Source organism: Spermophilus citellus, assembly GCF_964194105.1.
Source record: "Spermophilus citellus genome assembly, chromosome: 3".
NCBI lineage: Eukaryota > Metazoa > Chordata > Mammalia > Rodentia > Sciuridae > Spermophilus > Spermophilus citellus.
This window is the reverse complement of record NC_138184.1, coordinates 16898751-17005587: the sequence shown is the minus strand read 5'-3', so window position 1 is coordinate 17005587 and position 106837 is coordinate 16898751. Positions and strand designations below refer to the sequence as shown.

General features: G+C 52.8%; 6 protein-coding genes across 8 annotated transcripts; 4 read left to right on the top strand and 2 right to left on the bottom strand.

Annotated features, from left to right (window-relative positions):
* Positions 1-7890: 7890 nt before the first annotated feature.
* On the top strand, positions 7891-15993 carry HOMER3 (homer scaffold protein 3). Of its 2 annotated transcripts, none has more exons than XM_081285559.1 (10): positions 7891-8097; positions 9584-9665; positions 9745-9901; positions 10144-10275; positions 12284-12391; positions 13196-13317; positions 13778-13934; positions 14227-14337; positions 14434-14520; positions 15573-15993. In XM_081285559.1, the coding sequence occupies exons 2-10, from the start codon at positions 9652-9654 to the stop codon at positions 15762-15764; spliced, it is 1080 nt and encodes a 359-aa protein (XP_081141685.1). In that variant the 5' UTR covers positions 7891-8097; positions 9584-9651; the 3' UTR covers positions 15765-15993. The 2 variants fall into 2 exon arrangements, with proteins under 2 accessions (XP_081141685.1, XP_081141686.1); XM_081285560.1 differs by lacking the exon at positions 7891-8097 and adding an exon at positions 8134-8812.
* A 725-nt stretch (positions 15994-16718) lies between these two features.
* Positions 16719-25129, bottom strand: DDX49 (DEAD-box helicase 49). The gene is made up of 13 exons (XM_081285558.1): positions 24902-25129; positions 23332-23455; positions 22426-22511; positions 22218-22339; positions 21674-21861; positions 21437-21577; positions 20346-20421; positions 19986-20062; positions 19712-19809; positions 18622-18696; positions 17453-17541; positions 17294-17365; positions 16719-17217 (listed from the first exon to the last, which is right to left on the bottom strand). Exons 1-13 carry the CDS (start codon positions 25014-25016, stop codon positions 17029-17031), a joined length of 1452 nt encoding a protein of 483 aa, XP_081141684.1. The 5' UTR covers positions 25017-25129; the 3' UTR covers positions 16719-17028.
* A 182-nt stretch (positions 25130-25311) lies between these two features.
* On the top strand, positions 25312-41900 carry COPE (COPI coat complex subunit epsilon). Its single transcript, XM_081285561.1, has 10 exons — positions 25312-25509; positions 31888-31950; positions 33459-33559; positions 34894-35046; positions 37031-37084; positions 38012-38093; positions 39217-39372; positions 40285-40353; positions 41329-41403; positions 41687-41900. Exons 1-10 carry the CDS (start codon positions 25384-25386, stop codon positions 41732-41734), a joined length of 927 nt encoding a protein of 308 aa, XP_081141687.1. The 5' UTR covers positions 25312-25383; the 3' UTR covers positions 41735-41900.
* Positions 41901-45260: 3360 nt separating this feature from the next.
* CERS1 (ceramide synthase 1) lies at positions 45261-69049 on the top strand. Its single transcript, XM_081285879.1, has 7 exons — positions 45261-45615; positions 47970-48129; positions 55909-56089; positions 57415-57576; positions 57920-58067; positions 58285-58394; positions 68903-69049. Exons 1-7 carry the CDS (start codon positions 45367-45369, stop codon positions 68943-68945), a joined length of 1053 nt encoding a protein of 350 aa, XP_081142005.1. The 5' UTR covers positions 45261-45366; the 3' UTR covers positions 68946-69049.
* Positions 69050-69322: 273 nt separating this feature from the next.
* On the top strand, positions 69323-71101 carry GDF1 (growth differentiation factor 1; the record flags this gene model as incomplete). The annotated part of the gene is made up of 2 exons (XM_081285878.1): positions 69323-69644; positions 70244-71101. The coding sequence occupies 2 exons, from the start codon at positions 69323-69325 to the stop codon at positions 71041-71043; spliced, it is 1122 nt and encodes a 373-aa protein (XP_081142004.1). The 3' UTR covers positions 71044-71101.
* A 276-nt stretch (positions 71102-71377) lies between these two features.
* Positions 71378-106613, bottom strand: UPF1 (UPF1 RNA helicase and ATPase). 2 transcript variants are annotated; one of them, XM_081284377.1, is made up of 24 exons: positions 106378-106613; positions 93848-93987; positions 91998-92087; positions 89685-89852; positions 89110-89290; positions 87469-87630; positions 86696-86813; positions 86445-86543; positions 85707-85815; positions 85400-85559; positions 85179-85297; positions 84454-84618; positions 84236-84350; positions 83541-83684; positions 82920-83133; positions 79901-80018; positions 79065-79221; positions 77927-78069; positions 76884-77058; positions 76160-76241; positions 74606-74767; positions 74268-74485; positions 73851-73973; positions 71378-73238 (listed from the first exon to the last, which is right to left on the bottom strand). In XM_081284377.1, exons 1-23 carry the CDS (start codon positions 106606-106608, stop codon positions 73854-73856), a joined length of 3390 nt encoding a protein of 1129 aa, XP_081140503.1. In that variant the 5' UTR covers positions 106609-106613; the 3' UTR covers positions 71378-73238; positions 73851-73853. The 2 variants fall into 2 exon arrangements, with proteins under 2 accessions (XP_081140503.1, XP_081140504.1); XM_081284378.1 differs by having other exon boundaries at positions 86729-86813.
* Between the last annotated feature and the right edge of the window lie 224 nt (positions 106614-106837).

The following is a 106837-nucleotide window of genomic DNA, read 5'->3' as shown; positions in this document are numbered from 1 at the left end:
TGGATGGATGGATGGATGGATGGACAGATGGCTTGCTGGCTGGCTGGCTGGATGGATAGACAGATGGCTGGATGGATGAGATGGATATATGGATGGATGGATAGATAGTTAGCTGGCTGGATGGCTGGATGGATGGGATGGATATATGGATGGAAGGATGGGTGAATATATGGACGGATGGATGGATGGGATGGATAGATGGAGAGATGGATGAATGGATGGATGGGGGATGTGTGAGTGAACAAACAAGTGGTGGATTGGAAGGGTGGGGCTTGGACTGCCATGTTTTCTAAGCATGCTGGCTACCCCCAGAGAGCCCCGTATAGACAGCCTCCATGGTGGGGGCTCCAGCATCCCCGTGCATGGCAGCCTATCTCCAGCCTGGCCTCCACGGGGGCTTTCCCAGGGCCCCTCCTCCTGCCAGACTCCAGACTCCTGCTCTTTATTCAGGGTCTGGTGCTGCTCCACACCATGGAGTCCCACGCCGGCAGGTACCACAGCTGTCAGGGGGCGGAGGTCTTCAGCAGGTATGACTTGGAAGTCACTGTGACCATACACACTGTGTGACATGGACTCCAGCATCACCATGGTGTCCCAGCTGCTCTCTGAAAGGTGCCCCCAATCCACACCACCCTGAATGTGCAATCTCATCTGAATGAGTCCCCACAGGTGTGGCCGCTGTCCCGGGTCGATACGCCTGCGTTTACCCACGTGTTCCTCACTCACGCGTGCAGCCAGGTCCCCAGGAAGGCCCCACCTCCCTGCACCCCAAGGATGCTAACTGCTGACTCCTTAGCTCCCGCCACCTGTATTTCCACTCCCCCACCTCTGCTCATCACCTCCTTTGGAGTTGCCCCTAGAACAGCAGTGCCCCCAAGAGACCCCTGAGGGCTCAGCCTAGCACCAGCTCAGAAGAACCCCCAAAACTAAAGAACCACAGATACGATGGGATGGTGGAGCAGATGGCTAGGGGTACTGATGCCCCTTCCCTAACTCTGGCCTTTTGATTCGTATTTACTTTGGGATTTATTTATTTAACAGAGTTAAGGGTTTTGAGAAGTGGGGCCCAATATTTTTTTTTTTTTTTGGAGCTGCTGCGGATGGAGTCCAGGGCCCTCACTCATGCTAGGCTAGTGCTCGCACTGAGCTACACCTCAGCCCTCTTTATATAATTTTATTTTGAGGCAGGATCTCACTAAGTTGCTGAGGCTGGTCTTGAACTTGCGATCCTCCTGCCTCAACCTTCTAAGTTGCCAGGATTGCAGGTGTGGGCCACCGTGCCCAGCTTTCATGTAACCCTTTGGGTCTTTCCTGTAGGGGTCCTCCCTCCCCAGCCTGCGTCCCCTGTGACCCCCTCCAGGGGTGGAGGATCTCCCTGCTTCCGGAAGCAGATATTTTCCTCCCATTGGTGCCTGGGATCTCAGTGATAAGACCTGGGGCCGTCAGGGCCTTGTGAGGGAGAGGACAGGACAGGAAGGGGTTATTGAGATGAGCTTCCTCCCAAGGCCCTGGGAGGGATATGAGCTCTGAGCCTGTGGCCATCCCTAGAAAAATAATGAAAGTGATAATAACAATGCTGCGTGTTTCTCAGACATGGTCCTGGGCTCGCCTCCCTATGCAGTAGCCAGTGAGAGCTGCATTAGATTCAGCAGCCTCCGTCTATCATTATGTGGCTGCCTGGTCAATCTTATCTAATGATGGAAAAGCCGATCATGCCCCTCTCCTGCTAAACAGCCTTCTGTGGCTCCCCAGTTCTCTGACTCCAAAGCCCACATTCCTCACTGGGGCTCCCAAGGCCTCTCATGCGCCTCTGACTCTCTCCCTCACTCTGCTCCAGCCACACCCACTCAAGGCTGCTCCAAGGGGCTTGAGCGCATTCTCCCTTAGGACCTTTCCCCTAAATCAGCTCCTCGGCAGGGTGGCCTTCAACAACCATTCTAGAATTGGTCGGTTGTTTTACCTGATTTTCCTCCTCACAAGATGCTGTCGGAAATTATCCTTTGTAGCCAGACACAGTGACCCACGCCTGTCATCCCAGCAACTCAGGAGGCTGAGGCAGGAGGATTGCAAGTTCAAGGCCAGCCTCAGCAATTTAGTGAGATCCTGTGTCGAGAAATAAATAAGAAGAGCTGGGGGTGTGGCTCAGGAAGAGTGAGGCCCTGGGTTCCATCCCTAGAAACACACCCACACACCCCCCACACACACACACACCCACACTCAGCAGGGGAGGTTAAAGCACAGGCCAAAAGGCAGCCTTGGCCTTGAGCTGCCACAGTGATTGTCTTCCTTCCAGGTTTCCCTCTGAGCACCCCCACACTGGACAAAAGTGTGGCCCCTGAGAGGCCTGGCTTGGCCTGGCCTCCAAGAAGACTCCATTCTGGGGAAGAGGCAAAGTCAGGCTCAGACCCCTTGCCCCTCCCCCCACTCCCTGAGGTGCCAGAGCTGGTGGAGTTGGCAGGTGAGCTAGGAAGGCTTCCTGGAGGAGGGGGTCCCCGAGTTGGCGTTCTAGGCCATAGTTGGGGCCCGACCCACAGGCAGGAAGGAGGCTGAGTCTCCGTGAGGTTCATAGAAGGTGTTGGGGCAGGGGAAAGAGCAGTGTGGCTGGGGGGAGGCATCCCTGGTGAGGGGCCCGGTGCTGGCATCCCAGGGGGCACAGCCAGGCTGCTGGCCACCAATCAGGACAGTGCCAAGGACCAGGAGCGGCCTCCTCTGGCACACGAGAGAGGAGGCTGTGGTGTCTGAGTCACCCGCTGCTGGGAGAACATTCGGCGCCCAGAGGCCCCGCGTGGGCTGTCACCAAGCAGGAACACGGCCCCCGGAGCCCCTCCATGCCGCCTTCCCCGCGGCCTCCCGCTCTCTGTTCCACAGCTGTTCCCTCAAGGCCACAGAAGGAGCGTGGGATGTGGGGGGGGGCAAGTGGCGAGGAGGCTGGAGGCTGGAGGGAGGCTGCTCCACCAGCACCCGGGAGCTTCCAGGTCGGGGGGCCTCCCTGGCGAGGGCCCAGAGGATCCCGGGGTTACCTGTGTCTAAGGACTGTTCAGGATGGGGAAACCAGGGCTCAGAGAGAGCGGGTCGGTCTCTGTTCTCCCCGGGTACAGACACCTCGTTTCCTTTTAAGAGCCGAATCCCTGCCCAGGCCTGGTGGTGGGAAGCCCAAAGTGCCCCTCCCTCCCCGGCTCCACACTCTCCCATGGCTCCCCAGCACCTTCAGAACTAAACCCAGACCTCACCACGGCCCACAAAGCCCTGCTGAGCTCCCGTGACCCCCACCCCAGGTCTCAGCAACCTCCCCACCCTTATTCCACCTTGGCCTTCCCAGTGCTCTTCCAACAGGCCCAGTTTGTCCCCACCTCAGGGCCTTTGCAGATGCTCCTGTCCAAAGCACTCTGTGGATGATGACACAAAGAAGTGGCCAGTGGGAACTGGGACGGGAACCCAGGTCCACCTGAAGCCCCAGGCCCGCTCTCGCCAGCGGTGCTAAGTTCAAAAGAAACGTTTAGCCCAATGGGCTGTGGAGCTGACCGATTCTCAGCGAGTCCAGAGCCCACGGCCACTGGCCGGGTGCCAAAGACCCCCAGGCCTTCCGCCCAAGTCCCTCTGCTCAGAGAGCACCGAGGCCACCACCACCCAAGGCCATGGCGTCCCTGCTGATGTGTCCGCAATCTCTCCGCCCCACTTTCTGCCCTCCACGCGGGTGGATGTTGGAACCTTCAAGGACGATGAATCCAAAAATAATCGGGCGACCTACCTCCCAAAATGGGGCAGCCCCGCCCAGCCACCTGGCACCCAGGAGGTAATTAGTGCATGTGGCAAACTAGGGTAATTAGCTCCGCGGGAACTGAACCTGGGATCCAGCTTTAGGGGGCTTCGGCACCCACCGCCTCCTCACACCCCCAACCCACCTTGGTCCTGGGACATTAAGTCCACAACCCAGTTCCGGACCCCACCATCTAACCCCACCCTGGCTCTGTGCTTCCCGGAGCTGCTCATTGAATGAATCACGTTTGGTCTTGGACAGAATTAAGTTTTGAATTGAAGGCAGGGTCTCCCCCAAGGAATGTGAAATCAACAAATTCCCTTCCCCAGGGCCCCCACGTGTCCACCCTGTATACCAAGGGACACTCAGGCTGGGGGAGTGAGAGGTGGACACAGAGACTGCCAACCATGGGGTTAGGGCTGAGTTAGAAGGGAAAGGGACGGGAGAAGGTCTAGAGGAAGAGGAGGGAGGGCTTCCTGACATGGGGGCATTGGTAGCAGGGTTTTGAGGGGTGAATAGGAGTTGGTCTGTAGGCTGGCCCAACTAGCTATGGCTACCGGAGTGGGGGTTGGTTGAAGGGGCACAGACGTGGATGGAAGCTATCCATTTCAAGGATATAATGCAGGTTGGACCCATTTCTGTCCTACAGAACTCATGCCCTTGTTGGGATCCTTCAACCCCTGAAAATGAAAATCTTAAGAATTTCATTCAGGGTTGGGTGTGGAGGCTCGGGAGGCTGATGCAGAAGGATCTCGAATTCAAAGCAGGAATTCAGCGAGGCACTAAGCAACTCAGTGAGACCCTGTCTGTAAATAAAATATAAAATAGGGCTGGGGATGTGGCTCAGTGGTCCAGTGCCTCTGAGTTTAATCCCCAGTACCAAAATAATAATAATAAAATAATAATAATAATAATAATAATAATAATAATAATAATAATTTGGCCCAGGATCAAAACCATATATCACCAATGTTTATAACAGCAAGCATTGATTAAGCACCTACGGTCATGCTCTCTTCACATAAGAACTCATTGGATCCTTACTGTAAACCTCAGAATTGGGCACCACATATAATGCCCAGTTTATAAGTGGGGGAAACTGAGGCACAGAGAGAGGAAAGTGACTTGAGAGTTGCACTGCTGGTAAGAGGCAAGGCTGGCTCGTGTGACTCTGGAGGCCATGGAGGTCCAAGGCTGGGGCCTAGGGATCCCCACTTTCTGAAAGCACCTGCTGCCGGCTTGGCTGGCTCAAGGTGCTGGACTGAACGTGTAAGAAGTGAAGTAATCAGGTCCGAGGGGGTGGCTGGGCCCACACCGGGAGGCTGGACACACAGCTTTGGGGAAGAGTGACTGCACCTCTCCTACTCTGTTGGTAGGAACCCTCGGGAAAGGAGAGGCGATTTAGCTTTGGTCCAACGACTGAGTCAGATTTAACCAGGCAGAGACAGAGCTGGCTAAGCAGCTACCACTGCAGATGCAGCTCCACTAGTGCCGAATGAGCTGTCCTGGTCCTTTCTTGTTCCCTCCTATGATAGGAAGGTCATTCCCTGGCACCACTCCTGCGCCCCCAGGTATCACATCTAATCAGCTGCCTTCAGGTGGTGACCACTGCCTGCCCTTCAAGGACATTCCCATCCCTGGAAGAGAGGCCTCAAGTCCCAGGCAGAAGAGAGCTTAGTCTGAGCTCTGGGCAGCCCCCTACCTGTCTACACCCAGGGGACAGATACTGCCTGGACATTCCCTGCGCTTCCGCTCCACCTCCAGCCCTGCAACCATCAGCCCGTTCTCCAGGCTAGGAAACTGAGGGCTACACTGAGGAAGCTACTCCCTCAGCTTGCACTTGGCTGAGACAGCTTCAGGTTGAGTTTGCTCCAGGCCAGCCCTGTCCTTACACCTCCCAGAGGCCTGAGAGGGGGGGTGTCCAGGGAAGCAACTCAACTTTGCACTCTCTCTCACATTCTTGTTTCTGCCCACACAAGGAGCAAAGTCTGCCTGGGCCCCTTGCCCAACCACCCCCCTAGAATAGCCACATGGCCCCAGCTCTGCAGCCAGCCCAGTCCTTGGCAAACTGTGAGCAGTTTCCAGACAACTTGGCCCTTCCAGCACCTATCCCAGATACTTTTTTTTTTTTTAATATTTTGTTGGTAATAAGAAAAAGTCACTCTCTGAACAGAACAGACGGTATTTTCTTTGTTCCCCACAATGTTCAGGCATTTCATGGCTTCAGGCCTGAGAACGAAGCCAAATCCTTTGCTTCCGCACAAGCCTCGTGGAGTCAGAAGCAGCTGAGGAAACTGAGGCACAGAGATGGACACCTGCTCCTGTGCTCCGAGAAGCTGGGGATCCAGGATGGGCAGCCCTAGAGAAGGACCCAGCCTGGTCCCGCCCGGTATCATAAACAGGTAACAGACCTCGTGGCCTCAGAAAGGAAGACACAGGTCAAAATCCCTCCAAGCCCTGGGACTTCAGAGGCTTCCTGGAGAAGGCAGGAGCGGAGCTGGAAGGACAGAGGAGCAGATGCTTGCAGAGAGGGCTTTCTGGGTGGAAGGATCTGCAAAGGCCCGGAGGGAGGAGAACTCAGATCGTGGCCTGGGAGTAAGTCTCCAAAGACAAATGACCTGGAATTCACCTACGAGTAATTGGAAGGTGGCTACCAGCTCAGGGACGTGACTCACGCTGGGAGGAAACAGAAATAAAAGAGGGGGGGAGAGAGGACAAGCGCAGAGGTCTCTTAGATGAAAAGCAGCGACCTCTGAGGAAGTCAGGAAATTTAAGGGTGAGGCTCCGAGCTCTGGGGAACCGCAGACCTTGGTCCCAAAGGGCCAAAGGGACTCTGCCCTCCAACCCAAAAGCAAGGTGTGACTTTGGAGAAGTTTCCAGAGAAACAGCAGCAACAGGATTCACAAGTGGGACCCACTGGGGGGCTCAGGACTGAGGAGGCAGGTCTTGCTTAAGTTCTAGAAGGACCTGGCGAGTGTGGCAAGAGAGAGCTCCCTGTGAGAAACACAGGCCTTAGGGGTCCCCAGGACCCGGGAGCCGGACACCCCCAGGACTTGGCTTCTGGGAACCTCTAACAACATATAACCTTTAATGATGATTCAACCATTCTTTTCTTTTCGGGGCTGGATGACAGGATATCTGTTACTCAGACTGCCCTCCAACCTGGCTCAGCCTCCCCAGTAGCTGGAACTAACTACATTTTATCATTTATTTATTGCTGAGGAGGGATTCCAGGACCTCGCTTACTAGGCAAGGGCTCTACCACTGAGTTATACCCCCAGATCCTTTGATGGCATTTTTGGGGGGAAGGATACCGCGGATTGAACTCAGGGGCACTCGACCACTGAGACACACCCCCAGCCCAATTTTGTATTTTATTAGAGACAGGGTCTCACTGAGTTGCCTAGCACCTTGCTTTTGCAGAGGCTGGCTTTGAACTCGCGATCCTCCTGCCTCAGCTTCCTGAGCGGCTGGGATTACAGCTGTGCGCCACCGCAACGGGACATCGCTGACATTTTTTACTGGTGTCTTGAGGGAGAAAGAGGGAGACGGATACCCCCAATCAGGGCTGGGAGGGAGGACAGATAGAACAGTTTCTCTCCTGGTCCTACTTCCAGCCATCTCCCTGCCTAGGTCTCCAGTTTCCTGGCAACACCCATTGAGCTCTATTGTATGCAGATCGTCGGAATGATTACTGCACCCCTCCATCCTCTCCAACTCCACTGGTGGGGGAAGGACCTGACCCCCATCACAGTTTGAAGGGGATGGTACCGGGCACGAGGGCAGAGGCAGCAAAAACCAGGACTGACCCTTAGAAGCCTATAGGAGAGTGAGGTCACATCTCTGTCTAATCAACTCTGTCCACCTGCTTCCTGTGCCTCCTCCAGCCTGGGTCTCTGCCTCATCCCGGATGTCCGTCCCTCTGTCTCTGTGTCCCCAGCTCCTCCTCCCCCTCCCATCCCGTGGTCCTCCCCTCTTCGCTGCTTTTCCTCAGTCCCGGGGGTCCCCTTGCCCTCCACACCCCGGCCCTCCCTCTCCCTCCTCCCTCTCCTGCCCGCCGCCGAGGGCCGGCAGGGGGCGCAGCGGGGCGGCCTCCGCGGCCCCGGGAGGCGGGGCGGGCCGCGTCCGCGTCGGGACCCGCCGCGATGGGACCGGAGGCGGCGCGGGCGGCGGCGGCGGCGGCGGCGCAGACAAAGGCGCGGGCGGTGCGGAGGGCGGCGCGGAGGGCGCGGGCCGGGAAACCAGGGAGTGAGCGGGGCGCCCGGCAGCGCCGAGTCAGCGCCGCCACGGGGGCCGCACCCGACGCGCGCCCGGACACTGGCGGGCGCCGACACCGCAGGGTGAGCCCGGCCGGCCATCCTGCGCCGGGAGCGCAGGGGCCGCCAAGCCCCAGGGCCGGGGAGAGGGTGCGGGGGACCCCGAAGTTCTGGGCTCCGGGCTGGGGGCGGCGCAAGGAGCTCTGAAGTTCCAGGGCTGGAGGAATCACCGGGGTCCCGAAGTTCCGGAGTCGGAGTCCGGGAGGGGACAGAGCGAGCGGTTCCAAAATTTCTGGCCCCGGCATTGAAGAAATCCGCCAACGGCTCCCCGAAGTCCCGGACCTGGGCTGGGAGAGCGGCGCAGAGGGGGTCCTCGAAGTTCCAGACCAGGGACTGGAGGGTTGGCAGGGGCCCCTGGAGTTCTGGAGTCGAGATCAGTGCCAAGGTCTCCAAAGTTCCGGACCCGGGGTTGCCGGAGGTAGCGCGGGGCGAGGGAGGGAAGACCCCGAAGTTTCGGACCTGGGTTGGAGGAGGCAGAAGAGATGTCCCTAAAGTTCTGGAGCCAGGGCAGCGTTGCATGGATCGGGGAAGTTCCAGGGTCTGGGCGGCGCGTTACGAAGTTGGGGCGCATACGGGGTGCCCTCCTGACGCGGGAGGGTCTGGATCCTGAATGAATATCAGGCCTCTGGACTGGGGCTCTTGGGATGAGTTCTCGCCCCCAGCCCGATTGGGGGTTCCTGGGCTCTGCGAGGTGTTGGGAACCCCGCGGCCCGCGGCGTCCTAGGCGCATGACTAGTTGGTGAGTAACTTTTCCCAAATGCTGCGAGTCGCGGCAGGAGCCGCCGGGCCGGAAGGGCCTGGGTTCCGGGGACCCCTTCAATCCTCAGCCCCTGTCAGGCTCAGGACCCGCCCCCAACCCAGGACTTAGCTGCCGCTCCTCCCCCACCTGTTCTCCGGTTTCAGACCCTGTGACCGGGATAGCAGCTGCCCAGGACACGATGGGGGGGCATTCCCCCCTCTGACCTCGTAGGCGCCGGGCTGGGGGCCGCCCCTCCCCCTCCTGGAGTCCTACTTCTCCAACCCCCTATTGGATCCCCTGCAGATCCCTGGGATGTAGGTTTGGGGACACCTGAGGACCAGGAAGTCTCCTCCCATCAGCATTGCTGGCTTCCTGGGACGGTGGCTATTGGAACCAACTGGGAGGCTGTGGAGCCCCCTTCTCCAGATCTTGAATGTGCTGGAAAGTACTGAGCAGGGTTATCCTTGGCCTTGCCACCCAGCCCAAGGGTGGAGAGGCTTCAATGGGGGAGCCCAGTAACCAGAATGATGAGAAGTTTATATTACATGTTAGGGGCCACTTGTCTTCTCTAGAGCTGCCTCCTGCCCAGAATGTTGTGGGGCCTTCCCCAAATGGAGAATGATGGGGTTCTTTCTCTCTGGTACCTACTGATTGTCATGCCTTTTTGATTAAAGTTCTATAAATGGTACACCTGGTGGTGTCCTGAGATTGGACCTGTTTGGCCTTCTCAGCCTGACCTGAGAAGACACTCACAGGACCCTCTGTCCCCAGGGGCCAAGCCAGCCACTCTTGCCACCCCTCTGGCTGCTCCTTAGAGCCCACCCAGCCCAGCCTGACCAATGTCCACAGCCAGGTAAGCTCCCACCTACCTTGTCCAGCCCTGAGCTCCTTGGAGGTGCTTATCCCCCACTGAGTCCCCTCTCCCCATTTAGGGAGCAGCCAATCTTCAGTACCCGGGCACACGTGTTCCAGATTGACCCGGCCACCAAGAGGAACTGGATCCCTGCGGGCAAGCATGCACTTACCGTCTCCTATTTCTACGATGCCACTCGCAATGTCTACCGCATCATCAGCATTGGGGGCGCTAAGGTCGGCAGGATCTGGATGGGGTATAGGCACTAGAGCCCCAGGAGATAGGCCTGGGTCTGGTCATTGCCTTGCTGGGTGCTCTGGGAAACAAGGAACCCTGGCCCTTTCTCAGCCATCTCTTCCTCCTGAAATGGCTCAGAGCAGTGACCTCTGAAGCCCTAAGACAAAATGGTGCTCATTCATCCAGGAATTCATGTGCATTGTCATCAGGCCCTTCAACCTTGATCTCTGAATCCCCACAGGCCATCATCAACAGTACTGTTACCCCCAACATGACCTTTACCAAAACCTCCCAGAAGTTTGGGCAGTGGGCAGACAGTCGTGCCAACACAGTCTACGGCCTTGGCTTTGCCTCTGAGCAGCATCTGACTCAGGTAGGTGGCATGGAGGGAACAGAGGGGAGGGACGGGCCTGGGCCTAAGTCTTCACCTGGTCTCACTAGGGGACAGTGCACAGGACCTGGCCTCTGTGTACTCAGTGGCAGATTGGGTACACAGAGCCAGGCACAGTGTTGCACACCTGTAATCCCAGAAGCTCAGGAGACTGAGACAGGAGGATTGCAAGTTCAAAGCCAGCCTCAGCAATTTAGCAAGGCCCTGTCTCAAAATAAAATATAAAAAGGGGCTGGAGATGTGGCTCAGTGGTTAAGCGCCTCTAGGTTCAATCCTGGAAACAACAACAAAAAGAATGGGCACATAGAATTAGGCAGGTGGTACATGCCAGTAATCCTAGATGCTGGGGAGGCTGAGGCAGCAGGATCACAAATTTGAGGCCAGCGTCAGCAACTTGGTGTGACCCTGTCTCAAAACTTTAAAAAAATAAATAAATAAAGAAGGCTGGGGATGTAGCTTAGTGGTGGGGCACCCTGGGTTCATTCCCTAGTTCTGGGGGGAAAAGATGAGCAAGAAGCCCTTTCTAGTTCCCTGGTTTGAATCCTGGTTCTGTTGGCCACTTGCTTCAATTTTAGGTACACCCTTGCCCTTAGGTCATCGCCCTGGTGCCTGGACTAGGGGTCCTTCCCCACTTTCCCAGCAGTACTCAGCTATTACCTCCCTTCTTCAGGATATTTTCTGTATCCATTCTTCTTTTTTTTTCTTTCTTTTTATGATTAATGCTTCCTGTACCCTGAAGATTTTCTCTGTTTTATTCTAGAAGCATTACAATGTTCTTTTCAAGGTTAGGTCTTGAGTTAACTTCTGTGGGTGGTGCAAGGTAGAGCCAGAGGTTCATTTTATCCCCACATGAATATTGTTATTTTTAGGCATTTTGTTGTTGTTGTTATTGTTTGTTTTGTTTACAGTGCTAGGGGATGGAATCCAGGGGGCTGCTTTTTGGTTGGTTGGTTGGTTGGTTGGTTGGTACCAGGATTGCTTAAGCACCAAGCTCTTTTTATATTTTATTTAGAGACTGGGTCTTGCTAAGTTGCTTAGGGCTAAATTGCTGAGGCTGGCTTTGAACTTTCAATCCTCCTGCCTCAGCCTCCCGAGCCTCTGGGATTATAGGCATGTACCAACTTGCCCTGCTCAGGGGTCTGTTTTTGAAAAGATAATTTTCCCCCAGTGAATTACACTGAATACCTTTGCATGAGTCTAGTGGTGTGACTCTAAATAATTTTTAAAAAGTTTTTGTTTGGAGGTGTTGGCTCATGCTAAGCAGGTGCTCTACCACTGAGCCACACCCAGACCCTAAACATTTTTATTTATTTATTTATTGAGATGGGGGTCTGCCTGTGCAGCCCAGGCTGGCCTCAAACTCCTGGCCTCAAACTCTTGTCTCAGCCTCCCAGGAAGCTAGGAATACAGGGCATGCCACCACACCTGGTTAAAAAAAAAAAAGGTTTAAACAAAGGGAACTTATTTTAAAATTAAAACAAAACAAACAAATGAAAAAACACTTTCTATCTTAACTGGAGAACAAGTTTATTTGCCAGAGCTAGGTAGTAAATGTAAATGCTTGGCTTAATGAAAACTGGAAGCAGGTAATTACTCTCTGACTGTCGATGCCTCCCTCTCAGGGGCTCCAAGTGCAAGACCTCCTCTCTCTGTTATAAAGGAATGTTAACAGGTGTTAAAGAAAAGTCAGCACCAGCCAGAGGCTCTCCTTGTTGAAATAAGCCTGACAGAGAGGAAAAGGGAATCCCTTTCTTAATGTCTCTCAGTGTACTTACTGCCACCTCCGGGAACATCCCTCCCACCAGGGTACCCATTCTGCTCAAGGGGACATCATTTTCCAACTTGCCCCTTTCGGTGTGTGAGATAAGGGGGTATGCACAGTTCCTAAGGTCCCTTCCAAGGTAACAATGCTGGCAGTGGGTGGGAGTGACCTGGTGGGAGGCTGGAGAGGGGCTGGAGAGTTTGTTCACCTCTGCTTTCCGCCCCCCAGTTTGCTGAGAAGTTCCAGGAAGTGAAGGAAGCAGCAAGGTTGGCCCGAGAGAAATCTCAGGATGGAGGGGAGCTCACCAGCCCTGCCCTAGGGCTTGCCTCCCACCAGGTGAGCATTCCCTGCCCCTCCTCTTGGCATCTCTGAATCAGCCATGCACTGTGTGGTACCTAGGAGAAAATGCTCACAGATAACCCTAACAGTAGACCGTGGAGGCAGGGCTTGGGCCATGGAGCACATCTTAGGAGGTTTAGCTTGGCTTGGGCTCAAAATCAGCTCAGATGACAGAATGAATTGAAGACTGGAAGTTAAAATAGCTAAGGGGGGTGAGCAGAACAGCGATCTGTCTCTGGGCACTACCCCCATTCATTTATTTTCGGTATAATTTATTGAGCAGCTGCGGTGTGCCAGACCCGGGGCTGGGTACAGGGGTTTCAGAAATGAGAAAGTTGCTGTCTCTGTCCTCAGGGCTGCAGGCCCAGGCAGTGAGATTGCTCCGAAGATGCAAATTCCGCCTGGGGAGGGCTTCCTGCGCCGTTCTTAACAGTGTGTTGAAATTCTGTCCCAGGGAAGAGCAGTGCTCGAGGGAACAGCTTGGAGCAATTAGATTCTGGGCAGCGTTTAGCTTTGCAGATTGTGTTTTCAGGGGTTGGTGAAAGCCCAGCGGGGCAAGGTGGGAGGCTGGGAAGTCCAGTCCAGGGGTCATAGGGAGCCATAGAGGGTGGGTGAGGACGGGAGGGATGCGCCTAGATGCCAGTACTGGGAAGGACCTACTGGGGTCCGCAGGTCAATTCAGATTCTCTGACCCCAGTCATGACCGCAGGGACTTCCGCCCTGACATCAACTATGACTTTCTAAGCCGTTCTTGACTGAAGCCACCACTCACCGTCACCCCGCTTTCATCCTCACCCGCAGGTGCCCCCCAGCCCCCTCGTCAGCGCCAATGGCCCAGGCGAAGAGAAACTGTTCCGCAGCCAGAGCGCGGACGCCCCGGGCCCCACCGAGCGGGAGCGGCTAAAGAAGATGCTGTCGGAGGGGTGAGGGGCGGGGCCTAGGGAGCGGGCAGGGCGGGGCCTAGGGAGCGGGCGGGGCGAGGTGGGCGGGGCAGGGAGGAGGCGCTCGGGCTGTGGATCCGAGATCCGGGACGGGGAGGAGGCTGACCCAGATCCTGCCCGATCCCCAGCCGGACCACGCCTCCCTAGGGCTGGCTCCATCCCCCTCTCATCCGTTCTGGAGTCCTTCCTCCCTCATTCACGCCTCCTTACCCCGTTCTGGCCATGCCCCAGTGGGATGCTTCAAGTCTCCCATTCAGACGAGGTCCTGGGGCTAATGTCACGTGTCTATTTTGACCCGGTCAGGGACAGAACTAAGCCTGCCCAGCGCCGCCCAATTCCCTAGCTCAACGCTATTTGGGCCCCGCCCCGCCCCGCTCCAGCCTAGCCCCGCCCCCAGCCTGGGGCTTATCTACCCCTCGTGCCGACCCCGGTTTCTCCACAGCTCGGTGGGTGAGGTGCAGTGGGAGGCCGAGTTCTTTGCGCTGCAGGACAGCAACAATAAACTGGCAGGCGCCCTGCGGGAGGCAAACGCCGCCGCAGCGCAGTGGAGGCAGCAGCTGGAGGCCCAGCGTGCAGAGGCTGAGCGGCTGCGGCAGCGGGTGAGGGCACCCTTCCCTCCCAGAGACACTGTCTGGCTCTGGCAACTGCAGAGGGGTTCCCAGGATGGCCGAATGACTTCAGCAGATCATTTCGGACCTCAATTTCTTGCTCTGTAAAATGGGTCTTGAGACTGAAAGCCTCAGAGGGTCCGTCATGCTCTGAAGTCCAAACTACCCGGAGGAGGGGTGGTACCACCTACCAAGAATGAGTAGGAGGCAGATTCTCCAGGGGCCTGGGGAGCAATGGGACAGCACACGCTGGGGTGTTGTGCTGAGCTTCCTGTGGGTGTAGGTGGCCGAGTTGGAGGCCCAGGCAGCTGCAGAAACAGCTCCTGTCGTGGAGAAGGAGGTGCCCAGTCAGTCGCTGGAGCAGCTGGAAGCCCTGGTGCAAACAAAGGACCAGGTGAGCACCAAGTGTGGTCCCTGAGCCCTGCCTTCCATCAGCTTCCCTTGTGGATCCAGGACCCCCAAACAGACCCTGGGAACCCTTCTCCCCTAGGAGATCCAGACGCTGAAGAATCAGACTGGTGGTCCTCGAGAGACCCCGGATGCCACAGAGCGGGAGGAGACCCAACAGAAGGTGCAGGTGTGTGGGGGTGCCAGGGTGTGGGGTGACGGAGAATGGGTATCCAACCCCTGGATAGGACAGACTTGGGGTCTATGTCCCTGAGCCTTAATTTCTTCATTTGTAAGTGGATCAGGACCATATCCATCTAGCGTCATGAAGAATTGGGAAGTCTAGACCCACAGAATTCCCGACACTTAGTAGGTGCTTTATAAACAACAGTAATTAGTAGTTTCATATCTGTCCTTCATTCAAAGCACTTTCTCAGTCCTTGCTAATTCCATTGCTTAACCCCATCAAATCTTCAAAATGTTCTGGCCTGAGGTCACAGAGACTGCATTTGAACCCAGGTCTGGCAGGCTTAGCTTTCACTGAAGTCTTCAAGAAATGTTCATGGGGTACTTCCTATGTGCCCAATACATGGAGATATTAAAGGGGCTGGTGCCTCCCAAAGATTCCTGGGGAGAAAAGTTGGGGAAGTGATCCCTATCATCTTCTGGGCACACAGCATGTGTAAAGGCCCTGAGGTGTGAAGAAAGCCAGAGTGTTTAAAGAACTGCAAGGCTCAAAAAGGCTGAGTGGGAATGAGCAAGGAAAGGAGAGCCCCAGCACACCCCTAGGGATGTGCATTTATTTCCAGTGTTGCGAGAGTCATAGGAGGGCTTTAAGTGGAGGAGAACCACAATTGGTTCTATGATGCTCAAGATGGCTGGGGACAGGGCTGGGGATGTGGCTCAAGCGGTATCGTGCTCGCCTGGCATGCGTGCAGCCCAGGTTCGATCCTCAGCACCACAAACAAAGATGTTGTGTCCGCCGAAAACTAAAAATAAATATTAAAAAATTCTCTCACTCTCTCTTTAAAAAAAAAATAATAAGGACAATAATCATCATCATTAAAAAAAAAAAAAAAAGATGGCTGGGGACAGGGAGTGCTGGGCAGAGCAGAGGTGCAGAGAGGCGGCTGTGAGACAAACAGGTCCCAGCCCAGCGCCCTCAGATGCTGGGTACCCAGTCAGGGCTGATGACCCTTGAGACTTGTTGGGGTCCCCAACTCCGCTACCCTGTCCCCACAGGACCTGGAGACACGCAACGCAGAGCTGGAGCACCAACTGCGGGCCACAGAGCGCAGCCTGGAAGAGGCCCGGGCCGAGCGGGAGCGGGCGCGGGCAGAAGTGGGCCGGGCCGCACAGCTGCTGGATGTCAGGCTGTTTGAGCTGAGCGAACTCAGAGAAGGCCTGGCCCGCCTGGCGGAGGCTGCGCCCTGAGCAGAGCTGGGTCTCAGGGGCTGGTTCTACCTAAAGGATCCCCACGTGGGGTGAGGCTGGGGCTCAGGCGGCACAGGCGGGCCTGTTTGCCCTGGCAGGGACCAGGGAGCCTGACTCGGCCTGGCCATGGCCACTCACAGCATGGGGCCTGTTTTTGAGCTTTTCATTGTGTAGAATTTCTAGAACCCACGGGCATGTGCTGGTGCCCAGATTACATTTCTAAGTGTGACTGTGTGTGTGTGGTGTGCAGGCACCAGACCCGTCGCCCCCCCTTTACCTGCCTCCTCCAGGATGGATCCTGGCTGCCCTGCATCCCTGTGGTGATCCCAACGCCCTTTTGCCTGTGAGAGGCATGTCCAGGTCACATATCCTGGAGCCTGCTCTGCCTGGTGCCTCTGCCTCAGTCCCCTTGGGCTTAGCCATGTTGTTTGGCCAACTGGTGTCTGTATAGGGGATTGAACCCAGTGGGGCTTTACCACCGAGCTACATCCCCAGTCCTTTTTAAAGTTTTTACTTTACGACTGGGTCTTACTAAGATGCTGAGGCTAGCCTCAAGCTTGCGATCCTCCTGCCTCAGTCTCTTGAGTTGCTGAGATTATAGGTGTGCACCAACTTTGGCCTTAGGTGGCCCCTGGTTAAATCTCCCTCACTCTGGCCACAACCTCCAGATGTGGGCAGCCAGGGAGAATCCTAGAATACAGCTTAGGCACAAGGTGATCACACCAAAATCTCCTGGCTAGATTTGAAATGGTGCAGTTGCTAAGCCCATGTGCTCAGTTAGGAAACTGAGGACCAGAGAAGGGGCTTCACAGACCCAAGGTCAAGTGTCTAGAATGGCTGGACCTGCTGGAGGGGTTGAAGAACTGGGGTAGGTGCAACAAGTTTTGGGGCACTTGAGAGAGGCAGGCAGAAGCATCCCACCTGTCCTGCCCTCATTTCTAAGTCAGGCTGAGAAAAGCTGAAAGACCCATTTATTGAGTGCCACCTATCCACGGAATGCTGTGCCCGGGGGCGCCTGTGCCACGGTGCGGAATTTGTGGAGCAGGGTTCCGCCTCAGTCAGTGCTCCTTCCTCCTCTGCAGCCTGACTCCTGGCCACGGCCCTGGGAAAGGGCCAGCTAGGGCTTCCGGGCAAAGGAGTGGGGACTGCATGATATAGGTGTCCATGGCTTCCACTGAGGGGCACAGGAAAGGCTTGAGGGGAGTCCCTCAGACCCTCAGCTCAATAAGCAGTCCCAGACTGGGCAGGAGGGGCCATGGTGAACTCAGGCCGGGCCCTGGGTCAGTGCTGGGGCTGTGTGGGACCCAGGCTGGGCCCGGGGTGGACGTCCCCTGCGGCCAGCCCTGCTGGCCTTCTGTCGCTGGAGCGTGTGTTCCACCTTCTCCTTGAAGCGCCGGTTCTTCTGCTTGATCTTGGCCAGCTCTGCCTTGCGCTTTGCCTCCAGGTCGGGGTCCTGGCATGGGGAGGACCAGCAAGTGGCTGAGCTGGATGCCCCCACCTGGGGACCCTCGTCACCACCTGCCACTCACCTTCCCCTCCAGGATCAGTTGCTTCCGCTTGTTGATCTCCTTCTTTTCGTCAAAGTGGGCCGCCTCCAGTTTCTAGTGGGGGAGGAAGAGATGGTCACAGCTTCCGTCTTGAAGGGGACAGCCAGGCCTGAAGTGCAGGCAGCCCCACCCGACACTCACGATCTCACACTCCCTCCGCACGACGTTGACCTGTGTGAGGATCTGCAGCACCTTGGCCTCCTCCACCGACAGTTCCTCCAGCTGCTTCTCTGTGGGGACAGCGGACAGGGAGGTAGTGAGTTCCCTGGGAGAAGGGGCACACAAGCTACCCAGGGTTGTGTCAGGTATAGAGGTACAGACACAGCAGATACTGGTGTCAGCAACACTATGACCTGGAATACAGTGGCCCTCTGTATGTCACATTCTGCATCTGCAGATCCAACCAGTTGTGGGTGGAAAATATTCAGAAAAAAGAAAACTGCACAGACAGCTTCTTTCTGTGGTGCTGGTGATGAAGCCCAGGGCCATGCACATGCTCAGCAAAGCGCTCTACCACTGGGCTATACCCACAGCCCAGACTATTCCTTGTCTTTAGTCCCTAAATAATACAGGACAACAACCACTTCCACAGCAACCGCATTGCACTAAGTATTCCAGGTCATCTAGTGACAACATGAAGTCTGCGGGATTAAGGGTGGTGACCCCTAGGGCAGACTAGGACAACTGAACTGCGTGTACCAGGTGGGGAGGGTCTAGCAAACAATGCACCACTTTCTAGACAGGACTGGAGTATCTGTGCATTCTGGTATCCATGGGGGTTCAGGAACTAAACCTTTCCCACAGAAACCAAGGGACAATTGGATTCATTTCTTGGACACAATGTCCTTTCAAGTCGAAGACATCTATAGGATCGCTGAGATCTAGTAGTTCATGGCTGGTCTGGGCAACCCAGTGAGATCCCATCTCATTACAAATTAAAAAAAAAAAAAGCGAAGGCTTCTGACTTTGAGGACGGTGTGCACAGCACCTGGAGATGCTGCAGCCAGTGGTTCTGCTCAGGCCGCGGTAAACCACAGCGAGGGGCTCAGCAGGCCCAGGCCTGCCACAGTGGGTGGCCTCTGGTCTCAGGGACCATCTCCACACTCCGGTCTGAGAAACTAAAGTCCACTCCCACTAGACATGGTGTCAGCAGACGACGGTCCTGTGGGGAGCTTCTTTTGACAATGGCAAAAGCAACATGTGGGATGCTCACAGGGGGACGCACAGGTGACCTGCTCTGGAAGCAGCCTGCAGGGGTAGATGGGGCAGACAGTGCCACCCAAAGGTGCCCGAGTCCCTGCCCCACTCACTGATTTGTTCCTCAATGGCGTGTACCAGGTGGATGTCATACTGTGTCACCAGCGTGATGGCCTGTCCCTGCCGCCCTGTAGGGACATACCTCAGTTATAGGACGTGGAACCAACAAAAGCAGGTCCTGACAGCCAGACACCTCTGGGCTCCCCTTGCAAGGTGTAGAATAAGGGCTCTGTGGGGAAAGGACCAGCTCAGAGCACGGGGGCTCGCCCTGTGCTGGGCCTGTGTAGAGGGTGGGACTGTCCTAGGGGAGCCACCAGACATGGAGAGGTGGTTCTCCTGCCAGCCTGGCCTGACATGAGGGCAGGTGACATGGCTGCCAGGGAGCTCAGGCCGTATGTCAGATATTAGCCCTGATGAGCCTCAGCCTGGATCTCTACACTCCAGTTTCTGCTTCCGGTATCTAGGATGGTGACTAGAGTTGAACTGGTGGCTGGTAAAATCCATCACCCTCGCAACAGCCTGAAACAGGCACCACCGTTCTCATTACCCACCATAGTGGGACCCAAGCAGTGGATGCAACCTGCTCCAAGCCACAGGTCACCCCAAGAATCCTACCCCCCAGCTCCAGGAGTGAGAATCTCATGAACATGGTGCCCCTCCAGGACAGTGCCGGGAGGCAGACACTGGGTGTCTCCTTGGCCCTTCAGCCAGGGTCACTCAGGAGGGCTGACCCTAGAGACCAGATCTTGAGGGCAGCGTCCTACCTGCCAGGGCTCTCCATCTACTTGCTGCTGGGTCCCAAACGGTAGCCCTGATATGAAAGGGCCCTTGAGTGAGGCCACACAAGTGGCAGGGACTAAGGCAGTATGTGCCTTTGCTGTTGCCTTTTTTTTTTTTTTTTTGGTGGTGCTGGGTTAGAATCCAGACCTCACGTCTGCAAGGCAAGAGCTCTACCACCAAGACACGCCCCAGAACCTGCCTTTGGTTTTGAAGATGGCTCTAACCTACTGCCTCTGACCTGTGGGCTCTAGCTCACCTATATCCCACTAGCATACGATTTTGGCTCCTCGGCATCTGGGGAGGCTAGGGGGACGGTGTCCATAGGTTGCCCACCTTGTCTGCTAACCCTGCCCACCTGCTCACCTGCACGGGCTGTCCGTCCGACTCGGTGGATGTAGATCTTGGGAAGTCCAGGGGTGTTGTGGTTGATGACCACCTGCACTGTGGGGATGTCCAGGCCCCTGTAGGCACAGGCCAGTCACACCCACTGTCCCAAGTGGGGAAACTGAGGCTTAAACCCCTGCCAGGGTTACTCATGACCAAGACTAGGCTCCCTGACCCTCCTTGGGGCCTTGGCTGCCACTGGAGAGGAAATACCCTGGGCAGGGAGTGAAGCATGGACCTGGGTGTTGCTCACCGAGAGGCCACATCTGTGGCAATCAGGATCCGGTATATGCTGGATTTGAACTTCGCCAGAGCAGCAAAACGTTCTTTCTGCACGGTGTTGGGAAGAAATTTGTGAGTGGGTTGGGGAGGGCTTGTATGTGAGGACCAGGGACAGGGTAGAAACAGGTCAGCTCCTACCCTCAGGGGGCTCACAGCCAGTAAGGGTGGTGACCCCTAGGGCAGACTAGGACAACTGAACAACGGGAGAGAGAGACATGAGGCCAGGGAAAGAAAGCAGCAGGAAGTGGGTTCTGGGCAGAGCATGGGCAAAGGCTGGAGGCTGGGAGGTGTCCTGGGCTGGGCGGGGAGGTGCAGCCATCGAGTCCCGCACCTGTTTCATCATGGAGTGTAGAGCCACTGTGGGGAAGCTGAACTTACGCAGCATCATACACAGGATTTGGCAGGTCCTGGTGGGAAAGATGTGACTGTCAGCTCTTCCTGCTCTGGGTCCTGGGACAGTGATCCCGCCCCAACCCTCCCAGAGACACCAAGCAAGGTAACCCTGTGCCACTCAGAAATGAGAAAAAAATACAGGGGCCTAGAGGTCCCGCCTGCCTGCCAGACTCTCTGCTGACCCTTCCCTGGGCCTGAAGTGATAACTGGCCTGGAGAGTTAGGGGTGCGGCTCATGGCAGAGTGCTGGCCAGCGTTTTCCCCAGGTTCCATCCCTAGCACTGCACACACTCGCACACACACTGTGCCCTGGGACTGCTGCTCATTTTCTGAACAAGCAGACTCCTGTTCTTTCGGTTAGGACCACAAGGGCTGGGAAACTAGAAACTGAGCCACTGTCACAGGAGGGCATAGACTCCCCAAGGGGATTGACAGAGGGTAACAGCTAAAAGATGGATGGAAAGAAACAACTGGTGTCTGGGCTGGTGTAGCTCGGAGGTGGTGCCCATGCTTATCCACGGGAGCCTGAGCTCAGTCTCTAGCGCTTGCCAACCTCACAGAAAGTGATCCCATCCCGTGAGCTGCTGGGTACTGCTGTGCCTGACAGTCACTCTGTATCCAAACTTTTCTCCTGGGAACCAGTTCATCTGGACTGTTCTGAGTCCTGTTCTTCTAGCCCATGCTGGAATAGCCCACAGCCTCTTGATCATGCCCCAAATAGCTCAAAGGAAGAGCCAGTGTGAAGTGCCCATAGGAGCCTCGGTTAATTGTCACAGCTTCCCATCAGAGGGTCTGGAGGCCCAGGTAAGCCTGGTGACACCCTCGGCCATAACAACTAGGCTGCTGAGATAGCTCTGCAGGGTTTCCTGAGCCTTCCATACAAGATGGGGCTGAGCCCCTCTCCCAAAAAACTTCCGATCTGAGCTAAGGCGGGGAGAGACCAGCCTGGCTGTGTGTCCCAAGCCTGTGACTCTGGGCCACCTCTAAAGAAGGGCTGTGGCAGGGAGGCAGGCCCCGCCCCGACACTCACTTGCACGTGTTGGTGAAGATGATGATGGACCAGTCCTCGTGCTCGTCCTGGAAGGTCTGGATCAGGTGCACCAGGTATGCATCCTTGACCTTCTCAGGCACCAGCAGGTAGCGCTGGTCCAGCTGCTCCACAGTGCGCACCCTGGGGATGGAAGCCACCAGTTTCCCCTTCTGTCCAATGGGGCTGCTGCCCGCCCTGCCTCCAACCTTGCCTGCCCAACAGTGGTCAGGGACTCACGGGGCCTGTGCCTCCCAGAAGAAGGGCTGGTTGGTGGCTAGGCCTTGCAATTCCTTGAGCGTGTCTGTCAGTGTGGCGCTGAAGAGCAGAGTCTGCCTGCGGGCGGGTACGGCTGCCAGGATGGTTTCCAGGTCCACTGTGAAGTCAGTGCAGCCCTGCTCCAACAGCCGGTCTGCCTCGTCCATCACCTGCAGTGTCCGTGGGGCAGGAGGTGGAAATGGGGTCCGGGTGCTAGCTGTGGCCTCAGGCCTGTCCTGTCCTGTCCTTCCCCAGCCTGCCTCTTCCCAAGGTGTGGACATGAGCTCTGAGGCACTCTCCTCTAGGTCTCAGCACGAGGGCACCTCCTCAGTCAGACCTTGCCCTCCTTATCCTCACTAGTACTGGCTTCTCTCTTTTTGGTCCCTGAGTGGGCCTTGTCACTATTTCTAGCACTTTACTAAACGATCCATGTGGCCCCTGTTTCCCAGATAGATGGAACAGTGCTCCTGGCTCCATCCCATGCCCTGAGGACCCAAAGTCAGTGAGCATAGCTGGGGCAGCTCACCAAGAAGCGAATTTTCTTTATGTGGAAGGTGTTAGAGCTGCGGAGGTGGTCAGCCAGGCGTCCTGGAGTGGCAATGACCACATGTGGTTTCCGAGAGAGTTCCAGTGCCTGGGTCACCATGTCTGGGGGTGGAGGGCGGCAGGTGAGGCTGGGTGGAAGATCTGTAGCTGTGGGGGCTCCCATGCCCAGAACCCACCAGCCCCAGTACCCATGCCACCGACGATGATGCAGTCTTTCAGACCCAGGGGCTTCCCCAGCACCCGGAACTGCTCCGCAATCTGGTAGGCCAGCTCCCTGTGGGCAGGAAGGGGCCAGAGTGGGTCAGGTAGCAGTTCTGTGCCTCTCATTCCCAACACTGTCCCCAGAGTTCCTCCCTGAGCCCCTGGCTTCCTGTCTCTCCCTCTACTGTTTATACGCAAAGGCTCTGAGGCTGAGTACTAGAGCCTGTTGTGGGCTCATCCCAGAACATCCCATGATGATCCCCCTGCTAGTCCAACCTAAAATGGCCTTGGCATCTCCCCCTCTGCAAAACTTATACCTTCTCCTGTGTCCTTTTCTCAGTAATGTTGGTCAACACTACTCAGTTGCCCAGTCAGAGACCCAACCAGCAGCCTCCTCTCCTCTGGGCCAGTCAGTCTCCAGGGCCTGTGTCTGCCAGCCCTTACTCTGCTCAGGCCTTTTCCTGAGCAGAAAAGGCCACTTCCTGCCCTCCTTCCTTGCTCAATCCTGTTCACATACCCTAAGAATCAATTCTAACCCCCTGCTTAACATTTAAGGCTTTCTCAAGCTGGTTCTAACACGCCCAGCTCCTAGAACCCTTTGTGTTCCCTGTTTCTCTCATACTTCTGCATGCAGGGCCCTCTGCCTAGAATGCTTTTCTATTCATTTGGCTGTATTGACTGCGGGCAGCTCCCATTTGGCCAGTACTTGCCCTGGTCAAGCTCTATGCTGAGAACTTTTCATAAATACCTGTTTATAAAACCTGTTCTGTTGAATTCTGTAGCACTCATAATTTTTGTCCCATGGGCAAAGTGCAGCTCAGAGAAGTAAAGGCACTTGTCCAAGAGAACACAGGTGGTTAACTCACATGCAAGGGGCTTGTTGGGAGGCTCACCTGGTGGGTGTCAGGACAAGGCAGAAGATGCCATAAGGATCCTCAGACAGCTTCTGCAAGATGGGCAAGACAAATGCTGCTGTCTTGCCACTTCCTGTCTTGGCACAGCCTAAGCAGTCCCGACCTGCACAGAGGGCAAAGCAATATAAACACACTCCAGGTGAACATAGCTAGTCCCTTGGGCACATCCGGCATAGTCCAGAAGGGCTAATTTATGTTTGTTCATTTATTTAACAGGACTAGGGATGGAACCCAGGGCCTTGTGCATGCCAATCAAGTGCTCTACCACTGAGTCCCCCCAACAATGGCTAACACTTAATGATCAGTCACTCTGCACCCACTATGCCTTTTCCACCAGGCAACTGACAAATCTTAGCGAAGAGAGACTGCTATTGTCACTATCTAATAGAAGAGGAAACTGAATCTCAGAGCCTTACCCAGGACATACAACTGGTAAGTAGCAGGCTCAACCAGAACCTATATCCCACTGGCCCAAGATGGTGAAGATGTTGCTGACCACCACCTAACTGACTCTTTTCTGAATTATCTGACGTTGAGAAGTCCAGAATTCCCCTCCTTGAACTGCATCCTATATTCCCCATTGATTCATTAATATTTGTTTACTTAATCTCTCAATTCGTCACATCTTAGGTTTCCTGTGACCTCTCCTTTTTTAAAACAAGTTCTTTTTTAAAAAATATTTTTAGTTGTAGATGGATACAATACTTTATTTTTTATGTGGTGCTTAGGATTTAACACAGTGCCTCACATGTGCTAGGCAAGCGCTCTACCACTGAGCTACAATCCCAGCCCCCTCCCTTTTTGAGATGGGGGTCTATGGTCCCCTGGCTGGCACTGAATTTGCAATCCTCTTGATTTGGACTCTACAGTTATTGGGACTGGGTTTATAGACATATGACACTGTAAACAGCAGCCTGTGAATATCACTTTAATGGAAAAACTAAGTTGGCGGTAGCGCACGCCTGTAATCCCAGAGGCTCAGAAGGCTGAGGCAGGAGAATCACGAGTTCAAAGCCAGCCTCAGCAACTTAGCGAGGCCCTAAGAAACTCAGAGAGAACCTGTCTCAAAAAAAAAAATATATTGGGTCACAGGGCTGGGGTTGTAAAAGAGCGCCCGCCTAGCATGTGCAATGCGCTGGGTTCCATTCTCAGCACCACATAAAAATAAATAAATAAAATGAAGGTACTGTATCCAACTAAAACTAAAGAAAAAAAAAGTTTGAGTCAGAAGACCGAGAAGAGTAGTCACAGGACCAGGGAGTTTCACTTGCAAAGTGAAAATAATGCCACCTCTGCCACCTTTTCATAGTATTACAATCAGTTGTTCATCAACCTTTTCCGTGCTAGGTTAAGAAAGTTTCAGAAGCGACATCACTTGTGTGCGTCCACAGCGAGTCAGTGGAGCACGCTAAACGTCAACACTGCCCAGCAAGCGTCTGGAATCCAGGCTCATCCTAACACCTCGCTTCGTGAGACCTGCCTGGGCAAAGAAGAGAAAGGTGGAGAAAAGAGAGGAGACGACTTCGAGGGAAGATACCGGGCCACTTACCCTCCAGAATGGCGGGAATACAACCGAGCTGCACGGGAGTGGGCTGCTTCAAACCTAGCTGCCGACATTGTTCCACGAGCCACGAAGACAACCCAAGTTCCGCGAAGCCGGCCATCCTAGTTGCCAGCCTTAGGGCCCTTGTGATCCGCACTTCCGGCGGGCGTATATGACGTCAAGAACATCCCTTCCCATTATTGTTTCTGCTTCCTGCATGGTTCCACCCTCCTATTAACTAGGCCAATCCCAGCCTCGACCGCATCATAATCACGTTTCCCGGAATCCCAGACTCTCTCAGGATCAAACGAAACTACAACTCCCGAGATGCCTGGCGAGAAGCGCTTGCGTCCCCCGCCCCCTTACTTCCGTTTAAGAGCCTTATATTAGCTCATTCAATTGACACATTTCCCATAGTGCCCCATTGCGGGGCCCTGCTTCCGGCCGACGTGTCTCTCAGGAAGTGAGGCAGGTGAGAGGACCCCGATATGGCACCTCCGGTCCCCGGCCCGGCCTCCGGCGGCTCTGGAGAAGTAGATGAGTTGTTCGACGTGAAGAACGCCTTTTATATCGGCAGCTACCAGCAGTGTATCAACGAGGCACAGCGGGTGAAGGTGCGGACGTGCCGGGACGGGGGGACGCTAGAGGTGGAGGCGGCTTCCTGGTGGCCTGGAGCAGTCCCCTGTCTTGTTTCTAAAACCTTTTTCTGTTTTCACGGCATCTTTTCTCCATGCACCTTGCCAGAGAGCAGCGAGAAATAATCATTTTTGGTTTTGCCAACAAAACCCAAAGCAGTAACGTTGCGTGTTATTGCTCACTCCTAGAGCGCTCTCTCTTCGCCTTGAAGGCACCTGAGTAAGGGGGAGTTAACAGTCCTTCTGATTTGTCGAGCTACCCGCGAAGGAGCGAGTTTTGCTTATCTCACACTTGACGACACCAAATTCTCAGAGTGGCAAATGACTTTCCCGATGTTACTCTGCCCGATCAGCCTGGTTATTTCTCCCAAAGCTCGCTCAATTTTCATTCATACCTCCTTGAGCATTTGCATGGATCAGGTACTGTATTCCTACTGGATTCAGAGGGAGGCAAAAAAGACAAAATTCCCAGCTCGATTAGAACGTAAGTCTAGCAATAGCAACAGAGACAGTGAACGATGGAATGGTTATGGAGAATGTTGGCAATGAGCTTGGGTGTTTGATGGCAAATCCAGCCAGAAAGGATTGTAACAAGAGAAGGAGCAGCAGGGAATGTTTCTTGCAGGATCTTTTAAAGAGGATGTGGATATTACTGTCACTTTGAAGGTGAACTGTTGGAGAATGTGTAAGTGCAGTGAACATAACATCACAGCCTAATGTTTTGACTGTAGTATGTCTGGTTGTATAGTTCAGTGGTAGAGTGCTTGTCTAGCATGTGTGAGGCTCTGTGTTTCATCCCCAGCACAGGAAAAAAAAAAAAAAACAATGGGGCTCTCAGGGGTATCTCAGTGCATGATTACTATGTGTGAGGCCTTGAACTCAACCTCCAACATAAAAAATAAAGTTACAAGCCAGTGTAGCAGAAATGGAATGCATGAGGGGGAAGACAGAGAATGGGGTGGACAGGGCCTTCAGGGCTCTGTAGGGGTTTGGATTTTGAAAGGTAGATGTCTTTACTAGTACATGCAAAAGGTTGGGAGGAGTTTGACTCTGAAGTAGAGAAGACTGGCTTTCTGTGTTCCCTGCCTCTGGCAATGTATCCGTTTACCCTGAGCAGTGTCTGTATGATTGGGGATAAAACCTGGAAAAGGCCAAGCACAGTGGTACACACCTATAGCGCCATTCACTTGGGAAGCTGGGGCAGAAGGATTACTTGAGCCTAGGAGTTTCAGATCAGCCTGGGCAACACGTGAGACTCTGTCTCAAAAACAAAACAAAAAACTTCACACTGACTTCAGGAAGCTGTCAGGATTGGTTGAAGCAACATTTGCATGGTTGTATTTTATTTTGCCATAGTGACAAATTATAGTCATCCCTCAGTATCCACGGGGGATTGTGGATTCAGACATCTGGCCTCCACAGATACCAAAATTTTAGGATGCTCAAGTTCCTTTTATAAAATAGTGTAGTGCTTCCGTAGAATCTATGCATATTCTCCTCTGACTTTCAGTCATCTCTAGATGACCTACAATTCATAATACGTTGTAAATGCTATGGAAATAGTTGTTGTATTATTTAGGGAGTAATGAAAAGGGAAAAAAAAAGTCTGTACATGGTTCAGTACAGGTGCAGTTTTTAAAAAATATTTTTGATCTGCAGTTGGATAGCAGAAGTGACTGTGCCACAAATGCTGTTGAAGACAGCACATGTTTATTAATCTCACAGTTTGTGGGGGTCAGAAGACAACTAGGCTCTGACCAGGCTAAAATAAGGTTGTTGCCAGGGCTGTCTCCTTCCTGGAGATTCTGGGAAAGAATCCACTTCCAATTCAAGCAGATGACCGCCTGTTGGCTAGGGGCCACCCTAAGCTCCTAGAAGCCTCTTTTCAGTCCTCAGCTTCTCATATGGCCCCTCCATCACAGCCGTTCATGGGGCATTGAATCCTTTTAACTCAATCTCTTGGATTTCCCCTCCTGTTGTTCCTCCTCTGTTTTCTGTTATAGACTTGTGTGACTAGACTGGGCCCACCCAGATAACCTAGCATAGTCTCCTCATTTTAGGGTCTTTAACCTTAATCACATCTGCAAAGTCCCTTTTCCATATAATAGAAGCTATTCTTAGACTCAGGGACAGTGGGAGACTTCCTTCAATCACCCACAACTTGTGTGTGCCTCCCTTCTGGGTACTACCAACTAAGAAGAGCCAGCCAGACCTGGGCTCAAGATTTCAACTCCAGGCACTGCAGCTCTCTGAGCCTCGGTTTCCCCTTCTGTCAAGTAGGAATGATGACACCTAGCTCAGTAGGGTTGTTGTGAGAGTGAGCATTATGCTCAGATTTTGCCTTCCAACTTCTGCCAGAATTCTGTTCTGTTTGAATTTTCTTGTGTCAGAACACTGAATTTTTTTAAATATATTTTTGTTGTAAATGGACACAATATCTTTATTTATGTACTTATGTATTTATTTATTTATTTACGTGGAGTTGAGAATTAAACCCAGGGTCTCACACATGCTAGGCAGATTCTCTACCACCGAGCCACAACTCCAACTCAGAACCCTGAAACTTCTGAGAACCAGTGTGATCTGCTTTATGTAGATAGTGACTGTAGATGTAGACAGATACCAGACTGGTGGACACTCTGGCTGAACCCAAGACCTATGCCCTCTCCTTAGCAGTGTGGTCTCCAAACAGATATTCTCCCTGATGCATCCAGATGAATGGGAGTATTGTCCCCTTCAAGCCATTTGATGTGATTTCATTCTGGTCCACAAGCCACCTCAACTCTGTCAGATGTGTCCCGAGTTGAACCATGTTTCCCCAAAGATATGTCTACCTGCAACACATAAATGAGGCTTATTTGAAAAAAGGGTCCTTGAGGATGTAATTACTTGAAGGATCCCTAGGTGAGATCCTCCAGGATTTAGGATGGAACCTAATTCCAATACCAAGTGGCCACCTATAAGAAAAAAGGGAAATTAGAGACAGAAAAGATTGAGGCAGAGATTGAGCAACACAGCCACAAGCCAAGGACTGTCACAAGCCACCAGAAGTAAGGTGAGGGGGTGCGGGGGGGGGGGGGGGGGGGAGCAAAGGATCGTCCTCTAGAGCGCCACCTTGTGACTACTTGGTTTTAGACTTCTAGCCTCCAGAACTGTAAGAGAATAAATTGTTATTGTTTTAAGCCACCCAGACACCAGACAGAGGCCCCAGCAATCTCAAGTAGGCCAGTAGGCCACTTAAGGTGACCCCAGGTAGAATACCTAATGAGTCTTTGCCCTCTGTTGATTGTAGCACTTGTCACCTTTCATGATATTTCCCCGTCTGTCAGTCATTTATCAAGTGTCCACAAGATGGCAGGTACCACCTAGGTACACACAAACCAACCTTGGAGTTCCTGGTCTACTGTGTTCAGGTGACTCAGGGCCACACAGACAGTGAAAGGGGACACCATCCCTTGAGATTTCTGCCTGCAGAGCCCCCACCCTATCACGAGCCTCCCCACATAGCACCCTGATCCCTCAACCCTGGCTGCACCTCTGAGCCATATGGGAGGGGCCAAGGTGAGCCACCCCAGGGGCAGAATTGTCCTTGGTGGACAGGGACCTCCTGACTTTGTAGGTTTCTAAGCTCCCAGCTGACTAATGAGCAGTTGGGGTTGATGATCAGAGGGCTGACCTGATGGGATGCCTGAGTCCCTGGTGCTCCTGAGCCAGGCTGTCTGAGCCCTCCCGGGGGTCTCAGTCAGTGGGTGGGAATGGGCCTGAGACTCTGCCCTTCTGTCTCATTCCTGGTCCTGCTGCTGCAAGTACAGGGACTAGACTAAGACCCTCCTGTGCCCCCTCAGGCAAGCCTCCTGACAACTCAGCCTCAGATGTTATCACTTCAGTTTACTAGGAGGGCCTGCCTCAAGGGGGGACTGTAGCCTCAAGGTGTCATGGTTGCTCAGCTTGGGTTTCAGGCAAGCCCCCAGGGCAGGTTCACCAGTTCCTAGAACATTTCTACCTGACAGGCCTTGGGGCAGGGGGTTTGTCTGACCACATCACTCACCCTGTCCCTTTGCAGGAAGAGCACTAGGTCTGCACTCTGTTTTTAGCAGAGCCTCTCTGATTCACACCCCAAACTGGAGGTTCCCAGAGGCAGCTTCAGACAGAGCAGATGCTTGCAGGTGACAGTCTGCTGGGTGGCAGACTGCCTTGGGTTGGTAGCTAGGACTGTGCTTGCATGACTGGCCATTTCCCTCAGGTGCAGGGGTGAGTGGCACCATGGACCTGCCCCTATAAAGCCTAAGCCCTGGCTCTTGGTCCTCAGCTCACTGGTGGCCCCAGGTGAGAGGTACCCAAGAAGCACTTGTTCAGAAAGGCCATCCTGTTTCCATGTATCTTGGGATCTCCTTGACCATTTGCAACATGGGCTCTGCCCAAGTTCCAAAACTGGCTTTCCTTTCCTTGCTCTGGCTGGCCCGGCCCAGCCCATTGGTTTGGATCTCCCAGGTAATGGGCAGGTGAATGAATCTCTTACAGGGAACAGGCCAGAGTTGGCTCCCGCTCCTCTGCAGCAAATGATCGTGTCTGTGCCTGTCCATCTGCCACATTCCTTTTACCTGATGTATCATATTTCCACAATAGGGACTCATTGGAATTTATTTAATTATTCCTCTGTTGCAGGGCATTTAGGTCACGTCTGGCTTCATGCTGGAGTGGGCGTGTCAGCAAACATCTTGCCCTGACCTCACTTCATTCAAAGCTGACTCCTTTCTGCTCTCACTTTCCCACCTCAGAGAGATGCAGGCTTTACCTCCAGTTTCCATGGGATCAATGAAACATGAATGTTGAGGAAGATTATGAAGGTTCCAGAACTACCCCAATCCTTTGGTTCTAGAAGCTTGATCACTCATGGTCCTGAGTCTGCATATCTCTTCCTATTCCCACACTAATGACTGTGCGGTCTTCTTGGGAGCCTTCATGGTTCTGCAGGGCTGGTGGCACACTACCTATTTTGCACATGGGGAAGCTGAGGCCAAAGGATGGCCTCTGATCTTGGATTATCCCATCTCATAGTGTCACACCATGTCTTCATGTCGAAGCTATTAAGAGCTGGTGTTTATCTCTTTGTTTCTTACTGAAGTTGGTTTGTCCCCAGTCTGGTTGTCCTTGGTAGTGTCCGCTTCTGAGGATCATTTGAGAGCTACTTATTTAGTAGACTCCACATTCTAAATCATGGTTAGTTGTCTAGCCTGGCCACCAGGGCCTCAGCAGAAGTTGCTGGGATTCTCGGTGACACCAACCTAAGTCTGACCAGGCCAGGGTTCCACTGTCCTGCAATAAGGACACAGTTGCTGCCCACATGCCTCCCTCAGGCAGGGGAGAAGGAAGAGGGCCAGGGAGCTTAGAATCTGTGGTTCTTGGGTTCTTGGCTTCAGGAGGACAGAGCAGTCCTGGCATTCCGTCACCGATGGGGTGCCAGGTCCTTGTCCCTGTGTTCTGACAGCTGACAGACCAGCTCACAGTGTATGTTCCCAGGCCCCCTGGTTTGTAGGCTGTTTGTAGGCTTGATAACTTCAGGACCAAGACCTGCTTTCACTGTACTTCTCCCAGCCACCCAGGTGGCCTGTGCCAGTGTCCCCAAGACATGGGCTGAGCTGCACTATGCCTTCCTGCCCCAGGCACTACAGGGCTTTCCAGGAAATCAGCCAGCACTCAGGAGCCCCATCCACAATTATTCTCTTGAAAAAGTATCCCCTGCCTCCCTGCCTGACCGGGGCTCGTGGGGCTTCCTCATGGTCCCGAAATGCATGTTGCCGGAGTCACCTCACACCCTGTTCCTGACTGCATGCAGTGGCTGAGCTGAGGTCTGTGCTTCGCAGGGTCTTGCTGGCCAGTGGAGGCAGATCCCTGCACTGAGCATCCAAGCCAAGCCCTCTTAGAAAAATCTTCTCACTGGGGACAGGGTAGGTCATCTGAATGTAGCAGATATGTTTATTGTTTTTAAGAAATGTCTTCAAATAAAGTAGAACAGGAACAAGGCAGTAAGAGGTCAGAAGTATGGTCTCTGCCTTGGTTCCCTGTTGTGTGTTTAGAATAGGGACTGCTCTTGTGTTCAACAAGGGTGACAGTCAAGCCTCCTTTCTAAGGTGGTATTGAGATGGAACAAGATCAAGCACTCTCCACCCTGCATGCCCTCAGCACCCTGCATGACACCGTAGGTCACAGGCAACTGAGGTCCAAGGCTGGGACTCAAACCTTGGACCCTTCTGTGGTGGCTGCCCACTCCTGCCTCAGGGCCCATCAGTCCCGTGACCTTGTGCAGGCTGTTCTGTGCCTTGACCTCTTTGTCTTGACCTGCCTCTGTTCCTACAGCTGTCAAATCCAGAGAGGGATGTGGAAAGGGATGTCTTCCTGTACAGAGCATACCTTGCTCAGGTGAGTGTGGGCCCAGGACTGGTACATGAGCTTTGGGACAGGATAGTAACCCACAGAGTGCCAGGGCAGGGGTTTGGGCAGGAAGGTGCCCTAGGTGGTGGGACGGGTAGGCATAGCAGAGATGCAGCCTGCAGTGCCCCCCAGCCAGTCAGTGTGCCTCCATTATACACCCGTGTCACCGAGGCCCTGGACAGCCAGGTCAGGGCACCTATGTTGCCATTAATGGACATTTTCCTCCAAAAGATAATTAATAGAACTCTCCCTCCCCCCTTTCCCTTGGTAGTACTAGGGATTGCTATCCCAGCCCCCCCTTTTTTTTCCATTTTGAGATGGGGCTCTCACTAAGTTGCTGAGGCTGGCCTTGAACTTTCAAGGCAGGCTCCTACCTCAGCCTCCTGAATAGGGGGATTACAGGCATGTGCCACCATGCTTGGTTGCTTTTTTTTTTTTTTTAAACAGTGCTGGGAATTGAACCCAAGATCTCATGCATGCTAGGCAAGTGCTCAACCACTGAGCCACACTCCTAGCCCTGTGGGTGTGTTTGTTGGTACATCAATTTGGCACATTATTAATTAGAGTTATTACCCAGAGTCCACAGTTGACACCAGACACTAGGCTTTTTAAATGCAGGATACCCTGATAATACAATAGCAATGTATTCTCATGTTCAGAATCCTAGCTTGGCATGGTGGCACCAGCAACTCAGGAGCCTGAAGCAGGAGGGTCACTTTACCCCAGGAGTTTGGGGCTAGACTGGGCCACATAGTGAGACCCTGTCTTAAAGAGAAAAAATAAATAAATAGCAGCTGGATACAGGGACACACCCTGTAATCCTAGCTACTCAGGAGACCAAGGCAAGAGGATTACGAGTTCAAGGCTAGCCTGGGCAATTTAGCAAGATCATGTCTCAAAATGAAAAATAGAAAGGGCTGGAGGTATAGCTCATCTTAGAGAACACTGGGTTCAATCGCCAGTACTAAGGGGAAAAAAAGTAGCACATGGGTGTATAAAATGGAAATCATCTGGGAGGGAACACAGTGAGCGGCAGGTCTTCTGACTCCATGAGTGACCACCAGCATCCGTCGGTGTCAGCAGAAAGACCTGCTAGAGGTGGGCTGGGTGGGGTGCATTGCTTTATAGAAGCACATGCCCAGGCCTGGTACCTCCCTGGTGCTGCCCTGCCCCAGGTGACATGCCCACTTCCATATGTCTTCTCATCAATAGGGGTGGACAGCTGGGAAGGGAAAGTGGCCTTTCAGTCTCCAGCTAGAACAGTGGGCAGCATGGGTAACAGATGAGGGCATATCTAACTGCCCGCTGCCTGTGACAGGTGACACCTTACTGGCTTCTGTAGTGCACTCTGGGGAGAGTGGCAAAGGGCAGGTAGGGTAAAGGCTTCCTGTCTGGAGGCACCACCAGGACAACACTTGGAGCTGGGCTGAGGACATAGGAATCCTTAATGGTGGGCAGGTAATGCTGACACAACTGACCGATTGTTTTAACTACAGAGGAAGTATGGCGTGGTCCTGGATGAGATCAAGCCCTCCTCAGCCCCTGAGCTCCAGGCCGTGCACATGTTTGCTGAATACCTTGCCAGTGAGAGCCGCAGGTGAGGCCCAAACACGCTGGGGGCCCTGGGCCTCGGGATCTCTCCAAGAGATCCCTCTGGTGTCCCTCTAACAGGGCATCCCTCCTTCTCACCCCCTCACCTCCTGATGCCTCAGTTTCTCTCACTTGCATGATAAGGGGGTAGCAAGGGACACTGCTGCAAAGGACCTTTGGCAGGGGCAAGGGATGTCACTCAGTGTAAAGCACATGCTTAGTATGCACGATGCCCTGGGTTCCATCCCCAGCATCATAAAAGGTGGGGCTGGGAGTTGGAGACCGCAGAAATCATATGTGTGTCTTAGGGCTGTGAGGCGCTCCCTGAACCCACAGCTAAAAATTACAGTTAATGGCCAGGCATGGTGGTGCACACCTGTAATCCCACCAGCGCAGGAGGCTGAGGCCGGAGGATTGTGAGTTCCAAGCCAGTCTCAGCAAAAGTGAGGCACTAAGCAACTCAGTGAGACCCTGCCTCTAAATTTTTTTAAATATTTATTTATTTATGTATCTTTAGCTTTAGGTGGATACATTAGTTTGTTTTTATGTGGTGCCAAGAATTGAACCCAGTGCCTCATGCATGCTAGGCGAGCACTCTACCACTGAGCCACTACCCCAGCCCCTGCCTCTAAATTAAAAAATGCAAAATAGGCTGGAGATTTGTCTCAGTGGTCTAGTGCCCCTCAGTTCAATCCTTGGTACCAAAAAAAAAAAAAAAAAAAGCAGTTATTGTCCATCCCTTGGCATTGCCAAGAGCACCTGCCCTGAGACCACAGGGGCAGTAGGGAATTGGGAGCTTCCGTCTGTCTTCTGATCTGGCTGTCTTCCAAAGCACAGGAAGAGGGCGCCTCACCTGCCCAGCCAGAGACCGCCTGTTCAGCACAGCCTAGCAGGTCTCAGGCAGTTCCTGAGCCCAAGGTGGCGGGGACATCACAACTCCTAGCACTGAGGACCAGGGGAACTTGGGAGCCTGGCAGTTCCTTCTGCTACTTTCTGGGCAGAGCCGGACTCTCCCTCTCCCGTTCCACAGCCTCCCCGCACTAGTCCCACTGCTTACAGCCTCAGTTTCCCGTGTGTCTGAAGGTCGAGAAGTGCTTTGTGGGAAGATAACAAGGTTGGCACACAGGTGTCAAGTGCCTGTGCCCACTGGGGCATGTCGGGGCTGCTTGGTGCTCTAGAGACAGCTGGGGCCATTCTGCCACCTGCTACTGTGCACCTCTAGGGGCCTGGCTCACCTTTCCTGGGCCTGTCTGTACCTGTTAAATGGCAGCACTCAGGGTCATGCCAGGTGTGAAGGTACTGCTTGCCTGGCCTTGGGCCCTGAGCAGCCTTGTCTTGCAGGGACTCTATTGTGGCTGAGCTGGACCGGGAGATGAGCAGGAGTGTGGACGTGACCAATACCACCTTCCTGCTGATGGCTGCTTCAGTGTACTTCCATGACCAGAACCCAGATGCGGCTCTGCGCACCCTGCACCAGGGGGACAGCCTGGAATGGTGAGCTGCTGCTGTGCCCCAGGGGACTTTTGTCTTTTTCTTTCTTCCTTTGTGAGTTTGTTTCTCTGTCTCTCTCTCTCTCTTTCTTTTTTTTGAGGCAATGTCTTCCTGTGTTGCCTGGGCTGGCCTTGAACTCCTAGGTTCAAAAGTACCACCTTAGCCTCCCACGTAGCTGGGACTCTAGCTGTGCGCCATCATGCTCAGCCAAGGGGACCAAGTCTGTTTTCTGCTGCTGTAACAGAACACCACAGACCTGGGAATTTATGGAGAGTGGAGTCATATTTGGGTGACGGTTCCAGAGGCTAGGAAGTCCAAGAGTATGACTTGAGCATCTGGCAGAGGCCTTTGTGCTGTGACATAATGAAGGGGAAGGTGAGAGAAGATGGTGGGTAACATCCTATTGTTAGGACACAGCATCGATAATTCACCCACTCCTGTGATCAGCCATTCTTCAGGGCGGAGTTATTGACACCTAATCGCTTCTCAAGACTGTCACAGTGGCAAATAAGTTTTGGCATGAGCTTGGGAGGGGACAATCAAGCCATAGCAGGATGGCACAGGGGCACTGAGTGACCCTCTACATCTCCAGGCGGCATAGGGCCCCACTGGCTACTGTTGTGGGAAAAGTGACTGGGGCGGCTCAGCACAGCAGTCCCTGGCCTCCCGTCAGCCTGCAGCTCCCATTCTTGGGCCAGGAGACATTTTCATCTGCATGGCTGGCCTGGCACTCCAAGGACACAGCGCTGGAGGCTGAAAACCCTCTGTTCCCAAGGGCAGAGCAGAAAGCACCTTTGTCTCTCCTCTCGGCTTCTGTCCCTCCACCCCCATGCAGCCTTCGACTCTGTCCTGGGCCCTGATCCAGGTCTCTTATGCCATTCTGGCCCCACAGACTGGCCGGCCAGCCTTCCTTCAGCACGCTCTGGGCTGGGGCCACTCTCCACCCCAGGGGGCCTTTCTGGGCCTGCATTGTATCCAGGTCATGGTCATTCCTCCCAGTGAGCAGAGCTGTCTTGTCTCTTCACAGCACCTTGCTTCCCTCCGTTGATCAGTCGTGGCTGGCTGTTTCTACTCAAGTCACATCACTGTCCAGCAAGGGGCTGGGGGTATGGGTACAGCTCAGTGGTAGGGCACTTGCCAAGCATGCGCAGAGCCCTGGGTTCCATCCCGGCACCAAAAAGGAAAGGAAAAAAGAAAGAAATAGGGCTAGGGATAGTGGCAACTTGGGAGGCTAAGGCAGGAGGACAGCAAGTTCAAGGCCAGCCTGGCCTCTTCAGTAAGATTTGTCTTGAAGTAAAAAATAAAAAGGGTTGAGATAGAGCTCAGAGGTAGAGCAACCTGGGGTTCAACCCTCAGTACTGGGGGAAATGAAAGAAGGAAATAGAAAGGAAAGAAGGGAAGAAACAGGAATGGCACGGGGGACTGATGAGTGAGCTGTCATCTGCTGGTCTGGTGCTGGCTCCTGTCAGGTGGGAAAACATAGGGACAGGCAGCCACATGAGTAACTGGTGGTCTAAGCTGGGGGGGGGTGGTGGCTGAGAGGGAAACTAGGCAGAGGGGAACAGAAGGGCTTAAGGGGTGTGTGGGGTGTGGGGTTCAGATGCCTCCATAGAAACAGGAGTGGGCATGTGTCCCTCCGCTGCTGGGCTTCATCCTGGGCCACGGTGCTGGGTGGTGTCAGGAAGCCTGGAGCAGGTGTTCCACCCATGGGCCTGAACAGTGCAGTTCCATCTACAGGGGGGACAGCAAGAGGGCCATGCGCCTGGAGCTTCTCCCTGCAGACCTTGTGCGACATCCTGGCCTGAGCAAACTTGGCAGTGAAGTGGAAGAGCCAGGGTGTCCCCCTTTGCAAGACGGGGCTGGTGGACCAAGATCTTTTAGAGGAAATAGGAATGTTTTAGAAGGTGGTGCCACACGGAGTGAGCCTCTGGTGGGGGTCTGCAGTGCTTCTGGGGCTGTCTGCTAACCCCACCTGCCCTGTCCACAGCATGGCCATGACAGTACAGATTCTGCTGAAGCTGGACCGTCTGGACCTTGCCCGGTGAGTCCCCTACCTGTTTGACTGGACTCATGGCCACAGCTCAGCCATGTACCAGAGCCTCTGTTACTCAATTGTTTCTGGTTGTGTTTTCCGTTGCACTGAAGCAACCTGCCATCCTTTATCCAACACTTCCCTGCAGTCATTGCCAGGGACACGGGCATTACTTACTGCCCATGTCTGTTTCCCTCTGGGCGGTTGGTGGTGGGGCCTGACCTTCAGGGTAGGGGTGGGCTTTGTGGAGAAAGTAGAGGAGGCTGAGCCTACTAGCGTTGACACGGTGCCCGCTTGCATAGCCCCTCTGGGTCCTCTCCTCGCTCAGATCCTGGAAGCAGCAGAGTCAGAGGCTGTGGGGAGCATTTAGGGCCCCCCCCCCTTGCTACATTTTGCAAGGTTCTTGCTTAAGAATTGTTCTCAGGGGCCTGTAGCTCAATGGCAGAGCGTTTGCCTTGCATGCGTGAGGCACTGGGTTCGATCCTCAGCACCACATAAAAATAAACAAATAAAATGAAGGCATTCTGTCCATCTACAACTACAAAAAAATTTTTAAAAAGTTTTCAGGCTTCAGGCGTGGCTCAGTGGGACAGCACTTGCCTGGCATGTGCATGGTCTGGATTTCATCCCCAGCACTAAAAGAGAAAAGGAAAGAAAACTTGTTGTCACTCTGCCTCTGTCACCACTTCCTTAGCTCTGTCCCCCAGGGAGAGGGAGTGCATCTCCTGAGCCCTTCCTCCTGCGGGCACTCTTAAGGGGCAGCAGGCAGGGCCTAGCCAGCCCTTCTGGGCATGTCGTGAGTCAGGAACTGTTGAGGGACAGTGGGGTATGGAGTGGGCTGGTGCTCAGGCTCTGGGGACCCTTGAACAGGAATAAGGGGGAGCACCAGGTGGGCCTCTTGGCACTCAGTGCCCTTTGTCCTCCCCCTGCCCCTAGGAAGGAGCTGAAGAGAATGCAGGACCTGGATGAGGATGCCACCCTCACCCAGCTGGCTACTGCCTGGGTCAACCTGGCTGTGGTGAGCCTCTTGACCTTGCAGAGTCTCGGGGGGTGGAGATTGACGCCCTGCTTCCGCCTGCTGCCATGGGGACCTCACTCCTATGGACTCATCCGCTCCTGGCTCATGTCCCATCTCGGACCCCATCCCAGGTCTCCTGAATCCAAGCCACGGGGACAGAGCCAGAATGAATAGAGGGGCTGGGGGTCCAGAACCACAGGCAGCTTCACAGCTGTCCTCCTCCCAGGTCCCCTTAGGGTTTGTGGGGCTCACTCAGCTTTGTTTATCAGACTCCTGGAACCGGGCTGGACAGGGTCTTAATGAGGCAGTGTTCCCACCAAAGCTATGGAGGTGTCCTCGGCCCGGCGCTACCCGCTGCCCCACCCTCCTGGCAACAGCACCTTTTCTGGAACTTGGCTTCCTTTCTGAGTCACTCTTTTGTCTGGGCCTTCCGAGTGTACCCGCTGCCTCTGCTTCTCTGGGGACCAAAGCTTCATGCCCAGGGACTTCTAATGTCCATCCAGTTGAGTGGTACAAACTCCAACACAGCTTTCTGATAGTTTTGTTTATTTCGTATTTTTTATTATCTTTTGACATGGGCTTTCACTATATTGCCCAGGCTGACCTTGAACTCCTGGGCTCCAGAGATGCTTCTGCCTCAGCCTCCGAGTAGCTGGCACTGCAATCACCATGCCACGTACAGCTTAGATGTGTATTCTTTTCACAGCTCACCTTGGTCTCAGGCCCTCCTTGCAAGTGTCACACTGTATTGTTAGCAAGGGGAGAGGTCAAGGCTGTTGGCCATAAAGCAGATATTACCTCTGATGAGCCCTGACCTAGTGGTCCCAGCACAGTCCCAGGTGCTGCCCCCCATGCACTGAATCCCCTGGAAGCCTCATTCCCCCTCTGTAAACTGAGTGCTCAGGGAGCCAGATGTCACGTAAGGCCTGGTGTGACCAGTGCTCCAGATCTTGTCAGCAGGCTGCTGGCCACACAGGGTCTCTGCCAGGAAGGGATGGCAGGGCCATGAGCCAACCTTGCCACATTTGTCTCTGCAAAATGCCACAGTCTGGGCTATGTGGGGAGTAGACAGGGGCCAGGTTGGGCAGCAGGGTGACAGGCAGTGATGTCATTGTACCCTCAGGGTGGCGAGAAGCTGCAGGATGCCTACTACATCTTCCAGGAACTAGCAGACAAGTGCTCATCCACCCTGCTTCTGCTCAATGGACAGGCGGCCTGCCACATGGCCCAGGGCCGGTGGGAGGCTGCCGAGGGCGTACTGCAGGAGGCACTGGACAAGGTAGGCACTCTTCCAGGAGGAACTGAATTGGGCATGGCTGTGACCTTCACTTGTGGCCCCACTAGTATTCTGATGCCTATCAGCTGCCTAAGACCTAAATCAGGGGATTGCAAATGAAAATCCCAGTTCAGGCTTCTCTTGAAAATAGGAGGATCCAGGCAGCTTGGGCTGTAGTTGGCCTGAGCTGAGCAGACACATGCTGTCCTTGGTGTCACCTCAGCTCCCTGATTTGGAGCTTTCAGGTGCGACTCCTCATCTGATTCTGACCTGGAATTGAGGAGCTGCCCACCAGCAGTGATCCGGGGAAGAGTGGGCAGGTGGGAGGTGTCCTGGGCCTGCCCTTGTCTAAAAGGAGGGAGTGCTGCCTGCCCATGGCTGCAGAATCTCCTGGAGGCCTTTTGTTGTTATAGTCAGCAAGGGTGTCAGGTGGGTTTGTTACTGGGGAACATCTTCAGCTAATGGAGACAAACACTGATAGGACCCTTGCTCCCCATTCTGTTCTGTGAGGGGCTGTTTTCATCATTTGCAGAGTGGAAACAGGCTGTGGGGCCTGGCCTTGGTGACTTTGAGATTGGTGTGGTTAATGTGCCCCTCTGGACAATCAGGGCCACTATGTCCCAGGCTGGCCTCCACATGAGAAAACTGAAGTCTGGAGAAGACCTAGCTGGCATGGGGTGTCAGGAAGGCATGGGCCACCAGCCCATGGCACTGTGTCATCCCTGAGATCCCGCCTTATAGAATGATGGGAGGGGGACTTTGGACTAGCAACTGGCCCCACCTTTTAGGAATAAATTTGTATGGGTCAGTGCCCACTCCGTGGAGGGCATTATCCCACCTGAGATAGGGGCGAGTAGACAAGCTCGGGGTGTCCTGGAGTTGCTGACCTTTCCCACCCCACATCTGTTTTTCCAGGACAGTGGCCATCCAGAGACGCTGGTCAACCTCATCGTCCTCTCACAACACCTGGGAAAGCCCCCTGAGGTAGGCCCCCCTTCACCTCCTCACCAGCCCAGCCCACAGCCAGGTGCAGGGGTCCCAATCCCTGTGGAGCTGATCCAGAGTGTGGTTAGGGGCTCCAGTCAGCCTGAGGTTAGGGCAGAAACCCGCTGTCCACCAAGAGGCCCCAGGATCAGTGTGTATGTGTCCTCTGGGCAAGATGGTGGGCCAGTGGGTCCTTAGGGTCCCCTAGATGGGTGGGCTCAGGGCTGCCGGAGTGGGGCTGACTGGACTGGGACCCCAGCTGGTGCCCCTTCAGGGTGAGTGTGGGCACAGGACAGAGAAGACCCAGGAGGGTGACTATTGAGCCCACCTCACTTGAGGCGAGAAGGGAGGCCATGCGATGATCATTCACTGGTGCCTGAGAAAGGCTCCTCAGGCAGGAGCAGGGCATAGGTGGTGTGGGGAGAGAGAGTCCTGAGATGCTCTGGACCCCAGTCTCAGGGAGACAAGGACACTCCCCAGCTCTGGGCAGTTGGGTGGAGGCTGGGCTGAGGCTGAAAGCAGGCTCTGCTTGAGGTCCAGGTTCTAGTCCCCAGGCCTCTGGTGAGCCTTGGTACAAAGTATGCCCAGAACAAGTTCACCTCCCCTCAGATGGCCATCTCCCTCATGTCTCTGTCCCCAATCTGTCCCATCCCTCCTGGCCATGGCCTGGCCACTGTCCTCCTAGGGCCTTTTCTGGCCCGCTGCCCTGAACCCTGTGGTGCAACCAACCCGGGCAGAGAGCTGGCTCCGTGCCAGGCACTGTTCCAGGGTATTCTCTACTCCCTGCCTGAGGCCCCTCGTCATCAGCCCAATCCAGGATGGGGTGAGGAGCCCCCAGGGGGACGAGGAACACGGGGCAGGAGCAGCCCACTCCTTTCTGGGGTGGGGGGGACCCCGCCCCACCCTCTCTACCCTCAGGTCAGAGCTGCCTTGGGATCCCCATTTTTGGCTAATCTGGCCCTACTTCCCCCTCAGGTGACCAATCGCTACCTGTCACAGCTGAAGGATGCCCACAGGTCTCACCCCTTCATCAGGGAGTATCAGGCCAAGGTGAGCAGAGGCCTGTCCTGGGCTCCCAGCCTGGCTGGGCTGGCTGGCCTCATATGTGCCTGCATGGGCTCTCGCACATTCCCTCCCGCTGTCCCCTCCCCCTCCCTCCTCCTCCCCTTCCTCCCCCTCCTCCCCCTCCTCCCTTTCCTCCTTCTCCTCCTCTCCCCTCCCCCTCCTTCCCCTCCTCCCCTCCTCCCTCTCCTTCTCCTTCTCCTCCTCTCCTCCTCTCTGCCCTCCCTCTCCTCCCACCTTGATGCAGCCCTTTCTTTCCTTCCTGTTGAAGGAGAATGACTTTGACCGCCTGGTGCTGCAATACGCTCCCAGTGCCTAAGGACCGTCCCAGACTCAAGTCCTGGACATGGAGACAGCAATGCCAGGGACCCTACTGCCCGCCAGCTGGCACCTGCTCCCCACTCATCCCGTCCTTGGGCTGGAGGTCTGGCCCCTGCATCCCTTATCTGCCAATAAATGTCTTTACTCTGGGGTGTCCCCACCCAGTGCAGTGCTCTGGTCACTTTGGTGGGAGAGGGTAGGAACCAAGGCTCGGAAAGTAGGGTCCCGGGCCTCTGTCAACCGCTCTGCAAACGGAAGTGTCTGTCTGTGTGGAGTCCATTGCCCCACTGCTTACATGCCACAGGTCCCGCACTCCTGAGCTGCAGCTTGTGGAGCCCAGTCCCTCCCTGTGGCCCTCATGCCACAGCCTCAGTTGGCATTCAGGGGAACAGGCACAGGTCCATCATGCAGTCGTCATGGAGGGTATCGAGATTCAAACCCAGGATTGTCTGTCGGTCCAGAGGTGGGGGCAGGAGCAAGCACAAAGCACCCAGGCCTCTGCCCAGCAAAGCAGGGAGGATCCCAGGCCCCTGTTCCTCACCACTGCCCTGTGCTGAATTGAGACTTGGCAGTGGTGAGGAGAGAGCCAGACACTAAAGGGGAGGTGGGTGGCAGGGCTGGGGGTGGGAGAGAGGAATGGCTGGAAGAGCCACTCAGGTGAGGTCGCCAATGAGCTGTGCCCATCCAAATAAGCAGCTTCCAGGCCAGGTTCTGGGATGTGAGCATCCATGGCCCAGACACACCTGTGTGGGAGCCCAGAGTCCTCTCCAGATTGTCATGGTGAGCTGGATGGGACAGTGTGCCCTTGGCCACTGGCCAGTGTCTGTCTTTGGCCTCAGCTTATCTCCTGTGGAGGAGATACGACACTTGGGTCCAGGCCTTGGGGGTGGCCACCTGAAAGAACCCAGTCCGTGGTTGCCAGAATATGACAATAGATGACACCCATCCTCCAGCTCCTTCCTGCCTAGCTGGGGAGAGAGGTGGCAGAAAGGCCTTCCCTGGGCAGTGGCATCAGGATCCTGTTCCCAGTATGCCTTCTGAGGGAGGAGGCCTGTCCTCTTGAGGCAGGGAAGGGATACCAGCGTCATAAATGACCCTCAGCAGCCCTTGTCCTCTGCTATCGGTGCCAGGAGCCACTTTCCATCCCTGCCTGCACCCACCCGTGGGTGGCCTCCTGACTGGACACACCCAAAAGAAACCTGAGGCTGAGCTGGGGCTGGTGGGCAGGCAGCACTTCTCCCATTACTGATGGGCACCATAGTGACCAGATAGTGCGCAGTGGGAGGTGGATAGAGGAAGAGGGGAAGGTCCAGGGCTGCCCCACAGGCCAGGTCAGACCTGGGGAGCACACCCAGCCAGGCCTGAGTCCCCTTCCCCACCTCAGAGGCTTCCATGTTAGTGACTTTTCTGGCCTCTGCTGGCCCTGAATTGACCAGGCCAGGCCTCCTGCCACCCACCACGCACAACACCTGCTGGGCTTGTCACCTCCCCTACCCACATTCATGAGTAGGATGGGGCTGGAGTTGTGGTTCAGTAGCAGAGCACTCGCTAGCACGGGTGAGGCACTGGGTTCAACCCTCAGCACTACATAAAAACAATAAATTAATTTTTTAATAAAAATTTTTAATAAATTCTGTTTTTTTTTTTTTCTGAGATGGAATCCCACACATGTAATCCCAGTGGTTGTGGAGGCAGAGACAGGAGGATCCAGAGTTCAAAGCCAGCCTCAGCAAAAGCAAGGCACTAAGCAACTCAGTGAGACCCTGTTTCTAAATAAAATAGTAAATAGGGCTGGGAATGGGGCTCGGTGGTCGAGTGCCCCTGAGTTCAATCCCTGGTACCCCCCAAAATTATTTTAAAATATCCTCTTTAAAAAAAAAAAAAAGGATGAGTAAGATGAACAGTGGGGTAGTGACAAGAAGACTGAGGAGAGGGTGGGACTCAGGGAGGTGTACTGAGTAGGTGACATCTGAGTAAAGCCAGAAGGAGGTGAGGGAGACCCCTGCAGCTACTGGGACCCGTGTTGCAGGACAGGGAAGAAGTTCGAGGGCCCTAAGGCAGCACTTGGTGTTGTAGAAACAGCCGGAGGCCACATGGCCTGAGGATGCAGCAAGGGGGGGGGGAAGGAAGATGGGGGGGGCGCTGAGTTGGTGGAGAGCTGTTTTTTTCTGAGATGGGAGCCCAGGAGGGCTGTGAGCTTGGCAGGAAAGCACCCTCGTGTTGGAAGGTCCTTTGGCCTCTGTGTGGGGTAAGGAGTTAGGGCAGGACAGCAGACAGGAGGCCCAAGGTGGTCCCAGGCAGCACAAGGACCAGGAGGTGCTGTGCAGAGAAGTGGCCAGATAAGGAACCTCTGAAGCTAGGGCTACTGTGCTGCCGGACTGGATGTGGGGAGGGAGGCGGAAGGCTCCCGTGTCCCCCCCTCCGGAGTCTTCACCTGCATGTCAAGGTCAGGATAGACTGGTGATTGTGGAACCAGTCTGGCTCCTGTGGGGCCTATCCCTGCATCCTGACCCTTGAAGGCCACGTAAGGGAAATCGTAGCAGCTAGGAGGTGGGGCAGCAGTGTCACGTGAGGCGTTTCCAACAAAAGTGACCAGTACCCTCATTGATAGTTTTGGGGGGATTTGGGCACAAGGGGTTGTTCAGTGGTTGATGGAGAGAGGTTCCCTAGGGTGGTCTCAAATTATGATCTTAATCCAGCTTCTCTGAGTCTTCCCACAGTGACACCCATCCCTTTGGCCTCCCTCAAGGCCTGTATTGACCTGATGCTGGGGAGGCCTGCTGGTCCCCAGTCTCTTAGAGCAGCAGCAGATGACCCTCAGACTGATCCAGCTCGCTCTCTCTTCCAGGGAGGCCCCTAATGTCAGCAGCCCCAACCTCACGGTCTGCCTCTGAGTCCCTAACCACCTTCCACTGGCCCGAGGAGCAAAAACTAGGAAGTGTCACAGGTCCCCAGCCCAATGATGCTCTGCCTGCTAGGAGCTTCTTGGGAAAACAGGGTGAATCTCCACGAGGGGAGTTTTCCTTACGCCTCGCGTGGGCTCTGTCCTTTTGGGGAATGAGAAGCTTCATGTACCCTACCCTTCTGAATGTGGGAAGGCCACAGGATGGTCCCTGAGGCTGGATTTGAATGCCTCAAGTCCACGAGGTGGGAGGGCTTTAGGAAACGGTAAGGGTAGGGGGGACGGTATTGGCGCAGGAGAGACAGGCTAGAGGGCCCGGAAGAGAGGGTGTTACCGGGCCGAGGACACGGCCTGCTGGTGCCCGCAGTGCCCCAAGCTGCGGACATTGTGTGATGGGTACTGAAGCACGGGGTGAGGACACGAGCAGCGACAAGGGGTCGCACGGAGCCTGCTGGGGATCTAGATCCACCCGCCCGCCGTCCTGCCTCGGTGTCCGCGCAAGAATAGAGGTACGAGCTAGGGCCGGCCTCCAGGACGCCCCGCAACTCCTCTGCCGCCCCTCTCCGCGCCCCCGCTGGGGCGGAGCTTACGTTGGCCCCGCCCCTCCGTCCTCTGCGCTCCAGCCGGCGCGCCCCCGGCCCAACTGCGGCGCGTGACGCGGGGTGCGCGGCTCCGGCGGCCACCGCGGGCTGGCGCAGGCAGCAGGGGACAGCCAGAGAGCCGGCTGCATGGCGGCGGCAGGGACCGCAGCAGGGCCGGCGGGGCCCGAGCCCATGCCGAGCTACGCGCAGCTGGTGCAACGGAGCTGGGGCAGCGCGCTAGCAGCAGCGCGGGGCTGTGCGGACTGCGGCTGGGGACTGGCGCGCCGCGGCCTGGCCGAGCACGCGCACCTGGCGCCGCCCGAGCTGCTGCTGCTGGCGCTTTGCGCGCTTGGCTGGACCGCGCTGCGCTCCGCGGCCACCGCGCGTCTCTTTCGGGTCAGTGAGAAGCGGGGCCGGGACGTGGGGACCCTGGGTTGCAGGGAAGGGGGCCCTGGACCAGGGATTCAGGGCAGCCACGCGTCCCTTTCTGTCAATGCTGGCCAAGGGGGGTTGTTATTGGAATGTGGTGGTCCATGGTCTAGAAGGGCCCGGGACATTGGGGCCTCCAGACAAGAGACCCTGGGCCGCTGCTCGCCCCTTTTGATCAGTACCAGGTGGGAGGGTGGGGGTGGATGCGGGGGTGTGGCCGAGCTGGGGTGATCCTAGGATGTAAGGCGCCCGGTGCGGGTTAAGTGTTCCGGACATGGGAGAACCGAAGCACGATCCTTCCTGGTCGGTTTGGGACAAGGGGCCCCGCATGGTGGGGGGACTCGGGCCTCTGCACGGTCTCTCAGGCAGGGCCGAGCTGGGGACCAAGACGTCCAGGACGTGGACCAAGAAGCCTCGGCTTACGGAAGTCGCCTGCTCCTTGCGTCTGCATGGCCTTGTGGAGCGCGCTGGAGGACCGCTGCTCAGCCTCCCCGGGGTTCGTGCAGCGGCGGGGCCCGCTGCCCACTGCTACCGGCTAGAGGCCTGAGCCTCCAGATCGCTGCATCGCGCCTGTCTGGGGTCAGCGCCACCCTCCGATCAGAGGTGGCAAATGCCTGGGCGTCGTGGCCACGTTTGTGGTCTCTGACTTGGGGGTGACATGGCCCGGGTCTTTGGGGATGGACTATGCTGCCTCCAAGAGGCGATGACTGAATCACTGAGTTTCTGGAAAACCTGAGGAGGCCACCTCCCAGGTCAGAGAGTGACAGGTGGTGACATTGACTCTTGACCCCTCTCCCTTTCCTGGGAAGTCATGTTTGTGGCAGGAGCTGGTGGAAAGGCATCTGGGCCTCTAGCTTGACTGCAACTCCCCCGGGAATGGCTGGGGGTCACCCCACCCCAGTCTGACTGGAGGTGGTGTAAAGGGTGCGGGGGACAGAGAGCCCAGTGCCAACAAAGAGGCCTTTCTCTGCTGGCTGAGAAGAAGCTGGCCCTTGTTAGGTCAAGATAGGGTGTTGTCTGGCTGCCACTGTGCCCACCCCTGTCTCCATAACACCCACAGGAGGGAGAGATCCCCTCCCCCACCTTGCTCTAGGGAGGGGGAGGCAGGTGTGGGGACAGCTGCTCCACAGGTTAACCCTGTTCTTCAATTGCCTCCATCCGCCTCCCCCAATTTTCAGCTTCCCAGGCTCTCAAGGGTGAAAGCTGGCAGGGTGATATAACCCTTTTTGGCCACCAGGGCAAATAGGTGCTTCCTCCCAATCTTCTTGAGTGACCTGGGTAGGGCACAGCAGGACCATGTACATCCGCACTTTTGGAATCCTGAAGCGCCCTCCCCAGCCTGGGTGGGGTGTTCTCCCCAATCCCAGCCTCGCCCTTCCCCAGAAATGGGCGGAGGGGCTGCCTGGTTCTCCAAAGCTCATCTTCTTGGCAGGAGCCTGGTTGCCAGGGGTTACCAGAGCTGGCTGTGGCTGTCTCCATGACAACTGCTCTGGGCTCCTCCGGCCCCCTCAGCCCAGGGGAGCAGGCGGGGCTTGGCCTGTAGCTCTGGAACCCCACCCCTAAAGAGCGGGAGGCTCCTCCCCTTCTTGTCCCTGACCCTTCTAATTCCTGGTGGCTCCCCTTGCATGGCCACACTTCCGTGTTCTCCCTGATGGTCCTGAAGCCCCCCGTCCACCCCTGACACCTCCTCCATCTAAGCCCTTTCTCCCCCAGCCCCATATTTTGCTCTTTCTGCCTCCCCAGGTCCCTGTCCTCCACACCTACCCCATCCTCCCTGGCCTTCGGTTCTTCTCTGGTTCCTCAAATGCCCCCCCCAAGCCCCTTTCCCCCTCGACTTCTCCCTCTTGCCTCATGTCTCCCCAGGGGATCCCTTGGGTTTTCCAGCCTCCCGTGATCCCCAGATGCCTCCAGATCTCCTTTATGGTACCCCCATCCATCTTCATGCCTTCTAATTCCTCCTCCTCCTGATTGTACCCCAAGCTCACCCTGTGACCCGAGCCAGGTTCCCCCAGGCTGACCCTGTGGGTCTCTGTCACTTAAGCCCAGTGTCTCCCTGCTGGCCCTCCTGTCTTCCCTAGCCTTTTCGCACAGTCTCCCCCTCTCTTCCCTCCCCAGTGCTGGGGCCTTGTGGGCTGGACAGCTGGGCGCTAAGTTTAGCCCTTGGCAGACACACCTGGGCTCTGGTTGCTCCAGGCAGTTATGGGCATGGGGGCCGGGCCCTCCCCAGCCTTGCCCTTCCTGGGGAGCTCCCGGCCCGTTTCCCAGCTGATGGAGTAGCTCCTTGTCGTGGGGCCAACCACCACCCACCTTCTCACCCACAGCCCCTGGCCAAGCGATGCCGCCTTCAGCCCAGAGATGCTGCCAAGATGCCTGAGAGCGCCTGGAAGTTTCTGTTCTACTTGGGCTGCTGGAGCTACAGTGCCTACCTGCTCTTTGGCACTGACTACCCCTTCTTTCATGACCCACCCTCTGTCTTCTACGGTAGGGACCCTTTAGGGGTGGGTGGGGTGGACTCTGCTTAAAACACACAAAAAACAGGGCCCTTGGTGCTGCTGGGGGTCAGAGGAGCCCCCTGGAGGAGGTGATTCCTGCACGGACCAAGGTGAACATTTCAGGAATCAGTACCAGCATATGCAAAGGCTCTGGGGCACTTACGAGGTTGTTACCTGAGAACTAAAAGAGTGGCTGCTGCAGCTCTTGACAGGAGATGGAGTTTCATTCTAAAGGGTTGGGTTTAAGAAAGGGATGGACGAGTGGCGTTTGTGGGTGATAAAATGTTTCCTCTGCAGCTGGGTGGAAACGAGAGTCTCCCCAGTGTCTTGACCCATCTTGCAAGGATATAAAGATGATGAGAGGTGGCTTCCCCCAGTTGGTTGGATTTGATGTGGGCATCACAGGGGTTGGGCAGGAAGGTGGCTACAGAGGTGCTGGGTGGCCTGTCCCAGCCAAGGAGGCAAGGCAGGGCTAGCATTGGCCACGAGGCACAGAAGAGCCTACCTGCAGTGGGGTTCCGGCTCCTCTGCCCTGTGCTGAGTACCTGGGCCGAGTTTCTGAGTCACACGTCAACAGCGTTATCTGCCATTTGACAGGAACAGACTGGGGGGGCTTCCACGGGCACCAAGCCGCAGTGGGGGGCCATGGCCTGGGAGCACACACCACGCAGGTTTTCCGCCTCCTGAGTCCTGGCTGAAGTGTAACCGTCTGGCTGAAGCGTAACTGATCTCCCTTAAGGTTCGGGGCATGGAGTTGCCTTTGGCTTCTTATCAATTATGCTTTCAAGTGAGCTGTTTCAATGTGCATTGATTGAGCACCTACTGTGTCCCACTTGCTGTGCTAGACACAGCCAGGAGCAGGTAGAGAAAGCACGTTGTCCATGCAGTGCTGACTGTGGCGCGGGCAAAGTGAGGAATGCCATCTGCTGATGGCAGGAAGTGCCCCCAGAGAGTCTGGGCAGCAGATGGTAATGGGGTGCTGGGGATGGGGGCCAGGGGCAGTTTTCAAGAGGGATAGGGATGGCCTGTCACTGAAGGGGACTTTGAATGAGGGCCAGGAGAAGAGCAGGACAGGTAAGAACGCAGTGGCTAGGGTAGTGGGGATGGCGGGAGAGGGGCAGTGGGCACTTCAGGCCTCGGAGACCATGGTGAGGGTTTGGGACAAACCTGAGGGCTGTGAACAGAGGCGGGAAGTGACACACCCTGCCATTGGCTGGCATTGGCTCTCTGTCACCAAGGCTGCAGAGGGGACTGAGGACGGGGTTTAGGAGGCACTCACCAGGACACACGGGACCCCAGGGACAGGAGTGGCCGATTGGAGAAATGCTCAGAAAGTAGAGCCCAGAGGCTCTGCAGCCCAGCGGAAGTGGGTGTGCAAGGAAGGCGGGTCCCTGGGCGAGGTCTGGGATGGGGGGGTTGAGTCAGGAAGTGAGGAGGGGACAAGGTGGGAGGCACTGGGTGTCGAGGTCAGCAAGTAGACGCAGGTGACGAGGGGCCAGAGAGTAGTTGTGAGGCCCCTGGGTGAGCCCATCCGGTTTGGGGTACTGTCAGGGGACACCAGGGAGCCCCTTGTTGTAAGGTTGGCTGAGGTAGGGCCAGAACTAGCGATCCTGGTGGCCAGAGGCAGATTTCTAGAGTCAGGCTGGAGAGGAACCGGGAGCTGGGGTGCAGAGAGCAGGGAACTGGGGTGCAGACAGCAGGGAACTGGGGTGCAGAGCCTTCTCTTTGAGTTTGTCCAGTTCCTGGGAGGTCGAGCAGGGGCTGCGGGCCCCTGGAGGAGGAGGGCAAGCAGGTAGCCTCTTGCATCAGGTGTTCGGTGAGGTGACTGTGGTCCAAGATGTCCTAAGGGTGTCAGGGAAGGCTGGAGTGGACAGTCATGCTCGGAAGTGGCCCAGGATGGACAGTAAAGCACATGTCCCCTGCCTGTGCCCCAGATCTGTGGCCTGAGCCTGGAGGAAGACGCTTTGTAGTAGTGGCAGGACACAGAACCTCAGGGCCAGCGGGCAGGAGCTCCAGGTTTCTGAGTGCATTTCCCCTGGGGGTGCCAGTGCACCAGCCCTGATGGTCCTCAGCACAAATGGCTGTCCTCGGTCCCCAGCCTGCTCCCTCCCTCCTCTCTGGAGCTCCTACCATGGGCTAGCCGGACACAGCTCTCTCCAGAGAGGTGGCCAGAGGTGGCCACCCTGTAGAAGAGGCTCCGATGGGTCAGGATCCCAGAGGGACAGATCCAGGACCCACATGGGAGCAGTAGGAGGCCCCCTGGGGTTCCAGTGGGCAGGGCTTGGATGTCAACTTCAAAGTTAAGGGTGGAAGAGGGACGAAGCAGGTGGGGCGAAGGGCTAGAAGCTCGGGACCTTGAGGGGCTGCAGCATTCCCAGGCAGCCAAGGACAGAGCATCAGGTGGCCAAGGATGGAGCATGAGGTGAGCGTCTAGCCAGGAGTGTGATTTTTGCTTCGGGGAGCCCCTGGGTGGCTTCAGTGGGGCGGAGCTGGGAGAATGGGATCCAATTCATGAGATTTTTTTGGGGGGAGGGGGTACCAGAGATCAAACTCAGGGGCACACGACCACTGAGCCACCTCCCCAGCCCTATTCTCTATTTTATTTAGAGACAGCATCTCACTGATTTGCTTAGTGCCTTGCTTTTGCTGAGGCTGGCTTTGAACTCACAACCCTCCTGCCTCAGCCTCCTGAGCCACTGGGATTACAGGCCTGTGCCACGGCCCCTGGCCATGAGATTTTTTTTTTTTTTTTACATTTTTTAAATTGATGTGAAATTGTTATTACATGAAAAACATTTAGCCAGTTACAAAAAGACAAATGCTGTGTGATTCCCCTCTGGGAGGCCCCTTAGTTGTCACATAGACAAAGGTAGAATGGTGGGTGCCAAGGGCTGGGGGAGGGGAGCGGGGTGTGGGTTTAATGGGGACAAAGCTTAAGTTTTGCAAGAGTCCTGAGCAATTTGAACATACTTAATGCCACTGAACTCACAGATAGCCAGGATGGTATCAGAGTTCCTTAATTTGTTTGTTTGTTTATTCATAAGACAGGGGGCAAGTGATCCTCCTGCTTCAGCCTCCCAAGTAGTTGGGACTACAGGTACTGCCACCACACCTCGCGAAAATTAACCAGCGGTTTAAGCCAAGTGCAGTGTATAGAACCCAGCTCTTTCAGAGACTGACGTGGGAGGATCATTTGAGCTCAGGAGTTCGAGGCCAGTCTGGGCAACAGAGGGATATACCTCATCTCAAAATAAATAAACAGCTGGGTACAGTGGCGCACACCTCTCATCCCAGCAACTCGGGAAACTGAGGCAGGAAGATTGCAAGTTCAAGGCTGGCCTCAGCAACTTAGCGAGACCCTAAGTAACTCAGTGAGGCCCTGTTTCAAAAGAAAAGAAAAGGGCTGGGGATGGGGCTCCGTGGTGAAGCATCCCTGGTGCCAAAAATTAAATAAATAAATAAAGTGAACAATTGAGAGGCACATTCACAGCACTGTGTAAGCACCAGCTCTGTCTAGTTCTACAGCATTTCCATCACCCCCGGAAGAAACCCTGTCCCCATCAGGAGTCCCTCTCTGTTCCCCTCCCCCGCCCCGACACCTGCTTATCTGCTTCTTGTCTCTGCGGATTTGCCTGTTCTGGGTATCTCTCTCCTTTTCAAATGTTTTGTCTTATTCTGTATTAAAAGTTTAAATCATCCACATCAGTGGGGTGCGGTGTGGTACCTCACCAGGTGCACATGGCGAGTCATCCACGCTCCTCTTCTCCCGTCCACCCTCTTGCTATAATTGCTCTTGTACTCTCAGGTCGGCTTGTTTTCCTTTTTCGTTTTAGTGTCCACCAGGAGAGCCAGCTGCAGTGTTTGCCTTCTGTGCCTGGCTTGGTTCACTTAACACTATGTGCTCCAGTTCTGTCCAGCTGGCTGCAAATGACAGGGTCTCGTTTTCCTTTAGGACTGAATAATATTCCACCCGTTGATCTGTCCATCTGGTGATAGAGAGTAGGCTGATTCCACATCTGAGCCACTGTGAATAGTGCTGCGATCCACACGGGTATGCAGGGGTCTCTTGGGCACTCTCACTTTAGGTGCATTCTTAAGCGGGGTTGCAGGATCACATGGATCTTCTATTTTTAGTTTTTGGAGGACTCTCCCCACTTTTCTCCACAGTGGGGTGTACTAATTCACATTCCCATCAACAGTGTATCAGAGTTCCTTATTTGCCACATCTTCACGAGCGTTTTTAATTTTTTGTTCTTTTTGTTTTTCTATAATAACTATTTTAACTGAGATTAGGTCATATCTCATTGTAGGGATTTTGTTTGTTTTATTTTGTTCTTGATACGGGAGATTGAATCCAGGGGTGCTTATCACTGAGCTGCATCCCCAGCCCTTCCTTCCTTCCTTCCTTCCTTCCTTCCTTCCTTGCTTCCTTCCTTCCTTCCTTCCTTCCTTCCGAGACTGGGCTAAGTTACTGAGGATGGCCTTGAACTTGTGATCCTCCTGCTTCAGCCTCCCATCATTGTAGCTTTGATTTGCACTTCAAAGCTATTCTGGAGGCTGGGGCAAGAGGATTACAAGTTCAAGGCCAGCCTCAGCAATTTAGTGTCATCCTGTCTCAAAATAAAATAATAAAAAGGGCTGGCATGTAGCTCAGTTATGGATCGTACCTGCATTCAATCCCAGTACCCCCCCCCACACACACACACATTGTTTGGCTGCTCAGAGTCCTTTGTCCTTCTGTATTAACTTTAGGATTGTTTTTTTCTATTTCAGTGAAGAATGTCATTGGTATTTTGATGGGAATTGCATTGAACCTGTAGACTGTTTGGGGTCTCCATAGGGACATTTTAACCATATTAATGCTTCCAGTCCATGAACATGGGATATCTTCCCTCTACGCCACGTTGGAGGTTCCTTACAGCTGCTTTGGCTGTAATTAATGACTTTGAACACAGTGCATACAGAGGCACAGTCAAAGAGACCCACTGTCTCTGGGAGCCACCAAGGGATGGGGACACTCTAGTGGCTCAGGAAGGGGTGGTGTAGACAGCTGTGGGTGTGTGAGGCTCACTGTGTGGCCACTCCTGCAGTGGGAATGGGGTCCCCTGTCAGGTGTTACACTGAGGAGACAGAGCTATGCTCCTGGCAAGGCCCTCTGACTCTGCCAGGTGGCACTGGTAAGGGGCCTGAAGCCCCTGACCTCCAGCCAGGCAGTGCTGCGTGCTCAGGCACTGCACGGGGGGAGAGGACCCCTGGAACTGTGGCTGGCACACCTTCCCTGACTGCAGCTCATGCCCAGATATGGCCCAGGGGTGGAGTGGCAGTGGGAACCCAGTACACAGGGTAGGGTGGCCACTGGAGCTGTGCCCTCCACCCACCCCTCCAGCAGTGCACTCCCAGGCATGGCTTGTGGCGGGAGGGGGGCCAGCAGTGACCCCAGGGGCACTTGGCATGGCTGGTGTATCCTGGCCCCAGGGGACAAGCTCCTGGTGTTCTGGACGTCACTGTGCCATGCCAGCCATCCCCTGCAGTGCAGGGCGCCGAGTGGGCTTGGGGGCTGGGGCCACAGTTGCCCTCTGGGTCCCTGAGGCTGCAGCCCCTACCCGGTGCAGGGCAATGTCCATGGTGTCCCAGAGATAAGGATCTGCAGGACTCTCTGATGCTAGAACAGCCCGGACTCAGACCAAATCTCCCTCCTCAAATGGACACCCTGCTACGGCAGCCTGGGAGACCATGTGCATCCCTCCACAAGCAAAGCTCGTGGGCACCGCCTGGGTCACTCCCTAACTGGGCTGCAAGCCTGTGAAGGCTGTGGAACTTTCCAGTAGCCAGGATTGCCCGCATCCATGCTGATAGTTTGTGGGACACCACCATTTCCCCCGGCCCTGCGAGGGGGGGTCCTTTCTCCCCTGGATGGTGCTACTGAGCACTTTGTGCCTCTTTGGGTTGCAGTAGCCCGGGGGCCTCTGAGTCTCAGAAGGTTCTGTTCTCTCTGCAGCCAGTTCCCGTGTTTTGTCACAGTCCGGTCACCTCCAAATCAATATACTGCTACCTGGTTCTTGGTGAAGGAGGAAGCAAGGGCTGAGAACCTCTATCCCACGTCATCCTGAAATCCCTCTGTCCTGGACATTTCTATACATAGAATCTTGCCAGGTGGCCTTTGTTTCCCTCCACATCAGGGGTTCGGGGCTCCTCCAGGGCCCTGCGCAGGTGCTGCTGTTCCTCCACTCCTCCACTGGGGGGCGCTTGGGTCCTTTCGGCCTCTTGGCAGCGGGACAGCGCCGCGGGGGGCGGCTGTGCAGGGGCTTGTAGGAGACACATCCCTAGGAGAGGAATTCCTGGGTCACTGTGGTATGGCCACCGAGGAGGGAGGGAGCGGACTCTCTGGGTGGGAGGCACCACTGCCCGGACCAGGTGGAAAGGGGAACGAGCAGGGGCGTGATGGACTGTCACTGACGTGGGGACGTGGGTGCATCTGGATTCCCAGGGAACATAAGAGTCTAGCTTCAGGTCACTGGGGCCAGAGGCAGGAACCCCTCGATGGAGCCCCGATAACTTTCTTTTTCAGGGGTGGGTGGGTGGGCAGGGGAGGCGTGGCCAGAGGGAGGACAGCACAGACAGCTCCAGGCTGATGCCAGCACAGCAGTGGTGGTCCTTGGCCTCGGTAGCTGATGGCCCCTGTGACTGGCTGAGCCGAGAAGGAGACATGGTGGTGGAGGGCAGGGAGGGGCTCCTGCCTTGGCCTGAGGGACCAAGTCCCCCGAGGACGGTGGGCAGATCTCCAAGAGGCTGTGAGCTGGCGAAAGAAGATGGGAAGGGAAGCCGGGAACAGAAATCCTGCGGGGGAGGAATTTCAGGGACAGGAGCATCTTGGAATGCATTAGAGAGTAGCAAGGAATTGTTTAATAAAAATATCCCTGGGCCAGGAGCGGTGGCATCTGTGATCCCAGCTTCTCAGGAGTCTAAAGCAGGAGGATTGCAAGTTCAAGACGAGCAACGTGGACCCTGTCTTAAAAACTTTATGCCATCTGCTGGGCGTGGTGACTATGGCTGTAATGCCAGCGGCTGGGAGGCTGAGGCAGGAGGATCACAAGGTTGAGGCTGGTCTCAGCAACTTAGTGAAACCCTCAGTAGTTTAACGAGATGCTGTCTCTAAATAAAATATTTAAAAAGGGCTGGGGGGGGGGCTGGGGATGTGGCTCAAGTGGTAGCGCGCTCGCCTGGCATGCGTGCCAGCACCACATACCAACAAAGATGTTGTGTCCGCCGAGAACTAAAAAAAAAAAAAAAAAAAAACTAAAATAAATAAGTAAATAAATAAAAAGGGATGGGGGTGGCTGGGGTTGTGGCTCAATGGTAGAGCACTTGCCTAGCACATGTGAGGCGCTGGGTTCCATCCTCAGCACCTCACAACAATAATTAAATAAAAGTATTGTGTCCAAATACAACTAAAAATATTTAAAACAAAAGTGCTGGGGATGTGGCTCAGTGGTTAAGCACCCCTGGGTTCAATGCCTGATACAAAAACAACACAAAACCTTTCTATACCATCCACTCACAATTTCTAGGAATCTAAACTAAACTGCTCTATCAAAATAACACCTATTAATAAAAAATGATGGGCAGAGAACCAGGAGAGAGAGCCAGCAGTCAGTACCCTGCAGGGACTCATGGTCACTCTGGCACTCAGAGGACACGTGCCCAACATGAGGGGTGTCACGGGGCCAGAGGGGTGAAGGTTCCTGACCACAGGTCTGGCTGTCCCCAGATTGGACGCCGGGCATGGCGGTGCCGCGGGACATTGCAGCCGCCTATCTGCTGCAGGGGAGTTTCTACGGCCACTCCATCTACGCCACGCTGTACATGGACGCCTGGCGCAAGGACTCGGTGGTCATGCTCATCCACCACGTGGTCACCTTGGTCCTCATCGTCTCCTCGTATGCCTTCCGGTGAGTTCAGGGCGGGCAGGCTGGCAGAGGGGACAAGAGGGGGCAGAGCTGGGAGCCAGCTCAGACCAAGGTGCAGAGGCTGATGCCACTGTGGGGGACCCGGAGGTCAGAGGTGGGGGCAAACTGTCAGGAGTCTGCCCAGAGAGCCACCTCGTCACACAACCGGTGTCCCTGGATCTCCACCGGGATGGTACCCTTGGCTGAGTCACAGCAAGGGTTTCTTGGAGGCATGTCCGTGATCACAGTAGACACATCCTGACATTCTAGAATCCAACAACTGTGGCAGCTGGGCGCAGTGGCCCACACCTGTGATCCCTGGGTCTAGGGAGGCTAAGGCAGGAGGATTTGCAAGTTCAAGCCCAGCATTAGCAACTTACCAAGGCCCAAGAAACTTAATGAGATTCTGTCTCAAAAAAATAAAAAGGGCCGGGGTGTGGCTCAGTGGTTAAACACCCCAGGGTTCAGTCCCCAGGACCAGAAAGAAAAAAGCTTCACATATAAAAAGGAATGTGAGAAATATCTTTCCGTCTTTCCGTCTTTTTTTTTTTTTGTGGTTGTAGATGGACAGCATGCCTTTATTTTATTTGTTTATTTTTATGTGGTGCTAAGGGTCGAACCCAGTCCCTCACACATGCTAGGCAAGCGCTCTGCCTCTGAGCCCCAGCCCCAGCCCTATCTGTCCGTCTTTTTGTTATCTTGGATTACATATTGAGATGCTTTGGATATACTGAATCAGTCCCCCACCCATACACACACACACATATGTGCAATTTATATGTAAATTATATATATTATTTGCGTGTGTGTGAGAGGTATGGTACTGGGGATGGAACCCATGCAAGTCACCTTTCAAGTACTCAGTGACCACATGTGCCTGGTGGCTGTCCTATCAGACAGTGCAACATTAGAACATTCCTGTGGTTCTGGAAAATTCTACAAGATAGCTCATCACTAGAGTGTAGAATCAGATGATAAAAGAAAGAAAAGCACGTAGGCAGCCATCTCCCCCTACCATTAATGAAAGAAAAGACTCAACAGTTTATTTGAAGGTTGTAAGAACCATGGGGGAAAATTAAGTAGGGGGCTAAGGCTGGGAGGTGTCGAGGTTTCAGTGGGTGGTTGACTGACAGGTGAGGAAAGTGTCCTGAACACCTGGGAAGGGCATGTTGGGTGATGGGAATAGCATGTGTAAAGGGCCTGTAGCAGTAATCAGTGAGCTCAGGTAATTAAATGCCCCAGTACAGAGAGAGAGAGACAACCCAATGACCTCAAGCCACCGAGCCCAGTGCAAATTGCCTTGTTGGCCCCTTGTCTCGTCAACTCAGATACCACAACGTGGGCATCCTTGTGCTCTTTCTGCACGACATCAGCGATGTGCAGCTCGAGTTCACCAAGCTCAACATTTACTTCAAGGCCCGAGGCGGCTCCTACCACCGGCTACACGCAGTGGTGGCAGACCTGGGCTGCCTCAGTTTCTGCTTCAGTTGGTGAGTGGGTGGGGACTAGCAGGGAAGGAGTGGGCCTGGTGGGGTGGGCGGGAACTGCAGGACAGGGGTGGGCTGGTGAGGTGGGCAGGCACTGCAGGGAAAGGGTGGACCTAGTGGGGTGGGCGGGGTCTGACAGGACAGGGGTGGTTCCGAGTGGGGGGAAGGGTGGGGCTGAGGGGGGAAAGCGCAGGAATAGAGGTGGAAATAGGGGTCCGGCAGGGGTGGGGCAGGGAGCACTGGAGGGGTGGGGTTAGGAGGGACAGGTGGATGGCACTGGACAGGCCTGGGTGGGGCCACTGTCCCTGTTCCCCAGCAGCTTTCCTGACCCACTCTCTGCTCGCAGGTTCTGGTTCCGCCTCTACTGGTTCCCGCTTAAAGTCCTGTATGCCACGTTCCACTCCAGCCTGCTCGCGGTGCCCGACATCCCCTTCTATTTCTTCTTCAATGCGCTCCTGCTGTTGCTCACCGTCATGAACCTCTACTGGTTCCTGGTGAGTCCGCTCACCCACTCTGCCGGCTGTCCCGTTCTTGTCCCTATCGCCAGGTGGCAGTCCAGCGGCAGGCCCTTCTCAGGCAGGCAGGGGGAGGGGCATGTTGGGCAATGGTAACAGCACATGCAAGGGGCCTGTGGCAGCAGCGCACAGTGGTCGGAGGGCTGCACAGCAGAGAAAGGGGTTTCCGTCTCACCAGTGCCTTCCCCTCCCCCAGTACATCGTGGCCTTCGCTGCCAAGGTGCTGACTGGCCAGATGCGCGAGTTGAAGGACCTGCGGGAGTACGACATGGCAGAAGCCCAGAGCCCCAAGCCCAGCAAAGCTGAGTGAGTGTGGAGGGGCGGCCGCCCCGAGGTCGTTCCTTTAGTGGCACCGTCTAGGCGGGCTCTGTGGGCAGTCCTCGGAGTGGCGGCGGATGCAGCGATGCCACTGCAGCGATCCCACCGCTGCCCCGAGCCTCCGTCCAAAACAGACTGCAGCAAAGGCCCGGATGACGTAGCTACAGACTTAACCGCTGTGATGCACAGAGCAGCAAGGAGGGGCAGAGAGAGGTTGGGGAGGGGTAGAGAGGAGAGGGGCAGGGTCTCCGCAGTGGGAGCAGAGGGGCAGGCCAGCATCTGGCCAGAGCGTGAAGCCAAGGCCCCGAGTCATGAGGAGCAGCTGTTGACCAGGCCAGACCCACCTCCAACTCACTCCTAACCAAAGCCCGGGGCAGCAGAGCGGCCACGCTTTGTCCCTGCCAAGACTTCCTGGCCTCAGGGTCCGGCAGGCCAAGGCTGGGGCTGGGGACTTGGACCCAGTCCAGCCGGGGAGGGAGTCCTAGGGAAGAGCTAGTGAACCCCTTGGATAGAGAGACCTCGGGCCTCACCAGCCCTCAGTGAAAGTCAGACACATCTCAAGGCCCAGTGTAGGTCCGGGACTCAGGTGTGAATGGTCACTTGAGGGGCAGGAGGCATTCCAGGTGTGCAGCACCCCTCTGCCATGTGAGGAGTGAGGAGCGTTTTTAGCTGGAGCAAGGACAGGAGGCTGCGGAAGGTTCCAGAGGTGCTGACCAGCCAGGTCCTCTGCTTTGGTCAAGGGGTCATGGTTTCAGGGAAGCAGTGGGCTCAGACCTGATGAGGTCGGTCTGAATGGGAGTTTTGTAAAAGAGTGAGCAATGAAGAGATTTAAGAATCTTCTCGAAGGACATGACAAGGGTAACCAAGACCCGGGAGAGGGAGAGCAGTGTGTGGAGACAGCCCCAGCCACTCAAGTAAATGGACATATTGTTGTACCCACCGAGCCCGGGGCCTGCCAACGGGATGTTCCAGGGCCAGGGAGTTAGTACCTGGGGGTGGAGAGGGCGGAAGGTGTGTGGGAACAGGGTCACTCACAGACAAGGCTGGGCCACCCCTGAAATTGAGGTTGGGGTGCTATGTGACCATGGGGAGGCTGTCACCATCATCCAGGCACACAGGCAACAGGTTATAGCCAGGAGGTAGAGTGTAGTCAGGTGGCAACTTTGAGAGAACCAATCAGATTTACTTTGGATGCAGGTGAAATAGAAATAAAAGAATCAAAGATGACATAAGACTTTTGGCTCAAACTGCTGTTTACAAGAAGGGGTTTGAGACAGGGTGTGTGCACCCGCAGATGGGGGCTTTGAGGGTCTCGTCTGGGATATGTGGCATTCTGGCTATCCATTGAATGTACGTCAAGAGATCGGCCAGGTATAACTGAGGAATCTTCCAGAAGATTCCAAAGGCTTCCAGTGGCTTCCAGGGGAAGGGGCAACTAAAGAGAATAGGGTAGGGGAACCTGCTGTGCCAAATCCCAAAACAAGAAAGGCTTTCTTGTAGAACAGTGAACTCACGGGGGAGATGCCCTGTAAGTTAAGGCCTGAGTCAAGCAGAAGCCAGACCTCCTGGCCCCACCAGTGCCCACTCTTTTCTCCGAGAATGTCAAGCCAGAATGTGGGGGTGATGGCCAGCAGCCTGCGGCTTCACCGGAGAGCATCTCCATTAGAACAGCAAAACACTATCTGTGTCCATGAACTGTGCCCAGCAGTAGAGTGCCAGGGAACACGTTGTGACAGACCCCGTAGCACCTCTACAGAATCGGATTCTCCAACTAAGGCTAGAGTTAGCACAGCTGGGTATAAAACAGAATGGGATAAAAAGGGTAAAACCAAGGGTGGCTCGTAAAAGAGCTGGTTAGGATGCCTCCACTGACAGCATTGGAGGCTGGTGGGTGTTGCTCAGGAGTAGAGCACTTGCCTGGCATGCATGAGGCCCTGGGTTCTATCCCCAGCAGACAATCAATCAATCAGCCAATCAGTAAAGGCACCCTGTTGAGATCATGAGAAACTAGGATATGAGGAGATTAAGGACATGTGACAACTAAATGCAGTGTGAGTTACTGGGCCAGGAAAAGATATTATTGAAAAATTGGTGAAATTCAAATAACACAGTGGGTTTGGTTAATAACGATGTAGCAATAATGATGGCTTCTTAGTTGTCTTAGTTGTAGATACCCTGTATCATGGGAATTTAAGGTGGAACATTCTGGAAGCTGGAGAAGGGTATATGGGAGTTGTTTCTGTGACATTTCTGCAAATTTAAAATTACTCTAAAAAAACTTATTTTGAAAAAGCTTGAGTGGTCATTAAAAGTGGCATTGGGTGTTGTTACTTTCCTAGGGCTACTGTAACAAAATGTCACAAGTGTTTGGCTTAAAATACTCAGCTGGGCTCAGTGGTACAGGCCTGTAATCCTAGGGACTTAAAGGCACAGGAATGTGAATTTCAAGTTCAACGCCAGCCTCAGCAACTTAGCAAGACCCTGTCTCAAAACAAAACAAAACAAAATAGAATTGGGAATGTGGGTCAATGTTTAAGATCCCTCCTGCCTCTTCCAGCTTCTGAGGGTTCCAGGTGTTCCTTGGCTTATGGTTGTGTCCCTTCCTCTGTCTCCATATGGCCACCTCCTGTTTTTTCCATCTTGTCTTTTCTTTCTTTTTTTTTTTTTTTTTTGGTGTGGAGGGGGTACGGGGGATTGAACTCAGGGGCATTCGACCATTGAGCCACATCTCAGTTCTATTTTGTATTTTATTTAGAGACAGGGTCTCACTGAGTTGCCACCTGACCACACTCCACTTTTGTTGAGGCTGGCTTTGAACTGGCGATCCTCCTGCCTCAGCCTCCAGAGCCACTGGGATTCAGGCATGTGCCACCGCGCCCAGCCGTCTCTTCTCTTCTATGTGGACAGTTGTCAGCCTAAATCTAGGATGATGTCATCCTGATATTCTTCACTTAGTTGCAATGGCAAAGACCCTTTTTCAAATAAGGACATACATACAGATTCTAGAGATTGGGATGTGGACATATCTATGGGGGCCGCCCTTCAATTCACTGCCATCATTAAATCTCAATTAGATATAGCTGAAGAGACAATCAGTAAATTGAACACTGTGAAGAAGAATATCCAGAACACAGCATAAGTAGATGGAAAACAGGAAAGCCAGGATTATAAGAATCATCCAGTCTAGGAGTTCTAATAGGAGATCAGGGAGAGGAGAAACAATATGAGAAGATGTAATGCTGAGAACTTTCCAGAAGTGACAAGACATAAGTCATAAGCAGAATAAATTTAAAAAGTATGTCCCCGACCCGTCAAAGCGAGCATAGAAATCAGCCATGAGGGAAAAGAGATGGGACCTGAAAACCGTCTCAGACAACTGCAGCAGGCAAACCAGCAGATGAGGAGGAAGAGTCGCTTCAAGAGTGGACAGGTGACAACCAACTCAGAATTGTGTACACAATTTAAAAGCAATTACTCAAGAGAGAGGAACCCACAGGAAAAAGAAAAGAAAGTACAGCCAGCATATCTAGTCTCAGCCACTTGGGAGTCTGAGGCAGGAGGATCCCTTGAGCCCACAAGTTCCAGACCCTATCTCAAAAACAAGAACCAAACAAACACATTTTAAAGCCCCAATTTGAGAAATTTTATTTTTACTTTTGGGTTAAGTGTCTCTTACCTTCCTTCCTCCCTCCCTCCCTCTCTTTCATTTTTGTTATTGTTGTTACTGAGGATTTAACCTGGGGCTCCCCAACCACTGAGCCACACCCCCAGCCTTTTTTTTATTTTTTGAGACAGGGTCTCACTAAGTTGCTGAGGCTGGCCTCAAACTTGTGATCTTCCTGCCTCAGCCTCCCAAGTCATTGGGATTACAGGAGTGTGCCACCTCACCTGGCACAACATGGAATTATTATTATTATTATTATTATTATTATTATTATTATTATCATCATCTATTATTACTTTGGTACTGGACATTTGACCCAGGGGCACTTAACCACTTAAGCACATCCCCAGCCCTTTTAATTTTTTTATATTTTAGGACAGGGTCTCACTGAGTTGCTTAAGGCCTTGTTAATTTGCTGAGGGTGCTTTGAACTCTCAAGCCTACTGTCTCAGCCTTCAGAACTGCTGGCATTACAGGCAATGGAATTCTTTTTTAAAAAAAAAAACTTTTTTGGGGGTGGGCTGGGGATGTGGCTCAATCGGTAGCGCGCTCGCCTGGCATGCGTTCGGCCAGGGTTCGATCCTCAGCACCACATACCAACAAAGATGTTGTGTCCGCCGAGAACTAAAAAATAAATATTAAAAATTCTCTCTCTCTCTCTCCTCTCTCCTCTCTCACTCTCTCTTTAAAAAAAAAAAAACTTGTTTTTTAAGCTGTCAATAGACCTTTTTTAAAAAATTGATTTTAAATTTATTTGAACATATAAAATAATCAAACCCAGTGCCTCACACTCAAGTGCTCTACCACAAGCCACGACCCCAGTCCCACAACTTGATGTAGAATATTCCAAATGATGTAGCTTTATAGCACCAAGGCTATATGACAAGTGACTGCTCCAGGGAGGTGGCAGATGCACCCTGCTCCTCACTCAAGCAGATCAGAACCAGAGTGAACGTATGTTCTTAAGGATATTGGTAGAAAGTGACCTGACTGAGGCCTAGGGGAACCTGGCTGCTGCCGACACCAGGATCACAGACTGTAGGAAAAGTCAACCAGGTTTGAAACGGAGGCAGCCATGACTGGGAATCACTGTTCAGTAGATCATTCCAGTGTTACAACAAATCCTATGGCAATTAAGTAGTGCGGATCCCTTCCTCACTCCATATTGCTCGGCCCATGTCACTTCCTGGGTGGTCTGAGTTGCTGGTAGACTGCTCTCCTTCACTGATAGCCATCCGTCACCTGGGGTCACCATGTCTTCATCGTGACCCTGCACCTTGCTCTGAAGCCCTCATCTCCCTCTTGGGCCTACTGGGATTGCCCCTCCTTCAAGGGACCATCACCTCATTCCAGCTCTGCTGACCTGGGAGACGGTACCCCATGCTTTGTCCGTTCAGTTTCTTGCTTCTGCTATATCTGCCGCCACTTCTGTGACCTACACACTGGCCCAACGTGGAAGAATCATTGTCATAACTGGCCCTTTCAACAATGATCTGGCCTCCACATCCTGGAGAGGCCGGGGCTGTTCACTTGCATGCTGCCTGCGCATGGCAGCTCCTCTCCAGAGCCGGTCTCAGCCTTTAGATATGCATCCTCCCACTCGCTCAGAGACAGACACGGTGACCATGGAGACAAACCCCGTCTCTGCCCTTCGCCACCAGCCATCTGAGCCCCTCTCCCTCTCTTCCAGGAGATCTGCAGTTCTCCTCCGTTCTCCTTGAACCCGCCTGCTCTGGGCTCTTCCTCCCGCCATCCCAGAGATCACTCCTGTCTGACCGTCCTTATGGCTTTGATGCTAAACCTGGGGATCACCTCTCCCTCCTTCCCCCCTTTATTTATTTATTTATTGCCAGAGATTGAACCCAGGGTCTCTGTGAGTTGCTTAGGGCCTCACTAAGTTGTTGAGGCTGGCTTTGAACTTGTCATCCTTCTGTCTCAGCCTCCTGAGCCTCTGGGATTATAGGCACACACACAATTTTTTAAAATAGTGTAATGGTTAATTTGAATTGTCAACTTGATTGCATTAAGAGATGCCAAGGAAGGGAACGGTGGGGGTGTCCATGAGGGTGTGTCTAGGAATGATTGGCATGTGGGATAGCCAACTGAAATGGTGACCCTCCCGAAGTGTGGGCAGCACCGACCAATAGGATGCTGGCGTGGATGGAATAAAGGTTGGAAGCACAAGGAAGCAAGAGCAGATGCAAGCTTGATTCTTCTTGAACTGGATTGCTGCTGTGATCCTCTGAGAATATCGGACTCTTGCTCCTTCGTTCTTCCGAAGCGGGGACTCTGCCAGTGAGTCTCCAGGGAGTTTTCAGAAGCCTTCAGACGAGGGAAGATCTATTGATCCCTCTTAATCAGGGCTTCAGCCTTTTGGACTGCGCAGCTACTGGTCCTTCCAGCTCTCCAGCCTGCAGATGGCCATTGTGGACTATCCAGCTTCTGGCTACTGAAGCCAACCTAAAAATTCCCCCTCTTATACACTTCCTGTTGATTCTGTTCCTGTAGAGGACCTAATACAAATAGGCTTTATTGAGACATAAATGAAGTATCATACAACTTAGCCAGTTACAGTGTAGAAGCCAGTGGTTTTTAGTACATTCACAGGTTTGGGCAGCCATCACTATTGTCAAGTTCCAGAATATTCTCTTCATCCCACAGATCCATCCTCATCGGGCTGTTCCTCAGCCCATGGCAGCTGCCATCCTGCTTCCTGCATCATACTTCTTGAGCCCCCTTCTCCCTTTTGTGTTCCCCTTTCTCCCTATTCCCTGGTAAGTTCTTGCTTGGCCTCTCTGGCCACCTAGCTGCCCACCTGCACTCCCAGGGCCCTTTTCTGCCCACATTTAGTCTGCACTGACTTCCACGCCTCTCTTCTCACGCTGCTCCTCCAAGCCCTGTCCTCCATCCCCAGCAGCTGCTTGACCTTCCTAACTTAAAAAAAAATATCCCAAATCAACCCATTCCCACCTCAGACTACCTCTCCAGAACAGTTTCCCGTCGCAATTGATGGCAACTCATAAAAGTCTTGCAAAACCCCAGGGAGTCCCCTCTCTCCTCCTCCTTCATGAAAAAAAAAATATACCCACATGCCACCCAAGTTGTCCACTGTCACCTCTTGTTACCACAGTGGTGGGCTGGAGCTGCAAGGTACCAATCTTATATGGAAGACAGGTCACCTCCCTCACACTGGGTGCATCCCACTCCCCAAAAGGAAAATGCTGGTAGCTGACTCCAGTGTGTGTGTGTGTGGGGGGGAGGCGGCACTTTGGGGTTTGTGCGGAAAAAACAAGCAAGAATCAGCAGGAACTCTTGGTAAAATGCTGTGGGGCAGGGATGCCGGTCCTCAAAGAGACCAAACTTGCTCTAAAAGCATAGGAATCAAGGACCAGGCACAGTCTTAGCTATTCAGAGGGTGGAGGAAAAGGGTTCGGGAGCCCAGGAGTTCAAGAGCATCCCAGGCAACGCAGGAAGAAAGGAGGAAAGAGAAAAGGGAAAGAATGAAGGAAGGGAGAGAAAAGGAGACGCCCCTGTTCAAGAACAGAGCTGAGAAATAGGCCTGAGTCCATGAAAACTTTAGCAACTACTAAGGACCAGCGAGGGCAGGAAGCCTGTCACAGAGGTGGTGGGTCACGTGGAGGAGCAGCTGGAGAGATGAGTGAGGTTGGGTCTCTGTCTTTTCAATTCCCAATTCAAACTCCCCCTACCCCGGTTTTAGTCAGCTTTTGTGTTGCTGTGACCAAACTAGAGGAAGAAAAGTTTATTTTGGCTTGTGATTGCCAGGCCCCCTGTGCAAGCAGGGTGCCCCCATGGTCTCTTCTCAAAGAAGTCTTTAATTTTACACCCTTGAGCCTGAGATGGGTATAGTTTTGCCCATCTCTAAGGTGCCCTCAAGCCATCGGTCCTATTATAGCTGAGCGATGTACTTAGCATCTCTTTGGTAACTGTGATGTCTTTAACAACCACGACTTGCTTAGCCCCAGTTTTATTTGCACTTTTCTCACTTATGGCCAAACTGCAAGTTTTCCGAATATTTTTTTTTTTTGCCTTCTGCTCTTGATCATCACAGTAAACTTCACTACTTCACTAAAAGGTGCCAGGAATATTCATAACACCACTTGAATTTTGTGCTGCCAGATTAATTCATACCTTACCTTTAAATTCAGCCTCACAAAAAGTCTCAGGACCCAGGGCTGGGGCTGGGGCTCAGTGGTAGAGCGCTCCCCTAGCATGTGCAGGGCCCTGGGTTCCACCCTCAGCACCATGTAAAAATAAATAAAATAAAGGTACTGTGTCCAACTACAACTAAAATGTAGACAGCTTCTTTGCTGGAACATAACATAAATGGCCTCAACTGCCCGGGAAGCTCCAATTACAATGTTCTAAGGCGTCTCCAGGCTGCACTTCTAACTCTTCAAAATCCCTCCCTTTGCAAACCAGCTCCAGGGGTTTCTGAGCCATGTGGTCAGGTTAGTCACAACAGCAACCCTGCTTCTCAGGACCAATTTTTCTGGTTTAGTCAGCTTTGGCGTTACTGTGACCAGAGGGACCTGCAAGAACAACATAGAGGAGGACAAGTAGTTCGTTTTGGTTTACAGTTTCAGAGATTCAGTCCACGATTGGCCGACTCCAGAGCTGTGAGTCCAAGATGAGACAGACATCATGGCGGAAGGCAAGGTTGAAGAAGGCCACTCAGGACATGGCAGCCAGCAAGCAGAGAGAGTCCATTCACCCAAGACAAAATAAAAACCCCCAAGGCAAGCCTTCAGTGACCTAATGCCTCCACCTGCACTCTACCGTCAGTGCCCAGTCAATCCATCAGTGTATCAATTCATTGATGGGTTCAGGCTCTCATTATCTAATCATTTCACCTCTGAAAATTCTTGCATTGTCTCACATATGAGCTTTTGGGGGACATTTCATATCTAAAACATAGCACCCCATGTATCAAAGATGTCAACATAACATAAAAAACTTTGAAATCAGCCCTGAACTCAGATGGGAGATTGTGTCATCAAGGAATGGAGAAACTCACTTCACTGTGGGAGACTTGACAAACCACAGCAGGTGGGTGAATTTGACCCTCAAGGCCTAAAGGGTCACTGGCAAAGTTAAAGACAGAGGGGGTCTGAGCAGGGCTCATTCCCCCACCCCCCCTCCAAAAAAAAAAAAAAAAAGACCAGCAAGACAGGATGGTGTGCTGCAGGAGGGGACATCCAGTTGGCTCTGAAACACATAAACAGAGGCTGAGTTTTAGTCCAAGGGGAAGAATGAATTAAAGTGACCAAGCCAGGTATGATGGCAGACACCCAGAGTTCCAGCTTCTCAGAGAGCTGAGGCAGGATGATTGCTTAAGCCCAGAAATTTAGGATCAGCCTGGCAACATAGTGAAACCCTGTCTCAAAAATAAATAAAACAGGGACTGGGGCTGGGGCTAAGTGATAGAGCACTCGCCTAGCACGTGTGAGGCCCTGGGTTCGATCCTCAGCACCACATAAAAATAAATAAAATAAAGCTATTGTATCCATCTACAACATATATATATATATATTAAAATAAACAAAGTGACCAAGACCTTTTCCCTCAGGACCACCCTTATTTTTCTCATGGAAGGTTCTCCGAGATGGAGTGCTCCACAAAGCTAAAGTGCAGAGGGGACCACAAGCACATGTGTGTTTGTATTGTGACAATACCCAAGTGCAAGACACAAAGATTAGCCTGCAAACGTGGCTCCAGAGACCTGTGACCTTTCTTCTCTTTCTGATGTCAAGACCATTAGATGGTTGGCTCTGTCCCCTCTTGACCATGCAAGCCAAGTCTATGAAGCAAACAAAAAAATAAGCGTGAAGACATGAGCAGTGCCCACAGACCAAAACAACAATGGCCAATGACCTTGACCATGGGGTCAAGAACTCGCAGTGAGAGGCCAAATCAATTCAACAAGGTGCCACTAGGAGGCAGGGGCAGAAACTTGGGGCATTCCTCCCATTTGAGTGAGGACCTCAGAGTCCTGCCAGGAACTCCCACAGGGAAAAGAGAATTTCTGGAGGGTGGCAGCAGGCACCAGGAGGAATCTCCGATTAGTATTGGGTTTTGGGGAAAACTGCGTCATTTTGCACAGAGAAGACGTTTTCTTTTCTTTTTTTTTTTTTTTGCAAGACAAAACGTTTTTACAAACCATACCTCTTGTTTACCAGTTAGGTGTCCTTCTCTGGGCTACCGGTTAGGTGTCCTTCCCTTGAACCTCATGTTGGTTCAAGTTTTGCAAAGTAACAAAACTTGTGCTGGGGATGTGGCTCAGTGGTAGCGACCTTGCATAGCATGCGTGAGGTCCTGTGTTCCATCCTCTGCAGCGCAAAGCAAAACTTCCCGAAGCTTGTTTTCAGAACATAGAAAGTATGGGGCGGGGCTGAGGTGGATGGAGGGCGTGGATGCAGAGGCTGGAGGCCCACAGGGGGAGGGGGCTGTGGCCAGTTTTACCACCCTGGGAGGGCGGTAGGATCAAGTGCCTGGTCTGTGAAGGCGGAGGCGGTGGTGTCAGGCGGGGAATAGGGGAAGAGAAGGGTTTAATTGGGAGGGGGAGAGTAGGGAGAGAGGGGAAGAGTAGGTGCGGGGACATGCCCACAGGAGGTCTTATGGCCCTATGGGCAGGGACGAGGCGGGTCCGAGGCGGGGGGAAGGGACCACAAAGTAGTGAGGCAGCAGCCAGGCGGGGCCTGGGCCGGGCCTGGTCAAGGGACATCTGGGCCAGACAGTGGGGTCCTCGGAAGATCAGGAGAGAGTGGGAGGAGCCTGAGGTTACCAACCTAACTGCACTGGTTCTGGCCTCCAGGAAACCGCTGAGGAACGGACTGGTGAAGGACAAGCGCTTCTGAACCCCTGGACCCCCTTCCCCACCTCCCAGATTCGGCCCCGTCCCCAGGACATCCACCATCCACCGAGCCCCCCGAGACCTGGGTCCGCCCCCTGACGAGCCCTGTCTCTGGAGGCCCGGGTCCGCCCCCAGGACCCTCCACACCACACTTCCCCGGGACCTTGGCCCCATCCAGCTCCGCCCCTCCAGGGCCCAGGACTCTCGCAGCCACCAGTCCCGGGACCCCCTCCCCGCCCCCTCAGATCCCGCCTTAGGGATCTGTCCCAAGTGGACACGCCCCCAGGACCTGGGTCCCTCAAGGCACTCCAGCCCCGCCTCCAGACCATAGGTCCAGGGCTACGGCGGACCCTGCCACTCTGGTCATCGCCTGGGAACAAAATGCAGCCACCACGCCGCCGTTTCGGCCACCACCATCTCCTCCTCCTGGTTCTGCTGCTGCCCTCGCCGCCTCTGACCCGCGCCCCAGCGCCCCCGGGCCCTGCTGCCGCCCTACTCCAGGCTCTTGGGCTGCGCGATGGACCCAGGGGAGCCCCCACGCTCCGGCCTGTTCCTCCGGTCATGTGGCGCCTGTTCCGCCACCGCGACCCCCAGGAGACCAGGACGGGCTGGCGACGGACGCCCTCGGGGGCTACCCTGCGACCGTGCCACGTGGAGGAGCTGGGGGTCGCTGGAAACATCGTGCGCCACATCCCGGATCGTGGTGAGTGGGGCCTGCGTGGGAAGCATGGGTCTGGGAGGCCGAGACTTCCTCGAGCGAGCCTTGAGCGCGGCAGAGCGAGACCAGAGTGACCGCGAGGGCCCCCACGCACCCAGTCCAGCCCACTACAGCCTGGGTCTCCGCACCCCATCCCTCCTAGTCCTCTGCGCGCCTGAGACACCCGCTCTGGCTTGGAGAGGGAGGGCCCCCTTGCCTCGGGCAGCCCCTGGCTTGCAGCCGAAGCCCTGCCCCCACTCCACGCCGCTTCACACCGTTTGATGCCTTCTTGCAGGTGCCCCCCGCCATGTCCCAGCATCCCTTCCCCAGGGGCCTCAGGCGCTTGCTCATCTCTCTTTGCCTGTGTCCCCAAGTGTAGGGCAGCCTGCCTGCACCCTGCAGGGCCTCTTCCTTGTAGCTAGTGCCCTGCCCCCACTCTGTCACTCCCACCCCGCCGCGTCACACCTTGTGAAGCCTTCCAACAGATGGTGCGCCCCCAGCCCCAAGCTCTCACCTTCTTCCCTGTCCCCAACTGAGATCCTTTGTGGGGCAGGCCGGGCACCAGGCGGGGACGCTGCCTAAGCCAAGCTCTCTCATCTCTCCAGGTGCACCCACCCGGATCCCAGAGCCGGTCTCGGCCTTAGGGCTGTGCCCTGAGTGGACCGTCGTCTTCGACCTGTCGGCAGTGGAACCCGCCGAGCGCCCAACGCTCGCCCGCCTGGAGCTGCGCTTCGCAGAGGTGGGGACAGAGGCGGCAGCCCCCTCGGGCCGCTGGGAGCTGAGCGTGGCGCTGGCGGGCGAGGAGGCTGGCGCGGGCCCCGGGCCGGTCCTGCTCCACCAGGAGGTGCCCGCCCTAGAGCTGCCAGTGCGCGCCGAGCTGCTGGGCATCGCCTGGGCTCCCAACGCCTCGGCGCCGCGCAGCCTCCGCCTGGCGCTGGCGCTGCGCCCCCAGGCGCCAGCCACTTGCGCGCGCCTGGCAGAGGCCTCCCTGCTGCTGGTGACTCTTGACCCGCGCCTGTGCCACCCTCTGGCCCGGCCGCGGCGCGAGGCCGAACCCACGTCGGGCGATGGCCTGGGGGGCGTGTGCCGCGCACGGCGGCTCTACGTCAGCTTCCGAGAGGTGGGCTGGCACCGCTGGGTCATCGCGCCGCGTGGCTTCCTGGCCAACTACTGTCAGGGCCAGTGCACTCTACCCGCCGCACTGCCCGGACCCGGCGGGCCACCCGCATTAAACCATGCGGTGCTGCGCGCGCTCATGCACGCGGCCGCCCCGGGCGCCGCTGGCCTGCCCTGCTGCGTGCCTGCACGCCTGTCGCCCATCTCTGTGCTCTTCTTTGACAACAGTGACAACGTGGTTCTACGGCACTATGAAGACATGGTGGTGGACGAGTGTGGATGTCGCTGACCAGGGGCGGGCAGGGACGTTGTGGCATGGACCCAACAATAAAAACCTGGTGGTCTGCTCTGCTGGTCCTTGTCACCTTAGTGGGGAGGAATGGGCCTTTGCTATCTACACGCACCGGGTCACTGTGTGGCGCCACCATCCCAGTCCTCTCTACTGCCCCCAATCTCCAGGGGGCCCACAGGCCCAGATGCTGTGCCAGAGAGGCAAGGGCAGTGGTCTCCCCGAGAACCCTCTGCAGACAGCTGAGCCCTCTTTAAACCCCTCCCAACCAGCCAGGTCCCCAGTCCAACCAGTGCCCTCCCAACACAACCCTGCAGTTCACCTGGCCCCATGTGAAAGCAAAAACTGTTTATTAATATTTTATTGGTGACAAAAGAGCTTAAAACAAATTGACCAAAAATCAAGTTACATCGCCTTGGTACAGATGCTCTTCAGTTTGTAAAACTCAAATGCTGCTAGGAAGGTGGAGGACAAAGCAAAGGGCACACAGCAGAGGCAAAGCATTCCAGCCAGAGGCAGGCGGGTCGCAGCTGCCCAGGGCAGTGCAGGGTCATGGAGGGAACCTACCCGAATCTATGCCTCTATGCAGCCTACCAAAAGAAGGGGGACCAAAAGCCCTACAGCAATGGGAATAAATAAGTCCTTGCCAGAAGGAAGGTGGCCTGTGCACTCCTGCCGGTCCCACATCAGCCAGAATCTGGAGGCTTTGGGATAAGGGCCTTGGACACCTCGTGGGGAGGGGAAGAAGGCTGGGTGGGGTCACCAGGGCCTGGGCAGGCAGGACATGGTCTTTAGCGAAGTGGTCACCAGGCAGATAGCCACCCCAACCCACGTGGGCAAGGAGCTGGGTGGGGGCAGTTTTCCCAACAACTTCTGGCATTGTAAAACCTGAACCCAGACAGATGCCCCTCCACCAACTGAGGTGACGTGCTCCTCCAAGCCCCTTCAGCACACAGCCAGCTTACTTCTCAGAAACTTCATTCTTCCGCAAAAGCAGAAACAGCCCCACGTCAGTGAGCTGTGCCAGCAGGTAGAGGGGCTCCAAATCAGGGTGGGTACTCGGCATGTTTACCAGCACGGGGACTGTGTGTGCCTCCCCAGTGACAGGGACAGACCTGCTTGGCTGTTGCCTTCCACTGCATCCTTGGGAAGGACCCTGGGGAAGCAGCCGCTGGACCAGAAACAGCCACCCTTCTGGCCCCTGGCCTTATGGCCAGTCCTGGCTGAGGTCCCCTGGTGGGGCCACGAGCACCTTCCTCACGGAGCAGCTACAGCCCTGCGCCAAGTCCGCCACGCAGGGAGCAGCTGTGCTTCTCAGAGTCCAGTGGAGCAGGCGGGGCCTCCAGGCCAGGTGAGGCCACTGCTGCACCAACCTGCCACCTGCAGCGAGAAGCCTCTGGAAGCTAAAACTTAAAAACAAAAATCCTCCTCGAAACCATGGCACAGGTGTTGATCCCAGTCTCCAGTTGCGCTGGCTTGTATAAACTTCGTTTCTGGAAGCTTCTTGCATCTCCCAGGTCCACCACTAAGATCTTAGAGACAAACTTAGGACAGTGTATTTTTCAGTACTCCTTTGAAAGAATCTTTAAAAAAACAAACAGAAAAACCCAAAACCATATTTTCTTTAAATGAAACCCCTCTTAAAACACAGGCCGTGTGACCTGGGCGGTCTGGGAGCTGATGTGGGCAGAACCCACACTCCTCCGGCCCTGCGTGGCCGGCAGCCACCCACAAGGAGCCTGCTCAGGCACAGAAACGCCAAGTTTTTTCCTGCTAAAACGTAGTCCCCTTTCAATAAAAGAAAAAAGAAAGAAAAAAGAACAGAGGAAAGGGCTACTCTGAGATGAGGGTCTTCCTCCCTCCGCCCTGGTCGCAGACCCAGGTGTGGACGCAGCGAGCTGGGCCTCCTTGGCAGCGGGGCTGGACAGGGACTGGCCAGGCGGCTCCTGCGCGGCCGGCCCACCTCCCGCTCTCCCTTCTCCTTCTCCTCGCCGCCGCCGCCGCGTGCCAGCAGGGGGCGCTCGCTCTGTCTCGGTTCCTCTCTCCCTCGGTTGCTCCTCTCCCTCTCCTGTTGCTCACACAGTGGTGCTTCAGTTTTAGCAGTGGAAAACAGGTATCCATTTATTTTTATTTTTTATTACCCAGAATAAGATGCTGATGGACTAAGCCACGTAGCTTAGCTCTTCCGCCGCCACCTGTGGGAGAAGGACAGGGCGAGAGACCCTTAGGGACAGCATGGGAAGCCAGGATCCTGAGCTGCTGCCCAGATACTAAGGCACCTGGGTGATACATGGGTGCCCAAGGACAGGGACTTACAAGGAATGAGCAAAGTCGAGCGCTAAGGCCAGCAAACCCCGAGCTTTGGCAGCACCCCACTTGCCCAGCACAGACAAGCTGGGGCAAGGGGACCCGGAGCCCACACTCAACCCACTCTGGTCCTATGTTATAGATGAGGAAACTAAAGCCCAGGGTAGGGATGCTCAGCAGAGCCTGGCAGGCGCTCAGAAGGCCCTCTTCAGGCAGCAAGCTGCCGTCAGGGTGAGAGCCCACTGTCTTCCCGGCCCAGGCAACTGTGGGCCCCATATCCCTTTCCCTCAGGGGTTCTAGAATTAATTCTCAATGGGGGGACACATGTGGTGCCACTCTGACCCACAGTGGCAGTCACAGAACAAATTGGTCCCTTGGGGGCCAGCATGCATTTCCAGAATTTCCTCAAGAGTCCAGAGCCCCAGTGAAGACCCCCGTACTGGCTCCAGACCCTTTTTCAGGGGAAGGGGCAGGGCTAAGGTCTGCTCAGGGTGACTTGCCTTCTAGTACTGGGACAGCCCCGTCACCCCGCCATGCTGGTACGCCCGTTCTCCCTGGTATGTGGAGTCTTGAGATAGCGCCACATCAATCTGTGATTTAAACTCATCACCAAGGTAACTGTCCTGAAAGACAAGGTCAGGGAATCAGGGAAGTGAGCAAGGTTGGGGAAAGCCAAAGGGCATTCACATTTCTGTCCTCAAGGCCAAGTGGCAGGATGACCCACCCAATTATTGCAGCACAGCAACAGGTAACCCAGATGGGGACTGCCAGGCCTGTTGCTTGGGACTCTTCAGGAGAACAGTGTCTGAATGAAATGTTCTAGACTTACGGCCTCATGCTAAGTGCCTCATGTCATGAAGGCGCCATCATTGTTCTTAGAAGGTGCTCAGTCCTAGGGGCAGGCATCACAAACTCACCTGGGACAGCTCGGGCTGGGAGAGACCGGGTTGGCTCATTTGGGAGGGCTGGCTCATGGAGATGTAGCCCTGCGTCAGGGCTCCCTGGGAGAAAGGCTGCGAGGCCACATCCTGGCTGGCCTGGCTGTTGGGGAGGTTGGTCTGGCTGGGTCCAGGAAGCCCGAAGCGATTCTTCTGGCGTCCTCCACGACCAGTCTTGCTTTTGGGGGCACCCCGGCCTGAAAGGAGGATTAAGCCTCAGAGGCAAGCATAACTCAGCAAAGGCCAGCCTGAGGTTTGGCACTGCTCAATCCTGATGCCAATGTGCTCTCCCCAGCACACGGCTGCCAGGTGCTCACCTGCCGCTGGCCCATTAGCTTGTCCAAAGTAGCCTGGCGGCGGCATGGGTGGCATAACCAGGTTGAAGGGAATAGGAATGTTCATGGCAGCCACGTGGCTGGGGCCAGCGCTGATCATGCCAATCTGGTCGTGGGTCTGAAAGTACATGTTTGAGGGCCGACCTGCAATACAAAGCAGACAGCACATGTCACTCCCAAGTCAATGTCCCCAACAGGCTAGTCTGCCCCACAGAGAGTGAGAACCTTTGTCCTGTGGTTTCCTTGCTTGCCCTGGCCTTGCAAGGGTGAGAAATGCAGCCCTCCACCCCCAATTGTGCCTGCCCCCCTGGGGGATCCTGGGAAGTCACCTAGTGAGACTCTAAAAATGGCTGGGCTCAGAGGAAGAGTGCTTGCCCAGCATGTGCAAGGCCCTAGGTTCCATCTTAGCGTCAGAAAAAATAATCCTTTTAATAGCAAATTTCACATTCCCACTCCATGTTAAAAGCAAGAAAACACCTTCATGGGGGGAAACTCTTGAGTCCTGCTTGCTCTGGCTAAAGGCAAATAAAGGCCCTGGTGTACCTCAGGGGCTGGGGAGGCCACAGGGAGGAGGTCTCGCCCTCCAGAGGAAGGGATACAACTGCACAGGGCTGACTCTAAGGCTCAGCACTAATTCAGAGTGAAAATTTTTGAACTCTGTGACACCTGGACATCCTCAGCTATTCAATGACTTTCCCAGTAAGGGCAATATGGTTTTTTGTCTTTTTTTATTTTGTGGTGCTGGGGATTGAACCCAAGGCCTTGTGCATGTGAGGCAAGCACTCTACCAACTGAGCTATATCCCCAGCCCCAGTAAAATGGTTTGTGTTGTTAAAGAACACAATGCATAGTTTGAGCCTCATGGCTAAGAGAATATCAGGCAAGGGAAGGGGCTGGCCACTTTCAAGGACATCTGAGTTTGGTGAGTAGTCACCTCAGGGCCCATCTCTGCAGCATAGATGAGGGCAAAGCCAGATGTCTGAAGGCCCCAGCCTCAATTTATAGTGCAAATTAGCACAGGGGAGGAGCCGAAGGAGGCAGTGACTGGGGCAGTTAGGACTGTTCTCAAGCAGCAGGGGCAGGCCTGACCTTATTATACGCAGAGATTCTGCTTAGGAAGCAAGGACACCAAAGAGGCCAGCCAGCTTCCCCCAAAACAGAGCACAGATATCTCAGGAAGGCAGCAGACCTCAATTAACTGCAGGCCATCAAAGGGAGCTGTGGTTACGACCTGCTGGTGGAGGGTAAGCAAAGGGCAGGAGGCAAAGGCCAGAGCTGGCCGAGGGTCAGCAGGGCGGAAACCTAAGGAAGCAAAGTTGAGGGCAGCGCTGCCATGTCTGAAGAAACATCTTGCTTTTAGAAGCCAACAAGGAACAACTATTCAATTTCCGACCAGGGACACTGAAAAATGCCCCTCATTGTCAGGACCGAGGCTTGTGAAGACCACCCAAGGAGCAAGAGTCAAAGCTGAGACTTGGGAATGTCAACATCCTGGCATGGGGACATGGGTTGGATTGGTCCCTGTAGGAGACTCACCCTGGCTGCTCCGGTCGTAGACTGATCCTGGGATGATGGCCTCACGGGCATCATACATGGCTGTTGTCATGAAGCGGGCCCCCTGCAAAGTGGTAGACAGATGAGGAATTTGTCATGTCAACAGAATGCAGAATTCTCCACAGATCTGGTGGCTTGGAAGTGGCAGGTGCTTGAGCTCTTGAGGTTTGCTGACTTCGGTGCCCCAGCTCAGTTTCCTAACTGTAGTGCTCAATGTCCTTGCCTGCTGCAGGCCAAATGTGACTCCCAGAGACCACCCAGGACTTAGCAGCCGATGAATCCCAGAGCCAAGCATGCCCCAGAGGGCTCGGGAGACTCCATGTGGGAGCTCAAGCTGGTGCTCCACCTCTCCCCCAGGAGGCCCTCTGGGGGCTCACTGACCTGAGGCACAGCCTCAGCTTGCACCTGCCACCATTCACAGCTACCTTCCCAGGACAGAAGCCTAGGAGAAGGAACCCCCAGACCAGTATCTGCCCTCACCCTGCCCTGAGACCCTCTATGCCTGGTGATATGGCCCAGAGAGCTGGGCTCACATGCCCAGAAGAGGTGAGGCCAGGGGTCCCTAACTCCCAACTCGTGGGTTTTGTGTCCTTTGTTCCTCTACAGAGTTCTGGTGCCACTAAAACAAGAGATGGGCCAAGTAGACATGTGAACAAGGTAAGAAGCTGGCCCTTCTCCCAAGCCTGCTCTGCCTCTGGATGCTTACCGGGTTGATGGTATTGACAAGCTTCCGGGGCTTGCTAAACTGCATGAGGCTTTCCCGGAGGTTGTTCAGCGGCCCCTCCACCAGCACCTTCTGCTCCTTGTAGTAGTTGAGCAAGTGGTTCCACAGTGGCTGCTTTGACAGGGCCTTTGGGTTGCCAACGATGATGACGCCGTACCTGCAATAAGAATGTGGTGCTGAGGACCTGAGTGGCAGGGAGCTGGTGCTCATCTGCAAAACAGGCCAAGGGAAACCAAAAGTCCAGATCCAGAGGGACAGAGAGCAGCTCCCTCCTGCACCTGTATGCATCAGGCAGGAGCCCAGGCAGGCCCCAAAGCTGCTGACCCTGCATACAAGTTATGTTGTGGCAGACTCCAAACAGCCTGATGTTAAAACACCTGCCAAGAAGGTCTATCTGCAGTCAAGAGTCAGATTCCCAGGACTAGGGCATGAGCCACTGAGGGGCACCTTACATGGCCAGCTCCTTTAGCTCACCCTAATGCAGCTGTGTGTCAGAAATCCACCTAATACTGGCCACCAAACAAGGCAGCACCCTAAAAAGTGAAGTGACAAATAAAAAACCACCTATGTCCTAAGTAGGGAACCAACGTGTAAATGTGAACCAGGAGGTGTGAGCCATGGGCTCCTGTTATTTGGCAAGCCATATGCTAGATTCTTGGACTTGTGGTTGATGAGTGGGCAATTGTTGCCTGGGATTCTGTGGGGACAGATACACTGGCCACCTTGGTCTCAGGGTCCTTTTTATTATTCACTCAGAAGAATTATATTCCAGAACCTCAAAAGGTAGACAGGACTAAAGGGCACAACAAGGACACCCACAAACAAGCCCGAGCTGCTGGGTTTGAACCTCAGCCTTGAAGCCCCAATATATAATCCTGGCTGGACTGAGAAACATGGGCCCCAGACAACCACGAGGACACAGAAACAAAGAAAACTCTTGGTGAGACATGGAGCCCTCTGACCTCTAGGACTAGCCAAGCCGTCAGGCAACCAAAGCTGGGCCTGTGCTGCAAGGGTGAGCATACCTTGCTCTGGTCAGGGCCACATTAAGACGTCTGGGGTCGTTTAAAAACCCAATTCCTTGGTGCTCATTTGCCCGCACGCAGGAGAGGATGATGAAGTCCTTCTCACGTCCCTGGAAGGCATCCACGCTAGCGATCTCCACCTCCTGAAAGGGGCAGCATTGTCCCATCAGTCAGCAGGCTGCCCCCAGGGACCCCCAAAACCACATGGAACATGTCAAGATACACCATCAAATGCCACTGGTAAGCTAAGGACCAGGCACTGCTCACTGTGCCCCTCCCACATCACTCTCTTGACTTTTTTTTTTGGGGGGGTGGGCAGGGTTTTTTGGAACTGAACCTAGGGGTGCTGAGCAACATCCCCCCCCTTTTTTTAAGACAAGAGACAAGGTCTAAATCGCCAAAGCCAGCCTCAAACTTCAGGATCCGTGTGCCTCAGCCTCCCAAGTCCCTAGGATTACAGGCATGCACCACCACACCCAGCTCTCCTGGCCTTTCCTACTTTTTATTTTCTTTCTTTTTTTGTGTGTGGTGCTGGGGACTGAACTCAGAGCAGTGCACATGCCAGGAAAGCCCTCCACTGCTAAACTACACCCTCCTTTTTATTTTGTTCCCCAATAATAAAAGCACTTGTGTGCTCCTGGAAAACCCAAGGAACAGAACAGAAACCACTCGCAATGTCATCCCCCAGATTTTGCATTTGGGATTACTTCCTCATGGAGTTCTACCTGGATGTTAATAAAGGAGCAAATTCTGTGTCCACTACACAGTGGCACCCATTGTTCCCCACTGTTCCCATCTTGGAGTAGTTTCTCAATTTACTCCGAAAAATGCCCCAAGAAATACACTTTCATGCACACATGGTTCTGACCTTTGGAACATACTCCTCACGGCCTAGTGCCTGACCATACAGAACTCTGGCAAGGACACTGGAAATGTTCTATCGGGTGCCCTTCCTGAGAGGCTGGACTGACTTGTGTTTCTGGGCATGTTCTGAACTCTGCTTGTGACAGGTGCCCCTCATGTGGGCAACCTTTAAGGTCAAAAGTCAACATTTACTGTGTGACCCAGAAGGTCAGGCTTGAAACAAACCTCCACTGAGTGTGTGGCCCGTGGCAGAGCATCCTTCAGTGTGACGTACCTGGTAGAGCTTCGTGTGCAGGGAGCCACTAAACTGCATGTACTGCACCAGGTAGGAGCGCTGGCCCTCGTAGGGCGTGATAATGCCAATCTGGTCAGGCTTCGCTCCCGCCTTCAGCAGCTTTGTGGTAATTTTCTCTACGTTGGCAGCTTCCGTCCTGCAAAAATCAGGCTTTCAGTGACAGAGCTCTCCTGCGAGAGCCCCAATCCCAGGAGGAGGCTGTGAGGAGAGGGTGCAGCTACACCTCCAGTGTAACGTGAACCTATAGCAACCCAGGGGGGCAATGGGTACCACTCTGATAGCTAAGAGTGTGACACTGAAGGCCCAGCTGGCATCACCTGCACCAAACCCAGCATGACCTTAGCTGGGCTCCCTCATCTTTAGTAAGAAGTCAGGAGAAGTGGAAAAGACACACTGCAGGCTTAGAACATGCCCAATAAAATACAAATATAGCTGTGAACAGTGGTGCATGGCTGTAACCCAGTAATTTAGGAGGCTTAAGCAGGAAGATGCTAAGTTCAAGGCCAGTCTGGGCAACTTAGTGATATCCTTGTATCAGGAAGTAAAAAGGTAGGGCTGGGGTTGTGGCTCAGTGGGAGTGTTTGCCTGGCAGGTGTGAGGCACTGGGTTGGGGACAGAGCTCAATGCTCAGTGGTTAGAGCACCCATGGGGGTTCCATCCCCAGGACGACAACAAACAAACAAGCAAATACATTGGAAAGAAGATGGAAATAAATCTATTGGTAGAGTCTACACAGATGGGGGAAAGGAGAAAACGTATCAATATCACTCCACAGGTGGCTTCAAAGCCTGTGGATGCAGGTATGTCCTGCTTACCTGTTCAGGTAGGATGTGCCTGAGCTGGCGATCTCCTCCTGGCCCTGAGTCACGTAGAAGAACATGGGCTTGTCAGGCTGGGGCCACTGAAAGTCAAACCCCTTTTTCACACGGTCCGCTGACATAAAAAGGAAAGAAAAAAGACATGTCATGTCAGAGAAGAAAAGTCACAGCTGTCTCAAATAAGCCCAGAGAGCAATGGGGACACTGCTCCAGGGCAAAGAACCCAGGTGTGGGATGCCCTGGCCAGGGTATTTGAGCCAGTCTCCTGGCCTATGATACCCAGGACTGAGCAAGGCCATTGGGCAGAGCTGGCTAGCTGAGCATGTCCTCATTGTCGGTGCTTTTTTGAAGTCTACTCAAGACATGCACCTATACCAGGATATCACAGATATCTGTTTCCTTCCAGAGGTTTTGCTGTCATCTCAAAAGACCCATAAATCCATGATTGACTTCTATGTGACTGTTGAGCTTCACTGTCACTGATCTGGGCCTCTGGACAGGCACCTCTGTCTCTGGACCCCTTCCTGAGTCTGATATTGCCCTGGTGCCTACAGTGGCAGTACTCCAATACCTCATAGTGGGCACTCTCACTGTCCTTGAGTTCTTCAAGATGGCATGACTGTCCCTGGCCCTGTGCATTTCCTTATACTTTTAAGGTCAGCCAGTCAACATGCATGTTCCAACTCCCTGGAACCATCATCAGTGTGAGAAAAGCAGTGTTGCTACACAGCTAGACTAACAGTGACCAAGGCAGATGGCCACCGAGGACATACTGTATAAGACCTTTTATGTCGAGGTGAAAATAAAGTACACTCCTTCCATCTAGTCAAAGTGAGGAGAGGGGCCAGCTGGGTAAACTTGGGGGCCCAGGAGCCCAGGGACTAGTGGCAAATGCTTAGCCACACACATCCACAGCCAGGAGCTTGCACATGTAATCACAGCCCTCAGCAGCTGGTGTGGACTGGCTCCAGTCCTGCCTTGGATAGTGGCCACTCTCAGGGATGAAGGCAGCTTCTGGGAACTGGTGAGGTTCTGTCTCAGGGTTTAGCTACTGGTTATGTAGGTGTGTTCACTTAATGAAACTCATTGAGCTGGGCACTCATGAGATAGGCACAATAAGTTTACTAATAAGTTCAATAAGTTTAATAAAAGTAACTCACTGGGTACAAACTAAGTAGGGAGGAAGCAACAAATAGTGTCCTCCCAAGTTGCTAATGTCCTGGGGATAGCCAAGGAGGCCAGAGTGGGGCTGGCAAGGGTCTAGGCTAGCCCAGAGGCACTGAACTCAGACACCTCAGAGGGCCACAGGAGAGGTCTTCATGGCCTCATGTTTGCTAGCCTGGCCATGTAATGGCACAGCACCATTCCAAGAGTCATGGTGACAGTGGCAACAATTGCCAGGACCTATACCATCCATTTGGGAGCTGTGTAGGGTAAACTCTGAGCTTGTGTCCTCATGTCTAAGTGGAGCTAAACACAGACATGGCAGGTTGTGAGGCTCTCAAATGCTGGTTTTAACAGGACCCTTTAGAGTTCTTAAAAAGTCGAGAGGCTTTTGTTTATGTGGGTCACTATATTTTAAAACTTACAAACTTAAAACATGTATTAATCCCTTTTAAAAGAAACCCATTATGTGTCACCAAAAAAAAATTTTATGAAAATATACATTTCAAAATGAGTTGAGAATGGTCTTGTTTTCCAATTTGTAAGTCACTGTACTGTGGCTTAATGGAAGACAGCTGGGCCCCAGACCTGCTTTTGCGCCAGACTCTTGTGATATGCTCAAGAATGCAAGGAAAGCCAGGCTTAGAGTCACATGAGTTAAAAGCAAGGAAAGTTTTTATGATCATTCTGGATAACCATGGCTCTCCATCCCTGATACCACATCAAAGCTGGAAGAGCCAGTTCCCCTGCAAGCCAGTTATGCCCATCCCTGGCTATCCTCACACTATGGGGTCTTTGGCCTCCGCATGACCTTTTGGTTATTTGGGAAATATGTCCTCAGTCCATGCTGGTTATTTGGGAAATAATTACTCCCTGAGTCATGAAGAGTTCCAAAATTCACCTATTTCATGGAAAAGATAAGGGCATTCCATTTGTCACCACCACAGATCTCATCAGAAAAGTTGTACACTAGGCACTGGCACAACCCCAAGCCCAATGACAAGTTTTCCAAAATTCTACTTTCACTTGAATCCTCAGATTTTATCACCGGTGACAAACACTGCCAGTTGTTTTCCTTGAAACCATAACAAGTTTGCTTGGATCATTTTCAGGAAAATATCTGTCCAGTGCCCCAGTGTGAACAATCGGCATGTATCTACAAGTGCCTCCCTGTCAGTACCTCCCACACCTACCAGGTCTCACAAGCACTTCCATTCTGTCACACTGAAGATATAAGGCAGCACACTCATTCAAGGCATTCTTTATTGACACTGTGTGGCAGTGACACCAAGGGTCTGGCATAATTGGGCAGTCACATCCCAGTCAATCACCATGAGTGTGAGTGTTGGGACAGTGGAAAGGGCAGATGTTGTCTCTGCTAATATCAGAGTAATTGTGACTTCAGGAAGCCTGCAGGTCTCTGGACTCCACAGCCTGGGGCTGTTTTGGGGTTCTGGGCTTTGAGAACCATGCACTCTGGCTCTGATAATTTTCATAAAGCACTTAACATGCTTCCCAGCATAAAGCAAGGTTAGCACCCAAATTCTTGTCCCTGCTGCTGAATATGAAGCTGTATAAGCCCTGGTCTGAATTCCCAGGAAGTAACTCTGAATTCCCAAGCCCACACCCTGGGGAGCCCCACACTCCAGAGCAGTTGTTCAGTCCCTCTGACCACCACACTGCCCACATGAGGAGCCCTGCCAAGACCTCACACAAAGTACCCTGTTGACAGAGGCGGCTATGCAAAGCCCCGTAGGGAGAAACTGACAGGCAGGTTCCCTCTCCTCAAGCCACCACATTCCCTTGTATCCACTTCTCTCCCAAAGCCCCTGCCCCAGGCAGAGCCTACTACCTGCAGTGACGCCGTTTTGGAGAGAGCCCTCGTAAAAGATGTTGGATGGGAAGGCACTAAGCGCGGGGTGCATCCGGTATTGGACTTGCAGGCGGATGGGACGGATTCCCAGCACCACCAGGCGCTCAAAGAGTGACTGTGACAGCCCGGCTTTGGCGGCTTTCTTGCACATCACCACTGGGCCCAGCTGGCAGTGGTCACCCACAAGGATCAGCTGTAGTGAGAGAGGCCACACAAATTGAAATCTCAACCATGAAATGGTCTAAACGCCACTAGCAGAGGTCTAAGGGGCTCCAGGTCCATGTACCATCACCCAGCCTTTCAAATTCAAAAGGAAAAACATTGGGTAGGAAAACTGCTCAACACATTCCGTGACACCCAGAGCACAAGATTATAATACTCAGGTCCTGGTACACAGGGCCTCTGAGCATGGTGGGCACAGGCAACAGCCCCATGGGTCCACACCTTAAACACTCTCAAAGGGGCCTCTATGTATTTATTTCCTCTTCAGTGCTCTACCAGGGTATACCCAGCATCCTGTTTTTAGAAAACAAACCTTGGGTCTTAGAAATCACATCTCTGGGTTTCAAATAAAACTGCAGTGGAGGCAAGGTATCCCACCTGCTTGGCTCCAAGGACCACGGGCACCATGCACTCTGGCTCAGTGGCTTGGGTGCTCTCGTCAATTAAGATGGAGCGGAACTGCATCTTCGCAAGCCTCGGGTCACCAGCACCCACACAGGTGCAGCAGATGACATCCGCATTCTGAGAAAGGGGTACAGAGGCAACAGGAAACCTACATGGTCAATACTACAGCTCTGGGAAAGAAGGCAGGCAGGATGGGTACAAAATATGTTCTGTTCCAAGCCCTTTCTGACAATTACTTAAATAAACTGCCCCTCCTTTCCACATTATCTCCTATCCAGGTTTCCATGACTAGCAACTTAATGATCAAAACAGTTGTACTCTGTTGGAAGAGACCTTTCCAAGTAGACACAGCTCCATGTCTCATGACAGCCTCTAAGGGGCAGTGCTGAGCTGGTAAAACCCCAGACTAGGGCTGACATTACTTTTGGTAGGTCATTTGTTGTAAGAATATGTTCCAGGGGCTGGGGTTGTGGCTCAGCGGTACAGCACTTGCCTTGCACATTCAGGGCCCTGGGCTCGATCCTCAGTACCACATAAAAGTAAATAAAATAACCACCCCACAGGTGCCATCATAGGCTTCACAGATTGGTCTTTTGGCCCAAAAGAACAAAACAGAAGCCCACTTTCACAGACTGTTCCCAGCTAGCAGCACCCAGCCAGGAGCTCACCATGAGCAGCTCTCTCTCAGCCGTGCGCTTCAGGGCCCGGTACCGCTTCTCGTCCGCAGAAGAGAGTTCCCCCGTCTCATCCTTCAGCTGCTGTAGCTTCTGCAGCTCTGGCATGCTGCAATCATACACCAGGTCAGCGGGCACGCAGGAGATCTGTATGTGCCAGCAGTATGTGCGAGGGCCCAGTGAGGGGCCCACAGAGCTAGCCTGACACCCACCTGTCCATGTTCCTGATTTGGTTGTGCAGCGCCAAGAAGGACACCGGGGAGTCAATGGCCTCGCGACTCTTGGCACAGAGGCGCACAACTTTCAGCCCTGTCTGGTGGATCTTCTCCGTCAGTTGATCCACAGCTATGTTACTCGGAGCACAGACAAGTACAGGCCTGGAACAAGATGTGAACATCTCAGTTTTTGCCCAGAGGAAATTCAGTGAATGTTAATGAGCCAAGACCATTGCTTTTAACAGGCAGTGCAGCCAGCTCTGGATCTATAGCTCCAAGCTGGAATGACACATACGGAAGGAGCTACAACCCTAGCAGTGAGAGCTACTTGCTTCCCACCCAGCTTTCAGAGTTCTAACTCATGAGAAGTAACGCTCATGACTAAATTCTGCATCCTCATCCTCCTGTCAGTATATATTCTCTGGAACCTTCAGAGTTCTCAGAAGCACAAAGGCACAACAAAGCCCATGACACACTGACCAACACTGTGTTTACGATGGCAGCGGGCCTGGTTATTCAAAAATAATCTTACAGGTCAGATCGAGTACAACTCATAGCAAGTACAGAATGCCAAGCTGCATAGGGTCACTGCTTGCTGTGTGCTCGCCTCATAATCTGGGCCTAAGGACACAACTGCATCCAAAGTTCTCAGCAGACAAAACTCCCCATTCATACCACCCAAACCCTCCATGTCTCACCCACAGGCTGTGCAGAGAGCCTACCCATTGCCTTGCCGAGCCAGGTGGTAAACAATAGTGGCTGATGTCACCGTCTTCCCCGTGCCTGGAGGGCCCTGGATCAGACTCAGCGGTCTCTGCAATACAGTCTTCACGGCATAAACCTTCAAGTACAGGCACCAGCAGTTAGGAGCAGCAGTCACCCAGCAGCCCTCCCAATAGGCCATGCAGGGTGGCCCTGCGTGTCCCCATGGACCTGCAAGAACCTGAGAGTGGTTGAGGTCAGGGAGCCCTTGTGCTGTGAAGCGCTTCGGCAGCTGGCACTTGATGATCACATCCTCCACTTCATGGCCGAGCAACTTGTGGTAGATGTAGCCCGACACGGAGGTCTCATCCACAGCAAATGTTTTTAGCGCACTCTGCATCCTGAAGGGAAAGCACAGGTCAACCAAATGCAGCTGTGAACCACATCCCTGGCCATGGTGACAAGACAATTTACAGAGATACTGGAGGTGGCAGGTGGGTGTTTGCAAATCAGACAGCAGCAGCAACCTGCAGGAGGGTGGGACATACCTATCAAATGAGGTTGACTTCCACACAAAATCCACCTGGAAATTATGAGTCACCTCCACGGGTGCCCCCACACTGCTACGGAGTTCAATGGCAATCTCATCGCCATAATCTGGGTGCTGAGTTAAGTTTGCTTTCTTGTCCAAAGTCTAGTTTCCCCTTCCTAGGAGACCTCAGCTGTTGGTCTTTTTTTTTTTTTTTTTAATATTAATTTTTTTTAGTTGTAGTTGGACACAATACCTTTATTCCATTCATTTATTTTTATATGGTGCTGAGGATTGAACCCAGGGCCCTGGGTATGCTAGGCAAGTGCTCTACCGCTGAGCCACAATCCCAGCCCAGCTGTTGGTCTTTAAATATTACTTACTTGGTTACTTAGGAGAGCCCTCCTCTGTACCAATGCTGAAAACATGCAGAACCAACACACAATCAGAGAGATCAGAGTTCTCATTCACAGCCTTTGCCTTTGAGAGCCCATGTTCACTTGCTGGCACACCGTGTGTTCTCTCTCTCTTTCTCTCACACTCACACACACACACACTCACACACGAACAGGTGGGGAGGGGAAATAACCATCCACCTTACCCAGCCAAGGTTAAGAGACTATGGTTTTCCTAAGGGCAACAAAGAGTTATACCAACCAGCACCTACCACTCTGCACAGCCGTGCCCATCAAACCCATGACCCCACAACCATCTTTTCCCAGCCTGGTTGGCCCCGCCCCCAGTACATAAAGGATACTATCAGGGACCTTGATGACGTGGCCGATCCCTTTCCAAAGGGGTGCAAGGTCCCCTTTGTACCGCAGACATATCTCATCCCCCTGCATGAGTCGCATGTCTTGTGGTGAAAGAGACAGCAAGAGAGTTAATGTTTTTAACATATGTCGTGACTTCCACCATGAAGAGTTCAAATCAAGGGACACTTTACAAGGGTGAAACTAGGAATTTTATGCTACTTATGGTCACAAATATTTTAAAACTTAAAATCACCTCTTAACCAAATTATGACTAAATCCTCATTACCAGAGTCAGTCTTGGGCAAAGTGAAGTAGGCGATTCTCTTCTTGTTAAGGCCCAGGTCCCACCTGACCGTGATGTTATCTTGAGTCTGAACACATGGAAAATAAAAGCCCGGTTAGCCTGCACACAGACATGGGCCTGGACACCACGTGTCTGGCTTGCCCTGAGGCTGTAAACCTCCAGAAAGGCCATGCCAGTGGCTGCACACTGTGACTCCTGGGTGCAGAATGACACCCACAGGCCTGAAACTCCATCAAGGGCACATCTGGGAGAGAAGCAATCAGGAACCCCCAGAACCCACAGAAGGTGACCCGTCAGCAGACTCTGCAGCAAACAACAGTAGGGCCCAACACAATGTTCACTCCAGAGGAGGCTTCTTCCTGGCCGTGGGCTGTGAGAACTGGCTACAGGAGGGAGAGAAGAGAGGCCGACTGCCATGCAGGATGGTTCCCGTTTCGTGGGCACGTTCTTTGTAGTGACCTGGCACAAGGTCTAACTCTCGTCGCTGTAAGCAAAGCTGTAAACCAGACTGCAAGGTATTTTTGTGGGTTTTAATACAAAAAACTCAGGCTGGTGTTTACTCCGATGACTGGGCACTGGCTCCTTATCACTCGAATATGGCCTCGGATCTGCATTTCTGTCCAGCTCTGCGGCCTAGAGAGGAAAGCACCCTCCCCACCTTAGGAGAGATGCTTTGTTAAAGAAGAACCAGAGCACCGCGAGCCCTGCACACACCACATCACCTGCGACTCTTTCAGTTTCTTATCATAGTCAGCCTCCAGCTTGACCAGGGGGCCAAAGATGTTCTGGTACTGGTAGGCATCTTCGTACCGCAGGAGGACATGCTGCGGCTCCTCATCCACTCCCGGCTTCTCCAGGTCCTCCAAGGTGGCTGAAGGGTTTTCCTACAAGATGAGAAAAGCAAGCGCTCGCCCCATTTCCACCCACAAGCAAATAAGCATGAGTTCTTCTCCAAGAATGCCCAGCGGCAAAGAACAGTAAGGCCTCTTCCTGCCTGTGTGAAGCCCATTGGCTTCGGTCTGTGGTCCACAGCAGAAGAGGCCCATCTCATATGTCCTGCTACCTCTGAGCTGAACCAATATGGTTCTGCAGCTCTTCCCCTGGTGTTCTTAGGGAGCTCTGCACTGATAGACAGAATAGTACCTGGGAACAGTGAAGTACTCTGACAATCTGAAAACTGAAACCGAAAGGTGCTAAGCTAGACAATGCCTGAAAAAACAGGATCCTACTGCTGGGCAACTAGGGAAGCCAAGGCATAAGAATGGCCAGCTTAAGGCCAATCTTGATAATTCAGCACGACCTCTCCAAAACTAAAAAGGGCCGGGGATATAGCTTGGAGGTAAAGCACTTGCCTAGCCTGTGCGAGGCCCTGGGTACCTCAATAAAAAGATCCTATTTAAGATTTCTGGTTGAATGGGTGCTGAATTAAAATTTCTAACTCAGTTAGAACTAACTTTATCACAAAGTCCTAAACAGCCAGAGCAAGAGAAGGGTTTCCTTGGAGAAATAGGTGGGTATAGGGGGTGTTTTACCATGAGACTGCAGTCAGAGCAAGAACCCCATTTTCTGGCTTCTCCCCTTCACATCTACCTGTACTGACCTTCTTATAGGACAGACAGCTGCTCCCCTGGTTTTAAATGGCACCCACAGTCTTCCCTATTGCTCAGTCTTGGCCCTCCAAGTAAGTATGCCAAGGCTAGTCCCCAAACTTTTCCCTCCTATCCCCAACCAAAATCTTGCCTAAATGGTGGCCTGTGCTGCACTCTGTTTCACATCAAGCCAGCCAAGGGACTCACTGGCCTCAACCACACCCAGCAAGAATACAGTTTCCAGCCAGGAGTGGTGGCGCATGCCTGTAATCCCAGCAGCTTGGGAGGCTGACGCAGGAGGATCACGAGTTCAAAGCCAGCCTCGGCAGAGGTTAGGTGCTAAGCAACTCAATGAGACCCTGTCTCTAAATTAAATACAAAATATGGCTGGGGATGTGGTTCAGTGGTTGAGTGTCCCTGAGTTCAATCCCTGGTACTCCCCCACCACCAAAAAAAAAAAAAAAAAAAACAACAGATTTCAACAGTCAGAACTTCCCTTCCCAGAGCTGTCTCCTGGGTCAGGCAAGTCAGGGAAAGCTGCTGATGATAGATGGCCCTGAACATCGTGAGTTGCCCACCAGGAACGTACAGGTGCTATAGGAACTCCTCTGGCTTGCAGGTGCCCCCACACCACTGTAGATCATGCTTCCATTCCTTCCAGAATCTCAGGTGGTCTCATTTGGTCAGCTGTTTCTGAAGACACTCCATCTACCCCTGTGCAGCCAGAAGTTGGCACTGCAGGTCAGAGGGTTAGCTTTACATTGAGACACTCACCTTCCAGAGCTCCTCTAGCTTGTTGATCTGCTGGGCCGTGATCTGCCGGGCCCGAAGCTGTTCCTGCTCAGAGGGGATCTTGACCAGCCAGGAAAGGAAGCATCGGTCCTGGATCAGGGGCTGCCACTGCGAGCTGTCCCAGTTGATATCCTTCAGGCTGCTCTGGCTTGCACACGGTTGCCTGCAAAATCCCCGAGGGGGGGAGGTGTAGAAGAGCCCACCTTTAGGACCAACCCCACCCATCCCAGGGATGACCTGACACTCAAAAAGGGATTTCCTTGCTGTTTACTATGTGATCACATTACCTTTAAATTGTTAGTAATAAATTGCATCTCCCTGCACACTTGAGCTCTGAACTCTTAAAACTCAGAACAGACTTTGTTTTCACAGAATTGTTTTTATGATTTAACCAGAACACACCCCAAAAGAGTTACTCAACATTCCCAATTCTCTAACCAGCCCCAGCCCCCCAAAGTTCTCATACCCTGCCAGTCAGCAAAAAACATTTTTAAAGCACAGTACCATTGGGTCAGAGCCCTGGCTATGGCGGAGGGCCAACCACAGTGGCCCCTCACCTGCACAGCAGCACGACAACTGAGTCGGCCTTGGCGGGAATGAAGCCGAGAAGGAAGACATTGCGACAGCCACAGTTGTAACACTCCAGGACCGTCTCCCCCAGGGGCCCGTCCTTGTGCAGAGTCACCTCTTTGCATTTTGCCCTCACGAGGTGATTTACAATGTGGCTGAAACCAGGAAATGATAAATAGTTAACACCCAAACTTTAGCTTTTCACCACTTCCAATTTTCAGGCCCCTGTTAAAAGTTCCGGTACCGTTCATGGTCCATTAGCAGAGGCGGTCACACCTCATCCATCTGGTGTCCCCTGAGAGCAGCCCTCCCCTGATCTGGCTCCCACTGAGCACAAAAATCATCCCCAACTTCAACCATTTTTAAAGAAAATTTCCTTAACACATTTCACTTAGTTCCTGCATTTTTTCCTCCCCAATTCCTGCTTTCTTAAACCCAACGCATCAGCATCAGGCCTACCACTGGGGCAGAAGCTACTGTTAGGACAGTGGATGGGCCTCTAGGAGACCCCACTGCTCTAGCCTCACTTCTGTTTTCTGTTGAAAGTCACTTCTCAGAGACCCTGTTCCTACTTCCTGGAGCAATGGCCCCTAAATTTGTTGCAGATCAGGAAATATGATAACTGAACATATTAGAAACCAGATAGTTTAAACAAAACAAAAAAAACACTAAACCCCCCCCAAACCTGAGTGGGGCTCAGGATAGCCCTCCTAGCTCACCTAAACAGTGGCCTGCACTTCACTCAGCCCCTGCTAAGTCACCACATACAGACACACAATGGCCTCATCTAGTTGCAGGAGGCCCCCCTGTGCGCTTGTACACTGTTCTGCTTCAGGTTCTCCCAGCGTTTCCACTGCTCTGAGCCTCCCTCCTGCCTGCTGCAGGCAGGTCATAAGGGCTGAGCACGCCAGCCAGCCTCCAGGTCTTCCTTGCTACGCTTCCTCTCTCCAGAACGCTCCCCTACTTTCTCCATTCCACCATAAGCTTTAACTCAAATGCTAACCTTCTTACCCTCTCTAGCTGCCACCAAACTCTTCAGGTTATCTAACCAACTCCAGTCACTCTGGCATCCCAGAAGCCCCTAAATCTTCCCTGGAGCAGCCACCACTAGAAAATTAACCAGAAACAGTGATATCCTGTAGCCTTTCCTGGGCCTTCTTCATCCTATGGCATTCAAAGCTCTCTCAAGATAAATGGCTACCCCCATCACTTCTGGCCAGGACTCGCACAGAACACGCAATGGTGGTTGGCTTCTTTTTTTCTTGGAGGCCCTATGCTTGCTTCCCTGTTCTTGGCTGTGCTGGCTGGAAGCAGGGGTTGCCAGCTAAGAAAAGTTTTATTTAATTGCTTTTCCTGCATGAGAGGAACTCATGCCAACAGAGTAACACTCGAATTATTCACAATACTCTGAAAAAGGGACATGAATGTCTTAGATAATCTGAAGACCATTCCTTGCCATGCTCAGAACACCACACAGTGAGTCACTAACTCAGAGATAACAGATCTTTCTGTCCACATCCCTGTTGCTGATATGGGAAGTGTCAGGTCTCTGTGAAAATAAGCTTGCCTACAAGCTTTGGTCACTGTCTCCAAAATGTGATTCTCAGAAAAAGATCCCACTGCCTAGCTGGCACTGGGAGCACTGCCTCACCAGACTTTGCTCCATTTCTTGGCAGCAGTGGAGTGAGCCCTGGGCTATCCCCACCAGCATGGAGACCCAGAACATGGGCAAGATCTTAGACTTTCCTGAAACTCAGCGCCAGGAGGATGCTCATCTTATCCCAAACACAAAACAAGGGACCGTCACAGCTGCTGCTGATCAACAGCAGGAAGGGAAGCCCAGCGCTGACGGTCAAGTGAACTTAATTTAATCCGATGATTCAGGATCTGGCCCGAATTAGCCTCAGGACTGCTCAGATGAGCCAGGGCCAGAGTGAGCCTTCTCAGGAACCAGCTCCTCTGGTTGCCCGTGACCGCCCTGGGAACAGCCTCCCAGTAAGGAAGACCAACAGGCGTGCCAGCGGCTCATCTTGCAGAAACAGAGAAATAAAAACTGGGAATGAGAATTAAGCCAACCCTACTTGCATAATAAAAAGAACCACAGAGAATAAATCAAGGGTAAATACATTAAGGCATTCACACACTACCATCTGTTTCAAGTTAAACCAGTCACAGAGGAGGAAAAAAACCAGGTTTGTTAGCGTGATTTTATATTGCGCTTCGCTTCAATATTTCCATAATTTACACACAAATCTGAGCACACCACTGATTAAAGACACATGCACGGTTTGATTATCTACCTGCCAGAAGTATTTCCACGGCCGTTACAGAACCACTTCTTGCTGGTATTACAGTAAACCACGCAAGCAGGATCGTGTATTCCGCAGTAACTAAAAGAGTCCAAACATCAACAGTTAAAGCTGGAAGGGTGCTCTCTGGTTTTAATTTGGCAGGATGTAAAATTCCTTCCTCTTACAACATTTTTAAGTTTTTCATTAAGCACACACTCAAACCCAGCCCAGCAAGAAAGTCACTCAGGTTAAATGCAGGCTTCACAAACCTGAGATCACAGGGAAGAGCCAGGTGAGCTTGGCCACTCTGGGATTGGGGGAGGGGGGCACCCAGGCCAACTGTAGAGCCACTTCCAGGTGAGGAGAAAGTGGCAGACCCCAGGCCATTCTAGATCCTCCCTTTTGTCCTAAAGTTTCAGGAATCCCAACTAGTGCTATGCTGTGGGCAGTAAGCTGAAGGCTCCGGCAGAGGGCAGTGTGCTCCCAGGGAACTGGGCACAGACCCTGAGGTGGAGGGCTTTTCTGAGCCTGGCAGCAGATGGAAGCTCACGCAAGGAGCACTTAAAAGGACCCAGCTCTCTACCCCACTCCTGGTCTAGGTTTTCTGAAAAATCAACACATCCAAAACACTGGCTCTTGCTGGATATAGTGACACATGCCTGGAATCCTAGTGATGTGGGAGGCTGAGGAAGGAGGATTGCAAGTTCAAGGCCCGCCTCAATACTTAGCAAGACCCTGTCTCAAAAAAATAAGGAGCTGGAGATGTGGCTCAATGATTAAGTGGTTTCAACCCACAGATCCTCAATACCAAAATAAAGAACAACAAAATAAAGAAAAGCAAAACAAAATGAAACAAAAAATCCCCAGCTCTCCACAGAGTTCTGCTAATATACAGAGTTAAAAGTCAATTTCAAACTAAAATGCACTTAAGGCTAGGAAGCCTCCCCTTATCCTCACCTCCCCCACTCACTACTATAATGGGAGGGGAAAAACACCATCGCCCATCTCACACCATGGAGAGAGCAGGAAGGATAAAGGACCATGCAGCTTACTCCCCTGCAACTTGCAAGACGATTTTCCAGCATCACTACACACAGCAGTAACACTACTGTGTTCATAAAGTTTATAAATTATACAGAGCCAAAATAAAGTGTCAGCCACTATGTGGGAACAAGATACACCCTCTGCCCAAGAAAGCTGACCTGCATGCAGCCAAAAAGGCTGCAGCAGTGGGCACAGATCGCTGATGGGCAGTGTGCCCCAGGGCCAGGCAGGATGAACTTGGCCCAGGCCCACATGTGAACTGACTGGCCAGGTGCCCTGCACCAAATTATCTTCTCTCTTAGGGTCTCAATTCCTTCATGTTTATGTGTAAGAAACAAAAAGCAAGATAAATCCAAATATAAAGGATGGCCCTGCCAGAGATGAGAATTCCAAATTTGGTCAACATACAGGTCTATCGCTTCCAATTTTCCTGGAATCATGAGCTTCAGGGAGGCAGATCTTTTAAAAACTCCTGCAGTAAAATCGCTTTGTAACAGAGTCTTACTACTCTGCCTACCCTTCAGTCCCAAAGCTCGCCCACTGTGACGAGATCCTCCTGATAAGCAAGTGGGCAGGGACCAGAGGGATCTCAGGTCCTAGAAGGCATACAGGTCTAAGACTAAAGGAAGGGTAACCCTCAACAGCTGGGTGAATTCAGGGTGTCAGAGGGTGCCGGTCCACCCTCCTGCCCAGTAATAGGGACTTATGAGCAACTTCCTTACTCCTAATGACAACATTAACAGTGCTGCAGGACACAATCACAGCACAAGGGCTCCCATGCCTGGGAGGTGAGCGTCCCAGCCCCAAGTGCCCACCTGCAGGCATGGATGGGAAGGTCCTTTGTATAATAGGTATCTTCTTCATCTTCTTCGAAGTTCAACTCTGCCAAGAGCTGGCTGGTCTTAGCCACACTGTCGTCCACAGCCCCATTCTGCAGGATGCCCTCAGGTCCAACCTACAGCAGAATGGCAGTGTCACCTAAGGGAGGCCACAGATGCCAGGACTTGGCCCAAGCCCATGGCCTCTCCCAAAATAAGCAGTCACAGTGACTCTCCAGGGAGGCCCTGGTTTGCTCTTTGCTGAGACAGTTTGTGCTGAACGGGTTTTTCACATGTTATTCTTCCTTATCAAACCTACCCAATAAAAAATGGCTCTGGTGCATCCACCTAACTCATTTCACTGCACAAGCAGTCTGATCCCTGCCTGGCCACAGAGCCATGTCCATGACCCCAAACCAGGATGCTGACATTTGGTTCCCATGACTGAAGGTCACAGAAGCAAGATAACTTTTACAAACTCATTTTGGCCCACCCTGGGAACAGGTGCACAATGTGAGACCAGAAGACTGGAGTCACAGCAAAGGCTCTTTGAGCAAGAGAAATGCTGGCTGTCATTCCAGGAGATACAGAACAACTTCAACTACACCACTGGCCCCTCCCCTTTCCCACAAGGAAGCCTTGACTGTGAAGCATGAAGGGAATGTTAATGGAATCCTTTTCATCCACGACATAACTTTAATTTTATTCATTATAGCAGCAAAAAACAAAGAGGTTGATTTTAAATAAGTAAGCCTTGAACTGCACAGGACATGGGCACTGAGGTCACAACATTAGAGAATACACTGACTCAGCTGGCAGAAAGAAGCAAGAGCTCCTAATGCCACTCACAGGAACTACCACCACAAACCATAGGTCAACAATCTCTGCCATCAACCCCTCCAGGCCACTTAACCCCAAGGGTTGCTGGGTCAGACAGCAGGAGTCTCACGGTGAAAATGGAACATAGTGATGGTACAAAATTCAGGGTTAGGGAAGACTGACTGGAACCTCCAGGGAAGGTATCAGGTTTCTGATCTCTAAGATGGGAGCAGACACCTTACATCCCTGGAAGCCTCCATCAGGGGAACAAGACAACTAAGTGAAGGAGGAGCCTCATTCAGTACCTCCCCAAATCCCATCCCTCAGCCACACCCCTTCCCCCAGTGTTACCACCTCAGGAATGTGTGACATCTATCAGAACCCAAACCCAGGGGCTGGGGTTGTAGCTCAGTGGTAGAGTGCTCGCCTAGCAGACATGAGGCACTGGGTTGGATCCTCAGCACCACATAAATGTAAAATAAAGATATTGTGTCCACCTAAAACTAAAAAATAAAAATAAAAAAGAGAGATAAGCAGAACCCAAACCCAATTCTGTGGTGGCATAGGCCATGCAGGACCCAAATAGATACCTAGCCTGTCCACTACTACTCACCAGTCATTTTTTTTTTTTTAAGAGAGAGTGAGAGAGGAGAGAGAGAGAGAGAATTTTTTTAATATTTATTTTTTAGTTCTCGGCGGACACAACATCTTTGTTGGTATGTGGTGCTGAGGATCGAACCCGGGGCCGCCCGCATGCCAGGCGAGCACGCTACCGCTTGAGCCACATCCCCAGCCCACCAGCCATTTATTTATAAGAAATAAGAACAGGGGTTCTCATGGGGTGGGGGGGGGGAGTTTTGGGGGGACAGCAAGAAATCCCCTAGGGACATTCTGAATGTTGCCAAGGTGCATCTGGTGGATATTTTTACTTGTCTGTAAAGTGCTGTGCAGAAACTGAAAAACCATCTCACTATCTGCCATCACTTTAATATTCTTTTTGGCAATCACTGGATAAATTGCATATTTTGCTATGTTTAGAAAAATATTTTGTATAATCCAGCAATTCCATTCCACATATTTTGAATTATTCTTTTGAATACACTCTTAGAGTGAATGGCTGGATCACACAGTAATTCCAGGTTTAATTTTTAGAGGAACTATTATACTATTTTCTACAACAACTGCACCAATCTACATTCTCACCAACAGTGCACAAGGTTTCCAATTTCTTCACATCCTCACCAATAACTGCTTTTTCTTATAAGCATCCAAATGGGTGTGAGATGGTATCTCATTGTTCTGACTTGCACTTCCCTCATAGTTAGTGATGCTCAGCATCTGTTCATGTGCTTGCTGGCCATTTTTATCTATTTCAGAGAGAAATGTTGATTTAAGTCCTTCCCCAACTCCCCTGCCCCTCTCCCCCCATTTTTTGGTAGTCCTGGGGGTTGAACCCAGGTGTGCTCTACCATTGAGCTATATCCCCAGTTTTTTGTTTTCGTTTTTGTTTGTTTTTTTTTTTGAGACGGGGCCTTTGCCAAATTGCCCAGGCTGGCCTTGAATTTGCCATCCTCCTGCCTCGGTCTCTCATTGCTGGGATCACAGGCATGCGCCATCATGCTAAGTTCCTTCACCCATTTTTTAAACTGCATTGTTTGCTTTTTTCACTGTTGTATTTTGTTCAAAATTTTGATAGCTGGTCATACCTTCTCCATGTAATGATGTTCCTGCCACTTAGCAGGGTAAGAAGGGTCTATCAGTGTGTGCCTGGGCACCCATAGGCCTGCTTTCTGAAGAATGGCTGGCCAGTGCTGGAGTAAGGCCTTGCCTCAGGGCAGGGAAGGAGGCATTATGAAACATGCCACAGGGAGAAGGTTGAAAGCATAGTCTAGAATAGGCACCAGCCTGTGGCTGCCTGGCCACAAAACTTCAGTGTAGTATTTACATTTTCAAATGGTTGAGTTACCAATTTTGCTTCTTGTCTCCAAAGCCTAAACTATTTACTATTTAGTCCTTTAAAAAAATGTTCACAAGCTACATGCAATGGCACACACCTGTAATCCCAGCTCCTTGGAAAGTTGAGGCAGAATGATTGCAAATTTGATGTTAGCCTGGGCAACCTAGGGAGACCCTGTTTCCAAATAAAATAAAAGGGTTGGGGATATAGCTCAGTAGTAGAGAACTTGGGTAGCGTGTGTGAGGCCCTGGGTTCCATCCTCAGTACAAAAAAAAAAAAAAAAAAAAAAAGAGAGAGAGAGAGAAAAGAAAGAGAGGGAGGGAGGAAAGAAAGGGGGGAAAAGTCCACTAACCTTTAGTCTAGAAGAGCTCCTAAAATCCCTGACCAGGCTCTGTAAGTGATTTGTTGTTTACAGTACTGGGGATGGAACCCAGGACCTCACACATGCTAGGTAAATGCCCTCCCTCTGAGTTACACCTTTAGCCCAAGGTTTCAAAAATTTTTACATATGAAAATCTTTAGTAACCTTTGGATCTGTATTTTCCTGTGGAGTGATACAGAAAACAGCACCTGGGAACCCTTGCCCTGCCAGTTCCTGCAGCATCAAACATTTCCCTCCCCTCTGCAGGAGCACACACAAGAGACTTGAGCCTGAGCAGAGGCCCCAACAGTGTTAGCTAAATGAATGTGTCTTCTTCAAAACATAAAGGCTGAGACTAAAGTGATTCATCATCTATTCTTCTAACTCAGGGTTTAAATGAGAATATATCAGAAGTCACCAACCTCCTCAGTGTGGCTGGCTACAGAGAATCCCCGAACTTTCCCCAGCTTTTTTTTTTTCCTCCCTGAAAAATTCCAAGCCTACAGAAAAATAGCCACATCCTGGTTGTCTGAATGCACGCTATACCATGTTCCACATGCATGAACCCTCCTTCTTACTACCCACTCTTAGATTTATCTTCACAAGAACCAGGGCTTTCTATATTGCTTAAGGAACTTGGTGTGGTTCTGACATTGTGGTCTTGCTATACATAGTTGCATATATACATAGACAACCCCAATGTTCTAATCATGTCTTTTTATCATTTTTTAAACCCAAGACCCAGTTAAAGGAGACTATAAAGGAGACAAATCAACCAGTTTGAACCACATAAATACACTGGGATTTGGCCATTTTTGACCTACAAAGAGGGTGACTTTACATAGTCCTGCCCAACAGAGCAATGGTCCCTGGGTCCCGCTTTCCATGTTCCCTCTTGACCAAAAAAAAAAAACAAAACCAAAAAACAAAAAACAAACGCCCCTCCCTCCTCTCTCTTAGCACTGGGCATCTAAAAGGTCCAAGAACCCTTGCTCTACACAGGGTTCTGGAGTCTACCTTAGAGTCAAAGGACCCTCCACCAGGCCAACAGAGACTAAGATCCCCCAGATCACCTTGAGTTTAACCCTGCCTGCCTAGCACTAGGATGAATCCCTAGCCACTCTGAGATGAATCCCACCTCACCCATGTGGAGGACCTAGGGTGTGATGAGGGGACCCAATAGAGAAGTAGACACCTCACAAAATCACTCAGATTGGACCTGAGTTCACTAGCATGAAAAGAAGGTAGAGGGGCTGCTCTGGAGAGTGGAATGTAGGGACCGAGATCATCTCCAGACCCAACTTCCCCAGAAACCAAGGGAAAAAGTGGATAGTGGAGAAAAGGAAGCCCCACATCAAATGATACTGACAAACTAATGCTGTTTATCTGACAACAGCAATGTAGCTATAAAGATGCCCTACTCTACTTCCAGAAATGTGTCTTGTACATTATAGATCAAAAGAGTTGAGTATCAGCTGGGTGCAGTGGAGCTGGAAATCCCAGTGGCTCAGAAGGCTGAGGCAGGAGGACTGCAAATTCAAAGCCAGCCTTAGCAAAGGCAAGGCACTAAGCAACTCAGTGATACCCTGTCTCTACAGAGAATAAAAATAATAGGTCCAGGGATGTGGCTCAGTGGTCAGGTGCTCTTGAATTCAATTCTCATTTACCCCCCACCAAAAAGGGTTGAGTATCACAATTCAGATGGCTTGACCTTAGAAGTAAGGGTACAATAACACTTGGGGGGAGGAGGAGAAAAAAAAAGGGGAGAGGATTGGGCTGGAGTTGCAGCTGTGTGAAGCACTGGGTTCGATTCTCAGCACCACATATAAATAAATTAATAAATAAAATAAAGATCCATCAACAATTTAAAAAACATTTTTTTTAAAAAAAGGGAGAGGAAAATCTTCCCAACTGTAAGATGGAAAAAGGTAGATAGGCTGGATTTGCATTCTCTCTCCTATGTTAGAAAATTTGAATCCAATGTTTCTATATAGAGGATAAGGCAGCAGGCTCTGCAGATCCAGTGCTCAAAAGGAGACAACAATTGCCAGAAGGTTCAGTACAGCTATAACTTCAATGCCCTGGCCTCTACCCAGGACCAGAGCCACCTCCCTGGACTGCTGTGGCCCATCTACTATGCTCTATAAGCTGCTGATGCTTGAGAGAGTTGTCTCCTCTGGTTGTGGCAAGGGCTACCCACAGCCCAACAGGCAACCCAAATCACCTGAATGTTGATGTGCTGGCCTGGCAACAAAGGGATCCTCAGAAGCCCTGCTCAGACATTCAGTTCCCAAGCTGCTATTTGACCAACGCTTACACAAAGACACAAGGAACTGTTTTCAACCTTGGGATCCTAGGACCCAGTAGCTCCCTACATATGGAAGGAAGTCAAATTCTGCTCTCAGAGGAAAGCTTTCTACCCAAGAAGAGTTCAAGGTTACCAGGAGCAATGGTATACTTCTGTAATCCTAGGGACTCAGGAGGCTGAGGTAGGAAGATTGCAAGTTCAAAGCCAGCCTCAGCAATTTAGCAAAGCCCTAAGCAACTTAAGAGAAACCTGTCTCAAAATAAAATAATAATAATAAAGAAACAAATAAAAAGGGCTGCAGATATAGCTCAGTGATAAACACCCTTGGGTTCAATACCCAGTAACTACTACTACCGCCCCCGCCTGCAAAAAAAAGTTCAAGGCTGTGAACATGAGAGCAAAGCTGCAGACAGCACTGGGAACTGGCCCAGAGTCATCACCCTGGTTCTCTGGCCAGACTGGCCTCTTGGCTCTGGGTTCCACAGAGCACAACCAGACATCATGTCCCTTTTCTGCCAGGCTAGACCATCCCAATAAAATGAGAGCACCCCACCAAGGTAACAACCACAAACTTCCCCTGGCTTGAACCTTTGATCTGAATATGGCCCCTACAACTTACTACTCACTGACCTGGGGAGCCCTCCCTTCTCTCAAGGCCTCTCAGGGAAGCATCTCCCTGCCAAAGGGGAGACCTGTCTCAACACAGGGGCAGGAGGCATGCAGACCCAGAGGAAGCTATGAACAGCTCAGGTCTGCTCTAGTCTGTAGTCCCTCATGGAGAAAACCCCAATGCTGAGCACATGCGCCTAGAAGGGACACTTGGTACCCTGGCAACCCCCCCCCCCACACACACACACACACTCGTGTATTTGTAACTTGTGCACACAGTCCTGACTGACCAGCCTCTTCTGCCTCAGGTCCCCTTCCAACTCCTCCATATGTTTGTGAGGCTGTCCAGTGACGTCTTTGCCACAGTGCTTTCCCAGGCCCCCAAAGTCTAAGGGCTCTTCCTCTCAAATACATTTGTGGCTCCCTCAGCAGTTTGAGGCTCAGGATACCATCTGAACCCCTCAGCCCAGCACACCAGCCTTGCAGCCCTGCTAGCCCCACACCAATCTAGGTAGGACTACCACACACGAAGACCTGCCCTGAGAGCAAACCACTTCCCTGTTCTAGGACCCTCTCAGTTTCAAAGCTCACTCCTGAGGATTGCACCTGAGCAGGGAAGCACATGCAGTTTTCTTGTTTTTTTCTCCCCCCAGTGCTGGTGATTGAACCCAGGGCCTTGTACACATGAGGCAAGCACTCTAAAAACTGAGCTATATCCCCAGCCTACACATGCAGTTTTCTAACAAAGAAATAGCAATTGGCCAAGACCTTATTCTATATCAGCTGGTGTCACTGCCCTTAGCCCTCCAAGAATAGCAGGCCAGGAAAAGGTAACCTGCAGGGTGCTGGAGTCCAGGGTCAAAAGGGAGAGGTTGGCCTGGCAGCTGGATGGAGGGTATGAAAGTAAACATGAACAGATGCGCAACGGCTGAGAGGCAGGTACCCACCCCGCAGGTGGGCATATCTCCCGTGTGACCACTGACCAATGAGCACAGATCTGTCAAGGCAGTCAGACCATGAAACCATGCACAGACACTGGAGCTGTGGAAGAGTGGCTATACAGACAGGCAGGACAAAACAGAGAGGAGGGAAGGAAAGGAGGAGTGAAGAGAAATCAAATGGTAAGCAATGACGTGATGGTTGCACAACTCCATGAATTTACTTAAAAAGCGTTGACTTGTACACCTTAAAACAAGATTTCATGGCAAGTGGTCAGACTTCAAAGAGAAAAATATATTTTTTATTTTTTGCTTGTGGTGGCTGGACTGAGAAAAACTTTGGTTTTTGTGAATAACGGTGAAGTGTTAACTTCTCCCCTAATCATTCTAAATGTGGATAAAGAAATTAATTAGAAGAAAAAAGGAGTTATTCCATACATTCCCCCTAAGTGTACTGTTGGCTCACCCTCTTGGAAAAGTCCTAAAGATCTGGAAATGAACACGGCAAGTCAAGTAAGGGTGAAAAGTGCTGAGCAAGCACCTGCCAAGCCTTTCCAGATAAGCAGCACCTTGTCTCCTATGCTCTCATGGCCTACTGAAATCACAGCTATACCCAAAAGTTTGTAAAACCAAAAGGGACAAAGTTAACCTGTGTACTTTACAACTCACAACCCTTAAGAAACCAGGAACTATGGGAAACGACCATCAGCTACAAGATCAGCAGGCAGATGGTCTATTCACTGACCTTGGGACAAATCCACACAGCCATCCATCAAAAGGAAGTCAGCACCACAGTTTTGAACATGAGGCAGCAACTTTTAACCTAAGTATTCTGCCATGTGAAGAGGAAAAGAATACCCTATTTTATGTGCTCAATACTAGAACTATAGAGAAACTGCATGTGAAGAGCTTAGCAGGTGAAAAGGGAAACCAGTTTCACTGGACAGCAGGCCAGCTGGGAGCTTTTGCTAGATGGTGTCCCTCATGCAATGGAGAAAAGATTGTGTATTTTTTATATATATATTAGCAGCTCCTGCACTTACAAGTAAAATCCTGAGTGTGGGCTGATGGTTGAAGCTGTGAGTAAAGAGGGAGCACTTGGCGCAGGCCTGATCTTAAGATGAGGGAACAAGGTCCCCAGGTCTCAAGCAGCACCTTCAGGGTTACCTGGAGCATCTGCTCCAAAACACTGAGTTCCTATCTGAAAGGAATATACCTTCCCACAAATCTTACTATTTTCAGGAGATCTGAGCTAAAGAAAAACCAGCCAAGCCAGCAGGCAGGCTTGTCCCCGACTGAATGTACATACTTTATTCCTTCACCTATTGATGGCCATTTGGGGCTTTCTCCACTTAGGACTCCTCCATGAACAAAGCTGCTGTGAAATTCCAACCACCCTATGTGGACAGACACTTCATTTCTCTGCTGGGTCACAGGAAGGTGAGCGTAGAACTGTTCCACTCATAAAAAAGTGTAAGAGAGTCTCAGCACTTTCAGCCTGGGGTGGGGGCGGTCACTGGAACACTGGATGGGCACAGACAGCTATCTCTATGGGATTTTTCTTTTAACAGTCCCTCTGAGGTAAAACTGACATGCGATAAATGGCATATATTGAAAGTATATAATTTTAGAAACTGACACACATCAACATATATAAACACACAACTGTCACTACAATCAACAAAATAAACACGGCCATCACCCTCAAGTCTCCAAGTGCCCTTTATCATTCCCTGTTCCTACCCTACCCTCTTTCCATCCTCCCTATCACTGATCTGCTCTCTATTACTGTAGATTAGATGGTACTTTCTAGAATTTTGTTGAGTGAAATCGCTTGTCTGAATGCTTCTTCCACTCAGAGGAGTTATTCTGAGATGCATCATGTTGCTATGTGCAGCAGTAGTTCGTTCCTCTTTATTATTGAGTAGTGTTTTCCATCTCTTACATTTTCACCATAATTCCATTGTTTGGAGGAAACCTGATATCACCAACAGTTGAGAGGAAATACTTGACGTGCACAGACCAAAAAGTTTGTTATCCTAGCTATCATGCAAACAACTTCTGAAATTACCTTTCAGTGTCCTTTCAGAAGTGGGGGAAGGGCCCAGGAAGGGGTCAAATACTCAAAGGAAAACTGTTCCTTTATCTTCTGGACATTTGGCAGAATGTGTGAGCACTCTTCATCCCTGGATCTCAGGAGCCTTGATAACCTTCAAAATGAGTGTTGAACAAGCTCCCAATTCAACAGGAGTCACCCCTGCTGCCACTCTCCACCCTGAATGGGATGCATATTCCCATAACCCACTGTGCAAAACTGGCACAAGCAGAACAGCCATCAAGAGTGGCAGAACATTGGGGCTGGGGATGTAGCTCAAGCAGTAGAGCGCTCGCCTGGCATGCGTGGGGCACTGGGTTCGATCCTCAGCACCACATAAAAATAAAGATGTTGTGTCCACTGAAACTAAAAAATAAATATTAAAATTAAAAAAAAAAAAAAAGAGTGGCAGCACACTGGCAAGCAGTGTGACTCCTCAAAGGGTTAGATGCAGAGGTACCATAGGACCAGTGATCTCACCAAAAATGCATCCACACAGAAACTTGTAGCAATCCTGGAGAATCATAGCAGAACCATCCATAAGAGCCAAAGATAGAGACAGCCTCAATGGTCATCAAAAGACAAATGGATAGACAAAACATGGTCTATCCATACAATGGAATATTATTCAATCATAACATAGAATAAATAAATGAAGCATTGATTTATGAAATAATGTGAATGAAACCAGATACAAGGCAGGGGCTGTAACTCAGTAGTAGGGCACTTGCCTTAGTATGCTGGAGGCCAGGGTTCCATTCTCAACAACAGGCAGGAAGAAAAAACATGAAGTCAGATCTAAAACACCACACACTTTATGATCCCATTACTGTGAAATTTCCAGAAAAAGGCAAATCTACAAGGACAGAAAGTTAAAGATAAATGGTTGCCTGGGATTAGGGGAGGAAAGATTGTGCGACTAAGGGATGAGAAACAAATTTCTTTCTGGGGTGATAAAACGTTCTAAAATTGATTTGGGTGATGGATGCCCAACTCTGAACATGCTAAAATTCACTGAAATGTTAATGTACAACAGGTGAATTGTATGGTATGTGAATTCTATTTCAATATAGCTATGCCACAAAAATGTCTGCCCTTGACAGTTGACAGCCACTCATCCAGTAGGAAAAAAATCAAAAGGCAGAATAGAAGCTCAAGTCTTCCTGGTGGTCCCTGGTGAATGGCTGGTTACACAGTCACTTCATGAGGACAAATAAGAAAATCTTCCCAAATGTTTTAAGCAGCTGATGCCACCAAGATGGCACAGGGGACAGTCAACTTTCTCTTACTTTCCAATTATATTCAGACTTTCCTGCCCCAAAATTCGGGTCCTCTAGTGATACAAACAGATTTCAAGTATTCCCCTTCATCAAATATGAATCCAAAGTTAGGCTACAGGTGGGTGGGTCATCAAGTTTAATTAAAAGTAAGGAAAGACACACCCTTTGATGTCTTCAGAACTCCAATGAGTTCAACAGCAATGTTTACCTCTGATGATGCATTTTAATGGTCTGATTTTATATAATTCAGTGTTCGGCTGCAGGAAAGTGAATCGATCATTTCAAATCAAAGAGGACACATCCCATGACTGACTGCCAACAGACAGCAGCAGAACTCAAAGCTGTTGCAGGTTTGTTGTCTTATACTAGCTACAGTTATAAGATGATTATCTTTCACCCCTTTCTGCACTCCTCAGCTGCCCCACCACTGTTTGCTGCCAGACCAAGAGATCTTTACCCCAAGCCTTCTTGACACATGGACTCAATTTACAGACACAACTGTCTGGACAATTTACACATGGATCCAGATTGCCCTTATAAGTAAAAGGAATAAAAATATAACTGTCACCTCCAGTTTTTATAGCTAGAGAAGCAGAGATCCACAAAGCAGGGAAACTAGAAGGAGGTGAGGCTTTACCCAGCTCAGCTCACTTCTCCATGCAAACTCTCCCCTCTCCCAACCTCCCTTCACCAAATGTAAACAAAACTGAAGAAAAAAAAAAAAAAAAAAACCCTATACATTCACACCTGTTCTTCTGATGCCCCAAGTCAGCAGGCTTTCTATTTTAAGGAATCTGGGGTTAAAGTGAGTCAAATGTTTTTGCCTCCTATCATAGGACTAAAAGAACGCCCAAGTGGGTGGTCTACCCACAGGGGTGACTCAGTCATTAGCACAGATTCCCCCCACCCCCAATAACAGTGTCTGAGCTTATTCTGGCTGAGGATGGGGTGGTTCCCCCAGCCCTGGAGCACAAGGATGTGCCCAGGGACACCTGTGACAAGCTGAGCCCTGTAGCTCCTCCCTAGTGGAGGACTCAGGAAAATAAACCTGAGGGAGGTGCCAGGCACAAAAACAAGCAATGGGTGAAGGCAATCTGAGATCCAGAAGGTGGTAACCATATTCTCCAGGACCCCAGCCCAAGACACCAACTACCCCACCCTACCCACCCTCACCCCGCATTCCAAGCAGGTACTAAGACCCAGGAAGTGCACACTTGATATTCTCACAATCTCAACCCCAATTTAAAACACCTAAGCAGTCTTCGTTAAACATTCACATCATTAAAAATTAGTTTCCGACGTGGCACACTCCTTTATATAAAACCCACTATCACTGCTATTGGAGAAACAAAACTCAAACACAACTTTTCCAAGGCAGGGCTGTGGAGTTATGTAACAGGTCAGTTTCAGCAACAAGCAGTGCAAGGAGGAAAAACAAAACGTAACCGACCTCTTGAATAATCTCAAGAGTCAGCGAGTATGTGGTTCTTGCACGCGAGTCACACATTCTGTCTCTGTTCGGGGAGCCTAGACCCTCCGCTTCCAGGGTCCCTGAACCCCGGGAAATTTAAACTCGCGCAACTTAGCGCGCCTGAATGGCGGAGCGGGGAATGTGGTGGGGGCCAGGGGGCGGTCTAGCCAGACCACTGCGACCACAGACACTGGGACAGGGCGGTTGGGCCTACCAGAAAGAGACCCGCGCAGAACCCCCCGGACCTGGCTCGAGCAGGCCACAGTCCCAGCGTGAAGAACTTGGGTTATGCCAGGGGCAGACCTAGGACAGGTCATCCTAGACACACCCGGAAGGGGACTAAGGGCAGGTCACCTAAGATCTGGCCCGAGCAAGAACCAGACTTAGCCGTATCGGGGGACTGAGGCAGATCGCGGAAGAGGCGGGTGAGGGACCACGGCAGGTCAGCCCTGGTCTGGCTGCAGTGGAGAAACGGGGCAAGTCAGCTGGAATACAGCCAAAGTGGGGGACCGGAACAGGTTACTCCAGGCTTGGCGGGTATGAGGGACACCAGGCAGATCAGGCCGGGCCCGGCCAGAGTTGGGGACTTGGGACCGGTCAGGTCAGGCCCGGCCGGAGTGGGGGAGCTGAGGCAGGTCCGGGACGCCGACGCCCGACCCGGGCTTCCGGCGCCGCCATGTGCAGCTCACCTGCGCGTCGAGCTGTCCGGCCGCAGCGCCCGCGCCCGCGCCCCCCGGGCCTCCCGCGCCGCCTCCTCCGGGGCCGCCAGGGCCACCGGGGGGCGTCTGGGTCTGGCTAGGGAGGGTGAAGTCGGTGAACTCGAACTCGGAGCCCTGTGTGTCGGCGCCGAGCAGCTCAGCCTCCTCGGTGTCCAGGAAGGTGAGCGTCTGCGAGCTGGGCCCGTACGCCTCCACGCTCATGGTGCCGCCGGGTAAGGCCCTCAGGCCGGCTACGCGGAGTACTTGAGCCCGCAGCCGCGCTGAGGCCTAGGCCGCAGGCTTCGGGTTGCCGCCGCCGCCGCCCCCGCGCGCCCGGTTCGGACCGAATCGTCCGCCTTGAAGCAAGCTGAACAGAGAGCCACGAGCGCCAAGCCGCTGCCGCCTTCGACTCCCTCAGAGCCGCCGTTCCCCTCAAAGCTGCCCGCCGCTC

What these genes read in the sequence shown, in the direction of transcription:
- HOMER3 (XM_081285559.1), top strand. An exon ending in TGGTGCAAACAAAGGACCAG is followed by an intron (nt 14,338 to 14,433) that starts GTGAGCACCAAG and finishes CTTCTCCCCTAG; the next exon opens with GAGATCCAGACGCTGAAGAA. An exon ending in AGACCCAACAGAAGGTGCAG is followed by an intron (nt 14,521 to 15,572) that starts GTGTGTGGGGGT and finishes CTGTCCCCACAG; the next exon opens with GACCTGGAGACACGCAACGC.
- DDX49 (XM_081285558.1), bottom strand. Translation starts at nt 25,016, where the DNA reads ATGGCCGGCTTCGCGGAACTTGGGTTGTCTTCGTGGCTCGTGGAACAA. An exon ending in CTTGTCCTGACACCCACCAG is followed by an intron (nt 22,512 to 23,331) that starts GTGAGCCTCCCA and finishes TCCTGCCCACAG; the next exon opens with GGAGCTGGCCTACCAGATTG. An exon ending in AACTGATCCTGGAGGGGAAG is followed by an intron (nt 17,218 to 17,293) that starts GTGAGTGGCAGG and finishes TCCCCATGCCAG; the next exon opens with GACCCCGACCTGGAGGCAAA.
- COPE (XM_081285561.1), top strand. Translation starts at nt 25,384, where the DNA reads ATGGCACCTCCGGTCCCCGGCCCGGCCTCCGGCGGCTCTGGAGAAGTA. An exon ending in ACCTGGGAAAGCCCCCTGAG is followed by an intron (nt 40,354 to 41,328) that starts GTAGGCCCCCCT and finishes CTTCCCCCTCAG; the next exon opens with GTGACCAATCGCTACCTGTC. An exon ending in TCAGGGAGTATCAGGCCAAG is followed by an intron (nt 41,404 to 41,686) that starts GTGAGCAGAGGC and finishes TTCCTGTTGAAG; the next exon opens with GAGAATGACTTTGACCGCCT.
- CERS1 (XM_081285879.1), top strand. Translation starts at nt 45,367, where the DNA reads ATGGCGGCGGCAGGGACCGCAGCAGGGCCGGCGGGGCCCGAGCCCATG. An exon ending in CCCACCCTCTGTCTTCTACG is followed by an intron (nt 48,130 to 55,908) that starts GTAGGGACCCTT and finishes GGCTGTCCCCAG; the next exon opens with ATTGGACGCCGGGCATGGCG. An exon ending in TGAACCTCTACTGGTTCCTG is followed by an intron (nt 58,068 to 58,284) that starts GTGAGTCCGCTC and finishes CCCCTCCCCCAG; the next exon opens with TACATCGTGGCCTTCGCTGC.
- UPF1 (XM_081284377.1), bottom strand. Translation starts at nt 106,608, where the DNA reads ATGAGCGTGGAGGCGTACGGGCCCAGCTCGCAGACGCTCACCTTCCTG. An exon ending in CTGACCTCAACCACTCTCAG is followed by an intron (nt 85,298 to 85,399) that starts GTTCTTGCAGGT and finishes CTGTACTTGAAG; the next exon opens with GTTTATGCCGTGAAGACTGT. An exon ending in GGCACATCCTACCTGAACAG is followed by an intron (nt 79,222 to 79,900) that starts GTAAGCAGGACA and finishes TGATTTTTGCAG; the next exon opens with GACGGAAGCTGCCAACGTAG.